Source organism: Aphis gossypii, chromosome X (assembly GCF_020184175.1).
Source record: "Aphis gossypii isolate Hap1 chromosome X, ASM2018417v2, whole genome shotgun sequence".
NCBI classification, from domain to species: domain Eukaryota; kingdom Metazoa; phylum Arthropoda; class Insecta; order Hemiptera; family Aphididae; genus Aphis; species Aphis gossypii.
This window is the reverse complement of record NC_065533.1, coordinates 48,749,036-48,868,430: the sequence shown is the minus strand read 5'-3', so window position 1 is coordinate 48,868,430 and position 119,395 is coordinate 48,749,036. Positions and strand designations below refer to the sequence as shown.

The 119,395-nt window shown below is 28.7% G+C and overlaps 1 protein-coding gene and 1 long non-coding RNA gene across 5 annotated transcripts; one reads left to right on the top strand and one right to left on the bottom strand.

The window, feature by feature from the left end:
• Positions 1-32,526: 32,526 nt before the first annotated feature.
• Positions 32,527-62,992, bottom strand: LOC126552860 (uncharacterized). Of its 3 annotated transcripts, XR_007606327.1 has the most exons (4): positions 62,527-62,992; positions 61,949-62,459; positions 32,809-33,096; positions 32,527-32,706 (listed from the first exon to the last, which is right to left on the bottom strand). It is a non-coding gene; the product is annotated as an uncharacterized LOC126552860 (long non-coding RNA). The 3 variants fall into 3 exon arrangements; XR_007606328.1 differs by lacking the exon at positions 32,527-32,706 and having other exon boundaries at positions 32,708-33,096; XR_007606326.1 differs by lacking the exons at positions 32,527-32,706; positions 32,809-33,096 and adding an exon at positions 48,880-49,006.
• Positions 62,993-65,389: 2,397 nt separating this feature from the next.
• On the top strand, positions 65,390-96,485 carry LOC114129311 (histone-lysine N-methyltransferase 2D). Of its 2 annotated transcripts, none has more exons than XM_050205832.1 (9): positions 65,390-65,881; positions 81,489-82,302; positions 84,156-85,350; positions 86,651-87,165; positions 87,843-87,932; positions 88,400-88,928; positions 91,469-91,583; positions 92,799-93,096; positions 93,963-96,485. In XM_050205832.1, exons 2-9 carry the CDS (start codon positions 81,541-81,543, stop codon positions 94,041-94,043), a joined length of 3,585 nt encoding a protein of 1,194 aa, XP_050061789.1. In that variant the 5' UTR covers positions 65,390-65,881; positions 81,489-81,540; the 3' UTR covers positions 94,044-96,485. The 2 variants fall into 2 exon arrangements, with proteins under 2 accessions (XP_050061789.1, XP_050061788.1); XM_050205831.1 differs by having other exon boundaries at positions 84,153-85,350.
• Positions 96,486-119,395: the final 22,910 nt, after the last annotated feature.

The following is a 119,395-nucleotide window of genomic DNA, read 5'->3' as shown; positions in this document are numbered from 1 at the left end:
AATTAGCGTACGTTGTCGCTATGTCCTGTTGATTTTGTCCTAAATGCTAGCGCATGTATAATCATAACACCTTTGGACTTTGTTGATTAAATTATATGTAGGTAGTCTTTTTATAACGCCTCAGTGGATTGCCACTACTTGGATAGAATACGAGTGTTATAAATTATTATAATAATGTGTACCTACAATGTATATATGCGTGTTTACGAATACTATATTTTTTTTCTCGAGGATCCTGACAAAAATAAATAAGTAATGACAATAAAACATCCGTAGCATAACTACGTGATTTTTCGAATAAAAATAAAAAGAGAAACTCAGTGTACAACTACCTTTTTATTGTTAAAATTATTTACGCATCAACAGCGTTACCCAAACTCTACGAATTTACATCCCGCACCACACGTCACTAGCATACACTAGTGGGTTTTATTATCTTTTCGGTGATGGTGGCAGACATTGATTTATTATACTTAGGCTGTATAGCGGTTAGGGGTAAGATTGCACACGCACTAGCACACCGACACACAAACAAATATACGCGTACACTCACGCACACGCACGTTTAACGCAAACAATAATATAGAACGTACCTATAAATTTGTTTTGAACACCAATATAATATTCTGACTGTAAATAAACGATGATTGGTCTACAGCAGTGGACGGAAACTCGCGGCCTATGAAGCGATTTTATTCGGCCCGCGATTACAATTTATAATTAATACAAACATTTGGAATATCACATTCTATATTTATGTTAGTTGATTAAAATAAAATAAAGTGTATGGCCCGTGAAATTTTTTTTTTAATTTTTTGGTCCCTGACACCAAAAAGTTTGCCAACTCCTGGTCTACAGCGTTAGATTGCCAGAACGTTAAGTATTTCCTATCTGTTTATTTTAGAGCCCCTCGGTCGGTGATTTTTGCCCAACGGATAGGGAGAGTGTATAGGACGTTATTAGGTTTCGGTGCGGAATTGTCTCGACAATCCCTCTCTGCACCCCATTCACTCTGCAGCATTCGCCCGGTCACCCATAGGCATACTTTTTGGAACGGTATTATTTCGACAATGTTGCTACGGCAACACGTGCCTGCGTTTTAACAATGAGTAACTAAGACGAAAACCGCTTTGCCATCCTCATTTACACCTTGCTTATAATTTACTAACATCAAAATTTGCCTGCCCTTGTGTATAATATTATTAATCAATACACGTGTATCCCGATATAATAAGCACGCACTGCGTGATAAGTAACTGAAACTTTAGTAACAAAAGTATCGAAATACAAACAAATCATAATATCATTATGCACTTATCGTGACACATCTTCACTCTAATAATTTAGTTATAATTTATTCATAAATGAATTGATAATAATTTTACTAACACTAGGTAGGTATGCAGCATAATTGTGAATCTTACATAAAAACAGCTTAACGTTTTAAAAGGAAAACTACCTATAATCTCTAGTATTTTGTAATAAAATATTTTTATTTAAATGATTTTTTTTTAGTAGGTATGCTATTTTATAAATAATTCGATTGTCATAACTCATATGCATAAATAGTAGTAATAAAACTAGTAGTTAATGTTAAAATATACATTAAAAACTGAGTATTTAATTATTCACAAATTTTCTGAAACGGGCTATATTCGTAGTAGGATGTCGTACCCACTTGTATTGTCTCCGTCTTACACACATAGCAATTTTAAATGTTCGTTCATCAGATTCAATATTCTGCCGATAGTTTTGATATTGGAGTAAATATTGAACTATTATAAAATTTAAAGATATAATTATATTCTACGGCCCATTTGGCTTTTTATTGATATTACTTTAAAATAATAATATTATAATAACATTTTGCTTTATATAAGTTGATATTATAATATTGGGTACTGTCTGTTATCGCCCCGCCACGGGAACGAAAATTTTTATCGCCCCGCCAATTACGAACGCGGCGATTACCTATCGCTTTGTTTTATTAGTTTAGGTAATTTACGGTACTTATCGGTTATCGCGACTACCTAACAAAAAATGTAACCACCCGAAGAAATATTAAAAATTCAGAAAAAAGTCAAAAATGTGACTGCGCGTGTTTCGGCACTCGTCGCTACGCTCCTCGGCGCCGTCGCTACGCTCCGCACAAATCGAAAATATCCCTCGACTTGCTATGCAACGTCACCTTAAGTAGGTCACAGGGTAAATTATGTCGTAGTTTAAGGGCAGTGATTACCCTGTGACCTACTTGAGGTGGCGTTACATAGCAAGTCGAGGTATATTTTCGATTTGTGCGGAGCGTAGCGACGAGTGCCGAAACACGCGCAGTCATATTTTTTGTTAGGTAGTCGCGATAACCGATAAGTACCGTAAAATTACTTAAACTAATAAATTAAAGCGATAGGTAATTGTTGTAGGTATAAATAAAATAATATGTTCGAAATCGCCGCATTCGTAATTGGCGGGGCGATAAAATTTTTCGTTCCCGTGGCGGGGCGATAACAGACCAGTACCCAATATTGTATAAATATATTATATTATTATAATAATTAAATACTAATAAATTATTAGTAATATTAAAATGAATGTAGTATTTTCGGGAAAAAATATATCAACCTATTTTATTATAAAAATTAAAATGACTAATTACTTAGATAGTCATATAAAAAAAAGATTATTTGGCCATTAGCTAATAGATTATTTCCGCTCATTAGAATCGTTTTTCGTTTACAATGATATATCATTAAATTCCAATTTATTTACATATCTATACAGTGACTCACTCGATAACTATGCACAGCAAAGCGGTATCTACTTACACTTATTCATTGATTGTATATTTTTGTTCTCGTGTATTTATTACATATCAAGTAAATATTATATTGATCAAATGTATAAAAAAAAGTTACCGATAAGTCGACGATTTATTGTGTTAATCCGTCACTGAAAATAGTTTTTACAAACTTGCATAAATAAAACTTCTACATTATTATAATAAAATATTTAGATAGATAATAAAGTAATATAATAATAATAAAATATATTCAATTTTAGTTGAAATACGATTACAATATATTATTATGAAAATATTTAGGTTTCACAGCTTTATGTTTATAAATTATATCTGTTCATTGCAATAAAATTTATATTTTATATAAGTTTTTATTAAATACTATAATTTAACTGTCTATTTACATTTTAGGAGCATTTTAAAGTATTCGATCTATAACATTAAATAATTTCATAGAAATTAATGAATATCATACCATTAATAATTCGTGTTATTTATGGACAAATTAATTTATATACGGTTCACCAAAATATACTTAGACAAGAAAAATAATTGAATTAAAGACAATTTAAATGTTATGACTTATTACCTATATCAACAAGGTTTTGTTTTTATTTACAATATAATTTGAATTATTACTCCACGAGTAAAATCGTTTAAATTAATTACCGATTTTTAGTATAATGCAAATATGGGTTTTCGTATTTTAGTATATATTATAAAATGTACACCTACGTTGGCTATTAAATAATATTCATAGCTATCATACATTCGATGAATATAATATTGCGTTACACAAGCAAAACTCTTAACAATATTTAACAACTCAATTAGAGTGTATCGCTTCACCGCACGTATACGGACACATCGGTACATGGATACATTTTATGTTTCGTGTCTACTGAATTCTTTATTTTCATTTTCATTTTCATTAGTTTTCTTTTTCGTCGACGATCGTTAAAATACCATAACATTCAACGGGTCGTACTCATTGTTAGAGTCCGATCACACCCCGCCGCGATCCTTTTAAACGGTGTAGGTGGTCATCGCCGTCCGGCCACATGTTCGCAGCGCATACAGCACTTACACACACAACATAATACATATTATACCTACAGAGAGCCTACCTATACAGTATAATATAATAGTATATTATATACACATATACCCGTTAGCCATTGAACCGTGCGTGTGCTAAACAAATTCTATGCGTAAGATTTGTTTAGTTGTATGGTCCGATCACGAGTCATTATCTTATTTTGGGTAGAACACGATTTCGTACGGTCCTTAGCGTACGGATTCGTGTACATTTTGAGACACACGTTTCCGTACGTTTTGTACCCAAGAGTTTGATTCAATGTTGCCAGATTTCCATATGGTATTAGTCTATATTTCCGCGTTTCGTACGCTGCGTATTCTGCGCCGTTTTCCGTCGTATTGGAATTTTACACCGAAGTAGCTAATAGTTAACACGACGGACGTTATACGCCGCGTTGAAATCCGCGGCGTAAAAAGCCGTGTACAGTCCCGGCCTTAATTAGAGCGTTTTACATACGTTTCGCTTACACTTAACTATAAGTAAAGGTCCAACCACACGATTATATTTTGCCGGCCGATCGCCCTGTTCCTCCAAGTAGGTACAGTGTGCCGGAGCCGGCGTCCGGCGTACCGGGTGAACTTACTGATACCAGCGAAAAACGGCACTGTCGATTTACCACAATCTAACTCTACATATTATAAGAAATCGGCCTGTAAATCCGGTCGTCTGTTTAGTAAAATTTATATACTTGACGTACAACAGTGATATTATATACCTATATCAGATAAGTTTTTGTTGTATACCATAAGTATATAAGTATTTATCAAGTATTATATAATTATTATTTTACGATTTTACAATTTTTTTATATTTTAAACGAATTGACTTAAAATATTTATCAAGTATTTATCAAGTTTAATATATAATTATTTTTTTATATTTTAAACGAATCGACTATAAATATTAAATAACGACGTATAAAATATTTGTCGAAAATTTGTAACAAATATCAAGGTATTATATTTTTACATTTTTAAAATTTTAAAATTTTTTATACTTTAAACAAATTGACAATACATATTAAATAGTAGCATTGCACAGACAATCATAGGTAATCGTGTTGTTTTTGGGGTGTTTTCGATAATTTATTGTTTCATCAAAATCGTACGGAATCGTGCTTTACCGCTTATTTTAACCCAGAAGCAACGGTTTCGTTCATGACGATAATGAAGTCAACATTCTCGGTGTCGTGCACACATTTTTGGAATAACCCGCAAACATAATTCATATCAAAAATGTCTATTTGCCTGTATTTCAGCGAGTAGAATATCCGAAATTTTTATTGTTTGTTATATACTCACAGACATGCGCGTATAAGGACGGTTGACACATTAATATTATTATATTTTAAAAAACCGAAAAAATAGTAGGTACACAGGCCAAATATTATGTTATACAGTGGTGTATTGCTAAAAATATTCATGGGTATACGCTTTCTATATCTTCTGAGTCAATATGATATTATAACTAAAATTAAATCAAAAAAGATTTTTCTCGCTTATTCGCTCGAATAAAATAACGACCACATTATCTAATTATCAGATTACAATTAATGTATAAGTATTTTTCAACAACTAACTCAATGAAAAACATAAACACATTAAACCACAAAATGTCTTTTTATTTTAAATATACTCTTCAAATTAAATATAATATTATGGTCTTTAAAACCAAAATAGTCAAAATATCCACTAAAAATATTGAGTAGGTATTTTATCCAAAATATTGTGAATCGTATTTTGTTACTCACATATCACAAAATTAACCATAGAAACTAAAAAGTAGGCAAACTAATTGAACGTTTGATTTTCTTATGACAAATTTGTCCATTTTAATTTAATAGGCTGGGGCTATACACGGCGTTTTCCGCCGCGTTTTCCGCCGCGTTTCCCGTCGAATCGAAAATGCGTTGGTTTATATCGGAGTAGCTATACACAACGGACGTAATACGCCGCGTTTTAATCCGCGGCGGAAAACGCCGGCCGGCTTGCGTTTTGGCGGACGAACGCCGAAGTAATAAAAACGCAAACTCCTAATTTTACATTGTTTTAAATTAGGATGGGCTATACTGGTGACGGAAAACGTCGCGTTTGCACCATAATTTTTTAGATATTGTACAGATATCCGCGGCGGAATACGCTCGACGGATACGCCTTGTATAGCTAATCCGACGGGAAACGCGGCGGAATACGCGGCGTACGAAACGCGGCGGAAAACGCCGTGTATAGTCCCAGCCTTAGCTCGCCAAACGCAAGCCAACCGGCTTTTTCCGCCGCGGATTAAAACGCGGCGTATTACGTCCACCGTGTATAGCTACTCCGATATAAACCAACGTATTTTCAATTCGACGGAAAACGCCGTGTATAGCCCCAGCCTTACTGGTAACTGATCAGTGATTGCTGTTTATCAGTGGCGGCTCGTAAATAGGGGCGATTGGGTGATCGCCCACCTTCTAAAATTATCATTTATTACTTATTTATAAGTTTAATATCAAATTTAAAATTTATATTGTAGTATAATATTGTCAAAAACTTAAAAATAAAAATTGTGTTTCCTATATTTACACTAATAAATATTATGAAAACATTATCAGAAAATAAAATAAATCATTCAACACTGTAACGTCTGTAGCTTCTAAGAATCGATTACCAATAACAATTTTCCGGGACTCGAGAGCAGCGAATGTGATGCTTGGGCGATGTTGAAAGTCGCTCGTCATAATTACCTATGATCGGAATACAATAATTAAGAAAGGGACACAACAATAATACTGCCGCCGGGGCGATGATTTTAATCGCCCGATATGTGCACGGATTCCGAACTTGCGTGTGTTTATTATTTACTTGGAGTGGTTGTAACATATAATAGCTAAATAATATATATAATAATTTATATGTATTAAATAGATTTAATTAATTAACTATTATTAATATTATTTGTGTTCGATACTTTTCATAAAAAAGCAATTTTATATCGCCCTCCCACTTTCAAAGCACACGAGCCGCCACTGCTGTATATAATGATTATAGACGATAGTTTTTCTAAAAAATTTTAATAAACATTGTTATATAAAATATACTATAAACGATTCAGAATTGAAGTACGGAGAATATTATACCCACATAGCCTGCACACACTCATATACAATATTATACATGATAAATAATAATAATTAATATTATATACATTTACAAACATAACGAGTCAAAAAAAGACATTATAACGATTTATATCGGTATCTACTATCTAATATTGGTAATTGGTTCTCTAAATGTGTTTTGATAATCAGCTAATAACATTATAATATCATTAATCATTATACTAAAATGTAGTAAAATAATATACTATCTGAGAAGTGAAAATTACTAATATACAGAACATTTTGTATATTCATCACCCAGAATTCTAATAGGTATACGAGGCTATACGGCCGTATACCCGCGTATCGGGTATTTTTAATACAGCCTCTTGCTCTCAAAATTATTGTCACAAATCAATTTTAAAACAGGTATATTTACTCTAAAACCAAAATTTAGCGAGTTCTAATCAAACTCCGTTAACGTAATTTGCCTATGTCGTTGGTACGCGTATAAGACGGAGACAACATTATTATTCAAATCCACATTTGATGAAAAATGAATTATTTTATTATCAATAATAACTTATTAGATTTTGCCTTCTTCCAGTTCGAATAAAAAAAAATATATACTAGAAATATAAAAGGAAAAACAAATATAACGACATTAACATAACAGATTATAGTAGGTGGTATATATTATTAACACAATAACACGTACAACATTTCAATACCAACTGTTAATCATTTGACATTTATATTATTTTTAAATAAAGAAACTACCAGTCACCATGAGTGTTATTTATGAAGAACACTACAATTTTACTGACATATCAACCTTGTTAATCTCTACGGGATTATTATAAAAAGTTCAAAGTTGTAAATTCTCGTCGTTTTATATTTATGCTAGAATGCTATACATTTTAGATAAAATAATAATCAATATTAATATTTACTCACGCATTTTTGATGTGCGTATATAAACATAACCCAATGTGAACAAACTATTCAAATCTATCTATATACAATATAAGTCTAATTAGAGGAGAGGGGGAGTTGATGGTCTTTAGCACTCCTAGATAAAACTATAAAAGTAATTAAATAGCTTCCGTAAAACTCCAATCCATATAGTTATCATAGTTTTAACATGAATATTCAATATTAATATGTGTTGAATATTTTCATTGTTTTATTTTAGACTATTAAAATAATAACAATTGCTTAATAATATTAATGGGATTATTAACATCTGATGTTCATCATTAATTATAGCTGGTTACATATGTATAATGCATTAATGCTTTCAACTTTTGATTCGATATTTCTATACTATCAAATACAATAGATAGGTATCCATAATATTTGATATTATGTCAGCTAAATAATATTGTTGCAGAAAACGTTACTCATTCGCCGAACAACAATTTCGTGATACGTGTAGTGGAAGTGATTGTCAGAGATAATAATAATAAATAATAATCGATGTGAAGAGCGTCATGTGGGCTTAGTATGATATCGCCATATAGTGGTCGGTTGCTTAGGGTGGATGGGAAATGTGCTTCAAACGAACGAGGCATAACTAGATGTGACAACCGCCTGAAAAGAACCGCCAATATAGAGGTTTACGCATTTCATACACCTAATCCATGTAAATTGAGTTATTAAAAGTTTAAAAAAAAAATCCGGAAAATAGAGATAGAAAAATAGGGCTTATGGAGAATCGCATGAACGTCACAAATTACGTATAATACAAAACAAGAAAATACTATACAATAAATGACCGTGGTGCGTTGAAATTAATAAATAATATTATAATATAGTATATATTTTTATCATTAATTTTGGATAATAGATATTATATTAATATTGAACTATTTTTAAGTGATAATTGCATAAATAACACCAAACACGTTATCTGTTGTCCACTGTTCAAATTTTACTAAGACCAGAAATTGTTTCATATACCGTATACAGCACAAAACAATAAAACTATACATTCATCTAATGTATAAATAATGTAATGTAGATAAGCTACTTTATTTACCAATGTATTTTGTAGTAGAAGTTTGAGAAAAAAAAATTATACAATATTATCATCGAGAGACCTTTAGACTTGGTAAAATAACCGATTATACTCACAGATTATAGCGGGCGAGCGGGAAATAAGAGTAACCACGCCCTAGCTATAACTAGCTGTGAGTGACCTTTGGACAGATAAATACGAGTATTATAATGTTAATGTACACAATTCAAAATACAATATTTAAATTAATTAATGTTTTAAACCAATGTAAACATTTTTCGTAGATATCTACTTTTAAAAATATTCGAAGAAAAAAAAAATTGGAAAATAAGAATATTAGTTATGCAAAACTAATTAGTTTTTGACAAACTTTAACATCTATACTATGCCTAATTTGTGTATAATAGTAATTTTAAAAGATTACTAAAATATATTTTCCTTTTGCTATAGATAATAATTAAATTCTTTAAACGTGATTCACGATTAAATTAAAAGCCTATTTTAACGTGATTAGCGATTAGATACTAATTAGGTAGGTAATTATAAATCGATAAAAATGTAAAATACCAAATACAAATCCATATAAATGAAATTGTTGTCAATCCTCAACTGTTTATATAGTAATATTAATTTTCATACAAATTATTCACTTATACCAATAATAATATTGGTTGAAATTTTAATGCAGCGATTTTCGTATAATCGAATCTAAAAATTCGTTCACTTGTGTAGTTTTGTATATTATCTTCAATGAATTTAATTTTTAAATAAAATAAAGAAATAAATGAATATAAAATGTAAATGTTAATATTTTAATAAAACTGCAGTGTTAACATGTTAACATGTTAGCTCCATAAAAATCACTACATATTGTACTGACTACTGCTCGTAGTGTCAAAGCCTAATGTTAGTTACAAATGGTTGGTTTAAAATAAATACCTATATAGTTTATTATCAATGATGATACTGCGGATGCACTTGGAATGTATAAAAAAAATCAGTAATATTATTGGGGACGCACTTGAGCAATAGAAAAACATATATTGTTTAATATAATTATATAGTACCAATAAAAAAGGTACAATATAATTAGCGGGACGCACTCGAGCGACGCCCGTTCAACTTACCATGGTTGCGTTCCAGTGGCGGTTTTGAGGGTGAGGCAAGTGTGAGGCGGTGCCTCACCTAAAATTTTGTAGTAAATAATACTCTAACAGTATAATTCATAGCTCACCGATAGCATATATTTTGCCAATTTTTGACGTATTTCTGGTTTTATTTGAAAAAATAATCTTGTTTACGAAATTTAATTGTATGAATTATCATTTATTTTACTATTGTATATAATATTATTCCGCGTTTATTACCAAAAATAGGGATAAACCGATAAGAAATGTACGAAATAATTATTACGTAAATAAACCCTCGTATTTCAACCGGCGGCAATATTCCGATGACGTCCGAGAGGCACCGTGTAACGTCGCCTCTGAATTGTTACTTGTGTACATGAATTACACACACACACACACACACACACACACACACACACCACACACACACACACACACACACACACGCGTAAGTACACGAATGCACGCGACTATTAAATAAGCCTCTTCATCGCCTCTGAGTACTAAAAATAGATGAGTAGGTAATATGGTCAGTAAGCAGCTGTAATTGCAGCACGATAAACAACAACACATAGTTATAGATAATCATAAACTGTTACTATTGTCACAGAGCCTAATGAAACCGATTTCAATATAAGTTTAATTTTTGTTATGAAGGAAGTGGAAGTAATACATACGTTGCCTCACTAAAAAAATACATCCAAAACCGCCACTGTGGTACACAGCTATTTGGTACCGAATTAAGATAAAACTAAACATCTTTAAGATACAAGCCCGACAATCGAATAGGATTGTTCAAATTTAAAATTAACTGTTATACGCATAATTTTTATTATAAGAAATATTGTACAATTTTATAATAATATTATGTTGTACTTTTTGAAATTGAATTTTCTTTTATTTATTCAAAATTCTATCGATTTCAAATTTTTTTTTCTCCATGTTACTAATAAATAAATTTACAAAATGTTTTTGAAAAAACAAAAAACACATTTTAAGTGTTTTTTTTTATTTTTTATTTTAGACCATTGTTAAGCAGGCTTTTAGTCATAATAATATATATTACATCGCAAAAAAGTGCATTACAATATCTGCATTATATTTTGAATGACGGCTATACGTATATTGACTATGCAATTAATTTATATACTGTATATATTTTATCGTTATTAATTAATTGATATAATGTCAAAGTATAATATTAAGAAAACGAATTTGTAGTTATAAAATATTAACAATAATAGTTTTATTAAACTAATTCTTTTTTTAAAATTAATGTATATTACAGCGTAAAATATTAAAAATAAGAAAAGTATTAAAAATATTTAACAACTGAAATATGTAAATGAAAAAAAAATGTAAATAAAATAAACTTTATAGAATATTGTTATGTGATTGAGTCATCATAATTATACATAGAAAACTTTAAGTTTGAAGATTTTGAGTAAATACTTGCAGATGTTGTTGGAAAAGGTTAAATAGAATCCAATATTTGGAAAATGTATTTGTTTTAATGGAATGTGTGGATAGTACATTAGTACATATTTTGACATTTGGCGAACAGCATGTAGTTACATGGGTTGTTACGGTTGTTTCGGTTGCATGTTTATACCATCTTCTTCTACAAGTTCGGCCATCAACAAATATATTTTTAACTTCGCTAAGAGTTTTCTTTTGGCTGAAAATCTTTTAACTATTCCAGCCATATTTTCAAAAAATAAATCATCATCCTCCAAATCGTCTCCTTCTTTTTCCAAAATTTGCTTATTTTGTTCTGTCGTTTGTTTAATACGCTTAATTGCAGGTTCTTCCGATTTATTCATTAATAAATCGGCATCTTTTCTTGGCTTAGAGAAACTGCGCTTCTTACTTGACATTTCAGCCCGTGATAAGTTATTTGCTGCTTCATATAATGTATCATCAATTTTTTCATCAGAAGGAACGTCTATATTGTCGTCCATAGGAACGTTACTAGTTGAGCTAAAAAATTAAATATCTTATTAAAATCCAAGTCAAAGTCAGTTTTTTATTATTAATTGTTATAACAATGGTATAACTTTAATTTTTATACTTACTCTCGTTCATATTCAACATTGTCCAATAAACTGAGACGCGATGTCAAGGACCGTTTAATTTTGGTCGATGCTGCCGATCCAGTTCCAGGTTTGCTTTTGTTCCGATTGTACAAGTCTCTTATATCTTTCCACCGATTTTTGGTATCATCAACTACAAAATTAATAAAATAAATTACAGAATCAAATTTACATGTTGTACCAGTTGTTTATTGTATTATATTATGTAGGTATTTACCAGATTTTTTAATTTTGATCGATATCTCTTTCCATATAACATCTTTTAATAACAAATTGTTGTAATCTACAGCTGCCATATTGTATAATTTAAGATTTTTTTGCACCTCTTTGACCAACATTTCATCGTCGGACGGCGAAAATGATAATTTTGACATTGTGTCGTCGTAACTCGTAACGTGTCGTGTACTCGTGTGTATTATATTTATATCGCTGCTGCAGCACTGTAGTCTCATCGGCCGCAATGATATATTTGTACAAACAGCTTAGTGGGGAGCCTTACAGATCAATTAATACGAATAATACGATTTTCCCAAAAACAAATAATGATGACACATCCGGCCAAGCAGACCGATATGTAAAAAGGATAAAGAATTACGATAAAATAATTTCACACGATATACTATTTACAATAAAATAATCGTTAATCTTATTAAAATGAACCACCATTAAATCAATAAAATATATATGTTTACATTGTTGTATTTGAAATGTTAAGCAAACAATCTTATTGGACGTTAAATTATATTAAAGAAATATCATCAGAGTAAATAAATAACATAAAATGTACAAAGTACTAAGATAACACGATTCATATAAATTTAATATTTACACAAAACTTCTATTTAATTATAAAAGTAATTGTAAAAAATATTTTATTTATAAAAATAAAATACGCTATGGACGATTTGACCATAAATTAGACCATAATTTAGCATAAATCGACACTCCAAACAAATCATTACGCGCATAGTCTTGATGTACGTGCAAGACCTATTATATTCCTTAGGCTATACTTGACTTATAAAGTTAAATCGTCTTAAGCGTTGTCATTAATTTTTGTAAAATAAAAATAAAGTGTTTATTTATTAAGAGTATATACGATTTCTATTTCTAATACATTCTTAGAACTGAAAATTGTTATTGCATTGAGAAACGAATCAATAGTTTCAGAATTCACAATAGTTAGAAATTATGTTATTAAATCATTTAACTTTACTGGCAAGTTAAGTATCAATTTATTATAATTTGCCTATACGGTTTTCAAGGTTTACTTTTCAGATAATCAATCGTGTTCTTCATAAACAAATGTTATAGAAATTAATTATAGAATTTACGTCCCCCTTAATAGTATTTTCTCCTGCAGAAAAAGATAACATAAATAATATATTAGATTAATAAATTCTCCTTCTTATTTTTACCTTATATTATTTTTATTACAAATTGTTTTATAAATTATCCAAAGTTAATTCGGTTTGTGCATGCAAAAAAATATACAGATATACTCTACATAATATTAATAATACTATAATACTATAATATATATATTTTTTATTATTTATATGAACTAGTTGCAATAATCATACAAGTTTAAATAAACAGCTTGATATATAGTGTCGCATTCAAAAATGTTATATTAATTATTACATATTGTATTTATTTATAGTAATGTATAATAAATAAAAACTAAAAATGTTTAATATGGCAATTAATTCAGTCGTATACAATTATTTAAACATCACGATAACACAGTGGTTAAACAGTATATAGGTACAGTGTACCTGGTACACTACATATTATAACCCATCGATATATTATACACTTTCATAAATTTAACTGCTTAATAGCTAGTGGCGTATTTTAAGTTTTTTCTTCAAAATTCCGACATAATATTGGTAGATACTGATATCCAGAAATAGTTTTAAAAGGTATTTATTTCATAGGCTAATTTTAACACAAGTATATTTTATATTATTAATATTATATTATTATTATCAAAGTACAAAATCTAATCACCCTTTTTTTTTTTTATACAGTTCATTATGTTAGATTTTGTGAAATCTTTATTTATATCATAAATTAGATACCATTGTGTTTAAAAATAAATATTCTATATTTTTAAAATTACATTAATGTTTTGCGTAATGAATTATTAAAAACAATTTATTCCTTACGGCTCACATCAGATCAATGAGCTATTATTATTATTTACTAATCTACTTTACATTTATTTGGTACAGTGGACGCCGCTTATAAGACTCACTTAGGGACCAGCACAAAGTGAGTCTTATAAACTAATGAATCTTATAGGCGAAGTGGGAAAAAAAATTTAATTATATATTTATGAATTTTATTTTACAACATATTTTGCAATAGTTTTAATACTTTAATCCGTATTACATACTTATTATTGAATAAATTTAAAAATTCTGTTAAAAAATTTAAAATGACGAGTATAATACATATTATAAAAATTGTTGCACAACCGATTTTTTTATAATGTACCTATTTGGTTGTATTTATTTTTAATAACAAATTATTTAACAGTATTTAATAAAAATATATATTATATTATATATATATTTTTTAATAAATAAGAACTATGAATATTATAATAATTATTAATTAATTACTTCAATAAGTAATTGAGGAAAATTGTTTTTCATTTTCATTTTGTTTTCCCAAATACTATCGTCGTATTTTTTTATTTTTTCATACATTAAACCTAAAGTATGTAAAATTCGAATGTATAAAATTTCAAATCTCACTGTATTGTGCCTTGTACCAATCATCGACTTTGCATTGATTGAGATCTCATAACGAATAATTATTATTTTTATTATTTTCAGTAGGTTGTAAAGTTATACCTAGAAGTAAACGCGTTATATAAATGATGCCAAAGAACTAATAAGACTAATATTATTTAAGGTGTGGTGATGGAACGATGCAATACCTTTTGTAAAATTGCATTCCTGTTACCTCTACACATTCGAAACTTCTCGTGTACATATGTTTGTCTTTGTATTGTCTATCTCGGTATTATTATATTGCGTATTGAGTATTATTTATTGAACAATTGTAAGGACATACAGTAGTTGTCGCCTAAACACGTGTATGTAATTTTTGTTGCCTATGTGATTCACTATAGGCGCTTTAAGTATTTTATGTCGTTTATAAATATATTACAAGTTTGTCTTATCGAGTGGTTATTCAAAGCTATCGTTTCATGAAAAAATAATTAATAAGAAGAAAAATGATTTTTGAAGTTTATTAAATATATTAATATATACAATTAACTTTTAATATTTAAAATTAAAATTTATAGAAAAGATTAAGAAAAAAAAGTTCAAAAGTTGGAGATTTCTCATCAATACATAATTCTATATTATGTATAAGAAACTGATTAAACTTTTTTTATTATTTACTATAGAATTGGAAATGTACACAATCTTTGTTAGTTTTTAAACTGTTTGTAATGTTATACAGCAGTTCTAAGTAGGTATATAATTGCCTCAACAATAATTTAGTGGAAGGTTTGAATTGATATCTGCTAAAGTTACACTGCTAAATTTATAAATGTGCATGAATTTGTATTTTTTTATACTTGTTATAACTGACGACTTAGATTTTATATCAGTAGATACTATCTTGCAATCTTATTAGGTTCAAGTATTATCAGTTTACATCAGTATTATTTACTAATTGTATAAAAATATTATATACAATGTTATGTTATGTTTTGCTTCCATTTATATCTTATTTCAATGGTAAAAGACTTAAATATTTGCAATGAATACTGAATCATTTATTAGCAAAATAAAACTTTTTACAGTATAACTACTTATAATTTGAAACAAAAATAATGTTTTTCAATTTTTAAAAATTTTATATAAAAAATTATATAAAATGTTATGTTATGTTTTGCTTCCATTTATATCTTATTTCAATGGTAAAAGACTTAAATATTTGCAATGAAAACTGAATCATTTATTAGCAAAATAAAAGTTTTTACAGTATAACTACTTATAATTTGAGACAAAAATAATATTTTTCAATTTTTAAAAATTTTATATAAAAATATTATATAAAATGTTATGTTATGTTTTGCCTAAATTTATATCTTATTTGAATGGTAAAAGACTTAAATATTTGCAATGAATACTGAATCATTTATTAGCAAAATAAAACTTTTTACAGTATAACTACTTATAATTTGAAACAAAAATAATGTTTTTCAATTTTTAAAAATTTTATATAAAAATATTATATAAAATGTTATGTTATGTTTTGCTTCCATTTATATCTTATTTCAATGGTAAAAGACTTAAATATTTGCAATGAAAACTGAATCATTTATTAGCAAAATAAAAGTTTTTACAGTATAACTACTTATAATTTGAGACAAAAATAATATTTTTCAATTTTTAAAAATTTTATATAAAAATATTATATAAAATGTTATGTTATGTTTTGCCTAAATTTATATCTTATTTGAATGGTAAAAGACTTAAATTTGCAATGAATACTGAATCATTTATTAGCAAAATAAAACTTTTTACAGTATAACTACTTATAATTTGAAACAAAAATAATTTTTCAATTTTTAAAAATTTTATATAAAAATATTATATAAAATGTTATGTTATGTTTTGCTTCCATTTATATCTTATTTCAATGGTAAAAGACTTAAATATTTGCAATGAATACTGAATCATTTATTAGCAAAATAAAAGTTTTTACAGTATAACTACTTATAATTTGAGACAAAAATAATGTTTTTCAATTTTTAAAAATTTTATATAAAAATATTATATAAAATGTTATGTTATGTTTTACCTCTATTTATATCTTATTTGAATGGTAAAACATTTTAATGTGTGAGACAAATACTGAATCATTTATTAGCGAAATAAAAGTTTTTACAGTATAACTACTTATAATTTGAAACAAAAATAATGTTTTTCAATTTTTAAAAATTTTATATAAAAATATTATATAAAATGTTATGTTATGTTTTGCTTCCATTTATATCTTATTTCAATGGTAAAAGACTTAAATATTTGCAATGAAAACTGAATCATTTATTAGCAAAATAAAAGTTGTTACAGTATAACTACTTATAATTTGAGACAAAAATAATATTTTTCAATTTTTAAAAATTTTATATAAAAATATTATATACAATGTTATGTTATGTTTTACTTCCATTTATATCTTATTTCAATGGTAAAAGACTTAAATATTTGCAATGAATACTGAATCATTTATTAGCAAAATAAAAGTTGTTACAGTATAACTACTTATAATTTGAGACAAAAATAATGTTTTTCAATTTTTAAAAATTTTATATAAAAATATTATATAAAATGTTATGTTATGTTTTACCTCTATTTATATCTTATTTGAATGGTAAAACATTTTAATGTGTGAGACAAATACTGAATCATTTATTAGCGAAATAAAAGTTGTTACAGTATAACTACTTATAATTTGAGACAAAAATAATATTTTTCAATTTTTAAAAATTTTATATAAAAATATTATATAAAATGTTATGTTATGTTTTGCCTCCATTTATATATTATTTGAACGGTGAAAGACTTAAATATTTGCAGTGAATACTGAATCATTTATTAGCAAAATAAAAGTTTTTACAGTATAACTACTTATAATTTGAGACAAAAATAATGTTTTTCAATTTTTAAAAATTTTATATAAAAATATTATATAAAATGTTATGTTATGTTTTGCCTAAATTTATATCTTATTTGAATGGTAAAACGTTTTAATGTGGGAGACGAATACTGAATCATTTATTAGCGAAATAAAAGTTGTTACAGTATAACTACTTATAATTTGAGACAAAAATAATATTTTTCAATTTTTAAAAATTTTATATAAAAATATTATATAAAATGTTATGTTATGCTTTGCCTAAATTTATATCTTATTTGAATGGTAAAAGACTTAAATATTTGCAATGAATACTGAATCATTTATTAGCAAAATAAAAGTTGTTACAGTATAACTACTTATAATTTGAGACAAAAATAATATTTTTCAATTTTTAAAAATTTTATATAAAATTATTATATAAAATGTTATGTTATGTTTTGCCTCCATTTATATATTATTTGAACGGTGAAAGACTTAATATTTGCAATGAATACTGAATCATTTATTAGCAAAATAAAAGTTTTTACAGTATACTACTTATAATTTGAGACAAAAATAATTTTTTTCAATTTTTAAAAATTTTATATAAAAATATTATATAAAATGTTATGTTATGTTTTACCTCTATTTATATCTTATTTGAATGGTAAAACATTTTAATGTGTGAGACAATACTGAATCATTTATTAGCGAAATAAAAGTTGTTACAGTATAACTACTTATAATTTGAGACAAAAATAATATTTTTCAATTTTTAAAAATTTTATATAAAAATATTATATAAAATGTTATGTTATGTTTTGCCTAATTTATATCTTATTTGAATGGTAAAAGATTTAATATTTGCAATGAATACTGAATCATTTATTAGCAAAATAAAAGTTTTTACAGTATACTACTTATAATTTGAAACAAGAATAATGTTTTTCAATTTTTAAAAATTGTATATAAAAATATTATATAAAATGTTATGTTATGTTTTACCTCTATTTATATCTTATTTGAATGGTAAAACATTTTAATGTGTGAGACGAATACTGAATCATTTATTAGCGAAATAAAAGTTGTTACAGTATAACTACTTATAATTTGAGACAAAACTAATATTTTTCAATTTTTAAAAATTTTATATAAAAATATTATATTAAATGTTATGTTATGTTTTGCCTAAATTTATATCTTATTTGAATGGTAAAAGACTTACATATTTGCAATGAATACTGAATCTTTTATTAGCAAAATAAAAGTTGTTACAGTATAACTACTTATAATTTGAGACAAAAATAATATTTTTCAATTTTTAAAAATTTTATATAAAAATATTATATAAAATGTTATGTTATGTTTTGCCTCCATTTATATATTATTTGAACGGTGAAAGACTTAAATATTTGCAATGAATACTGAATCATTTATTAGCAAAATAAAAGTTTTTACAGTATAACTACTTATAATTTGAGACAAAAATAATGTTTTTCAATTTTTAAAAATTTTATATAAAAATATTATATAAAATGTTATGTTATGTTTTACCTCTATTTATATCTTATTTGAATGGTAAAACATTTTAATGTGTGAGACAAATACTGAATCATTTATTAGCGAAATAAAAGTTGTTACAGTATAACTACTTATAATTTGAGACAAAAATAATATTTTTCAATTTTTAAAAATTTTATATAAAAATATTATATAAAATGTTATGTTATGTTTTGCCTAAATTTATATCTTATTTGAATGGTAAAAGATTTAAATATTTGCAATGAATACTGAATCATTTATTAGCAAAATAAAAGTTTTTACAGTATAACTACTTATAATTTGAAACAAGAATAATGTTTTTCAATTTTTAAAAATTGTATATAAAAATATTATATAAAATGTTATGTTATGTTTTACCTCTATTTATATCTTATTTGAATGGTAAAACATTTTAATGTGTGAGACGAATACTGAATCATTTATTAGCGAAATAAAAGTTGTTACAGTATAACTACTTATAATTTGAGACAAAACTAATATTTTTCAATTTTTAAAAATTTTATATAAAAATATTATATTAAATGTTATGTTATGTTTTGCCTAAATTTATATCTTATTTGAATGGTAAAAGACTTACATATTGCAATGAATACTGAATCTTTTATTAGCAAAATAAAAGTTGTTACAGTATAACTAGTTATAATTTGAGACAAAAATAATATTTTTCAATTTTTAAAAATTTTATATAAAAATATTATATAAAATGTTATGTTATGTTTTGCCTCCATTATATATTATTTGAATGGTAAAAGACTTAAATATTTGCAATGAATACTGAATCATTTATTAGCAAAATAAAAGTTGTTACAGTATAACTACTTATAATTTGAGACAAAAATAATATTTTTCAATTTTTAAAAATTTTATATAAAATTATTATATAAAATGTTATGTTATGTTTTGCCTCCATTTATATCTTATTTGAATGGTAAAACATTTTAATGTGTGAGACGGATACTGAATCATTTATTAGCGAAATAAAAGTTGTTACAGTATAACTACTTATAATTTGAGACAAAAATAATATTTTTCAATTTTTAAAAATTTTATATAAAAATATTATATAAAATGTTATGTTATGTTTTGCCTAAATTTATATCTTATTTGAATGGTAAAAGACTTAAATATTTGCAATGAATACTGAATCATTTATTAGCAAAATAAAAGTTTTTACAGTATAACTACTTATAATTTGAAACAAAAATAATGTTTTTCAATTTTTAAAAATTTTATATAAAAATATTATATAAAATGTTATGTTATGTTTTACCTCTATTTATATCTTATTTGAATGGTAAAACATTTTAATGTGTGAGACGAATACTGAATCATTTATTAGCGAAATAAAAGTTGTTACAGTATAACTACTTATAATTTGAGACAAAAATAATGTTTTTCAATTTTTAAAAATTTTATATAAAAATATTATATAAAATGTTATGTTATGTTTTGCCTAAATTTATATCTTATTTGAATGGTAAAACGTTTTAATGTGGGAGACGAATACTGAATCATTTATTAGCGAAATAAAAGTTGTTACAGTATAACTACTTATAATTTGAGACAAAAATAATGTTTTTCAATTTTTAAAAATTTTATATAAAAATATTATATAAAATGTTATGTTATGTTTTACCTCTATTTATATCTTATTTGAATGGTAAAAGACTTAAATATTTGCAATGAAAACTGAATCATTTATTAGCAAAATAAAAGTTGTTACAGTATAACTACTTATAATTTGAGACAAAAATAATATTTTTCAATTTTTAAAAATTTTATATAAAATTATTATATAAAATGTTATGTTATGTTTTGCCTCCATTTATATCTTATTTGAATGGTAAAACATTTTAATGTGTGAGACGGATACTGAATCATTTATTAGCGAAATAAAAGTTTTTACAGTATAACTACTTATAATTTGAAACAAAAATAATGTTTTTCAATTTTTAAAAATTTTATATAAAAATATTATATAAAATGTTATGTTATGTTTTGCCTAAATTTATATCTTATTTGAATGGTAAAAGACTTAAATATTTGCAATGAATACTGAATCATTTATTAGCAAAATAAAAGTTGTTACAGTATAACTACTTATAATTTGAGACAAAAATAATATTTTTCAATTTTTAAAAATTTTATATAAAAATATTATATAAAATGTTATGTTATGCTTTACCTCTATTTATATCTTATTTGAATGGTAAAAGACTTAAATATTTGCAATGAATACTACCAAGCCTACCCGCTGGACACGCCTCTGAAGTAATGCCGACTAGTGTTTTAAAATAAAGTTTGATAAACAATGAATGTATTATACTATTATACGAAGATTTTTCTGCAAACAATTGAATTAAAATAGAAATTTCTTTAGGATTAATTGAATAATAATAATAATAATAAAAAAATTCATTTAAGTCGCAGTTTGCATATTTATTCCAATATAATTCATTATATTTTAATAAATTATTATTATACTTAAAAAAATTTATACCAACATTATAACATATAGATTTTTTAATTAATTAAATAATAAATAGGTATCAAATATATTAGTTAAAATATTATTATAATGACTATTAGTACAATAATTAATAGAAGTCAATAAATGTAGCATTTATTAGCTATTAATATATGTCAGAAAAGTAAATTGATATTTGATTATAATACATAAAAAATACATTATTTATTGTATTTTTCACAAATTGTTGTTATGAATTAAAATATAAAAATTATTGAATCTTAAAGCTTGAAAATCTTCTTTTTTTTTATTCACAAGCATAATATAATTCATTAAATATAATTATATTAATTCCAAAATATTTTTAAGATGACCTGCATGTGTTGTCTTCGTTTTACACGTACGTTACATAGCAAATTTAAGCTCAGCAGATTACGTGTAGCTTCAATAGTTTAAAAATTAGAGTGAATTGAACTTGATGGTTTTTTACGATTATTCAGTATTTAAGTGAATAATAAGCATGTTTAATTTACGCTGTATTATAAACGTATAACTTGCTAAAAAATTGAACAATATTATTTATAAATTTGTACCAAAAATAAGAATAATATTTTCACTAGATTAATAGTTTATTTTGTGTGTACGGGTATCGTACATCGAAAAAGAATGGAAAAGCGTCTATTTCTTATCAAGGAACTAGCTTTGAACATAATAGAAGAGTCGTGATGAGCGTTTATCTTTACACTAGGTACCTATCAACGCCCCATCATTCCAACCACACAATATGTGTTTCTCAGGAACAAGCGTTGAGTATCGTCGAATCGGAAAACGATACCAGTAAAAATACGTGTAAGTAGGTACCTCAATATTCGTCGTTGCACTGCACTGATGCATAGCACATATTTTGTATTCATTCGCTTTCAAAGCGAAAACGATATTAATAATAAATACAATGATCGAGTTTAAGTACGGCTTGTGGCGTGACGAACGTGACGAAAACGTCCCACGGCTACCGTTTTACTAATAACGAGAAACTGGACATGTTGTGGTTACACGCTCGCAAGATTACCGCAAATAAAGTTACGAAATTGTGTGGTCCACGTCATACTACTGTTGTTTATTGTACGCAGGCGATCGCAGTGCGTACAATATACTATAAATATTATATAAATGCTATTATGATCAGGTCCGTCCGCTGGACTCGAGGCAGAGTAAAATTGCAGGGCCGCCTGAAATGTCACTATCGTCATTTATATTTATATGTATAGAGAGCCAAAGAGGAAAGGTTCATAGACGTAAATAAAGAGAAAAGCGAAATATTGCAAACGCCAGGAAGTGCGTTACCTATTTTGAGTGTTTAGTTCCAATTATAACAGAACTGTGATGGTTAGATGATAGATGTTAGATTAAAGGCTCTTTCTACTATAACCGCGAGTATTGCACGACATTTCCACTCAGTCAGTGGCGCATTTAAGGGGGACAAAGGGGGAAATTGCTCTCAGCGGCAGATTTACAAGAACGGCAGTTTTTGTATATATTTATTAAAAAAAAATAATAATATTAAAAATTAATAATGTCTATACACTATACAGTATACATATATAGTATATTTGTTATTTAAAATTTATAATTTTAGGTACCTACCAAACACTGAATAGTCTTTTTCAGCTCTAAAAGGAGTAAAATTTGTGCGTATTTTGTGGTTTTGATAACCTGATTTTGGTATACTATATGTCTATAATATTATTGTTAGAGATAACGATTATTTTACACGGAGTATTAATTTGGTAAACACTGTAAATCCGGATTTATAGATACGTCGCCAGTCGGGTCACGTCTAAAATTTGAGTTTGGCCAAACTTACGGTTACGGTAAACCTCGGTTAGTGAATGATATGTATACGACGATTACGATGAACACTACACAACGGGTGATGCAATTAAGTGAATCCAGCTTTAGACTAGTAAGTAGTAAGAGTGAAAATATAAAATACGACATAAGTGAAATAGTTAGTACCTAGTAGTACCACATTTAGGTGCATTTAAAATTTATCGTGTTTTCAATAATTTAATGTATTATTGGTTATTTGATCACATTATCTTGGTTTACATATTTATAATTCGGTTAGATGTTACCTGATGTAATATTTCATGTTTTAAATATTTTATCTGTTATACTAGTAAAACAGTTTGCAACCGTTTGTATACGTAAATAATAGTTTAAATAATAATAATAATAATGTATAGTTAAATAATGGTTTTCAACTTTAATTATCATACGGTAACGTGGTAGATAGTATAATAATAATATGATACATTAAGTAAATATTCACAACAGTCGATTTACACACTTGGATTTTAAAACGACGTGATGATGTGTTAAATGATTGACGACACAATAAAATAAATCTATAAAGGCACCTTTATAATGATGTGTTGTCAACATACTAAACTCCGGTTACTAAAATTAACTTGCCGCGGTTTGATAACTTGGTACAGTCACCGACGAATTTCAATTACGTATACTACAAGCATTGGCAAAATTTAAACGTTTCCGCAATCGAAATTACTCGTGACTTGAGTACGGTTGAATTTTACTTTTTGATAGGCAACTATATGCTAAATACAATACGCTATTGTATTTACTTTTAAACAAACAAATAAATATTATAAATATAAATATTAACTTTTTGCTTGGCGCTCACTAACCGCAATATTCGGTCAATCGTGGCACCTATCTTGGAAATTACGGTGCAGAAGTGTTAAGTACTTAAATTGCCATCAGTTGGGACAACAGTTGTCTGTGTAATCAATGTACACACAAGTACCTATATAACGTGTCGTCGTTCGGATTTTAAATAATAAATTATACTTCGCGGTTATCAATCGGATCGTTTTTGTATCGGCATCTATGAGTACATATTTGTTTACAGTATTGCGGAAGGCTACAAAATTCAGGCGTAACGATTCATGTACATATGAAATATTCAAGTAAAGTAACGTGCAACTATATAAATCTCGTTGGACAGGACCTAGTGGCGGATCGACGAAATGCGTAGTTTATGGAACTTCCAAAGGATAAGGTAAAAATTTAAGATACACGTCATATATATTAAGACAATTCACTGATTCCTTGTATCGATTTAGGCATTTAATAGATTATTGTGTGGTAATTTTATTATTAAGTATTATTTATAATTTTTTAGTAAGTTTCTTTTAAGTAAGACTTGATGTTTTAAAAATTAGCAATATTCAATGACAGCAACTTATAATTTGATTATTAATATACTTTTTTTCTCGAGTAATTTATGATTTTACAATAAAATTGAATGTCTTGCATTTGTCATCACTCATTAGTCATTATCTTTTGGAGCAGTAAAAATGATTGGATTTTCTACTTCAATTAATTTTCTTGTTGAAAAAAAGAGTTAATTTGGTACTTTAAAGGATAAAAAATAAAATTTAAACATATTTTGTGATTTTCTTAATAATCGGAGAAAACAAATTAGAAAAAAAAAACAGGAATTTTTATTCAAAAACAGTTTTTGACAGAGTCGATTTTTTTATTTGATAATATTATAAAAGTGAATAATCTTAAGTACTTACTTAAAATTGTCACCAAATATTTATATTTGCATTCTCTATACATCATAGTGACATAGTATAATTTTCAAAATATTATTTCAATAATTATTGTTAATAAAATAATGCCTAAGTATTTAACAATTTAAAAAAAGGTGTATTATAAACTGGTTTTATGGTTAATTAAAACTATAAAAAATACATTGATTTTTTTTGTATGCACCTGAAGTTACATTTTTTAAATATTTCATAAAAAAACATGAAAATGTGCATATAAGTTTGTACCTAGTTAAAAATTTATAAAATTTTCAATTTCTATAGACTATAATAATTAGTTCTTGAATATTTACAACATTTTTCATAAAATCTAAAAACTATTTAAATAGAATGCAATGATTTGAAAAAAAATTAATTAACCTGTCGTGTTCCTAATAATAAAATTAATTATTATAGTCATATAATATAAAACGTACTTAGTAACTTACTCAATGGCGAGATATACTCATCACCCATACTTACTTTTTTTATGTTTTCCGGTATTTATTAAATTAATTTTTTTAGTGTATTGAATATTTGAATGTATAATATTTATTAAATAATAACGATAATAATAAATTAAACTATACAGAGATTAAAAATTTTTCAGTTACTGGTATTCCCGAATCAAAACTCCCAAATGAACTTTTACCCGAATGGTATTTAACTCGAAAGTTTGTAAGACCGTAACCTTTTTAGTTTTGACCTGAACATCTTTTACTCTAATCGATATTAAAGTCGATAAGTAAATGTAAATACAGTGTATATAAAATTTGATAAAAACATTATAAATTATGTAGTGTAATAATTAAATATTAAAAAACATATTATGTCATTGTAACGACAGCCAAGTGTGATAAGGTAAGATATCCGTACATTTTTGTAAATACAATATTTTATGAAATGAAATAAATGAATAAATAATTATTGATAGATTAATATATATAGCAATAGTTGTATTTAAGTTATAGGTATGAAATATAATATACAGAAAATACACCGCTGTAACTCTTCGTTAAAACAATATTTTTTAATTTTTTAACTTTTTTATTTCGAGAATAATTACCGTTTGAAAAAAAGTTGTTCGGAAAAAAAGATTTCGGGTTTTCGGACTTTCGGGCAAAACACTTTTTGGCAAAATGTTAATTCGGGAATTTCCATTTGAGAAAAACCGTGGGTAGGTACCACATTTTTCATTTATCATCATTATTTTAATAAATTGAAAAAATCTAAACAACAACCATTTAAATTAGTTAATACGATCAATTTTAATTTTAGAGATATTTATCATAAGACGAAAATTCCGGATTTTTTTTTTCAAATTATACCATTTTAACGATCAAAAACTATTTTACGGAAAAAAGAATCATGTATCGTAGAATAGTTGGATTATAATCATTATTTTTATTATTCGAAAAAACTTGATTCAGACTACACTAGTACGAATTCAGTTTAACAAAACAAATTATAAAAAATTAACTATTTTAAAAAATAGATTTTTCTGTGAGACAAGTTCTCTGACATTATGAAGTTAAAATTAGTTAATTAATATAGTCCTGTCCAAATACTGTATTTTTTCTTTTTAGTTTTGGAGAATTGGAGATACTTTATAAATTATAATATAATCGTCGTATAAGATAGAGTTAACCAGTTGTAACCTTGGTTACACCTAGTCTAAAATTTATAATACGTCTACTTTCATTAAGTTTTGATTTATGAACTCGTTGATAATTATAGATACAATGGATATTGTATTATATTATATTAATAATATTAGGTATTTATGTTTATCATACTATGTAATGTACCGTTTATAATCTTTATTATCTTATCTAATAAAACAAAAAATGTTTAAAAAAGAATCAAGTGCCTCTGTGCGTCTGAGGACGCTCCAGATTTCTGCAGTGTAATTATTAATTATAATTTTTTTTTTTATTAATCTATTGTTTAAGTAATAGTTATTTTTCACAGATTTATTAAAAATTACAATATCTAAATGAGCGATAATGTAATCATTTTGATATTAACATAATCTTATCGTTAACTAGCTGAATTTCCCGGTTTTGCCCGTGTGCAGTTTTTACTTTCTTTAAATGAAACTCTTAAATCGACACACATAGTTGTGTTTTAAAGAAAAAAAATATTATATAATAATCAATATTTATAATTAATCAATTACTAAATAGTAGTAGTGGCTGGATTACAAATAAATAATAATAATAATATTTACAAATGATTCTAATGAGCCTATTATATTATAATTATAATTATTTCTTTATTCATGAATATATAAAATGACTTAAGTCAAAATCTCTTGATATATCACATTCAAATTTCTACCAACTTTATAAAATGCTAAATATAATTGTCCATGTGAGAAACAGTTATTTTTCAAATCTACACCACAATAAGTTAAAGTCTGGTCTTGCCTAAAATAAAAGATCACAAGTAGGTTTATTTGGTACAAACTTGTGAAAAAAATCGTTAAGGGTGTCAGCGCACTATTTGTTTTCTCTCGCTGGCTCACGCGCAACATAGACAAAACGCATTTACGCGTTTAAAAGCATTTATTTAATCATTTTTTTATGTTTTTAAGTAATCTTAGAGTAAAATCACCCATTACAAAAAAGATAGATAATAATATTTTTGAGGAGATGACATATCGATTTCATATTTTATTGTTATTTGACTTTCCAAATAAACAAAATAATGTTGTAAATTTCAACAATGTTTAAATTGTTTTGAGACCATATTTTGACAAATCGATATGTCATTTACTTAAAAGCATTATTTTCTATTTTCTTTGTACTGGGTGTTTTTACTCTAAGATTACTTGAAAACATGGAAAAAATGATTCTGCGTAAATGCGTTTCGTCTATGTTGCGCGTGGGCCAGAGAGAGAAAACAAATAGTGCGCTGATAACATACCTAGTTAAAAACTGTTTTGTGCGGTACAACTTTATTCTCTCGATATTTATATCAAAATTACCAATATTATGAATCACACTGAAAAGAACTTTACCTGTGCCGTAGCGTTTTAATTTTTTTGATAGTAATAACCAATCATTTTTATCAATTAAATTAAAAACCTAAAGTTCTCAAACCGATAACTTTAATTGTATTCATCATGTTATCAAAAAATTAAAACTCTATGACACAGGTAAAGTTCTTCACAATGCCATTTATAATTTTGGTAATTTTGATATAAATATTGAAAGAGTAAAGTCGTCCAGCGTAAAACAGTTTTTAACTATGTTACGTTTATATAAGACAGAGACAATACTTTGGGTATAGCGTCCTCTAAATTATTAAAATAGCACGCTAAAAAGTAAAAACCGTAATCCCTCTCTCCTTCCCCTTAGACAAAAAAAAATATGAAAACTAATTTATGTAAAATAAAAATTGAGTGATTTCAAATTTAAATATCTCTATGAGTTATCAATATAATAATTAATGTGTTTGGTCAAAGTTCAAAATAACCTATCTGATGATCACTAATGACTATAATCTATTTTATTATAGAACAATTAATATAAGTTACCAAAATTAAGAGATATTACTTATGTATTTAACTAAATTACAAAATAGTTGTATGAAATATGAATAACCTAAAATATAAATAATACCTAGTTTTTTCAATAGGTAGTATTAATTATAAAATTAATTGTTAGGAACTAATTAACATATTACATAATGTTAAATGTGTATAATTTGGGAGGAATCGGAATGTATATTTATTAACTTTGTACGACGAAAAATGCAAAAATTAGTTTAGAAAATTGTTTTTGTTCTATATTGATTATATTATTGACTATTGTACATAAGAAACAAAAATTATCCAAAGTTGGTTATTTTTTTAAACTATCATCAGAAAGGATTAAACTATTTTTTTTAAATACCAAGTGAGGCTATGAATGCATTGGTTTTATGTGTGCCCGTGTGTGTCTTTTTAGTTGATTGCGTTTAAAGACATATTATTTAATTTTCCAGTGCTTTTTAAAATAATCAGAAAAAAAGTATATATTATGAAAATAATTTTATATTTTATTTGGTGATATAAGTAAAATAATCATTTAGTAACCATAGATATAAAAAAAGTTGGTTATATTCACTCAGAATCACTTTTATTGTGTGAGCGTACTCATACAATGATTTATTATTGAGTTCAAACTTAGATAATACATGTGTATTATCTAAGAGTTCAAATATAATACATCAGTGACTTACGTCTTACTAAATGATGAGGTACAGTGGCGGTACACTTGCATACTCCGTGTTTCAGAGTGGTTACTGGTTACATTACATACTCAATTTTTTTTACTCATTTTGATTTGTTAAAAAAAGTCATGGTATATATATTATTTCATAGCTACAAAATAATAGCATTTCTAGCTTTAATATTTTATATTAAAATTATATACTCGTATCTATTTATCTGATAGTAAAAGTATTTAACACATTTTTATAATATATATGTATATATAATATTAGCGATTGTATCAATTTTTATTTTAACATTTTTTTTAAATGTTTATTTGTTTAACAAATTTAACAAAATTAAAACGATGATTTAGTATTATTGCAAAGTTAACGGTTTACATATTCATAAATTGCAGATATAAATTCATTTGATAATTTATAAAACAAAATTACACGGGTGGAAAAAACAAATGCAAATTATGCCAATTAACTCTGGTATCTATTATGTTAGGTTTGGTGTTGTCGAAAAATATCCAAGGAGAATTAAGTGCTCCTTTTTACATGTATTATTTATTCTATTATGTATATCTATATTCTATATACTTTTACTCGTACACAAATCCATAATTATATACTTTGATCATTCAATATCTATTAAAATATTCATTTTGTACAGTGTAAAAATCAAAACTTGTCTAGGTATACTTTATACTTTAGAGACTAAAGCAATAAATTTTACAAACAATAAAAGTGGTGGCCGTTGTCGCATAAGAAACTAAATTTGGTTGCAATATTCCTCACTTTGTTTTATTTATTTCATGTTTTATCATTAAATCTGAAGTTTTAATATTTAAGATTAGATTTTTTATTTAATGCAAAGAGATGGTTTTTTTTTTTTTTTGATAAAATAAAATGACATAAAATATTGTGTAGAACTTATATACATTATAATTATAAAATTATGTAGTATGTACACACAAATTATTACATATAGTCATATATAGATTGACATTTGAACTAACCTTTTACAGTTGTATCAATATTAATATAATATATTCAAATCATATTCAATGTAATATAATAATATAGGCAATTCATATTAATATAATCATTTCTGTTCGGACGTACTGCATAACCATGCACTGTATACATGTATAGTCGGCCGAGAATCTATAACAATACCGACCGCCGCTAAATGAGAAACACGTTTTTCGATATTATGCCTCTGAGTAAGACTGGAGAGTCGTGACGCTCTTCTCAAAACGTATTCCAATACCAGGGTCCCAGAAAGAAATGCGTTTACTTTGCGCTTCATATTGGGGCGGACAGCGGAACATTCGTTCGTTTCTCTCGTCCTTCGTCTTCGTTTTTACATAATAATACACTGTGTTGTACTACCGTAATAATGGTCGTAATTCAATATTTTTTTTTTGTTTGTTGTCATCATTATTATTTAAACGATGAGTAAAACAACATTGTTGTATTGTTAAAAAGGAATAAAATGTTTGTTTGTAAAAAATAACTACACTATACATACTGTATATTCGTCGACTCAGTATTACTTAGATACTTTAGTTTTTCGGCTATATTAAATTTGTTAGTAGGAATTATAGGAAACAGCAGGTAGTTATGCCTGAAATGGATTTAAATTCATAGCATTTTTAATAAACTCTTCAAATTATATTTTTAACATTTTTTGTCATGAAATATAACTATATTTAATAAAAGATAACTGGAACATATTATTATTTAAGATTTCAAAATTAAATAATATGACCTATTATCAAAATATATTAATGTATACTTTGGTTAGATTTTTTATGGAATTTGTATGGACAACCTTATTTGGCGATAAAAACTTATGTTATTCAAACATAAGCCTCCATTTTTAATGATTAATGTGAATTGTTAAGAAGATGATTAAGTTGATTTATTGAAATAAAAATGACAGCGAGTAGTTTCAGAGTTTTAAAATGTATATAATATTATAATACCTATGTTCTAAGAAAATATTATAATCTAATATTATAGGTATATCGAACTTTAAACCTATCTAAGCTGTGTATTATATAAAAATAAATGTTTTTTGTTTGTCCTCTGTAGACTTCAATATATTGCTGGACAATTTTTAATAAAAGTTTAACAATTGATTCCTTGAAACTTGGAGGATGTTTATAGTTTATTTTTTCAGTTATTATATTGTTGCTAACTTTTTGTTTACCTAAATGTTTGGAAATTTGGCATTGGTTACAAATTATATTACTTAAATTACTTTAGTCTTATACTGAAATCGGTATAAATACGGCAAAAAAACATATAAAAAAATCTTAAGATCAAATACTTATGAATAAAATTACCAATAATGATTGTATTGTAAATATTGTATTATTCGTAATCGTAATATGCTTTTTTAATATTCTGGACATATTTTTATGTTGATACATCATAAAGACGAATACCATATCTTAACAATATACTAGATTTACATTGGCTTTGAAGTACCTATATTCGTTAAATCTGTCTCTTGTTGTCTGTCTTAACATCAAAAGTTTGTAAGTCCAGATTTGTAGTGAAAAGTTATAAAAATAAACATTGTAGTAATAATTGTTGTTTGTATTATACTTTTCAACAAATTGAAGCAAAACGGAAAATTATAGCATAATTTTAATCCTGGTCGAGTCGGAAAATATAATATACGTGGTATAATAACAATATTATAGTTATTCTGATAACTGAAATATACATTTTCTACTGTATTAAATTAATTTTTTTACATAAATGTGTCTATAAATATAAATATTTGCACATTTTATTATTTTATTTATTTTAATTATTGTTATTATTACACTGATACCTGTATACACCTATTATTATAATGGGTTATCACGAACCACAGGATCGTCAAAAGTATCCGTTGTATACGACTGGTGTTCGTTGTAACTTGTAGATAGGCTTAAGTATTGTATTTTTTTATTCAATCTCACACGCGTATCTATTTAATGAAAAACATATTGTATTTTTATAAAAAAAACTGATAGTTAATTTTAAATATTAATATATATAGGAAATAACATATTGGTATACAATTACATACTTAGTTAAACATACGTATCTACATAATTATAAATATACGCAACTAATTTTATCGTTATCAGCTATATTATTAGTAAAAGTGTATAATAATAAATTTAATCAACTGTAATCCGTGGCTTGACCGCCAAGGCTTGATGTGTAACCGTATGTAGATAATCGCGCGCCGCGTTGTCGCGACTGGTGACGCTGTTGCAATGTTGAGTAGTAGTAAATTTGAGTTTGAAATAAAATTGTTGTCCGTCATCAAGGTATCGAGGAGAAATATTATTGCAGCCGGTATCTCGGGTATCTGTAATAGAACGGAAAGTTATAGACAATAGACAATCTGAAAATATATCTCAATCTATATTTTAGCCGAGATTTAATCATTTTGTTCGTTAAGTCAGATTTAACTGTGTTTGAATACTTCAGTATTGTTATTTAAAATTGTAAATTAACTGTTTATAATTGAATATAAATCAGCAAATTCAATTCTGCTTTAATGACGGTTATAAAAATAACTATCTGAATTTTTTATTTAAATGATCACTGGTCAGTTCTCAGTACCTATATTATATTATTATATAATATATTTATAGGTATATACTAGTTAGTTAAAAGTGTTTAAAGTATTGAATGAAGCAAGGAAGTATTGATTTATATCTGTATTATCTTTAATAGTGTAACGAAATACTACTGTGGACTAGGTTGTATCATATATTACAATTTAAATTGAAGTATTTCATATTTATGAAAATATTTTATAAAAATATACCTATTATTACTAAATATGTCTTATATACACCAGTTTTTGTATGTATTTTTATTTTTAATAACAACATACTATACTAATAATTTCTTAAATATAATATCAATTGTTTTATTTATTCGATAATCTGGTTGAATTTAAAATTAGTTATACAAATGAAAAATGACAAATTACGAAATTCAATAAACCATTAAAAAAAAAAATTGTAATTATATAAAATATTATTGTGTAGATACTTCGTTTTGATAATTCAACTGCAATAACTGAAAACAACATTTATTTTATTGATATTAAAAATAAGATCATTTATGATAGTCGTGTTATTTTTCCATTTATATTTTTAAAGTTTTTTTTTTTTTACAATTTTGTACAGCAGTATTTGTTAGGTACACGAAACATGTTTTTAATAAAAAAAAATGTCTCAAAACTATAAACACTTAAATATTTTGTTTTTAAATTCGTATTTATTATTTATTAACGATTCTCAAAACATGTTTATGTTAAACATTTAGTAATTAATTTTGCTGTCACTTTTATATAAAAAAGTATCGTTAAATCTGCCGAGTACACGCAACAGGTTGATATACGTCTAATTCCCTGGTACCAAATTTTAAACCTACTACTATAATACGTTTCTGTTAAAACTCGTGTTTTCAATTTTTTTCCAACGGTGAATTACCCTCACCATAACCTGTTTTTTTTTATATTTTTCTTATTGAGTTCTGTTGTAAATAAACATATTACATAACATACCTATATAACCTACGACTAAAATATTTCTGATTCAAAAACTATAACTATTGTAGTTATGTATTGTTATATAAGTACTGTATATTATTTAATTATGTATATACCTTATTTATTATTTTTTCATATAATAATTATTATACGTAAGATGTATTATATTACATCAGAGGCTTTATCATATAGATAACATATAGGTACTGTTAATTTTTATTTTATAACTGTTGAGCTATCATAGTTGTAAATACTATTAGTGGCTTTTCAATAATAATAATACAATTATAGTATTAAAAAAGATACATTATTGTATATGTATAGTATACATACAATTGACTAAAATTTTATTTTTGTACGCACCTAACCCTCATTTTGAACACTGTTTTCTTATGAAATACTATAAGAGCAAACACTCATAATTCATAAACATTTTTTTAAAATTTGGTTTTTAAGGGGATTTAACTCGGTGATTTTCTGTCTTTGTCTAATACACTTTTGACATAAGATACTAGACGTGTTCATTGCCAAACATACAAAATGATTCAATGACGTTATGAAAATTTTAAAAATACATTATAATTTTTCTTCAAGTCTACTTGAAATTGACTTTTCCATATTTTTGATATTTTGTTTTAACTTATTTTAAGATGAAATTTGACAATTTTTTAATTACTTTTTTTTTAATAAAACGCTTTTTATGTATTTTGGGCCTTTGGGGGGGATAATGATATTATTTTGATATTATCAAAAATATGGAAAAGTCGATCTAAAGTAATCTTAATGAAAAATTCAAATCTGTTTTCGGAATTCTTATCGCTTCACTATATCAATCGGTACGTTTGGCAAATATAACACGTCTACAATCCTGTCACCCGTGTGTTGGATAAAGATAAAAGATCAAGTAGTAGAATCTACCTAATAAAAATAAAACATACCATCATATTTTTAATAATTTTTTAGAAAAACCTTAATTTACATAAACTATACATATTATGTACAACTAATTAATTAATTAATCAATTGTATATTATAAAATAATATAATTGCAAATTTGGCAACTTTGGTAAAAACTTTTTTCTTTAAATAAATAAGTTTATTTAATTGCTCATTATTAGAATGATTAGAATAGGTATTTAAGGACCATTTTCAATAATTCATTTTTTAGTAGTGGCTTGTATCGATACTAAATGATCTTTTTTAAATGAGAATATAAACTTGCAAAATGTTAAGTTGATTATTTTTCTATAAATCTGAGTGAATTTATAAAAGATTCCTCAGATCTTGTGATAGTTATATTAAAACTATAACAAATATTATACAAAGCCAACTAATTTTTATAGAATTATTAAGTTTTAAATTGTATGAAACTATTTATTTAAACAATAAATAAAGGTTGCAGTTAATTAACTTGTTATTTTAAGATCATTAATCGTAGGAATTTAAAGCTTTTTAATTTTTAATTTATTTTAAGATGTTATATTATCTATTGAATGTATATTATGAAACCGTTTTTACTGTTTTATGGTATTTACAAAAATATATTTTAATTTCGAATTTTTGAAGTAGATATAATATGGAATAAAATATATATTATTATTATTATAATTATAGGCATAATAATTGTTTCCATCCGATGCATTACCAAAATATGCGATAGGAACAGCTGGTCTCACAGTCTCACACGTAATCAATATCAGTAATTATTATTTTATTTTTGTAATTATTTAAATGTGCGTATGAATTTCATAATACCATGTAGATAAATTAATATGGATCGTTATCATGTGTTGTCGTGTAACTATTTAAATATTGTCACACTGCCGTATAGTGTTTTATTCTCCATTCTCGACCAGTATAATAGTATACATTGTCGTGACAGTATCGATGCGTATTAATAACATGTATTATAATATTTTGTTTTACTGAAATAGTTACTAAAAAAAATTAAATAAATAAATAGTGTTATTATTATTATTATTTAATATTGTGAGCTTAAAGGGCTAGGACATTATATATTTTGTTTGAGTACACTAATCGCCATTATAGGTATAATAAATTGTAGGTGCGAATCGCCAAATATTATTACTAGTTTGAGCCATAAAAGGCTTAAATTATGTATACTTACATTATTATCTTTTTCGAGTATTTTTTTTTTTGTATATTGATAAAGGCTAGAGTGCTAGACTAACTGGCCAGTCAGTGTTCACAAATTATGAGTTATTTTCATAAATTATTATTTTTTATACAAATATATTGTGGAGATTTTATTGGCGCTTAAAAGGGCTCTTGAGTTTTTTCCATAGTTTGTTTTAAATAATTTAGCTCATGGAACAAATATCGTGTATTCCTACTGGCTACTATAGGGACTTTAAATCCAATTAAATTTAAAATAGCTGGGTAAATATATGTAATACAAGGGTCCTTATAAGTCATAAGTTTTCATTAAAGTAACTTAAAAATATAAAATATATACAGGCATGGTTTTTTTTTTAATAAGTATTTAAAATTTAAATTCGGACAAAATAAATAAACAATATTTAATACTTTTTAGATAATTTTTTGTAATCAACTAATATTTTTTGGAGGATTTGAAACTTTTACACACTATACTATTATACTCGTATTTTATATATAATATGATGCAATTTTTAAAAATTTGGTTTAATTTTTACTCATTTATATATCACTATAATTATTGGTGATATACTCAGCGTTAGGCAGGAGAGATACATTTTAGTTTATTTTCAGACCAGATCTTTTAAATTTGTAAAAAAATATTTATATTTTTACTAATCTAGCCACAATATTTTATGATATGTAGAGTTAAGTTAACATTTTTCTATAACGTTCAATAATTTTATAATTCTCGTATTGTATAACTAAATATATATCATTATAAGTTAAAATTATGATAAAATAATATAGATGGCTTCAATTAAATCTAAATATTTCGTGTATAGAAAATATTAATATACGTAATTATGGTTAAAAGTTAAAAGTTGGTATGGTAAAATAAAAATTTAAAAAACCACTAAAATTGTTTGATAAAAAAAATAAATCAACAATAATCGAATGAAAGTTATTAATGTTAAAAATTCCAATGCCTTTATGGGTATAAACAATATAAATATTTAAAAAATTCTGATACAAATATTTTATGAAAATTTCAAGTATTTATGGTAATTTATTTTTGTATAAAAAGAATAAAATCTATATTATTGAAAACTGGCATTACATAAATATTTTGGTTTTCATAAAGTAAATTTTTTTTGATAATTATTAGTGTAAACTTTATATACAGCAAGTGTATCATAATTATCTAAAAAATAGTCATATATTCAAGATACACCGGGTCACCGTGTATAATTTATTATTTTTATTATAATGTTTTGCGTCGAGATGATATAGTATTGTAGAAATTTCATGAGTCAAAATATCGTATGGGTCCAATTATTGTTCGTCCAAATGACTGCGTTTATTTGACGTGAATCGAAATCACCACATCTCGAATTAACACATACTTATTCTGTAAACCTACTTAATAATATAATACCAATAATAAGTAAAAATATATCAAAACTTGTGAACTACAGTAGAAGTTTTGGAGTATTGATGGTGGAGGGGGGATTGCTTGAGGTTACAAATATAGCTACTAATATACTAATTGAAAGTTATCGAGCGTAACTGATAATAGGTACTTATATAAATTATAATATCAGAATACAAGCAAAGCAAAACGTTTTTATTTATATTTTTTTGAACGTTTGTGAAAACCTTGGCAGTTTGTACAACGGCGGCGGTAGTGGTTGGCAGGCCGGTGAGCGGTGAAAGTTGGGAAAACCATTATATTGCAGTCCGATTACGAGGCGGGACCACTAGCTCCTCCCACTCCCACGCGCCCCTCATCCAAGTTCACATCGTACCACATCAGCGACGGTCACGCCCACGGCACCGCTGCCACAACTGCTCGACGCCGCCACTACAAACATCCCCCCGCCAAAAATATCGACGTGAAATATAATTAATACCAATTTTAATCGAAACTTTAACCATATAGTCGTTAGTGTGTGATTGACCAACCCCTTCCCTCTATAATACCATCTGCCATAAACGACGAAAAATCTTGTTGATAAAGTCACCCTTTGCCACCCCATCTGGGTCCGGATTAAAGATGTGACAGGGGTGCCACATACCCTAAGTACATGTTGGTATGTAAAGGGTTCATATATTTTGTTATTCATTTTTTAAGAGTTTCAAATTGTATCATACGATTATTTCATATTTGTATATTTTATGACAAACGATAACGGACGATAATGTTACAACTATATAGGTTAAGTAGATTTAAAATAAAAACTACAGTGTAATGGCAAAGAGAATTAGAGAAATAATGAGAAAAAAAAATATAAGTTCATTTTTAAAGTTAAGCTTTTAAAAAATCTGCATTTCTTGATATTATAAACTTATTAAAAATATTGAACATATAGGGATACATTTTTATTTATTCAGTTAGTTTATAAATGGACATACCTATCTAAATGCATTAAATGTTATCAATATTTATAGTTGTATTTATGCGAATTAACTCTTCTTAGTTTTTGATAATATATTATCTTATTTAAAATAATATTATAAATAATTATTAAGTAGTATTATCTACCTATATAAAAATTAAAAAGAAGTACATAAGGGTTTACTCTATATTGACTATATTATTATATATTAAGTATACTTATTAAGTAATATTTTATTAAATTATTAAATTAATGCCATCGTGTTTAAACTATTAAATTATGCTATTTAAAAAAAAGTAACATTTTAGAATAGCATCATTATTGCTTAACATTACCTACTTAATAGGATATATTTTTTATAATTGTTAATCAATGCCATTACCAATTAACAAGAGTTAATAGGTATATATGTAACCATTAAGTTATTATATAAATGCTAATAAAACTAATATTATAATGTTCAAACAGTTAAAAATATATAACAATAGAATTGTTATTTTTTCCATTGATATAGGTAATTAGGCACCCACAATGCCACAGCATAGATCGGCAACCCTAGGCTATAGTATATAGTGCTTTAATATCCGGCCATGACCCTATCATGAAAGTGCCAAAATTGCGCAGCTGTATGTATATATATGGTGTTTAATATGTACTTGTGACAACATCATGAGTGGCATAAAGCCTGTAGGTTACAGTACTTAAGTTTAAAGTGCATATCATATTATCATAGAAAAGAACAGTCAAGAGAGTTTATGGTAATAATTGGTGGAATTTTTTGAAGAGTTAAATTATCGAAAATATTAAAATGCTGTATCACTGATAAAGTTATCTACTAATTACTATTTTTATGATAACAATTTGTAAATTCTATAGTGTATGCTTATTATGATATACCTATATATTTCAGCTATTGAAGAGTGTTCAGTTGGTTCATTGTAGGTAGGTCATAGGTATATTCGTATATTGAGTTTTTAGCAGTATACGTTTTAATTTTACATTACAGATTTTACGATTTTACGCAGTGTAATTTACTAACTTATACAAGATAAAATAGTATATTATACCGAGTTAGTTTTTTAACTATTCATAAAATATTTGTCGTCAAAAATATAATTAGTAATTACCAAATAGTAGTCAATTATTGTAATATATACCTACTTTATCATTCCTACACTGGGTAATACAATACGATTAGGTTTACAGGGTTTACTGACCATCTTAAAGAATTTAATTATTACTTATTAAATAGCATGTTATTGGTGTGGTAGAGCCATCACATCGATAATCATTGCCATGATCATATTATAATCCAAACAATGACAATCACGTATTTTTCTTATAATAATATGACAAAAACATACTGAGCTAGAAATATCTATAACAATTTTCAATTTTCCAAACCATTATTCTTCCTATATTAGATATACTGTTTATATTCTATCTTTGATTGAAAGCGAACAGCGAGAAACTTCCTATAATATTTAAACTTTAAATCATTCTCGTAGAAAATCATTGAAATATTGCAGTGATGAGCAAAAATATTGGTGGTCATGTTTTTCATAAGTTTTTTTCTCATTTTAATCATAAATCCATGTAAAAATCATCCATACTAAATAGATGAATTATTATCTTTATTATTATTATTATTATTATACAATATATTAGATATTTTAAAATACCTATTTATTTATTTCTCTTGGTTTAATTTTTATGGTGATTGGCTTTCTTGGAATCAAATTATATTCTAATGAAAATCCTTGCCTTCTAAACAAGAAAACCAATAATTACATATTTATTTATTCTTTCACTCAAAATGGTGAATCTTATATTTAGTTTCTGGTTCACTAAATCCTATTTTCATCCTATTTAATTACTGAAAAAGATTGAATAAATAAAAGTAGGTAGTAATATTTATGAAAGATGATTTCAAAAAAAGATAATACTTTTTAAATTAATAAGTATTATATATATGGCTATATGGCTATATATAGCCAAAATATTGTTAGGTACTCAAATATTTTATAAAAATAGTATTTTAAATAAAATATTTAAAACAGTAAATTACTATACACGTTTTCCAAATATTATAAAAATATTTTTGTTTTAGAAACCTATTTAAAATTTGATAGGTACTCGTATACAGGAAAATTTCAAATTATAGCCAACGTTAAATTACATTGAATTTATTTAAGTATATTTAACTAGGGTTTATATATTTAAATCTGAGATATTATATACTAAGCGTATATTATTATAGGTACTTTTTTTTCTATATGAGATAGAAATGTAATTTTTATATATTAATTCGTCATTCTGATTTTAAAGTAGGTATATATCAATTATTTTTTTTACTTTGTGCCTTTTTTCAATATAAATTTTTTATACAATTATTCTATTTTTGGCATTTTATGAAATTTATTGTGCCACAACAGGTATGATAAATTTATGGCATGCAAAAAATAAATTATTTTCATTACACACACACACATATATAAATATATATAATCTCAGCTGTTTCCACAGCGCTGCGCCGAGCCATATATAAATATATAATATATTATTTTTATTAGATATAGATTCGTTTACTTACCTTATTTATATTAATTCATTAACTATACAATAAAATTACAATAATTTTATCGTGAGCCGCAAGTTGGTCACCTCGGGTATATATAATATAACACTTTTCATGGCACGCTCAAGAAAAAAAAAGTTATTTTAGGCAGTTAGCGTTCAACTAATTTGCCACCCCTGTGCTACAATATTACAATAATAAAAAAAAGTGGGTAAGTAGCTAACTCTGCTGTACATTAGGTGTCGAGTTGGCCACTATTATCATAGATCTGTTAAATTTGAATTCAATGATACCTATATTACTGCATATACGAAAAACGATTATATGAATGGAAAATATGGTTATCAGCCTATAATATCATCAAGTGATAAGTAATGTTTTTTTTTATAGTTAATAAAGTCAATTACTTTACTTTTAGTACTATAGTATAGGTTGATATAATTTTTTTAAAAATATTGCATTTATTATGTTATTTAGTACCATTGATTATAAATACTATTACTATAAATATAAAAATATATTACTAGTATTTATAACCGCAATGTTAGTACTTTATTACTATAATAATATATTTATACCACATAATATGAACTAAAAAACGTATACCTATGTATTTTAATAATTTTATATGGTAATGAAAATATATTTTGTGGGATCTTGTATGAAATTTTGAAACATTTTTACTCAGCTGTTAATTATTTTAATCAAAATTTATAAAAAAAATTTTAAAAATCTAAAATGTTGTATGCTATTATGATATTATAATATTAATATTAATATTGAATTTTTAATGTGGATAGAAAACAAACATTTTGTAGAAATTTCCAAGATTTTTTTTGTTTAGGTAATTATACATAAAAAGACAAAATCAATTTTGTCTAAAATTACCTAAAATTACAGTTTTTCATAATAACTTATTTATTTTCCTTATTATATAAAAAAAAGTATACTGGGAAAAATCCTGATTTTTATTCTATTTGACTTTAAAATTTAAAGTACAAACTAGATCCAATACTATCTCCATTTTATTAAAAATCGAAGCATTTTGTTAACAACTTATCTCATACACAATAAAAAAAAAACACATAAAAAAACTGCATTTGCAAAAAAAATATAGGTCCTTATTTGAATTTCTTAAGTCAACTCCTAAAACTCGCCCCTTAAAATATGGTAAAAAAAAAATATAAAATGTACAAAACATTTTGAATAAAAAAAATGTTCGTATTATACATTGTCTCTGTTTTGAATATTTATGTGACAATCGATAATAATATAACACATGTACATATTATATATTATACTGCTCTGCGGGCGAAACTATACCTATATTATGATATGCTATGTAAAGGCTATACATATAAGTACAGCGTGCATAGGATTCGTATATAATATTAGCAATATCGCCAATATCATTATGCATATTTTTTATATTATGCAATACGTCAATATACACCTACCTGCTTTCCGGTTAAAAGTCAACATGAGATCTAAATGTATATACACGTGATCGTATATATATTATAATATTATGATGTGCGTAACTTTAAAATACACACATCGCGAGATAACGTCAAATTGCAGTTGATATAATAGTCTCTGGGTCTATCATTCCGTCCCCATACTTATGTATATATATATAGGTGTATATACTGTATGCTATTATAATATATATACACACACCTACATTTTATTTCGACAGTGTCATATTTCACCTGCTACAGCAGCCTAAAATAATATATATATATATCGGTACTATTACTATACCACGTATCCTCTCATCATTCTCGTTCACTTCCTCCATCCCCTCTATTTTTTCTCTAGTTCTCTCGTTATTCCTCTCTCCGTATATATATTATACATTATAGGTACCGCAATATTTATAACGCGTACCTTTAACGCTCATCGTCACTTCACTACTACCGTGTCGCTCTGTTGCTCATCCCCTACGTATATCCTGCTACATCCCACAACAACAACAACGACCGACATCAAAAATATATTATACTTATATATATATATACGAGGATAAGCTTGAGTGTAGTGCAACGTCGACGACGAAATAATGTTAAATAATGACGGAGACGGCGGTCGTTGTGTGTATATCGTATTTCGCGTGCGCCCCCGCCACCGCCTACGCTTCCAAAGTATCGTGTATCGTGTACCACCATCACTAAACCCCCTCAAGCCCTTCCATCACCTCCACCACCGACGCCACCAACGCTGCCGCGGATATCGTATGTCCACCGTTCCGCGTTAAATTACACATTTTCCCCGCTGTTCGATTGTCGTCATGTATAGTGTTCGTCATTGCATTCGTATCGTGGTACGGTGCAGTAGCAGCGTTATAATGTATTATTATATACCACCACCATAATGGCATGATATACGTACTGTACAATATATATTATACTACCTATATAACTACTGTTTACTGTATAAAGTACCTATGTTGAAAATCAATATTAAATATTTATATTGTAAAACTAATATAATATAGCAAGTTATACTGCTAAGTGTACGATATATGTATATCATATTGTATCATATTGTATCATATTATATTATGTATAGGTGTGTGTGAGTGTGTATCGCCCACGCTGACGATCTGATATAAAAATAATGATGAGCGGTGGTTAAGTATAACAAACGATATTAACAGTGCCAGTATATTAGAAGTTCTCGTCGGGAAAATACCGTTGTCAGAGTAAAATTGTACTGCAGTTGTATTGAGTACACGTTGACGGCATGATAATAGACGTTAGTATTGTTTTAAAAAAAAAAAAATAGATGTTTTATTTTGCAATTAGATAATGGTGCTCTTTATTGATTTTTGCTGCAACTGTATATATTTTAACTGAATATCCATTAAATTAATTAATTATACTAGTCAAATATTAAGAACGATTTTAATATTTACTCTATGATTATTTCCTTATTTTTGGTGCAATTATAGGTAATATTTTTATTGTTTAGAGTATTTTGTATGTTTTTAAAAGCAAATCTACATGCACATTTACAATATTTTTAGTACAGCCCTAGTAATGAATGTTATTAACAGAAAATGAGTGAAAGGGCTGTGGGGCCACCGACGAAATAACACATTAAAAATATTTAATGGGGCTTCAGCGTTCAGCCTTCCTCCCCAATTTTTTTCCACTCTATGTCATCATTCATTACACATATATATTATAATATACGGATGCAATAGATGCACATATGTCGGGTTTGGTGGGTTTAGTGCAAGCATATTACTTGTGTTTACAATGATAGTCCGTTGTGCTAATGCATATATCGTAAACTGCAGTAATATAATAATATAATAATAATATACACTTGTATTACTCTATATATGTGTTATACATATATACACATAAATGTGTGTGCATGAATGTATACATATATATATATTATTATTATTATATATAGTTAATGTGCACATCGGCTGGTGTCTGGTATGTGCGAGGTACAATAAAATGTCCGAGAGACGGTCAGTTCTTTTACCGTCGTCCGAAATCCATCTGGGCCGGTTGTAAACACGTGCAGCGTTGATGACGGTCATTGCTGCCACAGCAGCTATAGTACTATACACAAAGTGTGAGTGACGAATAGAATGATATAGGAATTAAAAAAAATAATAATAAATAAATAAAACGTCTGAGCCATGTCTGTGTAATAAATTATTAGACACTATGTATACGTAAACGGATCTATACTATTGAGTTTTTATTAGAGCGAAAATTTTCATGAGCAATAAAACTGTCAAAAATATATGATGATGTATAATATAATATTAGGTATTATGCACTACAACTTTATTGTTGGTAATGCATACGAGAAAAAATGTGTTTTTTTTATATATTTCCTGTATACAGTGTAAACACTTTAATCACTTTTAAAGTACCTACGCGTTTTAATGAACAATAAATTACTTAATTTTTCATTTAGTGATGAGGTAAGTTACTATAAACTCGTATTATATAACAGTTTACAAATGAGTTAAAGTTTCTATTAAATGTATTTAATATAAATAAGTGTTCTTATAAGTATAATTAGTACCTTGCTATACCTTGCAATGACATCATATGACATAATTTAGTATATTACATACTATATTATTATTATTTATCACATAATATTATATGATATGACATACATTTTTATACACTAATTTTTTTTTTTTGAAATTTTAGTTAAGAACTGAAAATACTCTATAATGAAAACACATAATATTATTATTATTATTATTGTAGTATTGTATAAATACGTATTTTATATTTAACGCTACTCACTACCTATAAGACTTTCCGGTTCATCGATTTTTTCCTGTTATTCTACTGGGTTCTTATTCTTCAACAAAACCATTCAAGCTAAATGGAATTACGCGCCCTTGTCCATATTTATGTTTCGGACCCTGACTACTACTTTCAGCTCCCAGTCTTTATATTTTTCTCATTGTAGACAGAAAAAAATATGGTTTTAAGCGGTCCCCCATAAATAATTGTATACCTCAGTCAACCCCTGCTCTATAACCTAAAGGTTTACATAAGAATCGTCCTCGAGTTCGTTGTTGTATTGTATAGAAAATTACCGTAATTTGTCCAGATTACAGAATCATGTATTATGTATAATCGTAACTCATATAATATGTATACCTATAAACATGTTATATTTTTGAAAATGCATAAATCAAGACACAATATATAGTGTACTTATTGCAACATTAGTTCAGCCTATATGTTTATACATATGCAGTATTATTACTGTAGTCAACAGTTAAAATAAATTTATATGGTCATTACAAGATAAATCATTTAAGGCGAATTTAATAAAAATTTAAAAATAGGTATGTAGCTGTAGTATCTTAAATGTTCAGTAAGTTGATCTACTTACTTAATTGTTTTTTTTTTCAGGACCAAGAGTATTTATTTATATTATTGAATAATGACCATACTTATTATATAAATTATCTATGTTTATATATATTTTTTTATTCCTTAAATGTACTATTTTAATACAAAGAATAAGGATATGAGAAAAATATACTTTTCTACGTTGCGGTTGTACCTGCAATCTGTAGTACCTACACAATGTATAGCAATACAGTACTGTGGTAACTACAGTAATTAAGTGTAATTAAACCGATTAATTTAAATTGATGTGCTGTTTATTTACTATAACTATACATAAATTTAAGTTTAGTTAATTGTTTTATCGAAAAATAATCATAGCAAATACGAATTGTACTTAAAAATATTGCGTGAACAATATAACATCATCAGTAGTTATATAACCTCGAAAATAGTTTAAAGACTGTAGTCTATACTCTATAATACAGCTAATAGCTATAATAAAATTCATATTTCCAAGAATTCCACACTATACACCGTGCAACAGTAGTACATCTGTCGAACCTATATAAGCAAATGTGAAGATTTGCATCGAGACATTTTTCGACTAAACGACATATTATATACACAAATCGTGTCCGGGTTTGGGGTTGAAATGGGACCTATAGCACAGACATAATATATTAATATATGTATACACATACGATGTATAGAAGTGAGTAAATTATTATGAATAATTTTCGATTTGTATAAATCTACATTTTCAAAAGAATCGTTTGCTTAACTAAATTTACAAAAAAATATATAGTTCCCGTTTCAAAATAAAAAATTTTATCATCTATTTCTTCTTTATCTCCGAGTATTTTTCGGTCTTTAAAAACATAAAATAAAAATATTTTGTTATCCGTATTCAACAACATGCAATATAATCAATTCTAAACATTTGAATTTGAATAAATGAATAGTTTGTGATAAAAACAGGATAGATATGCTTGAAAAATCACCCTGTATAATATTTTATTATTTATTAATATATATAGAGTGAATACGAATCGTCTATACAGAAGCTAAACAGGGTAGGTGTGTCTGCTTCGGATAAAATAATGTCGTACGTGTGTATGTGTCAGAACACGTGCATAATATATATTATATGTATAGTCGTAGACGATATAATGACGAAGGGGAGGCGCACGTCCGTCTACATCGTATAGTGACCACCGTCATTAGGGTGTTTTTCACATAATGCAGATTGTAGACGTACGCCTAATTATATTAGTTCGTGTCGTAGATATATACCTATATTTACAACACTTGTAAAGATGGTCTTGCGAGCTCGCAACCATTGCCTTCCAAACGAAAATTATTACGTCTACCAAAAATTCTACGTAGGTAGGTAATTTCTGGATTCGGCTCGCTGCTGCAAACTGTTTATAAGTGGGGTATTTCGAATTTCGTCTTGGGGTTAAAGGGAAACCTATTCATCCAGAGTCTACAAACTCGAGTGGAGTTTCACCTTACCAAACAAGCTTCCTTAGAATCGTGATAATTGTATGACTAATTAAATAAAAAATACGTTACTAAAATTATAAATACGTAGGTATATAACTTGATACTCAGGAAGTTAACCATATTACCGTCGAGTACACATCATGTTTTAATAAATATAGTTTTAATTTAAACTCATTAAACTAGGTACCTATACATTGCAAATATACAATGTGATATTTAAAAACTATTTGTTATATTTTTATATTATTTATACACATCCATAATATTATAAACTTCAACATCTATAACATGGAATTCAACTTTTTATTTTGTACCACCTCATCAATAATTTTTTCAAGCATAATTTTAATATTTCAGTGATATGCCAGCCAAAATTGTAAATCAATGTCTATACTCTATATTCTTAACCGCTAAAAGTTGTTCGACTATTTAAACTATATTAATTATTATAATTATTTTATCTAGTATACATATAATAATTAATAATAATTGAACATAATATATTTTTATATTTAAAATTTTCTATAGCTATAAATTATTTCATAAAAATCAACATTGGATATTTAAGCATGATATTAACTATTCATTTTTATCATTGTCATTTTTTGACATTCACTGTAATCACTCGTCGGTCTCGTCATCAAAACATTTGAATGCCAACTACTACGAACGCGTAGAAAGCAATATAAAAATACTCATCTATGAACAAAGATAGTACAATATTTTAAGATTTTTACTGCTATATTTTTTTTATATTTAATTACGGGTAATCCTCGTTTAAATTAATTTTAGTTTTTTTTTCAGTTATTTATAATATAAGATAACATATTAATAATGTGTGTAAATTATTTTTTTAAGTCATATTATAGTGCATATTTCTATATTTCTATATATATTTACATGCTAAAGTTATTAGATCTAAAATCTGGTCATGAGTATACTATAATATTATACCAAATCGAGCTAGTATAAATTGATCTAATTATATTTTCATTATTTATTCATCCTAATCAATACAAATCTTAAAACTATTTGATTATTATTACTTTACAAAAAAAATCATATACCTAATATAATTATACTTTACTGAAAACAACTAAATGACTATAAATACACAATTTTTTTCAATAATATTGATTTATTTATTTACAAATTAGGTACCAACATATGGGCATTCTCTTATTCAATCTTTAGATTGGAGTTGCAATTGTCCGATCGTTTCTCAGGTTTACTCCTATGATTAGTGTTCATTTATCCATCTCCTGTAAAAAACTCAAAACTTATCTTTCTATTTCAATACTTAGATTAAGTGAATGGAAATTATCTTTTAAAATATTGTAATAAATAAGATTTTTAAACTTTTCTAAGAAATGTAAAAACAAATGTTTCAATTTTTTATTTTAGTAAAATAAAATAAATAAACTTCTTTTGTGAACTAAAAAATTACAGTTCTCTAATACAAGAATAATTACCTAATCAAAATCGTATTTAGAGAAAGAGTAATTATCGATAATTGGTGATTAAATGCTTCAACAATAAGTGCATATTATAATAATTATTTTTATTTCTTAAATAAAAATTAACACTTCATACCTATAGTTTACTTTCGAAAGTTACTATTTTGCTAACAGAGGTAATGAACAATATCTTTAGTGCTTAATTATAAAGTGGCAGGAAACTTCCAAATTTTAAAAGTCTGTCCCGATGCGTCGTTTTTAAAAGTATATATATTCAATTTTCGTACTTAGGATAAAAATTCAACTATAATATTAATTAAGATACTCGTATATCAACTCTTTTTAGTCGATATACATACTAATATCATTGTTTAAGTATTAAAAACAGTCTTTTTTTATATATTAATACAATTTTAATCATTTAACTCATGTTTCTATGGTATCTGTACATTGTGTTGTGTGCATAGAGCCGAGCCTTATTTTATACTTTAAAAATACACGTTCGACGTCCTTTTAAGCATGTACATTGAGGTGGAGTGAATAATTATGTCGAACTAGATTACTCTCAGCACAAATTAAATTTTTTCACATGATGTGAATTCAAAATAAATATCTTTTCGCAATATAATCGTTGACTTTTTGTATTATTTATTCTATAGAATAAACCTACACGCGTGCAGTAGATTCCCGGCAATAGATGGATAAATATTGTATTGATGGATGTTCCCTGCATGGTTTGCAGTGTGTGAGCGTTTTTGTTTGTTCTCGGAAAATACTTTTTGGGTGGCAGTAAAAAAAAACATATACTTTAAAGCCGTATATACTATATCGATTGGAGAATATTGATGAGTGGGTGTTGGTTGGTGGTGGTGGCTATAGTACGACGCGACAGCATTACATTCAATATATTATTATTTTGAAAAAAGGGGTCACTAAGCAGTAAGTTAAATAACATAAAAACCGGGTAAAATGTTCCTGGTAAAATCATAAAAATCTACAAAACAACATACAATAATGTTAAGTAATTTTTTTGCTTTAATGTGTTCCGAAATGTTCACGCAATGTATTCATATATATATTATATAATAGTAATAAATTCACTTAAAATGTGTATATATTTAAATGGGGATTTTACGACATTATAGATAGCTTATTTCATAGGAATAAATATTTATAAATTAAACAAAACGTTGAGTGGGTAATTGTTAAACAATAATATATGTATACATAATATTTAACTACCTCTTATTGTAAAATAAAATATATGATACGTATAACAATATAGATATCTATAATATTATCAATAATATATAAATATTATGGTTATTGCAGCTATAACTTGATAACTTTTAATGCTGTCATTATTATTATTACGATGTCATATATTTTCATATCACGAAATACATTAAATTAATTTTAATTATTGATAAAAAAAAAAAAAGTTTTGATAAATATGTTTTCTGTTTATTAATTTATCTTAATATTAATGAGATTTTATAAAAAAAAATCAGGGAAAAAATTGATTATTTTAGATACTATTGGTAGAACAAAAAGTTGTCCAGTGGGCAGTAAATGTTGAAAAAGTATAGCAGATATTGTAACTGAATATTAATTGATTCAGTATAAACTTTATGCTTCACTAAAATACTTTAAACATAATATAGCCGGAAATATTGTTAATTTTTTTAAGTCTAAAGAAGTGTTTGAAAACGTTTTTTAATACCCAAAATATAATTATTGATTTGTATACACAATGTATTACACATATTGTATTACAATACATTTAAAACCATAATATCTAAATGTAATTTTGTTCTTATTATTATTTTCATTTTAATTAAAAGCATTTCAACTAGGATCGATGATATTTGAATGATTTTTTTGGTGAGGGAAGAGGTGGGTTAAAAAAATTAATTGCAGTTACTATACTTTTTAAAATATTAGACAAAAACAGACATTTTTAAGCAGTTTTTAATTGACCCCAATTAAAGCACCAACTACATCCATTAGATTTGATAACAGAAACCACCTTAAAATTTGAAAATTGAAAAATATTTTCTAATTTAAAAATGTAAGTATTAACACAATTAGATACAATTTTCAATCAATACATTTATTTCTCAGTTCAGGATCTTAATAAGAATAGAAATTATTACATAATATAATAGTAGTTTAATTATATATGTGTCAATACATCAGTTACAATTTAAGTTTCTGAATTTCAATTTGGATTCTATTTTTATAAAAAGAATTTAGTACTTAATGTATTTTCAGTGTTATATATATATTTATATATATGTATATATATCGCAGGTATACTCGTATATATTATTAAGTATAAGACAAATAATTGATATTCTAATCGAACCACCTATCATTATCCTATCATTATGATATTATATTATTTAATTCCATAATTTCCAAGAGATAAAATTTAAAAACACAGTATATTATTTAGGTGTAGGAAAAAACTTTTATTTCTAAAAAGATTAAAATATATATAGGTATAATTATAATTTTTCTAGTTTTTTGCCTAAAAATATTAATTTGTATACATTTTGTTAGATAAACTTAAATTATTAATTATTTGTATTGATGTGATGGCTATACGATATTATTCTTATAAGTATTATCAATAAAAAAAGATGATATCGAAGTGTTAATAGTCCATATTTTTGTACGACATTAATGTCCATGAAATTCAATTTGTGATAATCGATCTAACCTTTTGGAAACCTCTAAAAGCATGTTATTGTTTTTATTACGGAACTATGAAATATTGTGTTACACTTTTCCTACTGTAATAGGTAGTTCGTAAAGTTAGTGTTGTAAAAATAAATGTTAACATCTGTTAAAAATTAAAATATACTGTTACATATATAATTATAGGTTAGATAAAGTAATATTATTATTTATCATGTATATTATAAAATTAATTGATTGAAAAAAGTAAATTAATATTTAATCTTGTTACATAATAATGATATAATAATAATATTGTACGAACAAAAATTTAATTTTCAAATGTAAAATGATATTTCTGAAAATGTATGGTTATAGATATTTACATTTTTTCGTAAAATACTTTGAAAACATACTATTTCAGCAGTTTCAATTGTCAATTGAAAAAAATGTTTATTATTTATGAGAAAAGCGGTATTATAAATGTTTTTGTTTTGCATGCACGTTGGAATGCTTATTGTAGTGCATACTATATGGAATTCCGAATTCCATGTTCTATTTATTACGTATATAATGTATTTAATGTCAATAGGTATGTAATATATTATGTTCGTGGACAATTGTAAATTACGCCCAACGAAGGAGAAAATTATAGTTGAGTGTTAATTCAAATAAATTTCAGGTAAAATGATATAAACAAATTTTTGGCAAATCGCGACCACTATTTTTAGGTAGTTATAGGTATATATTTTTACATAATAAAATATATTAATAATTGCGTTCAGAAGCTTTTTTTAAGCATATTATTTTTTTGATAGCCATATCACTATATCCATCAAACATTATTTTTAAATTCAAAGTTCAAACGCACATATATTTTGTATTATTATGGATAGTTAATGTGTTGTATTTTTTAAATTTTTTTACCAAGTTTATTATTACGTCCGTCCAACATATTCGTAATATTTTTATTTTCAACGGACGCAATAGCTAAGTACGTCTCAGACGTAACAATTTAATTACTGCAGGTAACCGAAATATCGTGATTCGTTCATTGTTATAAATATAATCATAGGTAATAAAAACATTGCCGGATATTATATTATTATAGTATCAAAATTTGAAGTCCATCAGCTAAGAAAGTAAGAACACTGATTATCTGCTTACTACGTCTTGTAGTTGCGAGAATCATTTCCGAAATCTAAATTTAACGCGTGATTTAATCGTTATTGCTGCGCGCGACTATTCAATAAATGCAACGATCAAAATTTCCTGTACGTCGTAGAGGGTTTGTGTCAACGGTGAGAAAGTACTTTTTAAATTAATTGATCTGAACGTTTAAAAAAAAAATTAATGTATAAAAAAATATCCAAGTACCTTTTTACCGGCGACTTCAATTATTATTATTATTATTAAACAAGTGCATCGTACTCGAGCAGTCCCGTGCGTTATATAAACACGCGTACTTGGCATAATGTTATATATTTTGTTCTCGGTATTTCGACGACGTGCGTGTAAGAATATTATAATATTATATTATTATAACATAGTGCATTATCGCGGAATCGAATATTGTCGCGGTGCGACGAAAACGGAGGGGAATATCATCGGAGACGGTGTTTTAATTTTACAGATAATAATAATAACGTATATTATTATTATTATTATTAAAAGCGTCGCACCGTGTTTATTCTCGCGTGCCGCTCTCAGGCGTTTACGGTGCGGCGTTTGGAGACGATAACGCGCGGTGACAGCGGCTTATCCGGCGGCGGCAACCGTCCCGTAGGTAACTGCGTGCGCGAAACTCGATATCGACGGCGTCCGTCCGTCCGTCGTCGTCGTCAAACACTCTCCTCCCGGCCGCCCGTCCCGCGGGACGGCATACGCGCGGCGGCGGCGGTCCGGTCCGCCGGTCGACGCCGCTCTGTCCCTCTCTCCGCCACCGCGCCTGTTGATATCCGATGCGCCCGGTGTCGAATGTCGTGACGACGACAACGACAACGACAAAGACGACGACGACGACGACGACGACGACGACGTTGACAACGCTTTCCCGCCGCGGACGGAGTATAATAATATTATGGTGCGATGCGATGCGACGACGGGGGAGGTGCGCGGGTTCAAACTTTGACGTAAACGGATTCTTCTTCAAACGGTTTCAATGCCGTCGGGAACGACATTATATTATTATAACGTATGACTGACGAGGAATTTTCTCTCGTTTTCGCCGCCGGGGTGTGAGCTGCAGTCTTCCGAGTGCTATCGATTTTAAAATCCGTCAAGGACCCGGCTCGTTATGTGTATACCTAGGTACATGCTACGCCGACCCGTCCCGACGATAACCATCGTCGTCGTCGTCGTCGTTCCGATAAGCCTCAGGTGATGCTCTTATATTGCCGCGCGACAGAAGATGGTGGCATAGGTACAAGTGTAAAACGTGCAGTATACGCGTTTGAAAAAAATATCCTGCCGCAGTTCAGTAATATTTAAATACAGCGAGTGTTAAAGAATCCCTGCAGGTAGAGCAGGGTCTTGTAAGGTCGTACTCGAATAATTAACGTATTATTAAACACGTCTTGTTTTATTTAAGTATTTACTACATTTTTATAAACGTGTAATTTATATATGATATGATATTATGCATAATTTTTTTAGTGAGTGACCCATACTCGACTAAATTTTTATATTAGAAAAACGGGTGGCTTTAAGTGGGTAATTTATACAGACGTATATTTCACCAAACGATGCAGTTATAATCATTTTCAAAAAAGAAAGTACCCTTCACAAAAAAAAGGCATGACATTAACTTCATTGAAAATTGATTGTTATTTTAAAAAAAATGTCACGTACTTTGAATATTTCATACGATAAGATTTTGTTAAAAGTACTAACTATATTGTTTAACGACAGCCACATCACGCCCATACTTCATCATATATTATCATTTATTATATTAAAATAACTAATAAGAATTACAATTATGTATTATACGCCCTAAATTATCGCGTATAATAAAATACAATAATCTTATCAATTATCCTACATGCGGATGCGCACAATTCATACTCCGTGCTCTGGCAGGTGTAACCGTATAAGTAATACGTTTTTCTTATAAAATAAATTTCCAACTAACGTCAACTTGCTGTTGCAGGGTGGTAAGTCGGAGAAGGTAATAGGTACCTTGCAAATCAGTATTGATTGTCTCATGCTCATCTAGCAACGAGGCATCCTCACGTCCGTTCTACGCACCAAGTCATCAAAACCATCTACGAATTTTCGGACTTTATACACGTATTGCATATACTTGTTATAGTTACTGTACTGTATAGTGTATACCTGGTACCTACCCATATAATACAAATATAATGCATATAATATATTATATACGCGAAAATATTGTGTTTGCCGTGCTGTTTTTATTGTACATTATTATATACCATAATAATGGCGATGCGCGCGCATGGCAAACTACACCATGGGGGACGGATTTTTTCGTATTTTTGGTCTTGTTTATTCGTTTTTTCGTTTTGTTTGTTTGCGTTTGAACAGCGGATGACGGACGGGGCCAGATTTGAGCGAACCGTAGTACGGACAGACGGACGAGGTTTTCATCGTGCAGACGCGCACGCACGCGCAGTAAACGAGACGGCGGCGGTAATACAGCACCACATCGTACAAGTATTATATCTATATATGCGCCATATAGTTGGGGAGAAATCCGACACCGGCCTCGGAGCTGGAACAAACGGCGGTGGCGGCGGTGGCGGATGTGGCACGTTGCGCAGCAGAGGGACTGAGAATAATATTATTATATTTTTTTTTATTATTATTAATATTTTTTGACGAGCATAATAATAATAATAATAATAGTAATGACGTAAATGCGTCGCTGCGGCGATTGAATTGACATCCGACTATATACCTATACTACCACCCTCTGACTGCGGTCCACCGACTCCGCCAAACCTTCGACAGTGAGCGACGAGGCGCAGGTTGGATAAGCTCTGTAACGGAGACGTAGAAGTGGTGGTGCAGAGATAGAGACAGAGTGTATGATGTGTACGTAATACATACAGCTGCAGCGGAGAAGGGCGAGGATACCGCAGCGGTAACAGTGGCGAATTATAATTTTTTTTTTTTTTACACCGCCTGCGATTATTACATTAATAAAATAATATATTATTATAATATCCTTTGCCACTGCGGCGGCTACAATTGCTTGCCACGTCGACACCCGTAACGCTAATGACCGCCGACGTGTGGCGGCCGAGTGGAAAGTACCGACCGGTTGGAAATCAAGTGCAGGTCGTATAAAACCTACAACATATTATATTGTACCTATATAACATCACAGAGTGTTTTTTGATATTCGAGAGAGCCGAAAACCGCCGGCAAAAGAACAAGAGAAAAATAAATATTATATTATATTATATTTTTTATACCGATATTCGGTAGGTAGGTATTATACTTATGAAATATAGTTCGATATAATATTATTTTATAGTATATAGTTAGGCACCAAATACCTTACCTTATAAATAAATTTGTGCCTGAAATGCAGAGGATAACTGTTTAAATACGTCGTAAAAATAAATTTGCGAAATGGACGAGTCGTAATAGCCCTCATTTGTTGGCGAAAAAGTGACAGAATAGCACACCCATCCACTTACAATTTGGTCCTAGGTATTTTGATTGATGCTTTGGTATTTAAGAATAATTTCATAGGTATTATTTATACTGTAACATTGTATTTCTATCTAAAAGTTTATTTTATGAGAGCCAATAATTTAAAACTGTACGGCTGTACAAACTGTATTATGCAGTGTATACCAATATAAATTTAGTATAGTTGCTGTATTGCCTTACAGTATTGTTCGAGTCTGATCAATTTTTTTTAATACAATCTTATTTCACTTTTTTATATACTTAGGTATATTTTGATATTATATTAAAGAAAAAAATATTTTAATAAAAATATGAGAGTTTTCAAAAATTGGTCTATATTTTGTAAGAGGGGGTGAGAAAATGTTAAGTCCTATAAAATATTTGCACTTATTTATATAATAAAACTGAAATTGGGTCTTTGACGAGTCATGCGAAAAGATTTCAAACGAAATGGGTTCGATCGCGGCTGTGACATGGCAGAATTGTTGTACGATGTAGCGACTACTTATAACAGTTAGCACAATAAATTAACGTTTTATTATTATAACCAATACATAGTTATAGTTATTACATCGCTATAATTATATATAGGTTGGTGCATTTTCGTTTTACATTTAGCGGTGGTCGTGGCCCGTGGGAATATAAAGTATTAGGTGCAGTACTAACATAGTGGTTGTTTCTGCGAAAAAACAAATATTGCGGAAATAACCGAAAAGAAATAAAGGGTTATACTATTTATTTACCGTGGGTGCAGCGAAAGCCTACAGTAACAACGCCGGCGGCCGTTGTTATTCCAGAAAAGGGTTAAATGGGTATGCGTATACGCTGCGTGCCCGGCAATAATAATTATATTATTGTCGTCGCCGCCACCACCACGACGTGGGAAAAGATTAAAACATTTTTTTTTCACACATACCTATTTCTTTAGAAATTCAGAAAGGGCTTTTTTTAAGTGTATTTCTGGGAAACTATAATATTATACATACATCAAACGACCGCAACGCGCAATATATTATGATTAGGTGCAAACATGACCGTTTGTCGCAATCATGCGTTGTACACACCGTTTGAATTGTTTGATATTATGTAATATATTAATGACTTAACAATAATATTATACTTACGTATTTTATATTATTATATAACGCAATTCATGATTTTCGCACGCACGCTGCACATCTATTGGTTCATGCACATTTATGTATATAATTGTCGTGTAACATGTGTTATGTATTATTATATAATACATGTAGTATACAATACCTACAACGGTTTTTTATTCTAATACGACTACATTTGCGAAAAACGAATATGCGTATTTATATGACTATTAACACTGTATACCGTTATTTCTGGAAATTTCTGGTTGATTATTTAATACAATGATGTACCTATATAGTTTATAAATATCTGAATTGATGGACTAAATAGAATAACTGAATATTAGTGGTAGCTGTTTCAACATATACTTGAAGGTATCTTGAGTATGATTTATAATGTTCCATAGTGTAATATTGTGATATATACCATTTACTTACCAACAAATTTAGCCAATCACAGCGTCAAATTTTTTTTTTTGAAATCAAGGTGGAGTGAAAAGTCACCTTTACACGAATCCCCTTGTATTTTTCTAACGTTAGATCCGAAATACTCGAAACGTATCATTGTTATTATCTATCCTTATTCTTTACTACACATCATATAATGCTATCGCGGTCGTCGTATATATATTATTATTGCGTAAATAATACATTATTATGGACGTGTGCCCCAAAATCCTGTCCCCCCATTCGCACAAACAAGTATTTCGGCGAGACTTATAGTTTAATGCAATGTTGAGTCCTTATAAATTTAGGTGATGCACAAACAATATAAGATATATCTTTAATATATTGATTTGTTCGGAGATTATAGGGCGGTATGGGACATACTACACTGTTGAATATACAACAATAATATTTTGTACGTACACTCGCGAACTGTGGGCTCTCATCCTCGGTACATCATTATATTTTATTATATTGTATTATACACCCGAGTGTATAAACACCATTAAATCAATTATCCATTGTTAGGATCCGCGTCCAATATCCGAGTGCAACGTGCGTGTATTTATATATATATAATATTATAGTGTCAGTTACGCGTATTATGTAATATAGTTAGGTATATTGTATACTGTATTATGTATTATATATAGGTACGCACTTATACGCACGACGGCAATATAACGTCGAAACACTCCTCGTTTTTAGGGGCGATGATGCGCTGCTCGTCCCCTATCTGCAAGGGGTATATAATATAATATGTCAGAGAAGACTATAAGCCCGGACATAATAATAATAATAATGTAGGTACGTACATGTATATAGCTGCTGTAATGTCATCGTTGGCCGTCGGAAATGCGCCGTGGCCAAACACAGCTGCCGTGCAAATATTATTATCTCCGCGAAGTCCGTTCGTACGTGTATACCTACATATATATATAATAGATTTATATACAGGGTGATACGTCAAGTATGATCTCCTTTATTTATTTCTTTGACAATGCATTTTTTCAAATGTATTTTCATTCGAATTTTAGAAAAATTCGCTATATTTTCAAATTCTTGAATTTTTTTTTGTTTTACTTAAGTAATATCTTGAGGCAAATCAATTTTCTGTTTTTCGAATTAAAATCCATCTTTTTTATTGTAAACTTATAAATTATTGGATAATAATTGATGTACCTATAACTAATTTAAAATTTAAACGAGCAGATTTTCAGTTATTTATAGTATTTTATACCTAGTAAAGATTAAAGTTCTTGACAATAGTTTTATGCAAATATAAAATATAGATATGTTATTGGACATGGTGTTTTCAATTCACCAATCGGCAATCACCGGCCTTAGCCTTCACACATCTTTCAAACTCTTGATCGCATAAACCTATTTGTAGGTATATACACACACAAAGTTCAAATATAGCTTAAAAACTACTCGTTGTAATCTTGATTTTGAATGGTACATCAAAATTTTCAGAAAAATTATCCACTAAATAATTTCCAGTTGAAAAGTGGATTCTGGTTTGAAACACAGAAGTTTTCATCACCACACGACATTCCTTAAGTATAGTACAAAAAAAAAATCTAAAGAATTTTAAAATACGGTTTTTAAGGATATTTAAAGATTCCAAATATCAGATTTTGTATAACTGCATTATTGAAGAAATAAAGGGGGTGAACATGTTTGATGAATCACCCTGTTTAGGTATACCTATGTATATCTTTTGTACACGCGCGAGCGCGAGCGCATCAGCGACAATAGGACGAATGGATGTATTTTGTTTGTTTCGGGTTCGGGTCGTCGACGCCGCCGTCATTACGGACGGACGGGTGCTGTGCTCACACAGATAATAATAATGTCTTTATATAAATACACAGTGCGTGCAAAAACACACACACACACGATCGACATGATAATACAATGCGTGTGTATGTGTGTGTGTGTGCGTGTGTGATGGGGTGGTGATGGGTAACCTGCAGTATATTACTATACCCTCTACCCACACCACCCTACCTCATACATGGCGGTACCGCGGAAAAAAAAAATAAATATAATATATTATAATAATATATGCGCGCGCGAGATCGAGTCGAGGGGTACTACAGTGGCGGCGGCGGTGGCTGCAGTGAATAGACGCGACAACAATGACCCTGGATGAGGAGACGAGTACTTATACGCACGTCGGTGGTAGTACTCAAATAATATTAATAAAATTTATTATTATATACACACACACATTGTATATAAGTATATTATGTTGTGCGCGAAGAGCATTTACAAAAGAACCGGTGTGCCGTATGATTATTATCGTTGCTGCAGTTGTCAGTGTTGATGTCGCTGCCGTCGACGCCGCGTCGTCGAACCGACGTTTTCATCGTATACGAATATATATATATATATGTATAGAGGTTCGTACAGATAATATATAGTATTTTATTACGATTGTATATAAGCTTATTATACAAATATTTTTTTAGAGGTAGGTACCTACTACGTATGATGATGTATTATATGGTCAGTGGAGCAATGGGCACGACGTCTGGGTTTGACGGTAGCGGCCCGTTCCCGAACACGTGGAGCGTTTTTACTGTGTAGACGAACACTAATCGATTCCGACCGATAACGCGAAACCAGTAGACTGTACACGGTAAGACACGCCGCGTCGTCGGACATCGTGAGCCGCAGCGGAAAAGGAACCTTTTTTCGGAACGCATTAGCGTTATTTTAAAAATAACAAATAATTATTATTGCTTATAGGTACCTGCTACTAGTATGTAGCAATGCCGAGTGTTTTTAGGATTCATTTTCGGTGAAATTCAAAGATTTATTTTTCTTCAAAACAACCAAAGTAAATTTCAAAATGTTTTCAGCATGCCTGAGGGTGTGGTAGCGACGCTGATGAGAATTTAATATATTATAGATTATACTTGTTTATGCGCAGTATTTGTACAAGCCGCCCAAAAGAAAGTGAAACAGTCACGCTACAGTGAATATATACATACAGACACCACTAATGTTTCTTAAGGGTTGAAACAACATTAATTTTATTTTGGTTTGTCACCATCGAGGTTCTACAGTTCAAATGTTTGATTATTCGCTGCACTTTGATAATCGACTTAAGACTCCCTTTACTCTTTAGTATATATAAGCCGTCCAGTTCATTTTGGTCATCTGATGATGTCACAAACTACCAACATAGTTAGTATTACTTTACACTATAAGAGTAATCGGAATGGTCGTCGATGGCCAAAATGAACTGGACACTGTAGTAATACAATTTTCAATAATTTGTAATTTGCGCAATTATTGTTTTCCTTTATTAATAATTCCGTAATTATTGTCTTTTGACGTAATGGAGACGTAATGTATAGAAAAGAAGTTTTGGCCGACTGATCCATCATATTCCAAAAAAATTTACTTATTAACACGTAACTTAAACGCACTAAAAAAAGTATTTTCTAAAATACGCTAATATATAATTAGATTAATACTTTATATTTTATTATTTTAATCTATAACAATATGAAACTAAATACTTAAAGTGGTAGATATATTATATCTATCGAAGTTAGCTGATGGCAAGACGAATACATCGAATTAATAGTGACAGGTTACATGTTGGATCAGTTCCAAAATAATAGTAAATCAATAAGTTAACTGTTTAGTATTCCATGTTAAGTGTCATCATAGATAAATTGGTGCGGGTTTGAGATATGTATTATATACGTTTTATACGTTATAAAGACCGCGTATTATTATTGCTAACTAGCAAATCAGATATTATACATAGTAAACGTCATCTCATCATCATCATCGCGATACACAGATAGCATAATATTAAACCGGTACTTACTAACACTACAATCTATTATGTGTGCGAACGCGCGTGCGAACTGGCATGCCGAGAATACGAGGAGGAAGCAGTCGGGGACACGTGTTGCGAGCCTGCGACGATTCGCCGATGCTGAGTTTCTGTGGAACGCCGCGGATGACTGATGGACGACCTTGTCGCGCGCACGCGTGCCGCCGTCTTGTATGCACATGTCGTCGTTATTCAATTATGACGGTGATAGCTCATATACGGAGACGGGAATCGAATTACGAAGCTAGGAAATGGGCGCGATGTGTATAATTCACCCATTATAATATTCGCTGTTATTCCGTCGGTAAAATATAATAATATGTGTAAAAATTAAATTTTACGTACCTTTTATGTTATACAGAAAACGTAAATTGTATACGTCATTTTCGTCAAATCATTGTTAGAATCACAGCCGTTGAGTTGAACGACGATAAATATATATTATGTTTTCTGCAAACCATTACCATTCCGAACACGCGTGCCCCGTCGTCTGTATACGAGCCTGCAAAGTCGTCGTAATAATGAATTTAGATCCAATACTACATCTAAAAATTAAAAAACGATATTACCTGTAAAATATTTTGACGAGGTATACCCAACAATAATCGCCTTCATTGTTTTCTGTATATAACAATACTGCATGTGTCTACATCTGTAGACAATTTTAAACTACTCGCTGTTCGCGGTAACAAGATGTATATATTATAACAAAATTATTTTGCTCGAGACTGGACGGCGAACAAACGAATTTATTATTTTCGATTTATACGAGAATCAGTCAGAAAGTATACAGTCAGTCGATTAATGGCGTTACGAGCGGTAGAAATAATGAGATGAGCTCATATTGCACATTTGCACCGTTTTTTTTTTTTTTTACGAGACGATCGCGAAAACGCGTTCATTTGTCAATCGCTTTTGATATACCGCCGCCACTATAAAAAAAGGTTTACACGATGTTATTATTATTATTATTTTTTATTTTTTACACATATATTATGAGTGCACTTTTGCTGCATTGGCGCGATTGTTGCCGGCTCTGGTACCAATGCTGTCCGGTGATTACAATTTACAATATTATTATATTATTATTTATAAATAATAATAATAATATGTCACACACGTGCACCATGCATATCCAGACACACACACACACATTTATATATTATAATATATATTATCGACGAGACAAACGCTGCCGACGTACACGTGGTGTTTTGGTCCAGTGTCGACCAGCCGCCGCGCGAACACCTACGCACACACAAACATACTCGCTCGGTCGGCATCCCACGCTCACCGCTAACCGTGTGATAATATTATTGAGTACGGATTTTATTGTAATAATATTACAATACATATTATATCGTCGCGTGTACAATAATTATTGTATTCGTGGTTTATAGAGCCATACGAAATCTGTTCGGTGTCCCAACAACCGCGGGGGGGAGCTTATTGTACATATATATTATCATATATTATGATATATAATATACCTACGATTAGCTGAAGATTGATGATTGAAAACGGTAGCAGTACTGGAAGATGTATTATAATAATATATTGTTATTAAGAGATGAGATGACGACGGCATCATCATGATGGTGATAAATGATGGTTGTATAGTGTGTATTATATAATAACTACAATACATAATATTATTATGTTAGATAACTGCGTGAGGACAGACGTGAAATAACCAATTCGAATCGTTCTTATTAATACCTGAAGTTCGACTATTTAATAGAAGTTTCTTATTACCGAAATTTCTTTTTAAAAGTTTAGCATAAAGTTATAATTATTTTCTGATTCACTATTGACGATGTTCAAATTCATAAGTGTAGGTACATACAATAAAAAGAAAAATATTGTAACAAAAAAAAAGAAAAGATTATTATCATTTTATAAAAATATTTTTCATAGAAATTACCTATTATAACATTTCAATTTAATTTTATTTATTATTTACTAAACACAATGAAGTTATCAAAATCTACTTTAAAAAATTTACATACAAACTTGAAATTTTCTAATTAACTTTTTTTCCCCTCAATAAAATTTTATATGTTGATAAATAATCTTATATTCGTTAAAAAGCTTTAAAATTTAAAACAACATTTCTGGTAAGTTTTACCCTTAGAAATTTAAAATATCGAATATATTAATTAATTTTATTTTTTATATGTTGTATGTTGAATATCTTCAATCAGAATCGTTTTCGTTTTTAATAATTTATCATTGTAGAATATTCATTAGGGAATTGGTGTAGCGACCAGTGCGTTCAATTATTTTAAACAAAATATGCCGATCTTTTGTCAATCATACCAATCGACCTAAAAACGCGATAGAACTTTAAAAAACTATTTTGAATTAGTTGTAATAAAGATTAATAATACATAATATCTACTTGAGATCGATCAGTTCACTTTTCCTAATTTCATCTCCGAACTAAAACCAACAAAATTTGATTTGAATAATTTAAACGTTGGTTATTCTGATTAAAATCAGGAAGCTTAAAATGTGGATTTATCGGTCTCAAATAGATATCATAACGAACTCGGATAATTTTTCAAGTGTTATCGTATTTTAAGTTCGATCGTTATTGATAGCAGCAATAATTATGTATAATTAAACTATATTATGTTAGAATTTTTTTAATTATTAGGTACTGTTTTATACTACTAATCAGTAAATATTGTCGATAATATTAGCAATTATTGCGCTGTATTCACGCATGTTTAAAATATTCAATAAATCGCAATACTGTATAGTAAAAATGAACGTAGGTACACGTCGTGTGTAATTAATTTGTTCGAAAAATTTAGCGCCTAAACGGTGGAGTCGAAAAACAGAGAGCTATACACGTTTAGGACTCCTATATGTATCGCTTAAAATGTTGAGAAACCATGTGCGCGAGATCTACAATAATATTATTATCAACGGCGATAATTATATTATTATTGGCTATCGCGCTAGTAATGACTAACGAGGCGTATTCGTAGCACCTCGGTCGTAAACGTAAACTTAATTATTTAGAATTTCGTATAAAATAGACATTTCATAATTTCATCGGAAGTAGAACGAGTATATAGGTACGTCGTGTGTCGTACGGCATTAAAACGGTATTGCATAGGTTTTGTCGCGGGTACAATGATTTCCGCGTTTATATTATAATAATAATAATAATAATAATAATAATAATATTATCATTATAATAATATACTCGCGGGATTATTGTAATAATAATTTATAAACCTCACCGCTTTGGGGGGGAACCGCCGCCCCGTCGACGACGATATACCTGCAACCCTTTGCGCGCGCGGGACGCGGGGAGTGCTCGGGCGCAAGCGCACTTCGCTACCACTATCGCGACCGCCACTCCGGTCCCCCCCCCCGCCCGCCCACCCGGTTACCGGCCGTGCGTTGCCGACGACTGCGACTCGCGGTAGTCGCATTCGAGACGTCGCCGTAAGCCGCTCAGCAGCAGCGAGAACGTACACACTCGCGTTCGCGCGCGAATTTTTCTCGTCGCGCCCGCCCCGCGCGCAATAAGTAGGTACGCGATCGGTTTTTTTTTGGTTTTCGTACACACGTAAGTACGACCGTCGTGAGATATCGTATTTTGTGTAACACAATACATAGTACTCTTACAAAATAATATTTAAATCGCATTCGTCGCGATCCGTTTTACGCTCGACAATATACCTATATATATATATAATATTATATCGTTGATAGTGACGCCGCGACGGACGGACCGCGAAAAGTGATAGTATAACATCGTCTGCGTCGGCGGGAACTTCCGGACTCGAGGTTCGTCTTTCCCGACGACGACGAGAAGACTGCTGCAGTTGTACAGCAGTGCCTATACACACCTTTATTCGCCGACAACGACCGTCGACCACTGCAATTTTTCAGAACTATAGGGTGGTAAGTATACGCATATTACGCATGATTAGTATTATAATTACCTACCGTCAAGTATAAAACTATATTATATACTATACGATATAGCTGGTACACGCTGCGTTTGGCTTAGAACTGATCAAAATATTATATTATATATAGGTACCTATATATATATTATATTTTTACGTGCGTGGGTGATCAATAATTGTTAATTGATTATATGGGTGACGAACGATGTATAGGTAGTCATGTAGCGGGCACTCTGCAATGGGAAATTATGTTATAACATTATGAAACGAAATAATATAGCTTAAAAGCACAAGTCGTAGTTCACAATAAATTGTCAAGAATCGGTCTAGTATATAGAGTGAAGTATAGGGCTGGAATAACGTTTGAGAGAAAATACGCATCGGCTACATGACATGCGTGTATAACCCGATGTGTATTATATACATTATGGTTAAACGTTATTTCGGGGCGGCGCTGCAGCCGTACGGCGAAACAATACGATAAAAATGAAATATAAACGCGAATCCCCACACCCTATAACCACCACTATCAAACGACATCGTCCCTCCGATGAGATATTATATTATAGGGACGCGCTGTTATTTTTTTTTCGTGTGACGTTCATTGTACGATTAGCATAATTGTACATCGTAGTTTTAAATGAGTTGTTGTTTTTAACGCACGCAAGTCGGAAAAATCTATGAATCGTGAGTATTTTGATATTATGGTATAGGTAGTCGGTTTGAGCAACTATCGCATAAATTGTTCAATAAAGTTTAGATTTGAGTCAGAAGTTCTGTTGATAATAACGCGTGTTGCTGGGTATCACCACCCGGAATTAGTTTCATGCATGCGTATGAATTGGACGTTGAGTGCGTTCAAAATGTCCAAATATCTATATTATATGGCTCCGGAACCTGTAGTGCTTAAGCAAAGAATCTGCGGCTCTTCGGAGTAGGTATGAATCAATATTAAGAACTGTAAAATATAAATTAATTAAAGCTAATTAAATAGATAAGTTTTTTATTTTTGCTTAATCTCCTACATAGATATAGGTAGTGTTAATTCCTATAAAATAATTTTTACAAAACATCAACATATCAAATTCTAAACATTTGAACTCAAGCAAAATTTCACTAAATGATATACTTAACGAAAAGGCAGTTATAATTTATAAATGGATATTGACAATAAACTCTAATTCGTTCAGAAATTGCAATTACTGATGAAATTATCATCTTTTATCAATACTTGACAATATTCGATATTTCTATACCAATCTATCGTTGATTTAATATAAAAAATTAAAATATTTTGTACTGCAAGTGCCAGTGTCGACATGGTCGCGATAAACTTTCTACCTTTATGGAAAAAAAAAAGGTTTTTGAAGTTCACGTATGTTTTAAAATTATTATAATACACTGAGCATAAACAACGTTCTATTAAGTGTTAGTATTTTATCTAGAAAAATATTTTTTTATATAAGGTGTCACAGCAGAAGTGCATATTTTGAGGACGCCAGGATTTTTTGTTTCTGAGTTGGCTGCTTTGTTCCAATTTTTCTTATTTTATAACATCTTATAAGCAGTTTTTGGCATTCGTCGTTATGGAGAGGTTTACAGTAGAACAACGCGTGAAGAGTGTGTTGCTGAAACCTTGTGAAAGCTTCGGAAGATCTTCGAACGAAAAAATGCGTCTTTGCGAGCGACTGTAACTCGTTTGTTAGTAAAATTCGAGAAAACTAGCTCGGCTGTACCCCACTGATTCATGATAATAACTATTACGGCTTCTATATGCTTATATAACTTACTTCTATAGTACAATGACGTATTTTAATTTCCCTTTAAACTTGAGAAAACATAAACTTATCAGTTGTCACCCATTAGTTGTTTTTTGTCATAATTTTTTGATATTGTTGTGCGTTTGTTTAAAAAAAATTCTTTACATAGGTAGGCGTGATAAAAATAAAAGCCCATTTTAACAAAACCATTGGGAAAAATATCTTTTATATACATATATACCTAATAAATAGACCTCAGATTTTTATGTATTAAAAAGTATCGAAATATGCCATATAATATGCAGTAAAAATCGTGAAAATATGCAACAAATATGCAAGATTTTTTTTTTTTATTTAAAATTTACAAATTAATTAATAATAAAAAATAAATAATTAATTACTTAAATATTTAATGAAAAAATAATAATTTAGAGAATTTTCTGAACAACTTAATGTATATTTTAATCACCGACGATAGATTTTCCAAAAGGATTGAAATATACTATTTTTCCATCAGTAGTAAAAACTCAGTGTCTTTGTTTGCTTGATTTTCTGTAAATCGAACACTTATTTTCGGCATATTCACTATTTACTAACTATTAACAACGTAACTGTGTGGTAACTGGTATGTCGATAACTGGCTGATAGTATTGATACAGCAAGATCAACTGATTATAAGTAGACACAAACGTTTATCGTAATCGATTATTCATCTTATATTTATTTCAGTTATTATTTAATGCCAACAAAATTATTTTTAATATTTCTACTTGACAAAATATTATTTTATACATTATTATTTTTTTAATTTTCGGTTTAATATGCAATACATTATAAATTTTGTAAAAATATGCAATAACCATTAAATATTATGTAGAAATATGAAAAAAAAATTAATATTTATTAATATTTTCAAGTTATTATGATTCGCAAAGATAACATACAATAATCCAAAAATGTGAAAAGGAAAAAATATATAATTGCATAGAGATCCGCTCTCTATAATAATAAATATAGTGCATGCGTAGGTATGTCAAAGCTTAGAAATCCCAATCTATGACTTAACGCTTTTTTTTTTATTAAATTACCCGAAAGTTTCTCTTATTGTTTCTTACAATTTTTCTTATAAATTATTCTAGAATTTTATTTTTACGAATTACTTAGCATAATAAATTGATAATACAATTTTACAACATTTTAAGGCAGTAGTAATATCATATTTTACATGTTTAACAGAATCTTATTTATTTTCGAGTAAACACTATGAAAACTAAATATATATACATTCATAAATGTTTTCCAGTAGTAGTAAATATCTTAATCATTTAAAAACTAATATATTGCTCCTAATATAAGTACTTTATCTGCTGTTTTGTCAAAATACTATTATCAAATATTGCGGCAAAAACGTAGCGATAAAGATTTCGCCAAAACAAAAATATCACAGTAAATAAGATATCGGCGCAGAAAATCGATCAATTACGACTACCTGCATAGAATAGCGCATAACTTTCAATTTAAAACATACAAATATTATTTATTATTTATTTTGTTTATTACTTTATTTTAAATTATTAACTAATACTGTATAATAGTGTACCTATATTATATACATATGAAAAACAGTATTAAACTAAATTATTATATAGATTTAAGTAGTATAATGTGCGTTTATTATGTATATTATTTGTATTTTTATATTTTTAACATAACGACATTTTTACTGTAACATAATTGTCACATTATTACGTGGTATCGTGAACTAATAATTTATTGACTTTTATTAGCTTATGAGTTATGACTCGTGTTGTACTCGTTATTACCTACTTATATTTGTTTAATTACATTTAACATGTAGAGTATAGACAAGAATACAAGATAAAAAAATATAATATGTTCACACGTGTGTATATTATTCAATGTAGTTATTGGTTGTATTAATAATAATATGGAATTTGTTTTATTTTTTATTATTAATCTTAAAAACTTACAAGGATCCAATGAACGTATGTGATTTTTGTGGGGAAAAATTAAACCAAATACAATAAACTTCAAATACCTATTTAATTTTATCTACAATTAGGTATTCGAATTTTTTTTCTTACAATCTAAATAAAAAAATTAAAATCATCTACTATAATCCATGTACAAGTTATGTAATTTATTTTTACCTTTTACTTTGATCATAGATTTGTATATCATTTGTAAAACACGGTTTTATTTTTATTTTAAGCAGGTGTATATACAAAAATATATAAAGCATGCATTTGCTAATACTTAATTAGATATCAATGAAATATGTATTCACGTATCCTAAATTTGGTGGACCTTCACAAATTATATTCTATTTTAGGAGTTATCAGTTATTTATGATAAGGTGTCCAGCAGAAAAAGACATAAATAGACTATTTTATGCAAAGTACCACAAAGGGGTTCTCGCTGTAATTTTTGTTTGTTATTATAGGTAGGTATATATTATATAATAATAATAATGTATAAATTAAATAAATCAAAAATGTAGGTGCCTATTATATTATTTATTTCCGCAATATTTATGTCTAGTTATAAACAACAATAATTCTTAAGGTTAAAGTTGATTCATGATTAATTTAATGATGTAAAAAAACGGCTAGAAAATGTCCAAGGTACGAAAATAACGTGGCATGTGCAATTGTAAGAATTATATGTATTTATTTACAAACTACAATCGGTAGACCCCTTAGCATTTGACTTAGCGTACTAATTTTTATTTTTTAGTGTCCATATAACACGGTGTCGCCATCGTCGCATACTCGCATGCACGACACATTTCAGTATTTACAACATCGGTTGCGTAACATATTATTATAATAATATTATAACATAATGATGTACGTATCGCTTCATCCTTGCATTTAAATAACATTTTTTATTAAACGCTCACAAAATGCAAACAAATTTAATATATTAATATATTATACACTAGTAGGATATTTTGTACTCTTGTGGTGCCTGGTACGATATAGGTCTTCTGACGACTACGTGCCAGGAAAACTAGGAAAGGTATTTTGAGTGCTAGACTTTTCCATAAAAATTACACTAACTGTATATATTATTATGTATACAGAGTGATTCATCAATCATCAAACATCTTCATCCCTTTCATTTATTCAATAACGTAATTTTTCACAATTAGATTTTCGGAATTTTAAAATATACATTAAGGCCTAATTTTCAAATACTTAATTTTTTTTATGCACTAGGTACTTAAGGAATACGAAATGTCCTATAGAAATTTCACGAACTTTTGTTTTTAAATAAAACCTCTTTTTTCTATTATAAATTATTTAACACATAATATTGTACATTATACTAGATCCAAAGGTAGGTATGTATATTATATTAAAATGTTTAATACTATTATAAATCGATTTAAAAAGAAGGTTTTAATTTTAAAAACAAAAGTTTGTATCGCTACAGGACACTGCCGCTTAGTCCTTGTGTATAGTGCAACGAGTATACCTAATAAGGCAAAGTAATAGTAATATATTATATGCATCATATTTAAAAATTCCAAAAATCAGAATTCGAATAAATATATAAATAATCGAATGAAAGAATGGGGGTGAACATACTTGGTGAATCATCCTGTATAATATATTAGAATATATTATTATATACTGTTCTTCCGTCGTCGTCGTCGTCTTCGTAGTACAACAACGGCAATAATAATAACCATATAATACGCGTATTTTATTCGGTCGTTTGTGTTTCTCGAGCTCGCGAGCTCGTGTGTATTATGGCTGCAGTGACAGTCGCCCAGCGTATATATATGTATATAATATATATTATTATCATATGTATATGTATACACATAAGTATACTCTCGCAGTCGGCCGCGGCCCGTTATCGACGCAAGAGATCTCGTCGCCGCGTCATCTCGCCACCACCGGACACCAGCATAGTACGGCTGTACGGTCGTCGTCGGGGCAACCGCGCGTGCCCCGCTCACACACACACACACATACACACACATAAACGGGTACACATAAATATATTATAATAATATATATAACGTACACGCGCGCGAGCTTATCGAGTCGTTTACACGCGTGTATATATGTCGTAAGTATACGTATTATATATTATATGTGTATAATATATAGGTATATATATATAATACATATGTATATATACGTATACACACGAACAATCCTACTTACGAGTGTATATTGTGCGCGTGTGTGTATTATGTATGATAATATTTATATATATACAACGGCTCACGGCAGACACACGGGTCGCAATATATTATCACGACAATAATGTATAATATGTGTGTGGAGGTAATATCGCAGCCGTCTGTAGCGCGCGCGCGTTTAAATCTCTCCGCGTACCTATACACACGCCGTCGTCAATTCCGCCGCGCTGCAGTCGTCGCGGTTTTTGCTTTTTACCCCGTTCTGTCGTCTCCGTGTGTGTATTATATACGAGCCATAAACCTATATGATATAGTCTCGCGAAATCGTCATAAATTAAAACCATTATATTATTCGCAATATCGCGGTGCGTTGTACATCGCCGCACATAATATCGTATAATATATAGGTATATAGATACTACGATTATTATTATATTTTATATCCTTTCCGTTGTACGTTACGTATATTATAACATAGTATGCCTGTGTGCGGCGTATATTATGCACATTATACGGACAGCACGATTTCCATGTGACTTGCAGACTTATTCGCGGGATTCAACAAAAAAGCCGCTTAGCCCCGATCGCCAATAACGACCGAGCACAACAACTGCTGCACGTTCACTGCGATATATATTATGCAGACCATAATATAATATAGGTACCTTTATATTATTGTGCGATACAATTTTTTTCGTTGTTGCGCTCTCCGGGGTCGTACATAATAATATTACGGTCTATATAGAAAAATCTGTACTCGAGACGCGTTATAATAATATATACTATTATTACATAATTTATGTATTATGCGTGTAGGTATAAACACGTCTTGCGGTCGTTTCGATGGTAGTTCCGCGTCTATATCGCGTGCAGCAACCGTCATCGTCGTATTATTACATGCGGTTGGCGATATCGATTTCTGTGTGTATATTATACATATACGCGATGCATCGCGCGGACTCGGCAACGGGTTGAGTTACTGTGAAAATCTTCGATCGTGTGAGCTGTATTATAGGTACCTACCTATAGTGCTGTACGCACTGGCACTGCACATATATATATATACATAGTGATCGCATTGCACCATGCAGGTTTCGCGTTACCTGCACCGTGGCGGTCCGCCCCGCCGGCAAGTATAAAAGTGCGTGTGACGTGCGTGCGGTGGCGCGACGGACAGAACTTTCAAAGTGCTCGCCGCTTCTGCGTTGGTGTTAGCGTGAGGTTTATTTTTTTTTCTGGTGTGATATCGTGTGGAGGGAGCGGTCGGATCTAGATCGGCGACGATCCGTGACGACGACGCGGCGGTGCGAATCGCGTGACGTGCAGTGGGCCGGCCGACCGTAGAAGGGACGAACTATAAACGTGTACATATATATACACATATACATGATAGTTATAATAGAGAGTGTAAGTACGTATTGTCAAAATGGCCGCGGCCCCCGATGGCGGATCACCTGCAAACAACGAGATATATATATGTACACTCCATATATATGTATATAGGTACCTATAATAATTAATTGCATGTATCGAGTAATTGGCAAATGCATACGACATCGTCAACGTTTATATCGATAAAAAATATCAAAAAAATAATTAACTAAAAAAAGTATAGGTTTCTATGTAAAGATATGATGAGTATATACTGTAGCTATTGCTGTATAGTGTACCTATATCATACTGGCTATAATTAAGATATGACGTCTTTATGCACCCACTGTGCAATGGGAGTTACACAACATTGGTGATGTTGAATTTTGCAGGCCTTCTAATTTTGGTAAATAAACTTCTTTCCTGCTTATTAAACGATCATTTGTTTGCCCTCAGCTCTCCATTTAATATATTCAATTTTACAAAGTTAAGAAATATAAACTATATACACTTTTCATCAAACTAATTTTCACCATATAGGCATACAGGACGTGATGTCCTATTCGATTTTTCACGGGCCGAAGCGCTCAATAATGCTTCACTGAAATTGCTCATATATTTATTGTATAATAAATATATCAATATAAATATATTACATTTTATATTATAAAATTATATATTTTATATTTTATTTATATTATTATTTATATTAATATAAATACAATATAAATATATATTGTAATATAAATATATGATATATTTATTGTATAATAAATATATCAAAAAAGTAAATTTTTAATTAAAAAAAATTATTATAGTTTTTTTTTTTAAATTAAATTTTAACCTTTCACGAGTATAGTCACGCACACTAAGTTTAAAAAAGTCTAGTGGTTTTAATATAGATAAAAGGGCTGATGGTAATATATGAGCACTACGCCTACTTTTAAAGTCTATACACGCCTATAATTTTAATATAATTGTACATAAAATTAGATTTGCGAGAATTTCAAACACCGATCGTATTCAATGTTTTCAATTTCAATTTCCTATTTGAGCGCCTTTTTACGTCCTTATTGAATAATTCTGATAATAATGATCTTACTAAAATTCTAGTTCATGTGATGTAGCAACTATAAAGCGTATAATAATTAAAAACTATATACAAATTAAATCACAAAAATTCAACGAATTGTATAATTGAAGAAGGGGCTTAAAAATGAAACTTAAATATTTTTTAAATTTCGAAGTATAGGCTGGCACTAGGTATAGATATAGATATATAATATTATAAAATTTCATTCATTGTATCATCTTAATAATGATGGGTTATAACTAGGGCTCGGATGTTGTTGCACTAAAAATGTTATAAAATTGATTGCATTATTGCTGTGAAAAAAACCCAAAATTGCACTTAAAAATTGCAATAAAAAAATATTTTGTACCAAAAAAATTAAAAAAAATATTAACGAGTAGATAATAAAAAGATTCAAATTCAAATTCTCGTCAGTTGTCATTAAAAATCTAGTAAATTGTCCGGTTTTCTTATTTTTTCAGAAATCTACAAATAATTTTATTAAAAATTAAAGCTTTTTATTTAAACTATTTTTTGATTTTTTTCTACTAATTAAATGGTTTTTCCAGTTACCGCCGACGACGACGGACAAATAAGCCGTCACGAGTCACAACCAATAAAGCCCGACATAACCATAGATTAAACCTGTATAATCTAACAAAAAAAAAGTGAAAACACAAAAAAACACATAAAATGTATTGAAAATGACAATAATTAACAAAATTGCAAAAAATTAAAAAAAGGTCAAAAATTGCAAAAAGTGCACTTAAAATTTTTATGTATTAATTGGTACTCATTTGAAACAAATTTATAATCTACTTAGCAACGAATCCGAACAATAGAAAAGAAGTTGCAAATGCAACAACATCCGTGCCCTAGTTATAACACTTATAACTTGTAACTATAAAATATAGCTGAAAAATTTATAGTTTTTTGAGAAATTCCTTTTGGGGAAATTCTTACTAATATTACTCATAAAGTCATAACATATATAAGTAATCATATAATTTTGAAGCACTTGCAATCTTTTTTTGGCCAAAATATTACAATAATTTATACACACGCAAAACACGTATAGTGTATACAATAAACAATAATAATTTATAATGATTATAAATTATAAAGTGGCATACCTACTCTGAACCGGTCATCTTTATTCTTTAGTATAGGTTAATATTATTTAATATTTTAAATTATAATACCTATTTCTACTGAATTTTAAGATGTAAATAATTCAAGATAATATATTATGATTTATTAAAAATAACATTTATTTTAATAAATACAATAACTTATTGTTGCCTTATAATTTTTTTATTTGATGTGACATGTATGTGCATTTTGGTAATCTGTAAAAGTTCGTGTCGAATGATGGTGTACATCAGTCGTTTGAAATATTATAATATACTGAAAACATTGGTTATAAATTAATACCATTTTATTATTCAAAGATAACAATATAAATATAGATTTCTTAGCTATTATAATAAATTCATACATTATGTTTTGTGGATAATATTGGTTAAATTACTCGGTAAAATAATATTATCCGGTAATTAAAAATACGACCGATGATAACACTTTTAGTAGCAATTCTGTAGCGATTAGTCTACGCTTGTTTATATTATAATAACGTGATACACCATACACCTTGACTATCCTCGATAAGGATAGTGGTATATCTAATAAGTATCGCAGCTTGTTACGGGGGAAACCGGTGTTCGATTCGCTGCTAATTTGACTTAGATTGCGATAACTTCGGTCATTGTCCGGTCAAAATATGTGTGTTGGGATAGTAGTGAGGATAAAATATAGACACCAAATTCAAATCGAGTGTATCATATATAGATATCAAATTTTATTCGATCGAAATACTAGGTAGTATAAAAGTAGTATGTTTATAGGGTTTCTGGTTCCATTTTTAAAGGAAGATGAAAAAAGTTTAAGTGGGAATATCTTCCTTACAGTGTATACGATCTCCCTATAATTTTTGCAGAAAAAAAAATGTATAACACAACTTGATTGAACAATGGTTCGTTAGTAACTGCAGACTAAATGTTTTGAATTAAACGGTAAATAGGGACAGGGTGCTGCAGATGGACGAATAAAAAACACTAATAATAATTAATCAAGCACCTATTATAACGCGTAATGTGTATGAATCGTAACTTATTATTTATACTTAGTGTTTGATATACTGAAATTTATATGCTTAACCCTGTATACTTATATTATTAATAATTAATATATGTATAAATATAATAGTCGTTTGCTAATAGAGACACAAAAACGATGTAATGATAAATTTATTAGTATGTCTACAATATCATAGTAGGTATAATATTATGTACATTGTATAATGCACATCAACATTAATACGTTATTCAAACAATAAATAAAAAATAGTATGCACGATGCAGTCGTCGAACGACAAACCGGGCGTGGCACTTTATAGTTTATGTGATTATAATGACCGGTCATGCCACGATATCGTAATGCCACCGTGAAACGAGGCGGTAATTAAAACAAAACCGCCGAGTTCACACCGTACGTACACCGTGTCGTGTAGTCATGTTCCGTATATCTAATATAATATACTGTAGGTATTAAAATATTGGTAACGAGTTACCACAAGTCGAATTGGCGGTGTATATATAGTGCGCGTGATGTTCATATATTTTATTTTGTACCGAATCGCTTTGGCTAAAAACGTACGGCCGGAATATTATATAATTACGTGGCAGGATTGATCGTTTTCCTGCAGACTTTTTTTCCAGCTCGTTTTTGTCGCGTAGGTATACCTATATACGGCGGCGTGATCCGCAACGCACCGCAGGGAACGGGGGGGGGGAGGGTGATGCTAAAAAACAAATGACTAAGACAGAAATCATATTGTGTTTAATAATAATGAAAAAACCGTACGGTTCGACGTGTGTTTATCTGTTTTTTTCCACGGTATACCGGGGAAGACTTAACCTATACCGCAGCGCCGACCAGCGTATACCACAAACACGACGCGCGCCGCGTGACCTGCAGGATGGCACGGCGGCGGCGGCGTCGAATAAAATACAACGGACGAGAAACGCGCACGCACACACACACACACAAAGAAATACGCACCGGCCGGGCAGTCGAACGTCAGGAATTTATTATTATTATTACTATCATCGTTATTATTATTTTTACGCTCGTTTAACGCGTAAAAGACAAAACGAAAAAATTAAATTAAAATAAAAAAAAAAAAAAAAACAAAAATACGACCGAACGCGACGACCACGAAAAACCCGGTTCGACGACGCGTGTCACCTACCCGCCACGCCGAGGTCCCGGTCGGTGATGTATGCGCGCCGATAACATCATCATCGTTGTCGCGGCGGCGTGTGTGGGCCCCGTCGCCCGTCTCGGCGGCGACCGTGTCACACTTTTTTTTTTCCATTCGTCCGTATTTTTTCATTTTTTTTCTCTCCTGTTCGGTATTATTATTATTATTCGTATTATCATTATATTCCTCCGTTTCACACGGCTCTAGTGTCGTCGTTTCCGAAAACCGGCGCGGGCTACGACGACGAAATTTCATATTATTATTATATACCTATAATAATACCCGACGTGTATTACATATCTCATTATTATTATATTATTGCACGTATAAGTCAAAATTTATACGTCACATACGAGTATTATCATATGTGTTACTATACATAATTTGCTTTATTCGTATCGTATAATATTCTACGTATAGTATCGTTAGTGTTTTAGGGTATGTTCGGTCAAGAGCGTGACGAGTTAACGACAAATAATCTGCGATACTTAAAAATTACCTATTTACAACCAAGCCGAAGTTATATTGTATGAACGCTGAAAACTAAGTCGATGGTCAACAAACAACATATTATTATTATTTAGTTCTTAAGTTTACGCGGACGTGTATTCGTTTATACTAAAAAGCAGTCGATCGATTATTTTAAATAATATTACCCGGACTAACACAATAAAGTTGGTTGTGTGACTTTTTTGAACGTTTTCATAAGAATTATATTGTGTTAAAATTTAGATCTTTATAACCAGCACTCTTCGATCATACCACAAAACCAAACTCAATTGTCAAGTCCTATAATTTAGATTTCCTAAGAGTCATTGTAATCCAATGAGTTCATTTTGATAACTACATATTAAATATGATTTCTAATACCTGTCGCCATACGTCTGTGGCGTACTTATGACTATAAATCGTAATAATTATGTATCGTGTATACACATGTAGGTGCGATTTTAATCACTCGGTATATTTCTACTCATTCATTTCGAGAGGGGTTGTAAAAACGAGTTCTTTTTAGTACGCCGAACTGCAGCGATAGGTATATATTATAGTTTTTATATTGTTTAACGCGAGCTATGGTAGTGTAACGTTAAATCGTTGCTGTAATGAGGTGAATAGTGTTTAAAGGTATACCAATAATCAACTAAAATTAAAATACACATTCCTATGGATCGTAAGTATATCGTATATGTGATATTATTGTACTTTCCTCTAGAATCTATATAATAAAATGTATATATAAGGATCTAAAATTGAACGGGTATAAAATAGTTGCGTGCCGAGTTATATAGTATTTAAATATAGGAAGATATTTTACTAACAAGGAACAGAAATTCTATTACAATAAAGAACTATGGTAAACATTTTAAACAGTTATCAAAAATAACATCCAAGACCATCGCTTTCTCACGAGTCACGGTTGATGAATTATTATAATAATAATATTATGCAATAACAATAATTGACACAATATAATATTATCATATTACTATGCTTAATTATGTGATTGTTGTGTTATCAACCAACGTTTATAAACACAGCGAATAATTTAATAATAAAAAACCAGATTATATTACGCTTATGCAGTTTTTTATTCACATTATATGACTTAAGAACACTGCAATTTATCAAAATAATTTGTAATTGTGTATCACTTTGTCAATTTGAATTATGTGGTAAACAAATTAAGTCTGTTAGTCATTTTCCATAATATATTAATACCTACATTGTTCGTGTTTTAAAAAATTATATCATGGACAATCTATGCGTGGCCCAAATAATAAATTACAGTACGGCTATCGCATACATAACATTATATCAATATTTTATTTTAAATACGTCATGATCATAACTATTTGGTATAGGCAGGTATGTTTTCTATAATACTCGTAAATTATGTAAAATCAACATTTATTTAAAAATAAATGTCAGTATATTAATCGAATGATATAGCTAAGAATAGATTTCTCTCGAAAGTGATATTATTAAGTATAGGTATCTCAACTTATTTCTAACATGTACGAGTAGAATACGCATAATATTATTATACTGAACGTAGTTCGAGTCAAAGTCTCGTTTGCAGCAATATCATTTCACAAACAATAAACGACCACCGACGAGTATATTATTAATATACCAGTTATAACACTTATAAAGTAATAATCGATACATATATAACACCTGCTGCATAATCTTTCGTTTTCTGCGACGCCGTCGTGTAATCCGCTTATATACATTTTTGATGTGGTTATCGCTAACTTCCGGCCATACCGCCTAAGGCGATTTACGTTCGAGGTCGAAGAGCAATTTTTCATCTCCGTTTCCTGCGTGGCCACCGTGACGCTCGCGAATCGTTACCACTGCGACTAAAAATCAACGTACAGAATATATTTTTTATATACATCCGATTATAATTTTTTTTTTTTAAGCAGACACCGCAATAGTTATAATAAAAATATGTAATCTAACTTTTGAATTTATTTAGGTAGGTATGTAGAATTTCATTAATATTATTTTTCTAAATACTCATACATACCAGAAATTAAATATAATTTCTACTAAATTATAGTACATATTGAGTTATTTTTAATTGTAATCGTGTAGTTATACAGTATAATGTATGTAAAAAAAAAACCTATGAGACCAATTTAAACACTTTTTAGTTTTAATTGGATGGATTATTTTTAAATGAACTAAACAATTGTAAGTATCCCAACAGCCTATTAGACTAGTCTAATCGTTTAGTTAATTAGACAATTTATTAACTAGTAAAGTTCATAAAAATGTGAAGAACTAATGAACTAAATACTATAATATGTTAGATTTCCTTATAAATATATAAAATTAAAATATGTCAATATAATAAAACCATATCGACATAAAATTTAAAAAAAAATAACTATAATATTTTAATAGGTACTTAGAATTAACATCTTTCAGTTTTTTATCTGTTATTTTTAAGCTACGTATTATTTATTTTATATTTATCTTTTTAAGGCTCTTAATTGCGAATTAAGATATAGGTACAGGATATACAAAGAGCACTTATCACTTGTTATAAGAACCTTCTTCGTTCTTGAAAGTATATGGCTTAAAGGTAACTGTGGTGAGTTTTATATTAATAACGTGATATTCATTATCCACTTGCATTAATGCGCGTTATTTTAATCTGTCACAACTCACAGAATTTCTCCATATTAATTTTGCCACAATACCATTTGCCAGTACTACATACTTTCATAGTCCGTGTTCTCATTTACAAATATTGTGCGGTTTATACATTAAAATTAATACCTATAAGACAAGTGTTCTGCTCATCTAAATATTCTGTGTTATTCCTATAATTCTTGTAATTTTTTACAAGAATCAAAAAATTTAAAAATAAATTAACTGAAAAAATGTTTGATAATATAATAAATTCATTTAGTACCTATAAATATTCATTATTTGACTAATTCGATTATTCAAAACATATTATTTTTTAGCTATAATTTATTGACAATTTATTTATACTATGTTATAAATTAAGTTTAATAAGTTCGCAATATTTAGCAGACATAATTATGAGTTTTGAAGCATTATTATTACTATTATGTATAATATTAGTCTGGACTCAAAAAGCTGCACAAAATATCTATATCTTAAAATACCTAATTTGTGCGTCAAAAATGTACTCGTTATTGTTGTTTTTTCCTCTTTTTTATTTCGTAAAGTTAATATTTGCGTTCTCAACCATCTCATTATACCTGCAGAGGTTCCCAAACTTTTTATTGTACGACCCATTTTGGATTTTTTTTTTTTTAAACTTGGCGACCCAAAATATCGACGAACGACCTTTTTCTTTAGTGAATCAGTCGATGATTATACCTACTATTATATACTCGCTTATTCTTACAGATTTCGACGCACGGGCATTAGCGTACAAGAAACGGCAACGGGGTTCGGTCGGATGCGCGACGACTTTGATCTTCAGCTGGTGCGGCAGCAGCAGCAGCAACAACACTTGCAGCAGGAAGACGTGGTCGTCGCCGACGACGACGATCAGCGGAGGAGGAGTAGACGGCGGATGCACCAGCACCAGCAACACCACCACCAGAACCACCACGACGACGACGACGACGGTGACGACGGTGACGACGACGACGACGACGACGACGACGAAGACGCCGGAGAAGACGCCACCGACGACGGTGACGGCAGTGGAAGCGGTGTCGGTGTCGGCGGTGACGATCGCGGCGGTAACCGTCATCGGCGGAACGCCGACGCCAGCCGACCGGACGCCGATCGGTTGTTGAACGACACGGACGATACGGACGACGAAGCCGACGTCGTCGTCAGCGGCGGCGGCGGTGGTGCTAGCGCGTGCGGCGACGCGACTGCCAACGCGACGGCCGACAGCACCGGCGACGGTGGTGTTGGTGCCGACGACGACGACGACGACGACGACGACGAAGACGTGGACATGATGATGATGATAGATTCGGGTAGACAGCCGACGGTCATCGGTGGCGGCGAGTCTTCTTCGCCACCGCCGCCGCCGCCGCCGCCGTCGCAGCCGGCCACGCTCGGATCGACCAAAGCGGACGCGGCCACGACGTCCTCGTCGTCGTCTTCGACGACGACGCCGCCGTCACCGCCGGCCACTTCGTCGTCGGTGCCGATGCCGTCCATCGCCACCAGTACCGCGAGTACCACCGTCGCGGGCCAACAGGTATATGATTTACTAGAGCGATACTATTATATTAGCAGCAGTGTCGGATTTAGGACATTTGACGCCCAACAGATTCAACGCCCTTACACAGTATTAGCGTGCGGGTTGTCAACGCTTAAGAACGCCCTCGTACCAACGTTGCCCTAGGCGAGGGTCGGGTACCCACTTGCACTCCCCCCCCCTAGATCCGGTACTGGTTATAATTATGTATTGTTAGGTATATATGTTATAATCTGCGCATTTGCAACACTCTGATTCCCTGATATAAATGCTATATATAATATCATGTCGTTTTGATATTGTTCACGAATTTTTTTTAAGTGTATGATAATACACATTTTTCGATAGGTACATAATATTAACCGACAATTGTATGACGCCAAATTGAATTTTTTGGTGAATTTTCACCTTAACCACTGTATTATGAAAGTGGTGTTTTCAGTGATACGTTTAAAAAACGTATAATTAAAATATTAATAGATTAAAAATAATATTGTTATATCATTAATCCACGTTTTGATCAGTTTGATCTATTCATCATAATATGATTACGAAATCATCCGATCAAGTTAATTTGTATATTGCTTAGTGTTCAATTTAAAATTAAGTAAATTCATTTAAGAGGACATCATTGTCCACATATTATGAGGAATATGATGTGTCTCCGTCTTATTAACACTCACCTTATCAAAATATATGTTCAGAAATGCCAATTTTGCGTGTTTAGCTTTTATATATTATAAAATAATTATAGATTATTACTTAACTTAGTAATATCAAACTTAAGAATAAGAACATCACTCGTCAGTTTTTTCGGTATTATAAATTTTAAACGAGTATACGTTTATGAATACGTAAAATATTAATAATTAAAAATTACATAAAAAAATTACGAGAGAACAAAAATAATGTTGTTTTCTTGAAGTTTGATATTAATTAATTTCAATCTAATGTCTAATCTAAACACACAACATTGAAGTTGCTAAACGTATATTGTGATTTGTGGTATATGGTATATGTTAGTAAGACGTAGGCTATCCATGTGAGTATGACGTATTTTTAATTGTCACATTACTTAGTATTAATCTGCTCCCAATTATTTTTTTTATCCTATATTTTTTTTCCGTTCTATATCGTTATAATTTTATTATAGGTCAGCATCAAAACTTATTTACATAACATTTATAGTCATGTGAAAATAAAGTATAATACTCCTACATTTCTTTAATTTGAATAATATCTTACAATTAAATACTAAGAAAAATACAAACTGGTTTGAATTCACAACAATTGAGTGCGTAAATAACAATTGCGCACTAACAATTGAATGCTGATTGTTAAGCACAATATACTCGTAAATATATGTAATAATAATGAAAATGAGAAATTAAATTAATTATTGATAATTTAAAAACATAGATCTAATAATAACAGTTCAAATAATATAGTAGTTTAAAAGTGTAGTGATAACAATAATTTAAAAAAAAATCATTTCTTGCTTTGATTTTTTAAATATCGAATTATGGTATTTTTTTTTACTATATCAATTTGACTATCTATGAAACATGCACGACCGTGAAATTTTTCGTAATTTTATGCTCAATGCATTGTCATATGTTTGTCAAATTCATATAAATATTGATCGTAATACAAAAAGTATTCATTCTTTTTTACTTTTTATTGTTCAACACTCAACTTTCGTCGCCCAATTGTCGGGATAGGTATACTGTTTGTAGCTCCTAAAGTGAACGTTACATGGAAAATAAAATTATAGCAAATAGAAATGGCATGATACCTAACTATGATTTTATTGAATTTTAACGATTAACATCGATGTGTGCTTATTGTAGCAGGACGATTACGATATGACGACAACGGTTCCCAGTGTCAGTTATAGCGGAATTGGCGACGGTTATCCCTCTTCCGTACCGTCAGTGGGTCTCGCCGACATGATTGGCGGCGCCGGCAATCATCTCCACCCACATCACCATCACCACTTGCTCCTTTTACATCACCAGCAGCAGCAACAGCAGCAACAACAGCAGCAACAACACCACCAGCACTCCCATCCGTCGCAGCATCAGACCGGCGGAACCGCGGCCACCGGATATTACGGCGCTGACGCAGTCGGCGGCCAACATCACCATCCGTCGGCGGCGGTGCTGCCACTGCCACCGCCGCCGCCGCCGCTGCCGCTACTGCTGCACGAACAACAGCAGCAGCAAATCAGTGGGGATTTGCAGCTGCAACTGCAGTTGCACCATCAGCATCAACACCAGCACCAGCAGCAACAGCACCAACACCAGCAGCACCAACAGCTGTTGCAACAGCACCAACATCAGCAACACCAGCAGCAGCACCAGCACGAAGACTTGTCTCGTCACCTCCACCACCACCACCATCAGCTGCAGCTGCAGCAACAGCATCTCGTCGATCACCAGCACCATCATCACGAACTCACCAGTGCCGCTGCACACCACCATCTGCAGCAGCAGCAGCAGCAACACCAGCAGCAACAGCATCAGCAGTTCTCGACCGCCGCGCACCCGCACCACCCCCAGTACCTCCAGCAGCAGCAACAGCGGCAGCAGTTCTCGCCGGCCACGGCCGCGGTCACCGCGGCCGCAGCCGCCCTCACTCACCCGCACTATCACCAGCACCAACATCACCACCTGCAGCACCAACAACACGGCGTCAGCGACGGCGGCGGTGCCGGTGACGATGACGACGACGACGTAGTGACGGCCGCCGCGGCGGCTGCAGCCGACAACGGTGGATATCCGTCGTCGGCGACGGCCGCTGCGGCCACAGCTGCGGCTTACGCGGCGGCGGCGGCGCTGTACGGCGGCAACTCCGGTGGCCAGGGACACCATGGCGTCCATCACCACGGTGGCCACCACCAGCAGTCGCAACAGCAGCACATGTTACAGCCACCGGTCGTGCCGGGTGCACCGCACCAGCAACACGGCATGCAACAACAGCACCACCACCAGATGATGGTGATCGGCGGCACCGTTCCTTCGTTGACAACCGCACCACCGGCATCCGGTTAGTGTAATTTTTTTTTTTCGGGAGGGGTGACTAATTGGACACACATATTATTGGCACCCCTATTTAACGTGAAATATAAATTTATCAATGTTGATTTTGCAGTTTGACTAATATCAAACATCAATTATCATTGTGCTGATAAGCAACCTTTCACTCCGTGTACTATATGACTTCTGAAAGCGACCCAATATTGCAAACAATTGATCTGCCTAAAGTTTGACGGACTATATTAAGAAACTAAAATGATGCTACCGATATACAGTACGAGACACTCATATATAGGTGTAATTTCGGAGATGGATTTGCGTGGTCTAAATTAAATTTTAGGATCACATTTCATATGCGATATATCATATATATATGGTTTAGTTTGCTTTTCCGACATTATATAGAGCAACACGCTAGTTTATACGTAATCCATTTGTTTAATAAACAATATGTGTTATAAGATGCCCACCTCAATTTCAAAAAAAAAATTGATAAAATTTTGTGTCTACATTTTAAAATTAATTCGTAGTCGATACTACAAATTCGGAGATCTAACTTGTTTTAACTTTTTTGGTGTCGCAAATGTTTCAAATTATACTATAGCTTTTAAATATTGATACATGTAAGGCCTGAATAAATTTCTTCATCTATAACATTTATCCTTGGATTGACTAAAAAAATAGTTTACAAATCGTATTATTTATAATTGTTTTTTGTTTCATTAAATATTTAAAAAAATTGAGTAAATAATAATAATAGATTAATATATATTATTTATAGGTAATGTATTAAAATATAGGTAATAACTAATAAGTATCCAGTTTTTTCTAATTCTATTAAAATTATAACAATTGTGATTGTATTTATTTATAACAATATAGTAATAAATGTATATATTTATCAGAATAATTTCAATCTTTATTTAAATGGTTTAATAATAATTTTTAATCACAGAAAATATCTTAGTGCGCACGCGCGGTTTTTGACGAAAGATCCAAACCTACCATATCAAGTGGCAGAATGTAAACTTTATTAGTATTGCATTATTCAAATAAAGTTTAAATATTTTATTCAAATTTTCATTCGATGTCCATGTTAACTGTTATTTATACTCACACACGCAACACCGTTATCGCAGTCCGCTTCAACTTGTGCTCAAATATTTTTTAAATTTAACTTTAATATTAAATTATATCCATAGACAATATTTATGTATAATAATAATAATATGACGAGTTTCTTCGTTTTTCCACCCGATGTCATAACTGTAGTTTTATTTCAAACCACATTTTATTGCGTCGTGTTGCAGACAGTCCTCCTACACCCGCCTTGATGCAACTGAGAGCAGTTGCAGCCGCTGCAGCGGCCGCAGCGGCGGATCCGGCCGCCGGAGCGGTGTTGTCGTCGCCATCCGCCGGCAAGTCCAGGCGGACGGCGTCATCGGTAGCCATAAACGACGCAGTCGGCGGCAGCGGTGGCGGTGGAACAACTGGCCGTTGCGGCGGTGGTCGCGGCCGGGGTCGTAGGGCGGCGGCCGGTGGCGTTTCGGCTGCGGCCGCGGCGGCATTGCAGCAGCAGCAACAGCAGCAGCAGCAGCCGTTACTATTGCACCCACAACACACGCACCCACACCACCACCCGCACATGCAACAGCAGCAATTCGGCAGCGGCGGACCGCCGGTCGTGTCAGCGACGCCGGCCGCGGTGGCAACGGACCAGCAACAGAGCCCGCCGCTAGACAGAGTGTTCGTTTGGGACCTGGACGAAACCATCATCGTGTTCAACTCGTTATTGACGGGCGGCTACGCGGTAGCTCACGGAAAGGTGAGTTCGATAGCGTTTTAAATGTATTTAAGTTATTATAACTTATGGATTTTTGTCAGTAATCTTTACGAATCATAATAACTTGAAGATACTGCAGACGAAATTGTCTATTGCGCATATTCCTGCTTATTTAATGGTTATTGCATATTATTTTTGCATATAATAAAAAAATCATCTATAAAATAATGTTATCTCAAGTAGAAATATTGAAAATGATTTTGTTGGTATTAAACAATAACTGAAATAAAGATAAGATGAATAATTGATTACCACAAACGTTTGTAAAAATAAATAATTTATTTTTTATTATTAATTGATTTATAAATTTTAAAAAAATGAAAAAAAATTCTTATTTGAAATTTCTCTTATATATTTCATGATTTTTATTGCATATTATATGACATATTTCGATACTTTTTAATACACATGAAAATCCGAGTTTTAGTCATAACTACCTACTACATTTATATATACTTGTATATATAGCTCGCTTAAATATCGTGAAAAAATCTATACAGATAAAAATACCGTCTTAAATATTATTTTGTAAGTGATAAACGTATGAAATCAAAATTCACTTTTTGTTGGTATTACGACGATTAGACATTATCTATAAAAGGTAGGTATACCTACCTATATAATATCGTCAACATGTTCATTGCTTATCGTTTTCACAGGACCAGCGGGTCATGCAGCAGCTCGGGTACCGGATGGAAGAGATGATATTCACGTTGGCCGATCAGAATTTCTTTTTCAATGAAATCGAGGTATGTGACAGTTGTTCAGCAGCGATTGTATTGTTATAACTGTTATAACAACAACGATAATACTATGAGCTACTGATATAATATATAATACAACTATAGATAGCCGACTTGGATTTAACGTTGGTGTCGGTAAAACAGACAGCTTTTCCAATCAAAGAGGTCCGTGTTTTACAGTATGTTCGTTTATACATAATATGACAATAATCAAAATATAAAGTAATCAAATAAATTGGATTTTATCATAGACTTATAATAGTATATATTATATTATATTTTTTGTAGTTATTCGGTTCTTATTGATTACAAAATTGTAAACGTGGCGGACCTCTTTATGGTAGAATAAGTCGGACGTTTTCCGGAATATAAAACTATTTACGTTGCGGCCGTACATTGTCTAGTTATATTATACGTCTGCTAATACATCAATATTTTTTATTTTATATCCGTTTTTTCGATTTGTGCGGCAGGAGTGTGGTGGCGGTGACCAGGCGCAGCACATCGACGACGCCGCGTCCGACGACAACGGCCAAGACCTGTCGGGCTACGACTTCGGTGCCGACGGGTTTTCCGCGTCCACGGCCTCCACCCAACACCACCAAAACCACTTTATCAACCAGCACCACTTCAACAGCACCGGTGCCAGTGCTGGAAACAACCACCAGCAACACCTGCAGTACCACCAGCAGCAGCAACAGCACCAGCAACAGCAGCAACACCATCACCCACACCAGCACCAGCAGTACCAGACGCAGCCGTATCAGCATCAGCAGCACCAACAGCACCAGCACCATCACCTGATGGGTGCCGGTGGCGGGGCAACGGCTGTCGCCAATCCGTCGTCCACGGGTGGTCTGAGGGGTAGCGGCGGCTTGAGAGGTGGTACCGTTGGTGGCGGTTCCGGTGGCAGTGGTGGCGGCGTGGATTGGATGCGGAAGTTAGCGTTCCGGTACCGGCGGGTCAAGGAGTTGTACAACCAGTACCGGAACTCGGTCGGAGGTAATTATAATAATATAATATAGGCGGTAGTACTTTTACATGACCGGGAAATCATTCGATTCGTCTTGAGCTGTGTAATAATCAATTAGTCGGAAATCGAAAACGATCGGAAATAGTATTATATAGATTATTTTATTATTAGATATACTGCTGTCGATTGGAAATAAATTGAAGTATGTATTCAAATAATAGTAGGGACATTTAGTAAAAGCAACCAGATAATTGTTTAATACGAGAAAATAATTTATGTAAATATAACGTGATAAATACTTATACTCATATTCTAGTAACAAAATAAGTAATATATATATACTTATCTATAAATTATTCCGATTAAACGATTTTCTATTCAAAACGGATCTAAATAAGATAAATTATGTCACCATAGTATAGATATACTTTATGCGTATATTAACTTCCTCCGGGTTTAAGTCATTATCGTAGATTATCGATGATTGGAAGTAAAAGCTGGTTTTAGTATAAAATAAAAGTCAAGTGGCACTCGGGGACTGCCGCGATAAAGCTATTGCAGTATTACATATTAACACGAAATAAGAAGTTAATAAAATTTAATAAAAAAAATAATAATAATAATATAATATAATATTATTATATTATTATATTATTTTTATTATTATACTGTATATCGTCGCTGAAACTGCAACACCGCATATCTCAAGATTTGACAAAATGCATTTGTTTTGTTGGTAGATAACAGTGAATAATATTAAACTAAAATAATAAATAAATGATAACGATTATTATTATTATTATTTTATTTTCGGTAACCATGGTAACAATTAACGGGTAACGGTCACGCTTTTTCGTTACGAAAAATATATTTTCAGTCACCACGCCTGCGATAAAAGCTATGCAATAGCTTAAAAGTACATTGATTACAATATCATATTTACTTACATATTTACTTTATAGATTATTATTATTATCAATAAGATAAATACCAAGGTAGGTACTAAATATTTTTTCATGTTGTTTAATTTTTTTTTCTACTTAATATGGTCAATCATGGAATGTAATATAATATAATAATTAATTATTTATGATTTATTACGATTATTAAATTTAAAATTTACGTTTCAATATTAATTGATTATTTTTCTAAATCGATTGTTTTTCAACTTATAATAATAATACTAATCCATGATCGTAATGTACAATTGCTGATGTCAACGCGCGAAGTTTCATAATAATCGAGCGTGGAATTCAAATAATGCATACAACAGCGTGTGTTTTTAAAATCGACTTAACTCGTGTTGTTATTGTTTTTTTATAGACATATAACAATTACAATTTGACAGAATATGTTTGAAAATGGCGAGGGGTGGAAGGGTGTCTGAATTCTTGACTCTACTTCACGAAGTAATTCTTGGAGTAATAAAATAATTTTCTTCGCTGCACTTGGTTTCAGATTTAAAATTTACTTACCTATCTAATTACAATATTAAATAAATAACAACACTTACAGTAAATTATTTTTACTAATGCGCTATAATAGTTCTACATACATTGTTTCACCCAAGGCAACTTATTATATGCATACTACGCATATATATAATTAAATACACAATAAAATCATAGGAAACAAATTTAACTAGAAAAAATTGTACTTAAGTTTTAAATACATTTTATAACTTCATTATGATAAACACTAAATTTAACACTACTAATTAAATATAATAGAATAATTGAATATTCGGTGCATTTATTCTGATACATAACATATAAACTGAAGACCTTGCGGCTTGTATCAAAATTATAAAGTATTATCAAATACATTCTTGGACTCCTGGTCATATAATTTTATAACATTTTTCACGATTTATAATAATATTTAGGTAAATTAATTATAAGTTAGTCATAAAAATAAATAAGATTCAATGATTTTTTACGAAGGTGACTTGAAAAAACATTTTTAGATCCGTAAATAGATACACTATTATACGAGTGTTTAATATTATATATTACCTACCTATTTATACTTTAATGTTTACGAATTACACAGCAATTTTCAAATACGATCATATAAAGCTTAGATTGATTTATATCGTTTGTATATTGTTCGAAATCAGATTTATTTTTATTAAATCTATATGATAATATTTTTAAACAATTAACATATCATTCAATTTTATATTCAATGGTATTATTGTCATATAAAAAAATAAAAAAATATCGCATAACGTGCATCATAATATGATTATATATTTTGGGACTAATAACATTTTTTTGACGGACTTAGCCTCTAAGTCTAGGGTGACCATATTTCAAAAAAAAAAAAAAAAACAGGACCTTTTTTTGCAATAAGTAAAATATAGGTATATTGATTGTCAAAATATGAAATAATATATAATATTTATATAATGTATGTATAAACTATAAATACTACGAAAAACGGGGCAATCCTGTTTAAAACAGGACGTATGGTCACCCTATCTAAGCCTCTCTATTTATGCGTCTGATATTAAATTTAGCCTATGCATTTGTACGTTTTATGGACATTTTTGATTTTTGTGTTTTAGGGTTGTTAGGACCTGGCAAACGGGACGCTTGGCTTCAGCTCCGAAGCGACATCGAATTGCACACCGACGACTGGCTGACAATGGCTGTCAAGTGCTTAAACGTCATCAATTCTAGGTGAGCTCATATGACTGTATATAATATAATATTATTATTATTCAATATGCATCATACTAATTTTAATTGTCTGTATATCGTTACACTGGTATTCATTGTTATTATTGCAATACTAATACTTATAATATATTATTTTAAAAAATGGTCTGGAGGTAGGTACTCGCTTAAATTATATGTTTGCAGTGTATCTAGTTCGACCTATTGTTGAGTATAGTTCAGTTGTCTTTGATCCGCAGAATGTGAACGTTCGTAAAGACTGTCCAACACAGATTTATTAGCTTTATAAAATGTCCTTTTAATATAAACTGCTCTCCTCTCAGCATGATTTTACACTATCGTCGTTTAAATCTCTCTTCTTTTGCTCCTCAAATAGTCGTCGATCAACACTTTTTTCTTTTTGCATGATGCTTATAAACTTTAAGATTCAACTTCAAAACATCCATAATAAGAATTATTGTCAAATCATTGAACAAAATATTATATCGGGTCTCTTGTTCAGATGACAGGCCGATGAAAACCTTTAATTCTTCCTCTAGTTTAAAAGGATTCAATACCGATAGTTTTTAAGGAGTTAAATATAGGCAATTTTCCATGTGCGTGCAATTCATGTAAATATATGTGTAGAAAGTGATCATTAGTGTGTATGACTGTTTGTAAACAAATAGCGCAACTCCAAATACCAATTATTTTGTTTTTATTGTCCATAATATCAATCTTTTACCAATTATATTACTTAACTAACCTATATTTATTCGATACAATTTTTGAAAATATTTGAATTTGTCATGAACTTTACTTTTTTTTAATTTGTTTTTTTTACGTCTATGTTATTACCTTTTTGATCGTTTTTAGAAATCCTTAATATTAATTAACGTTTATAAATATAATTTTAAAAGATTTTGGTTTGAGTTCAATTTCAAAAAATTGGAAAAGTTGTTTTAAAAATAACTTGATAACTTCATTGGGAATTCAATAATGTTTTCAGAAATTGTAGCTGATGATTAGGTTAATTATAAATACGATTGGCACTTTGAGATATAAATGTATTTTGATAGAAAACCCATACGATATCCTAACCTAACTTTAAGTTTTTAACAATATATTATTATATTCTGTAATTACACTATGGCTAACGTCCGTTATTATTATTGAACAAACAATAATACTGTACTTACATGAATATTATTTACTGAGCTCTACTTACGATCGCCGTAGGCCTAACTGTGTCAACGTTCTGGTCACCACCACGCACCTGATACCAGCGCTGGCCAAGTTGCTTCTGTACGGGCTCGGACCACATTTTGCCGTGGAAAACGTGTACTCGGCCTCAGGTGGCGGCGGAGGTCCATCGACGGGTGGTGGCAAGTCCGGCGGCGGCGGCACTCCGGGGTCCGCGACTTCGACTGGATCGTCGAAAGAATCGTGCTTTGACAGAGTGGTGCAGAGATACGGCCGGAAATGCACTTATGTGGTAATTGGCGATGGGGCTGAAGAGGAAAGGGCCGCCCGACAGGTACTTACCATAAGAAAATAATTATTATTTACCTATATAGCTGTAAAACCCTCTTTCAGCAAGAAAAAAGATAAAAAAAATATAAAATACGGAGCTATATCGACGTGTCTTGGTTTTATTGTATCTCGGTTCACGGAAAAATTGATATAGATGTGTAGCTCGCTTTCTGAACTGATTCGACCACCAGTAATGAATTGAATATAGAATTTTGTATCGACTAATTTTTGAGTATATAAACTATAAAAATCCGTTCATATGTATAATATAATATATTATATATAAGAGTGTTTATTATTTCTGTAATTAATGGTAACCTTATGTATATATAAATAAATTAAATCGATTTTGGTTAGCCAAAACTAAATTTCTGTAAGACCTTTTTAAAAACTTATACACAGTGGTTGTCGCTTAATATAATCACTTCGGTACGGGACATAACTGATAACATAAACCGATTGATAACACTAAACGAAAGTTGAAAAATAATAAAACGTATGATCAAAAAAAAAAAAAACTAATAATAATAGCAATGTAATAGGTATGGCATAAAATTTAATACACACATAATATTGAAAAAAATATTATTACTTAATATTATTATTGTGTATTACTATTTGTAGTATGTAGGTATACAAAATTTTTTTTTCATTTTTCACTCATTTTTATATAAACGCGATACTGGCCTACGGGCAACGAATGTATATCGATGTTTGAACAAAACGTACATAGATATATACATAATGTATAGACGTTTTCATCTTTACTATGAGCCATTAGACATAAACTTATTGTTACTTTTACTATAACTCGAAGTTCTGATTCGTTGGGTAGCACTATAACGATTTCTAACTTTTTTGCCTTTGCAGATGAATTTTCCGTTCTGGCGGGTGTCCGGTCACAGTGACCTCCGGGCTCTGTACAACGCCCTCGACATGGGATTTCTCTAAGCTAATCGGAAACTGCAGGAGCTTCATCAGTGGCAACATCGTCAGTGTCAGTAGCAGCATCATCAGTGTCAGTGATATCGTCGTCACAGTTGTCTTCGTGTGTATATATTATAATAATAATAATATGTGTACGATTCGACACAGTGACGACGTTATGATAGTATTACATAATATTTTATATTATAATTTAGTAGTATTAAATTGTCGCGTGTACATAATAATAATATATATATAATACAAACTACACGAGTATCGCGACAACGACGGTGTTATGTACATAATTAATTAGACGCGTGGTCGTAAATTATATGTTTTAAAATGTTTGTATATTATTACGTTTTATTATTATGTGTCTAAATTATTATTTTTTTTTTTGGTGTGACTGTGAGTTCGTATATTTTGTTCTCACGTGTAATATTATATTATTATATATCATTATTACTCTGTACCGCTTGGAATTTATTGTATTATGTCTTCTAAATTTTTTCTCGTGAAATCGTCCCACTTTCTTTCCCCTGCTATGGCCTATACAGACGATTATATACAAACTTTGTGTAAGCAAATCTTAAATTCGTTATGTATATAGTATATTATTATGTATTTTTTTTTCATATTTTCATATTTTATTCCTATAGTTTATATACTATATAATATGTTGTATATATAATATTATATTGTACAAGCCGTTATATATAAGGTACTCGTTAATTATCGCACTGTAGTATACTGTATCATAATACTGTGATAATAACGATGACGACAGTTATGATATACAGACATTTTCATCAGTTTTTCAGGTTTTTTAATTAACAATTAAAAACATTAAATTTCTTAACCGGATTACGTTGGGCTGAATTGGAACTTTTTCCACGAGCTATAGTTAATACCGCACGTTCATATATATAAAGAACATTTCAAATGTTTAACTCCCTCGAACACGATGCATGCCTAGTAAAACTTATATATTTTTTTTAATATCGACACTTGTTTTTTGAATTAGATTTTCAATCAAATTTGAATTATCATTATTGTTATTTAATAATTGAAATTGTATAGTATATAGATACTTAAATAATATATTTTATACTACAAGTTAAATATTATTTAATATAATAATTCAGAAAAACAGTTTTACCTTACATGCATTTATTTAAATTGATAATAATAAATCGAAACATAAAACGTATTCGCGATTAAATTGGAAATAATTGTTTTTGCTCGAGAAATATTGACTGTAGAACGATAATATTATTTAGTTGACTAAAAAAAAGGCCTATCAAAATTTAATATAAAAAGAAGCGTTAATATATAAAAGAAAGTTGAACTGTGCATGCAACTACCTTTATAATAATGTGCACATATTATGTAAATACCCATTAGTTTATCAAGAAAAATTTCCCTGTTCAATCCAACGTAATCGGGTCGAAAAATATTTAATGTTACTGAAAAAACTATCGTACTGCTGTATTTTATATTTTACTCTGCAGTGTATAGTTATTTCGACATATAACACAATAACAATAGTGAGTGTAGTAGTTCTAAGCGAATTGCTTAAAGTTTTTGATTAGTTTAAGTAATTTTTACCAAGTAAAATTTTAATATTTAATATTGTTTAAATTAAATTTATTATTCAACCTTGTATTTTACCGAAAATATAAAATTCAGTTTAATGTAGGTATAACTATAATTTCATACGCTTTATATTTTTTGCATTATTATGCTATGGGCGTACCTACTATTATTATAGTAGCCGACCGGTACTTTCTATAATAAGGGAAACTTGAAATTTAATTTTTCAAGTTTGATTATTTAAAAATGTTAACGTATTTATAATCAACTCTACCATAGTGTGGCCTCAGTATAACTATTTTATTTTATTCTGTAAAAGTAAAATTTTGCCAAGTGTATCGAGTGTACCTACATATTTAATAAATGAATAAATCACAATATGAAAATAGACAATTTTAAATAGTTTACTAGTTATCTTCAGAAATAATGAAAAAAAAAATTGTTACTTTTAAAAACTTTTGGAGAGACGTTAGAGACGTTATACTCGTTATAGGTACATACAATATATATTATTGTTATATTGTTAATAAAACCTGGTAGGTGATAAGTTGTTATTTTGTATTATAAATTGTTATTCTAGTAAGGGTGTATAAGCATATTAATAAAAAAAAAGTTGATAGTAGACAATACGTAGGTAGCATACACTACATCAAAAAACTATAGTGGGGAATAGCATATCGATCGATAGTCGAAAAAAAAATTATCACTCATTATTTGTACCGGTCAATAACTTTAATTTTATTTAAACTCTGCAAATAAAATAATACCTATTAGGTACCTAAAACACATTTCCATTATAATATTATATATTATTTATATTGTATAATAATTATTACGATTACTAAAGAAAATATAAATTATTATGTAATTATATTATGTTTTATTTAAAACTACCTATAGCTTTAATCAAACCTATGTCCGCGTTAAAATGTATTTATATTACAAACAGATACAATACAACATTATAAATTGCTGAATGCAAGACAATGTTGTTGTCGCTAAAAAAAATTATAATATATTACGTAGAAAAAAAGTATATACGTGTGTACTAGGCATACCCTATGGCCTATATCATATATAAAATTATAACAAAATATTTTTTATGGAATTGAATCCACCGTGTTATACAATTAATTTTTAAGGCGTGTTTTCATTAACTTAGTCGAATCAAATACAAGTTAATACATGTCTATTAATTAACAGTAATTTGAAAAAACTCTAAGAACTTAATATATACAGTACCTAATCTTAAAAAATAACTGTATTTAAATAAAATTTGTGTCTACTCAAAAATATTTTAAATTGTAAATTTGATCAACGTGGAATCTAAACGAAAAAGTATATACATAGTAGGGTATATAGAAGTATAATGTTGTAGTTTGATAGAAATAAGAGAAATATTACGTTCAGTTTGTTAGTGACAAATATTTTCATATTACACTCACTGTATTTAAATTTGAAATGCAATGAAAATAAAATAAAATAATATAGTCAACAATATTATGCGCACTGTAACTGAAAGCATATCTGTCATTGTAAAGAGCTTAGGTACATGAAAATAAAAATTCCTATTTCTATTTTTTTAATGCAAGTATTTTTTTTTATTTTTACTTAAGTATGTAAAAAAAATTGAATTCGTGGAGTAGTTAAATAAGAAAAAGTATTGTCTTGAAATTTTATTAAAACATACTTCAAATACTAATTTAGGAAATCGACGAATTCAACTGGTTTTGCAAAATAAATTAGGTACCTACCAAAGTAAAGTTTAATTAATATACCCATATTTTTTCAGATACCATAATAATAATATATCAAATAAATGCATTCGGTGTAAGGTATTGGTCATTGTATGACTAGATATACTATAGAAAATAAATACTTCTACAAGCATAGTAATTGAATTAAATTAAAAATGTTATTTAATATCTGTTGTTTCAATACTAGAATTACCATTTACCGTGTAAATTACCAATGCATTTGAAAGAAATAGTTATAATTTATAATTTATATTTTATACTAAAACAATTTTAAAAATTTCATTGAGTATAGAAATTGGTATAATAACTGATGGAAAAACATCAAGTCTCTAAAATTGTTTGACATATAAGTGTATAACACAATAATTACCTAAACATTTTATAATTTTTTTTAATCTACTAACATAAGTATTAATATTATACCATTAAATTATCAAAATAAAATTCTACAACACAGCATATTATATTGTTAGTTATATTCAATATTTTGATTACTTAAGTAATACTGTGACTCGAGTGGTTATTTTTCACCTGTAAAGTATTTCACAAACAACACATTTCTGGAAGTACATCACTTTGGCCCTATTAAATTCAATTTTTAATTGTGTCCCTTGAACGACAAGTACAGGCAACCGAACTATCACTACGAAACCAGTATAGTACGTGCATATAGATAACGGCGTGGCGTATATCTACGTGCAATATTAATACTTAAATTTCAAATTTCACTAAAATGTACCACAAATTCAAATTTAACACTCCTAATATATAATATTGATCCACACGGCACCTAATATGCAGCAGAGCGGTACACACTTGACCATGCTTTTTTTTTTTTTAATTGATATTGTTTAAAAAGTTTCCAGTAGTTCCAATTTTTTTTTCCAAATATTTTTTCTACATTTAACACTTCAACAATAAATGTTAATTAAAAAATGTTTTCCGTGTTAAAATTATTTTAGAATATTTCTCAAAAGTATTTAGAGCTATATTCTAAACACTTTTTAAAATTATTTAAAAAATAAGTACCTACCTACTTCATTTAAAATGCTGTATTAAACTTCAAATTTATTATGTTATAAATCATAAATGACCATTGATATAATATATTATATTATAATAGTATATAGGCATAATATATATTCAATATACTTTAACATTGAGTATAAATTCAAATATTTCTAAAAAAAAAAAGAGTACCTATCAATATAAAATTTAAATCGTTTTACACGCATATACAATGATTTAATATTAAAATCAAACTTACCATATCCAAAGCCAAAACGATTTGACATTTTTATCATTTCTAAAAATGCTCACATAAATATCTATTGAAAATATCAAGTTTTTTTGATGATTTATATAATATGAATATTGAATACATTGAATACAACAAACTAACTAAATTGAATTTACAAGACCGGTTAGTTAAAATTCCGTTTAGCCGAAAAAGTATTTTTATTCTAACACGAGTGGCTAATGAATATCAAATAAATTACTAAAAAAAGTAATATACCTATACTAAAATCTATGGTTCAGAGTTCAGACTAATATTTATAAACAATTGGGGTCGTATATTTTTTAGATACCTATTTTAGTTCCAGTATGAAATAGTTAAGAGGAACATTGTATATTAATTGTATTACTTTTTCAAGCCAAAGTTGCAAAAAATTGAAGATTTTATCAAATATTTATAACCTAGTACTTGTAATTTGTAAATTTCCATGATTTTAAGGATATTGTAAAAAATTTAAATTAAATCACTTATAAAAAAAAGATCGTGCCTATGAACACTGAAGTTTTGAAGAAGATATAATAATGCTGTAACATTAGTTTCGACAAACTTCGTACTAATCGTAGAATTATAGAATTATAAATGTAAGGCAAATTTTTAGTTTTGATGAACTATATTGTAATATTGTCATCAATTTCAACATCGATATAACTAAAGACAATAGGAACTGGCTCATAATATATTTTTTCATTGAAACACTCGAAAGTTTCAAAAACAACATGTATGAGGTATAGTACGTTGTCGTTGATAAAAAAAAAATTATGGCTGTCTTGTTGTAGCTAAAACATAAAAATACAAGCAAAGTAAATAGTGTTACCTAAACTTCGAGGGCCTAAAATTAAATAAATAAAAATTTTAAGCAATGTCAGAAGTCGAGAGTATCTACACTACATACAGATACATAGGTTATATGTCTTTTTTCTACTGAATATAGTATGTAATGCGATAAAAATAATATATGCTGCAGAACAAATACATCAAAAGAATTTTTAAATATACATAAATAGTATAATTTTTATTTGTTTATAAAGTTATTTACATCTTTTTTTTTCAACTAAATACATTGAGTGATTACTTACTATATTATTATTTAGAGCGCATTACACGCCTATAAATATTTTAGTTATTTAAATATATAAATATATTTGTGTGTATATACATATATACCTAGATATATTTATATAAATATCATGTAGTAAACCATATCTATTCTCACTTGCGATTTACTTTGGTTGTGCGCATAAATCATTTGCGAAGCCTTGTACTTTGATTCTACTTGTCACCTTTGGCCTATTGATGTTAATTTGATGCAAATTTGATAAAACTAATTTGAATTAATTAATCTATAGAAAACAACTAGATTAACATTCTTATTTTTACGTAAACACCTCTACACATGTAATTTTTGTAAACCAATCTCGTGGCTTCTCGAAGATCACGTCACGGGTATATAGATACGAGTATAAATATATTATATAGCAACTAGTTATTACCTAAAACTTGAGAATTACGTATGTAACTTTTTGGTGTTAGCTGCGTGCGTAAGCGAACATTTTGATTTATCAAAAAGCAACTATTGAGAACTCATTGACGAACTAAGACAACACGCTCTCCATGGGACACTACGGAAACTTACGTCGGAAACCCAATTATTTATAACTGGTCTATGCGAGCAGTTTCGCAGCTATATAGATCGTCGAGCCACATTGTGTATCAATTTTTGCATTCCAACTGCCAACCAGACTACGGAGCAATTTTTTTTAAACCAGACTTTTTCAAGATTCATTTCATTCAACAAGGACCAGACTAGTACTGTATTTTCAAAACGTGAATGCGTTGTAAGTTATTATTGTGAAGTATATTTTTATGTCTAACAGTCCATGAAATAATTGGCATACAGTCACATATTATCCGGTAATTATAGCCGGTATATTAGTATATATTTTATTTTTATTTTCAATTTTATTTTCATTATTTTCAAATTTATTTATTTGAGGACTTCGAATCTATTTAATCGTTTGAAGGCATAATAATGACTGTGAGCAACGTTATTAGCGTGGTCATACTGTTGATCACAATTTCTTTTGCATATGACGCCGATAAAGAACCTATGAGCCATAAAAAAATCACGTCGTATGTGTTTCATGATAGTTACTCGACCAAAGATTTTGAAATGACTTCTATACAAGATCCAATCCCAAGCTATCGTGATTATATGGACATGTTGGAAAGATGCATTGGAAGTGGCTATGCAATATGTTATCCCCATGATGCGAGGTTTTTAATGTCGTGCAATAGAAATCGTGTTTTAAGGTGTGATGATGATTTTACCACAGCGAAAAAACAACATCGCTGTTTCATTAAATCCCGTTATAATGACACTATTGAGAATAGAGTGTTTTTAACAATTATGCTTCATTTCGAGAGACGGTTACGAGAAGATACGTATTATGCTATCGACAATGTTGACGATAGTAAAGCTAGATATGTTTCCACAATAATGCAACGGTTACGAATTTACCACAATAAAATCTTCAATACTATGGCTCAAGAAATAGATAACATGATATTGAAATTTGGACGTCATAGTTATTTAACTGACCTAAGATCGGGTTCTACAGACGATCGTAATGATAAATTATGGAATTCATTGGTTCACTGTTAAAAAATAATAATAATAAAAAATGTGATTTGAGATTAATCAATATAACTACATATTTATATGTGTTTGTTATTATTTTTGTATAAAAATATATTCATTGAACTGCTTTACATTATTAATGTGCACGCTTCTACCATCTTTACGCCTTACGAGCTGGTTTTCGGTCATAAGCAAGACAACTTTGTCTAGAAAAATCGAATCACAATACAATTACGAAAACTATGTTTTTGATTTGAAACGTATCGTGCAGCGGGGTCACGAGATTGAGCGGAACAATTTAATACGAAAAAAGCAATCCAATAAAACAATTATGATAAAAACATAAGCTCATTAAAAATACACGTAGGTAGATGATAATGTTTTGATAAAGGAACAAAATAAAAAAAATGTCTAAATTTAATATACTTTATTACTTATAATTGTATCTTAATTTTTATAGCTATAGTTAATTTAAAAATCGCATATAAACTTATTACGTATAAATTATAAAGTAATGTTATCGTAATGTACTCAGAAATCCGTTCAATTTGGTAAAATATCAAGTGTATCCCATATATACAATACAAAATAATAGGTAAAATTCAAAAGTATGTTTACTCACATTTTATGTGAACAATAATATTATTGTTTTGGTTGTATTGTCGTATTATTTTATTACGCCAAAGGCAATTGCCTCTGTTATCTTTCTACCGGCAGCACCGATATTCCACCAAGTGCTGCAAATCTGTGCCCCACAAGAAGAAGAACCCGTGTTAAACTGAAAAGGTGTCTCTTCCGGTTATTCCGTGGTAGGACCGCCGACGTCGGACGTTTTTCTTCGGTTTTTTTATTTTTATTTTCACACGTTTGTTTCGCGTTTTTCACTGTCGGTATTCGCGTAGTAAGTTTATTTCGAGTGCTGTTCGTATGCGATTTGATCACATATAATATCCGATTCGTGCGATTGTGACCGGCGATCAGGACTGCGGACGCCGATCGATTCTATTGTTTTTGCTTAGATTTTCGCGTAGGTATATTATAATATTATTATTACGTAGAGGGCTGACGTTTGATTCGACGCCCAGTATATTTTATTTACCGGTGTACAATACTGTTTTTGATTCAATATATTGTGTATTATAACGTTGTATTTATACTGTTTCGTTGTTGTCGGTATAGCTTAACCTTTATATATTATGGCTTCAACCGTGGGTCGTGTTGTATAGCATGAAAATGTTTCTTGAGTGTCTAGACGACAATTGTACCAAACAGTACAGTGTTAGGGTACACGAACAAAACATAAAGATATTGTCATATTGATATCATAAAATGATCAATAATCTATTCAAATGGCAAGAAATTGTATACTTTATAATATGAAATGGCACACAAAATTATCAAAAGGCATTGGATATTCGTAATAATTTTAAATATATTAAAATAGATATTTCTACTCAAAATAATTGCTCGCCTTGTAAATAAATTATTGAAACAAGATAAGTCTTGTTCTTAAATCAATTTAAGTAGATATTTAGCATTAATTTATGCTATCACATCTTTGTAGCACTTAAATATATGTTTCCTTTCCTTACTTAGCCGTTTTTTACATGTAGTTTAACGAAGTGTTTTTGATGTGATATCACCAATTTTTTACATCAATAGTTTTTGCCTGGGTGATCACCTAGCTCGCCCACTCCAATGATTAGCTTAGTATATTATAAGTAACATTATCTTAAGAAAATAGTCACACCAGTATCTGCAACATCCTATAGTTGCTCTAAAAACCACTCTGTCTTGCAATATTTGATTTGGAGAATGGAAAACTCCTACAAATGATAGTGTTCACTTCTACAAAAGATAGTGTTAATTCCTATAAAATATTGTGTTAACTACTACAAAAAATTAATACCGTTTATAATTTATATTACTTTAAAAAAATATCAGTCTTGCAATATATCAATAAATAAAAAAAAAAATTGTTTGAAAAATATAATAAAACAATAATCTTAATCATGTAAGCTTAAAATAAACATTTTTTGAAAAAAATAATAAAAAATGCAATAATTCAACAAAACAATACTTAGTCATAATCATTTACGTTTATTTTTGTGACAAACTTTGGAGATAAACTCTAAACATGAAATTCTCCTCTTACCTATATATTTATTTTAGATTGATGAATATATTGATTTTACAATGATGTATGTTTTTTTTTTGTGTCTGTGTACAGCATAATAAGTCGAAATAATGCTTCAATTTCAAACTTCGGGGGTGGTTTCCGATGGAAAAGTGAATATCCTTGGTGCATTATAGAGGTAAAAAATAATAAACATTTTCCAAAAGCATTCAAAAAAATCGAGAAAAACAAAAAAAAAATTACGGAAAAACGGCAATTTTTACGCAAAACCAGTTTTCGACCGAATCGATTTTTTTATATGGTTGTAATTCAAAAACTAATCACTAAATACTAAATACTTGAAATTTTCACCAAATGTGTATGTTAGTGTTATCTATATACAGTTAAATTTTCAAAAATTTGGACTTTTTTTGAATTATTGTTAGACCACTGAAAAATAATTTTATGCGAATTTTTTAATGAAGTGTCGGTAAAAAAATGTTGGATGATCTAAAAAACTTGAAAATTTAATACAAGGTTTCTTATGAGTTGTTCTTACTGAAGCTAAAAAAAAATTAAAAATCGTTAGTCACAATTTTTTTTTATAAGCGTTTATAGTTCAAATTTTTACGAAAACTGTCGAAAACGCGAAAATTTGCAAGTAATTTTGAAGTTGAAAAATCATAAAATGTTTTATGTTTATAACTAAGGATTAAAAATACAACACTAAGTTTTCCATAGGTTTTTCTTCAAGTACCTATAGAGAAAACTGGAAGCACCATTATAGGAAAAATATTAAATGCGTTTGAATTTTAAATTTTTACGAAATCGCATGACAATAACGATTTATCCTCAAACGATTTTAAATATTTCTTATAATTCAATAAAAATAAGTCGTAGATACTTAAAAATTTTACCAGTTATTTAGATTGGCATTTTTTTTACATGCTGTAATTTTAAAAATATTTTGAGTTTTTTGGAGCTATTTATAGACAACTGAAATTTTCAATTTTTCTGAAAAAATGTTTTTGAAATGTCGATAAAATTTTTTTCGGCCCAATCAAAATACTTGAAAATTTTATACAAAGTTCCTCATATGTTATTCTTATAGTGATTAAAAAATTATAAGAAAACATAGGCACAATTTTTTTTTATAAGCATTTGAAGTTCAAATTTCGAAAAAAATTCGTCAAAATCATAAATATTTGCAAATTATTTTGTAGTTCAAAATTCATAAAATTGTTTGTATTTATATCTAACGTTAAATATTCTAGACTGACAAATCATCTCCGTTCAGAATCGTTTTTCGTATATACAATGATACCTATCATTGCATTAAAATTTAACCTACCCTAGTGCGAGGTTAACCCCACCCCCTAATGTACAGCATTAGATTTATTTTAAAATTTAGAAAAAGTATAGTATACCTCATTGCATAAAATAAGGTTCCTAAATAAAAAAAAAAATAACACTGATTTTCAATTATTAATTATTAATGTTTGTGTAAATATGACAAATTCATTAATGATTTGCTAATTTAAGGCATACTATTTCACTCCTAACACATGAAACTATACACTTTAGGTTTATTTTAAAATTTAGAAAAAGTATAGTATACCTCATTGCATAAAATAATGATTCTTAATAGAAAAAAAAATTAATTCTTATTTTCAATTTTTAATTATAAATATGTTTTTGGGAAATCAAATACACTATATTGATTACACTCTAACATAGCAAATCACTATTAACATAGAATATTGCCTATATAAAACCCCTTGAACACTATCTTCTTTCAACAGCCTTAGTTATGAATATCTGTGTAAATATGCCTACTTCATTAAAAATTTATAAATTTAAGACATATTTTTTCATTTCTAACACATGAAACTATACACATTAAATTCATTTTAAAATTTAGAAAAAGTATAGTATACCTCAATGCATAAAATAATGATCCTAATTAAAAAACAAAACTAATACTGATTTTCAATTTTTAATTATTAATGTTTGTGTAAATATGACAAATTAATTAATGATTTGCTAATTTTAGACATATGATTTAATTTCTAACACATTGAACTAGACACATTAAATTCATTTTAAAATTTAGAAAAAGTATAGTATACCTCATTGCATAAAATAATGATCCTAAATAAAAAAAAAAAAATAATACTGATTTTCAATTTTTAATTATTAATGTTTGTGTAAATATGACAAATTCATTAATGATTAGCTAAATTAAGACATATGATTTAATTTATAACACATGAAATTATACACATTTGATTTATTTTAAAATTTAGAAAAAGTTTAGTATACCTCATTGCATAATATAATGATCCTAATTAAAAAACAAAATTAATTCTTAGTTTCAATTTTTAATTATTATTATGTTTTTGGGAACTCAAATACACTATTGATTATACAATTCACACACTCTAACATAGCAAATTACAAATAACATAGAATACTGCCTATATCAAACCCCTTGAACACTATTTTCTTTCAACAGCCTTAGTTATGAATATCTGTGTAAATATGCCTACTTCATTACAAATTTGTAAATTTAAGACATATTTTTTCATTCCTAACACATGAAACTATACACATTAAATTCATTTTAAAATTTAGAAAAAGTATAGTATACCTCATTGCATAAAATAATGATCCTAATTAAAAAGCAAAACTAATACTGATTTTAAATTTTTAATTATTAACATGTGTGTAAATATGACAAATTCATTAATGATTTGCTAATTTAAGACATACTATTTCACTCCTAAAACATGAAACTATACACATTAGATTTATTTTAAAATTTAGAAAAAGTATAGTGTACCTCATTGCATAAAATAATGATTCTTAATAGAAAAAAAAATAATACTGATTTTCAATTTTTAATTATAAACTTGTGTGTAAATATGACAAATTCATTAATGTTTAGCTAAATTAAGACATATGATTTAATTTATAACACATGAAATTATACACATTAGATTTATTTTAAAATTTAGAAAAAGTATAGTATATCTCATTGCATAATATAATGATCCTAATTAAAAAACAAAATTAATTCTTAGTTTCAATTTTTAATTATTATTATGTTTTTGGGAACTCAAATACACTATTGATTATACAATTCACACACTCTAACATAGCAAATTACAAATAACATAGAATATTGCCTATATCAAACCCCTTGAACACTATTTTCTTTCAACAGCCTTAGTTATGAATATCTGTGTAAATATGCCTACTTCATTACAAATTTGTAAATTTAAGACATATTTTTTCATTCCTAACACATGAAACTATACACATTAAATTCATTTTAAAATTTAGAAAAAGTATAGTATACCTCATTGCATAAAATAATGATCCTAATTAAAAAGCAAAACTAATACTGATTTTAAATTTTTAATTATTAACATGTGTGTAAATATGACAAATTCATTAATGATTTGCTAATTTAAGACATACTATTTCACTCCTAACACATGAAACTATACACATTAGATTTATTTTAAAATTTAGAAAAAGTATAGTGTACCTCATTGCATAAAATAATGATTCTTAATAGAAAAAAAAATAATACTGATTTTCAATTTTTAATTATAAACTTGTGTGTAAATATGACAAATTCATTAATGATTAGCTAAATTAAGACATATTTTTTCATTCCTAACACATGAAACTATACACATTAAATTCATTTTAAAATTTAGAAAAAGTATAGTATACCTCATTGCATAAAATAATGATCCTAAATAAAAAAAAAAAACTAATACAGATTTTCAATTTTTAATTATAAACTTGTGTGTAAATATGACAAATTCATTAATGATTAGCTAAATTAAGACATATGATTTAATTTATAACACATGAAATTATACACATTAGATTTATTTTAAAATTTAGAAAAAGTATAGTATACCTCATTGCATAATATAATGATCCTAATTAAAAATCAAAATTAATTCTTAGTTTCAATTTTTAATTATTATTATGTTTTTGGGAACTCAAATACACTATTGATTATACAATTCACACACTCTAACATAGCAAATTACAAATAACATAGAATATTGCCTATATCAAACCCCTTGAACACTATCTTCTTTCAACAGCCTTAGTTATGAATATCTGTGTAAATATGCCTACTTCATTAAAAATTTGTAAATTTAAGACATATTTTTTCATTCCTAACACATGAAACTATACACATTAAATTCATTTTGAAATTTAGAAAAAGTATAGTATACTTCATTGCATAAAATAAAGATCCTAAATAAAAAAAAAAAATAACACGGATTTTCAATTTTTAATTATAAACTTGTAGGTAAATATGACAAATTCATTAATGATTAGCTAAATTAAGACATATGATTTAATTTATAACACATGAATTTATACACATTAGATTTATTTTAAAATTTAGAAAAAGTATAGTATAACCTGGTGGGTACCACTTGCCGACTTTTTTTTTATTGTTATTTCTTTTGACACTAAATTTCTTATATTGATGTAAATGCCGATATAAAAATTATCATTTCTTTGTTTTGCTTAACATGATTGACTAATACTTAATAAAATATAGTTATTCATTTTAATGAAAATTATAAATAACATTTATACATAAATCAGTCATTTTTTTGGTATAAGAAAATATTGTTTTGAGATTGATTTAATATATTATATTCAAACAAAAACTTTATTGTTAATTTGACAATAAGAAATATTCTAGTTATAAAATAAAAAGTCAAGCTGAAAAAAATGATTTATCTACCAAGAAAATTATTTTATTTATATCTTATATAATTTAGTTACGGATTTTTAAGCTTGAAATATCAATACAAGGTTTATTCATTTTCCAAGTACCTGACAGTAATTAATATATATATATAGTATTCAACGAGGTGTTCAACTATTATGTTCAAAAAAATACACTTTAATTTATAAAGTATAGTTTAATTTTATTAAATGTAAATACTATACATTAATTATGGGGAAAAAGTTAGGTTAAAAATATACATTTTATATGGTTTTTTTAATTAAAAAATTAAAATGATATAAATCAAAAGTAATTTTATTCATCGTCGTATAATATTTTCCAACAAATAATATCACCATTTCTCATATTCATTGTTTCTGGGGTAGATTCCGGCGTAATTGGTAAATCGTTGAACGTGAAGTGCAGCATATCTTTGTTAACACCCTGAAATATTACAATTTTCAATAAATTAAATATACTTAATTAAGTAATTAATTGTTTATAAACATCAAGATATACTTTGTTAAATTTCTACTCATAAAACCATACATTATAGCAAAACCCTAGAAAAGTCTTATGGTTATTATTCCTGTCTATTATCAATATGACAATAAAATGCCTGTAAGTATTGATTTTCAGTTCTAATATCAAGTACTGTGAAAGTACTAAAAATTAATTTGATATAAATAAACTAAAATTATGTGAACTGCTATTTAATACATTAATTTTTTACTAATAAAATATTAAGCCCCTATTATGTTGACAAAACATACTTGTTATTCTTTACTATCAAATTTTTTTAAAGTTTATGACCATCCTTCTTATTGTCAATTTCACTCACTTGTGAATGAATTTATTTAGTTTAATCGACATGACTAACAATAATTAGTAGTAGTCACAAATCTATGAGTTTAGTATCTTAAATGTAATCAGACTAAACACCACAAGCGCATGATTGTTTAATGACATTGAACTAGTAAATTTGTACTATGTAATAGTCAATATATGCGAACTATTGATTAAATAAACCTCATTCATACATAATTATTAAATTAAATTATTTGATTTTTTATATGTATAGTATGAACTGCAAACACTAGAACTGAAATGGTTAAAATTGTAAAAAGCTACTTTTAAATAGTTTATACTTACAGTTCTCCTACTAAAAGCGTCCATCAATTCAATGAACTCCGTCCATGGCGTCATGAAAACAGAACAAGCTATGTCATTGGTCACATCAAGTAGTCTTAATTTCATTTTCTCTGGAAATCTCTATAATATAAAATACATTTATTAATATCGATTGGAGCTTAAAAGCTTACTAAAATACAAAATTGAAATAAATTTTTTGAAAAAAAACTTATGCAAGACTTAGTGAACTTTTAACCTTAGATATAAACACAAATAATGTTATGATTTTTTAACAACAAAATTGTCAAAATTACTTGCAAATTCTCGCGTTTTTGACATATATTGTAAAAATTTGAACTATAAACGCTCATAAAAAAAATTTGTGACTAACTATTTTTAATTTTTTTAATTACAATAAGAATAACTCTTAAGGAACTTAGTATTAAATTGTCATGTTTTTTTGGTCATCCATAATTTTTTATCAACATTTCAAAAAAAAATTCTAAGAAAAATCGAAAATTTCAGTTGTCTATAAATATCTCAAAAAAAGTTAAAATATTTTGAAAATTTACCTGTATTTAGATAACACTAATATAAACAATTGGTAAAAAATTAAAATATTCACAGTGACAAGTTTTAGAGTTACAACCATATAAAAAAATTGTTTTCTTCAAAAACTGGTTTTACGTAAAAATTCTCGTTTTTTCGTCACTTCTTTATGCGTTTCTTGATTTTTTTGAAAACTGTTTACTTCTGACCTCTATAATGTACCAAGGATATTAACTCTGCCATCGAAAACCAACCCCGAAGCATTATTTCGACAAATTATGCTGTATACAGACACAAAAAAAAAAACACACACACACATGATTGTAAAATCAATACATTCATCACTTCGTTCAGAATCTAAAAAGGGGGTTTTAATATGATGTCCCGGTTTGGTGAGCTTAAAATCAGGCAATAAAATTATATTATCTTTAAGTTAAATTAAATTTTTAAAAAAAATACGGGAATTTTAATATAAAACCAATATTATTTATTTTGGAATGTCAGACACCAAACAATTAACAATTCACATATGACAAATAATTTTAACGAAGGATGGAATAGTTCATTCAATAAATTGGTTTGATCAGTTTTTCCATAAGTTTCTGGAGTGTTTTGCGATCTTAACACTTGGACGAATGTGCTAGTCATTTAAACAAAAACATAAGAAAAAAAACCGAAATACACAAAACAGAAATCACGAAGCCTGTGTACAGTACGAAAATAAAATTATAACAAATATACAATTACTTGAAATAATTTGCCTGCATACTTTTAATTTTTAAATAAATACAATATATTATTTATTATGATGTATGACTTATAATTGACACTGAATGTTTTAAAAATACCTAACACGAATTGACGAATTTATTACCATAACTATTATTATTATTTGTATATGTTAACTACTTGTGTTTTGTAATAATAAATTATGTCTAACATATTTTTATGTCTCATCATTTTTTTTATCTGAAATAGTACAAACTGTCCGCCATGTATATTTTATTATTTTCTGAAATAGTACAAACTGTCCGCGATTTTCATTTTTTGTGGGTGACCGTACAAAGTGTCCTACAACCTATATAGGGTTACATAATTAAAATTATCATAATCATTAAATTCAAACACAAATAATCTTAGATACTTGAAATTGTCACCAAACATTTTCTATATAGGTAATATGGCAAGATTTTTTATTTTTTATTAATGTCGGGAAAAAATTCAATAGGTCTAAAACCTTGAACATTTAATAAAACGTTTCAATCGAATTGTTTTTTTTTACAAAATATACGACGTAGTCCCAATATTTTCTTATAATAAGCATCTAATGTTATTATTTTGTCGAATTCGTCGAAATTGGAAAATTTGTATGATAAGACATTTGTTCTTTATTTATGATTTTAAAATTGAGCAATAAACGTTTCCTGTGTATAATCCATATAAGATGTTTACAAGAAAATCACAAATACTTTTACACAGTTATTTAAAATGTCTACAATATATTTGACAATGACTCATAAAATAACTATTTCTCCACAATCGAATTTCGATATTTTGTTGTTATTCAAAGACAGATTACATTTAGAATTTTTACATAATGTTTACAAACCACTATTTCCTTATTACTTATTATAATATTTTTGAAAATATTATAAAATTTTGATATTTATTGAAGAATAATAATAATTATTCATACAGTATAGTTGTTAGGACTCGAATACCTACTGCTACTATCTATTGCAAGTATCTCCTACCATTCATTATGGTATTTTTTTTACTATGGATAATCGACGATCTCTTTCTTATTCACTGTTCGTCAATAATTCGTAATAATGCGCCGTCGACGACAACGAGATGAAAACAATCACATGACCTGATCGCGGCGGTTACCTACACGGCGCCGTGAATTTGGTAAGTGTCGTTATGCTGGACCATTATGATGTTTTCGCGCACTAGATGGCGTTCCATATTCCGAAATCTGTATTTTATGGTCAACGTTTATTTTGTTTTAACGTTTATTTTCTTTTTAACTATGAGCGATATAAAAAAATTAATAATTATTATAATATTAAAATTATTGCAGACCGATAGAGTACAGACGACGGTCGCGTTGAAAGATATACTTGAAAGGAATAACAAGTTTATGGAAATTAATTTTCTTGTAACTTTTTATCCATGTGAAAAATAAACAATATAATTGTTTTTATACCCTATTATAACGGTAAGTTCTACTTGAAACGAGACCACATTGGTACAGATAAATTTTTGTTTGCAGCAAAGATCTTATGATAAGTAAAAGTTGCTTTATATATCTAAATTAAAACCTACTTAATAATATTTTTCGGTAAGTATTTCAAATTATAATATTATTATATTTAAAAGTTTATAACATACTTAATTGAGAAGTTTATATTTGTAAATTAATTATAAATAATTTTTTTTTTTTTTTATTGATCAAAAAAGAAACAATGACAACAAAGGCCATTAGTTCTAAACAGTTTATGATTATACAGATATATGATATTTATAATTGATTAGCTTACACATTATATGTTAAAATATTAATATGGTTGTTAATAGTTATTAAAAAAAGCAAATGTAGATGTTCAAAACTTCAATGCATTTTCAAAATGCTTTAGGTATTAACTTTTTTTTAACTTAATTAACTTACAAAGTTCAACTGTATTGATAGTTTCTGGTAGAAAATTGAATACAGTTAAGGTGATTGGGGAAATATTAAAAATAACGAAAACCGTTAATTTTTATGTATAACTAGTGTTATGTTAAATTGATTTTGTTTTTTTTTTATACAACTCAATAACAACTAGATAACCGTTGGCACCTTAAATGTCCATCAAAATATTATGTATAAATTATCTGTTCCTACACGTCATAATTTAATTTTATAAATATTATTATGTATATCTATATACCTATCTATAAGGTATATCTAAATTATTACTATTACCTATCGTTGATGCTGTGCATTATCATTTATTATTATTTTTATTTATCAAACATACGTTTTTAGTACACAAGCGTGGTGCACAATATGATCTTCAGCGGTTGCTATAAAGACTAATATTTTTGTATAAGACGTATACTATTTTATATTGGTGGTGACCAACATGTGTCATTCATGTGTTATACATAGGGGATAGAGGTTAGGTTAGGGAACCGGGATTTTTCCGGTGAGCCACAATTCGTAATTATACCTACGTAGTTTTGGAATAGGTACTTTTTTATTCGTTTGACGCCATGGCGATTAAATGGTTGGTTATACAATTATTAAGGGTCATGATACTATATGTATTAGGAATTAGAGCAGTGATTCTCAATTTTTTTAGAACCATGACCCAAATTTTCTCCTGAAAACTTTCGCGACACATATGACTTACACTTACAGCAGGAAGTACCTAGTTCTAAAAAATCAAAATCGGTTATTTCTATTACTACTTATTACTTTATACCAGGGGTGGCCAAACTTTTTTTATTCACAATCTACTAAAATATACTTCACCTTTGAGGATCGACTTCCATAGAAATTTCTTTTTATTATTGAATAACTATAATTATTAACAAACATATATAGTGCGCGTGGCCCTAAGAATTAATTCTAACATAATCGACTTTGAAATTGATCGCGATCGACTGTTTGGCCGCCCCTGATTTATACTATATAAAGTTTTAGAATTTTAATTTGTTTTTTATAGTTTGTTTTTCAATTATTTTCAATTATTTACCGAGTCAAACAGCTTAAAAATGTAAAGTTTCTTATAAGTTGTTATTATAACTATAGGTATTTAATGATAGGTACATATATTATGCATTATACCTATTCATTTTTTACGATCAATTGATATTAGAATTTTGTTAAAATGTCTGTTACTTACACTAAAATCATTTTCAAATAATTGTGTAGTTAAAATGTTTAATTTGTAAAGCTAAGGATTGAAAATTTAATACAAGGTTTCTCAAAAGTTTATACTTTAACCGAAAAATCTAAAAATATATAATCACAGTTTTATAGATTTTAATTTTGATTTGTACAAACATTTACCAAGACGCTTAGTACTATGCTAACATAAATTTTTTTTTTTTATTAAAATATTGTAATTTTCAATTAATCTTGACAATTATGTGTATATCCGCCTATGACACAGTTCGCATTGCTTGCAGTATAAGTAGGAAGTGTTAAATATTTGTCAATATCGTTGATAATCCTGAAACCGATACATATATATTATATACAGTCAAACGCCGTTTATAATTTTTGTCTGTACAACACGTCAACAACTCTTATTGAAAAATCGTAATATTTTATACCAGAACGATAGTGTTTTTTTTCTATTGCCGTTGACATAACAAAAATCAAACCTTATAATCACAACACACTATTATAATATTACTTATAATATATTATAATATTATTATTATCTAAGGCATATGATGCGCAGCGTTGTCAGTGCTCATGTGATTAAGTTTTATCTTATCCTGGTGTATGTATATGTTATACAAAATGTATTTTTTTTTCACGTACATTTCGTTATTTACTATGCGTTATTGGAAATGTGATAATTTTTTATACACAAACACAAGTCAAACGGGATGTTTGAAATGAAACGCATGTGAAAAAAAAAACCTCCGTCATAACAGAGATAAAGTTCATTTTAACTCTAACCGTTTAATATTTTAACTGTATTGATCTACGACCCCGAAATATACATCGCGACCTAACAAAATACGAAAACATGTTTTTAAAACATAATAATATTATATATATAGAGATTTAATTTATGAATCAACAATCCCGAGATTACGTAACAATATCGAAAACGGTAGGTACTCGTACCTACTAATACTATATAGGCCACGTGTTAGGTACGATTTTTGTTGAAAGTACAATAGAAGTGTACATTTTCGATGTTACGTGTCTTTTAGCGTATATTTTATTTAATGAGTTCATAACGTCGGAAGAACTTTTGCGCGTTTACGACCATGGTTAACATTTACGATGGACCCCATTAATATTAAACACAGATGTGCAGTACTTTATAAGTAATTTTGTCAAATTTAACTGATAACAATACGTCTTATAAAGTACGTAGGTACTAGCATAAGTGGACTAGTTATTGAAAAAAAAATTGACTTGATTCGTTGAATTAGGTACTTAAGTGATGAACGTTTAGTCATGAGTAAATGATTATAAGTACTAAGTTATAATATTATACAAACAATATAATACAGTAGGTAATAGGTATTATGTTAAGGTTTCAATATACGAATTAACTTGACCTAGTTAAAAAAATAAGTAAAATTATTTTTTTTTTAATAATCACTTGGATTAAGCGCATTGTGATTTTATTTTTATTTTTCTAAATATTTTATTCAAAAAATGCATATTATATTATTACTTATTTTACCTATGACACAATAGTAGTTGTCGTCGTTGTTATTTAATCAATCACTTTAGTGTAAATTAACTGTCAAGTGTCAACTAGCTTATTGAATAAAAGAACATTATTTTATTTTTTGATCATTATTACATAAAACGCCATCAGATAAAAAATATATTAATTGATTAAAAGTCTACTACAAATATACTTGTAAAAATATGATTTAAACATAGGGTAGATATTCATTTTCTTATTGATTGGAATACGCATTGCAGTAACAATGAATACTTTAAACAATTAACAAAACTATTTCGTCAAAAAGATAAAAAAAAAAAAAAAAACAAACAAACAATTTACCTTTGTAAATCACTATAATATAGGTACTATAGTATGTTTCATAATGTGAAACAATAATATTGACATATTATACAATAACAATGATACCTATTACCTATATATTTGTTATGGTGAGAATCTAAAATTAAATCAACATTCCGTTATACTAATAGTAAAAAATAAATTACTTAAGCAGTAATTAAAAAAAAAAGCGGATAGTGGGTACCGCTCTTCTGTACATTAGGTGCCGTGTGGATCACTACTATATATTATAGGAGTGTTAAATCTGAAGCCAATGATTATGATAGGTATCATTGTATACGAAGAACGATTCTGAACGAAGATGATTTTTCAGCCTAGGATATAATTACCAGTGGTTGGTGAAAAAGATGATTTATGTTTTAATGTCCTAAATACACCAAAATGTAAGTTCTTTTATAATTATTGTAAGCTCAACTTATGGAAAATCTTATATTAAATTTTTAACTCTTAGCTACTAATACAACATTTTTTATGAATTATACCTACAAAATAATTTGCAAATATTCATGATGATTTTGATGAATTTTTGTGATATATTTGAACTTCAAATGCTAATAAAAAAATGTTGCCACTGTATTCTTATAACTTTTTAATCACTATAAAAATAACTTATGAAAAACTTTGTATTAAATTTTTATATATTTTGACAGGGCTAAAAAAATATATCGATATTAATAAAAAAAAAAAAAATTAAAAAACTGATTATTTTAAATTCCTATAAATAGCATTAAAATAAGTGAAATATTTTGAAAATTAAATCGTGTAAATAAAATGCCAATCTTGAAGATAAATCATTATCGTTTCGCTATTCCGTAAAAATTTTAAATTCAAACGCTCATAACATTTTTCCTATAATGACGCTTAGAGTTTTCTCTATAGCTACTCGAAGGAAAACTTATGGAAAACTTAGTGTTGAACTTAACCTTAGATATAAACATAAAAATTTTTATGACTTTTCAACTACAAAATTACTTGCAAATTCTCGTATTTTTGACATATTTCATAACAATTTGAACTATAAACGCTTATAAAATAAAATTGTGATTAACGGTTTTTAATTTTTTTTTTTTTAACTAAAATAAGAACAACTCATAAGGAACCAAGTATTAAATTTTCAAGTATTTTTGGTCATCAAATTTTTTTATCGGCACTTTAAAAAATATTCTCAGAAAAATCGAAAATTTTAGTTGTCTATACATAACTCAAAAAAAGTCAAAATCTTTTGAAAATTTACCTGTGTATAGATAACACTAATATAAGCATTTGATATGATAAATTTCAAGTATTTACAGTGATTAGTTTTTGAGTTATAGCCATATAAAAAAATCGATTTGGTCGAAAACTGGTTTTGAGTAAAATTCCCGTTTTTCCGTCACCTTATATTTGTTTTTATCCATTTTTTTAAAAACTGTTGGAAAATGTTTACTTTCGATCTCTATAATGCACCAAGGATATTATTCACTTTGCCATCGGAAACCACCCCCGAAGTTTGAAACTGAAGCATTATTTCGACTAGTTATGCTGTACGGTGTACACAGACACAAAAAAAAAAAACAAATAAAAATAAAAACACACATCGTTATAGAATCAATACATTCATCATTACATAGATTAAAAAATATATGTTCCTAGTGATACAGACCGTTTCTGCTCAGAATCATCTTTAGTGTACAATGATATATCATTGAATTAAAATCTAACACACCCATAATATTGACCTACTCGACACTTAGTGTACAGCAGTATACACATTTGCCTATAAACTGTGCTATACAGACATTTCTTTCATGTTTTTCAACCGACGTTATAAATGCGTTTCTCAGTCTTTTAATTTTTAGAGCGTAAACATACGGGTCTTACAGACATCATCACGACGTCTGTATAGAAATGATTGATCAATACCTATGTATTATATAATAATATAATAAATATTCGACTTATTAGACGTGGTCATCATTTTATTCATAAAGAATATAAAATAATAGCGTGTACAATACTCGTAATATTATGTGAATTAAAATTATGATCATAATATATTATGTATATTATATAATATCAGGTTTATTTTGTGATAATTTATAATAATATTAAGACGTTGTTGTTATGATGTGTGCTGTGTAACAGACGCTTACGATTCCTTGAGACTTCTAATAGTACTCAACGTTTTTTTTTTTTTATTATTATTTACGTTTTAGCAGTTGTGTTAAGTGCATGCCAGCTATAGACTATAGTTCGATTAATTGATCAACCACTGTAGACAAATTTAAGATAACGCTTATTGAGATAGGTACTTTAATTATTTAGCTCCCGCTTATTTTTTTTTTTTTTTTACAAAATAAGTAAAGTTTATCTCACACATGTCATACTAAGTTGAACAAGAAGAAAATGAGATAAAAATGTAAGCGGAAATTACCTCGCGATCGTATAGTGATTATGTTTTTTGACTAAATTATATGCGTTGATCAAAACTTTTGCCCCCTTTCTCAAAATTGAAATAACGCTATTCCGTTAACGCACTATTATACAGAAAAAAGCCTTTTTTGTATTTAACTACTTTATCCTAACAATAAAAATGCTAATAGAGCAAAATATATTGTCTTCCATAAGTTGTGTAGAATAGTTAATGTAACGCTTTTTACAAAGAACTTATGGGTATTTTTTAACATATAATTATATTATATATTTACGCAAGTCATCTTAATCTTACACATTTTTTTTTTTTATCTACTTAGTATTATAATGATCTATTTTGTCGTTCTGATAGTCAGGTATTATATTTAATAATATCAATAAATTATGTACCTACTATTATAGCAATAGGTATAATAGATAATATCATCAATTATTATTAACTATTATTATTGGTACGTTCATATAATAATTAATCATAAACCATTTCAACAATCAATCATTTTTTAAATAAAAATACAAAATTGGTTAGTTATTTTTCAATATTATTGTTAAAAAAAAAAAAAAAAAAACAAAAACAAATTTAAATCGCTAAATAAAACAAAACCGTTTGACTTTTATTGAATCAAAATATTGTGTAGATAATAATGTTATGTACGTTTTCAATCGAAATCGTTCAAGAATAACTGATAGCCAATGCACTCGAATAAAAGTAAAGGAATCGATCGCCCACGCAAAGCTGTTCCTCAAAACGGTAATATTCGGTACTAGGAACTCAGAAGGAAACCGACGGAGTGAATATTTGTTAAGCCGCCGCTCGCTTTTGCCGCAACATCAACAATAATCATAATAATAATGATAAAATATTTTATGACGTGCAATATTCTGTGTATATAATACAACGGCAGCTTACACTTCTACGGCACTATAACATGTATAATATTATAATATCAAAAGACGCGTAAAGTGCCGTGGTTCCTTCTGAGTCCCTGATGTGCAAAATATTGTTCGACGAATACAATTTATATATATTTACAATTTATTATTTATTATTTATCGTCAATAATATATAATATATCATAATAATAATATCACAGTCGTAATACACTCGTATTATATTATTATTGGCTTTATCTATACAAATTATACACTCTCTAGCTGAGTCCGTGTAATTGTTGAGAGAGACAATATTAAAACGTACAATAATTAATGATATTATATATATTTTTAACTGATGAGTGTTTCTCGTACAAACAATATTCGATTAAAAACATTTCCAATAATTTATCTATAATCAAATTATATTGTAATATTATTGTACGCGTCTATATTATATAA

Excerpts from the sequence above, each read along its gene's own strand:
- LOC114129311 (XM_050205831.1), top strand. The coding sequence starts at position 81,541 with ATGCGCGACGACTTTGATCTTCAGCTGGTGCGGCAGCAGCAGCAGCAA. Across the intron at positions 82,303-84,152 it reads CCACCGTCGCGGGCCAACAG|CAGGACGATTACGATATGAC; the intron begins GTATATGATTTA and ends TGCTTATTGTAG. Across the intron at positions 88,929-91,468 it reads GTACCGGAACTCGGTCGGAG|GGTTGTTAGGACCTGGCAAA; the intron begins GTAATTATAATA and ends TTTGTGTTTTAG.